Source organism: Acomys minous (genome assembly GCF_964271855.1).
Source record: "Acomys minous genome assembly, chromosome: 9".
Lineage (NCBI taxonomy): Eukaryota > Metazoa > Chordata > Mammalia > Rodentia > Muridae > Acomys > Acomys minous.
In genome coordinates this window covers 115,475,862-115,597,537 of record NC_140490.1, presented here as the reverse complement: position 1 = coordinate 115,597,537, position 121,676 = coordinate 115,475,862, and the positions used below count along the sequence as shown (strand labels likewise).

Genomic DNA, 121,676 nt, shown 5'->3' with positions numbered 1-121,676 from the left:
TAAAAGATAATGTCACCCAGGTTCTCTCCAGGTCCTAAAGTTACGAGGAAAAGGACACAGGACTTAGTACAGGACAGAGACTCAGGTTAGACTTTTGGCTCCAAACTTCAACATACTGGCCACCACTGGGGAAAACACTGACATTTCCCATCCTTAAGTGTAAGCTGAAAATCACAACATCTCTGAGTCCCACAGCTAGTAAGTGACTGTCACTATTAGGGCTGAGTTAATGTTGCTGCTTATTATCAGCCAATTTGAAAACCTTATAAATTATATGGTATTATTTAGAAAAACGGAAACCACAAGTCCTTGTGATATTTTCTTTCTGGGTACAAGCTGGGTTTGCTATATTTTTATCTTTCTTGGTAACTCTTAAGCAACTAACGTACGTCCATTCCAGAAGCAAATTCCCCGTCAGCTGTAGCATTCTTATTGTCAGGCCACACGATCCTCTTTTAAAGGGTCTTTGAGAGCTTGAAGAACCATCAGACCCTCTGTGGTCCCTCGACTGTCAAGGTTTTTACTGAACTGCATTGTAAATTGATCTTGGATGAATTCTCACATGCCGTGTTAAGCACTTGGAGATGGGAGCACATGGATTTAGATTCAAGTGTCTAGGTGACCTTGGGAACTTACTTTCCCCTTGTTTACCCTAAGGACCTGTTTATTCCCAATGAGACTTCCCCACAATGGAGAAGCAGCACTCTCCCTGAACTCAGTTTATTTGTTTGGTTGGTTGGCTTTGTTTTGTTTTTGTCTTGGAGCTTATGAAGTCCAAGTGAGGATGCTCTGAATCCAGGATCTATAACATCCTCCAAACAGGCCCAGATCATTCTCCTGGGCTCACATTCCCACCCCAGGACAGGAAGGTGGAGCCATAAGGCTGAGCAACTCAAGGTTTGCGGGGGGGGGGGGGGGGGGGGGGGGGGGGGGGGGAGGTGACAGCTCACAAAGGAGAATTATGGAGTAGTCTTACCAAAGGGGGGATGGTAAATGTTGATTAGGGAAAAGGGAGGGAGGGAAGAGGGAAGAAGAGGAAAAGAAAGATAAAAGGAAGGTGTCATTAATTTTTATTCCTCCTGGCTTCATTTGACATATTTGTCTCACCCCCCCATTTCATCAAATCATAAACCTTCCTGTCCCACGTGCATGTGTTAATGAGCTTCAACACACACACACACACACACACACACACACACACACACACACACACCTCGCAACAAAAAGAAAAGGAAAATCACTGACAGCTTGAAAGTTTGGTGTGGGCCAAGTTCCGCACACTGGAACGCTAGGAACAAGCAAGACAAGCAGTACTTCCCCAGCGTTACTGGGAGGGAGCTCAGAGTTGTCTCATTTTGGTTCTGTGTGATCAAGCAACTCGAAACTGGAAGAATCTAGATTCGCCAGCAGCTCTGCCCGAATCGTTCCGCAGCAATGCTCCGCTCCTCTGGGTTAACACCAACATCAAAGGGACTTGTTTTTAAATGGAGAGCAGCCATAGCAGCCACAACCGTTTCTGCATGCCTGTGTCGATGAATCAGTAGCCCCTTCCTTTGGGGTGATCAAACCAAAGTTGATTAAACAAAACATCTGTTTGTTCTGGATAACCCCAAGGGAAACTATGCTGACCATCACTCATAGATCCACCTTACGTGCACGGTCCCTGAGCAGAGGTAACTTAGCTTTGGGACGCTGCGGACATTCCAGTTGTGCCCCCTCTCGATGTCTGTGGAAGCTCACAGAAAGAATGAGTCTCCAGTTCCATTTGTGAAAAACTCAAGGGATAAAGTTTTGGGGTTTGTTGGGGCAATGAGTAGGAGTTTTCTAAGTTTGGAAGGAATGACTAGGAGACAGAAAAGATAAGCAAGAGGCAGGAGTGATAGATATATTGGGGGCTGAGGATTGGGGAAGGGGGTGAGGGAAAACAACAAAATGAGATGCTGCATTGATTTTTTTCAGGAACCAAAATTAACTCATGGCACGGCTCTCAGTGGTCCTACTAGCTCTTCCTAAATCCTGGGCCATGATTTCTTTATTTGATAAATGAGAAATATGAAAAAAAGAACGTGCCTTGTTCTTGTGTTCTCTCTCTCTCTCTCTCTCTCTCTCTCTCTCTCTCTCTCTCTCTCTCTCCTTGTCTGAGACCCCTCCCCCTCCATTCCTATTAAGGAGAAACACAAACTTACTAATGACTAAACTCACCCAAGAAATGTCCGTGCTCAGACTACAGGTTCAAATAAAATAATGTATATGCATCAATATGCATATATTAATATATGTGCATACATATATATAAACATACGTATTTTTATACGTGTATACATCAGGTGAATGAATAGACAAGTTTAGGAATCACTGTAGACTAAACCATGGTAAACATACCACACCGAGAAAAGTCTTCCTGCTTATAAAATTCAGTTTGTGAAATGAATCCCACCGGACAGGCTAAGGAGCAAATTTAGGTGGACTTGAAAGCCACAAGGGTCCCCCGCCTTGCTGTGGTCCAGAGTGAAAAACGGCATTGTTGAGAGTTGGGGTGGTGGGATTGGCCTGACATCTACAGCTGTTCACCCAGGTGTGAGAGAGGTCAACTTTTACCTCACTGGGGTCTAATTTCGAAAAGAGAGGGGGAGGAAGGGAGGGAGGAGGGGAGGGAAGAAAGGAGGGAAAGAAAGACCGGGAATCTTCCTGTCCTTCTCCTCACCCTTTTCTCTGCAGATACCCTGCTTGGTGTGTGAGAACTTCCCTTCTTTCATTAGTGTCCTTCCGAGGTGCCTGTACGAGGCCTGTAAGGCTCAACCTGCGTGGGGTCGCTCTGGGTTCCGAGAAGCCCTCCACAGCCTGAACAGCCGGGGGGGGGGGGCGCCGGGGGAGTCTGTTCAACACCTCTCACTAGGGGCCATTGCCATGAGGGTATCACCCCACTCCCAGGCTTTTTAGAAGTCACTTTGCCTCCCTAGTCCGGCATGAATTGGGGAAAACCCTGGAGTGCCGGTTTACTAGTTTTATTTGTTTAGCGATTTCTTCAAGGCTTTGATATTCGAGCGAGAGGGAGACAAACAGGGCCCTGACAGGAGGATCAAAAAGGCCACCCATCGTCCCGGGGGACTCCTGCTCTCCGTTCCTTGATTCCTATCTTTCCGATTAGGTTTGGGTCCCTTTTAAAAGCACTGCTTGCATCGCCTTGGTTATCTGACATGGACTTGGAAGCCAGCGTTATCTATCTTTCGGTCCCTAAGTGTCTGCTTATGTTGTTCTGAAGCAGGTCCCCACCCCCACCCCCACCCCCGCTCAGATCTCACATCTCAGTCGCGGGTACCCAGGAACTGCAAAGGGTGGGTGCAGGTGGAGGTCCCCTGGCCTGCCTATGACTCTGAGGGCTAGAACCCACCCCTCGGAGGCGCCCAACACTCGCCAAGCCCTCAGGCCGCCAGTCTCCGCGCAGCCGGGTCCCGGGAAAGGAGAGGGGTGGTGGGAGGGAGGAGGGAAAGCGAGGCCGGGCTCGGGGGTGCCTGGAAAGCAAGGCTGCGCTGACGTCACTGGGCGCGCAATTTGGCTGGAGCGCTTTAAAAAAGGAGCGAGCCAGAGGAGATGCTGCTGCACACAGCTCAGACCGCCTGCAGCAGCAGCAACGCTCACCGCCACTGCGGCGACTGCAGCGAGGGGAGGCTCCAGGGACCGGCGTGGCCACAATTCCCTGAGCGGTCCCCACAGAGCAACGACCCGGCAGACGCCCGCCTGTCTGCAGACGACCTCTGGGATTGCAGGCTCCCGGTGAGCTTCAGAAGCCGGTGGAGAAGAACCCGGAGCGCGTCGGTCTGCATCAACCCGGGCACTGCCCTCTACAGGCTTCCGGCCCGCAGCTCCCAACCTCGGGCACCATGGACACCTCCCGCGTCTGCATGCTCCTGTCCTTGCCTGCGCTACTGCAGCTGGTAGCGGCCGGCAACCCGCGGAGACCGGACACGATGCCGCTGGGCTGCCCGTCACACTGTCAGTGTGAGCTGGATGGCAGGATGCTGCTCAGGGTGGACTGCTCTGACCTGGGGCTCTCGGAGCTGCCCTCCAACCTCAGCGTCTTCACCTCCTACCTGTAAGTGAGACACCCCCGCCTCCCTGCGGGCAAGGGACTAAAGATGGGCGCGGGGGATGGGGAGGGGGAGAGAAACTGGTGGGAGCCAAGGCTGGGGCTCCGGAGCTCACGCCTGCTCTGGAGGGGGCAAGCGAGTTTGCCAAGGGCATCCTGACCAAACCTGTTTAGGCCTCCAGAGAAAGGCACGTGTCTCTGACAGAGCCGCGCCTGGTTTTCTGGACCCTAGGAGAAGCGGCTTGAAGCGCACCCTGGCAAAGAGCTGGTGAGCAAGCAGCTTCTCAGTGCAGCACCTGGCAGGTCGCAGGACCAGTCCCTCCTAATGTGGGCATGTGTGTGCAGAGGGGGGTTTTGTGCTTAGGAACCTGGAACCCAAGGACAGGGTGCCCTACTGCCCGTAGCCGCGACCTCTGCGTTGGGACTGTAAAACTTTCCCTGCAAAAGAAGCCTAACTTCTCCAAGCCAATTATCCCCGCCCCTGGGGCGTTGGGGGGGGGGGCGGTGTTCTGCATCTCCAGCACCGGCGTGTGATGAAATCTTTTTCTTTTCTTCTTCTTCTTTTTTCTTTCCTTTTATTTTTTTTTTTAAACAAAGTGATTAAAATGTGGCAACCACAAACCCCGATTAGAGCTGCCAGAACGTTATCTTTACCTTTGGCTGGCCGAACCGCCCTTTGAAGTGCCGGCGGCCACATTGTAATCTTTAACCATCTCCTCCCCCGCGGCAGCAAAGGGAAGTGGGCTGAAGGCAGCCGGGCGGGTAAACAGGGGCGCCACAGACATCCAAAAGGGGACCTGGAGCTTTCTGTCAGCCCTTGGGAGTCCTCTCAGCTTTTCTGGCCCTGCTACCGCGTCCAAATCCCCGACGGTGCAAACAAGGCTGCGGCTCCTTGATACTGTGGTCTCTGAGCAGCCCAGGCGGGAGGGTAACAGGTGGTGGGGTAGATGGCTGAGAAGCAACCCCACTCTGTGGGACCAAGATAAGTACTCCTCTCAGCTCTCCGTCCTCATCTGCAGCTAGGTTCCTTGGGGCCCAGAGAGCAGGGTCGAGGCCACCTTGGGGTAACCTGATCTCCTAACTACGAGGCGAAATTTGTGGTCTTTTAAATTTTTAAATCAAGACATTTCGTTGAGCCCGTCTCAAACCCCGTATTCCCAGTTTCGGCTTTCTCTGATGTACCTTGGCCAGGGCTGCCTGAAATGTTTGTGAGTTCGGTTCCCCCCCCCCCCCCCGGGCAGTAGTTTTGAGGAAAGAAACACAAGGCTTGCACAATGTTCCCTCGCTAGGCAGTGAGTGCTTTTCTGGAGACAATGCGCAACAACAAGAAAATATATCGTTCAACCTGTTTTGATACTGCGTCTCAAGAAAGACACCAGCCTCCTAGGCTTCTGTGTTGGTGGACAGCAGGCACCTTTGTGTCCCGTGGAACTGTTCAGGTCACTTTTCTTTACCTGGGTAGAATATAAAATGTTTTTCTCATCAGGTGCCTCGCCAATTGAACTCATTGCATTTGGAGGTAATATTTTGGGGGTGGTGTGGGACTCTGCTCTGGGAAACTATCATTCTTTCAGAATGCACATTTCCTTCCTTCCGAACAGCTGTCTTTGCCACAGAGGTCGGCATGCTTCCCTGCCCCCAGCCTCCCTCCTTTAACAGCTAACCTAGGATTGCAGGGTAACGTGTCTCCGGTTTGTTTCTGAGATCAGTCTGACGATTTCCCTTTGAAAGACTACACTATTCTTTCCCCCCAACCCTACTGAAATTTGACTAAAGATAAGTGCGATGAACACCCCTTCATACACGTTGCACACATATAATATAATATTATAAACTATGCAAACAAGTTGAATGTCAGGTTTACTTTTTTCTCCCACGGGAAGGAATGAACATTTGTTGGGCTTATGTTACTAAAAGCTTCACAGTGTTTTTTTTTTTAATGTTATTTCTCATATGCCTCAAATGTATTTAATCACATCCCTTCCTTCACATGTCAGAAGTTACTGCCACTACTGTTCCTCACTATAGACAGCCCCTGGAGGTGAAGATGCAATTAGGAAGGGCACTGTCATTGTATTCTCATGCTATTTGACGGCGTTCTGTACACCCTGTCCACTGTGTCTTAGGAAAAGCGTTCTCTGTGCCTTTGCAAAACACTAAACTCAGAACGTCTGTATAACGCAGTAGACTTGTCTCACAGCTCACGTTTCCGGAGAGGAGAATGCTGAATATAGCAAGCCATCCTAACTGAAGAACCTGCCTGTCCTTCATAACATGTGATTTCCTGTTTTGTTTGGTTTTTTCCTTTTGAGCACGAAATGCCAGCAGCTTTGGGTTTTCTGCTTGAGAACTCAAGGGGCTTCTCGGTACTGACTTAGGAGGAAATGATGCCCTCTTTTGGTCCCCCTTAGAATTACCTGAGCATTCCTGCCTTGGCTGTCAAGTCCTAATCCAGTGGTTCTCAGCCTTCCTAGTGCTGTGGTCCTTGAATACAGTTCCACACGTTGTGGTGACTCCCCAACCATAAATTTTTTTCGTTGCTGCTTCATAACTGTGATTTTTCCACTGTTGTGAATGATAACGCTAATTCTCTTGAAGATAGAGGTTTGCCGACAGGTTGAAAACCATAGTAAAAGGGGAAATTTTATTTACTCATCTTCATGTTAATAAGCATGTGATTTTTTTTTCTTCTTCTTGCTTTAAGAACTAAATTTTTTTGAAACATTTGAAAGGAGCATTAAAGTTATGATCTCACTGCTGTGGCGCACAGTAGTAATTAGGTACTCTGAGATGTGTAGGTGAGTGGCCTAGGAGACTGTCTTCTACTGTTTACAGTAGGGACTCACCATTCATTTAGTCAAAACGTTATCTTCTGATCCCTCTAAAGTAAAAGAACAAGTGTTTTGTTTCCTTTAAACAGATTGGATAGCGAGTTCCAGCTGTAAACACTTGCCAGATAGATTCGCCCCCAATCTGATAGCTGGCTAATCAGCATTAAGGTACAGCTTTCCTATCCCTCTTCATACAAGGCACAAGCCATTTACGCACCATTTTATAGCCTCCGATCCCTGAGAATGTAAATCCAAAGGCAGCCTCTGCAGTCACATTAAATCTGCATTCTTCCCCAGTAACCTGTAGCTGGGCTACTGAACACCACTGGAAACTGACATTTTCTCCTTCGGTTCTTCCCCCCTCCTCCTCCTCTTCCTCTACCACCTATTCACCTCTCATCCACTCCCGCTGCTTCAGGGCCAATAAGGTTTTGCTCTGCAGAAAATAAGGCACAAACAGACGTTAAAACATAAAGTAGACAGTCACTGAGTACAATGTTTAATTCATCTCATCCGTGATCGGTCTGGGGCAAAGTGGGGTTGGTGCCTCGTCTTCTTATGCTGGCTTATTTTAGTGCATCAAATGTGGCGGGTCCTCCTTCCCTCCCCCCCCCCCCCCCCCCCGCCCCCAAACAGGGTCATGAAAGCAAATGTCTCTGTGCTGTTTTATGTGTCCTTCATGCAGGTAGCATGGCACCTGGGTAGAAAACCAAAGCTCGGTAAGCAGCCTAATATACTTAGTTGCTTTTCCTTACTACAGCCATACTAGCCCCTTTTAAATGAAAACTAAGCTTTTCCTTGCTGAAGGCTAACAGCATAAACATTTCATCCACTAGCAACTGCGTGCTGTAGGATGACCAAAGTGAATCAGAAAAACCTTTATATTTTATGTAATTTGGTTGTCTCTGCATTTGGTATTTTGAAACCAAATTTAATTTAATTCTATATATGATTAATAAAACTGTTGTTACTAGGAACTAATTAGGAATACATCATATATGGGTCTAGACTTTTATAGGTTCTAAACACTTAAGATGAAGTTTCAGAATTAAATTTTAAAAGTTTTAGAATCTTCTCCCATACTTGGACATTTCTGGTTCTCTTCAGACAAAAACAGGCATTTTAAGAAAAAAAAATGTTTGTCCTTTAAAAAGAAATGGTCCCAAAAGACTTAATGGGTATGTCTTACAGCTTAGACCTATTGCAGAGTGTGTACTGTTTGTTTTGGCACCTGCATTCTTTACATTCTGTTTAAAGTAGCATATCTATAACCTCTCTGCATTGCAAGGAAGTCCTGTCTGCCCCAGGATTGGGAGATGGGAATAAAGATTCCATTATGGGAGCAACCATTGATGCTAATTGGCTAAATTAGTCTAAATAATTTTTAAATGCTGAGTTATTAGTCAGACAATTTGCTAACATAAATTTGGGACAAATACGATACAGATTGTGGCCAATATGTATGTGATAAAGTTTGTGCAGTTTCAATGATCTTCGGGTCTTTTTCCCTCTCCTGTCTCCATCTTCTCCTAAGGAAAGGGGTACTAAAGATGCAGCCATCATAAAAGTTAGCGGATGTGAATGAATAAGTGAGATCTCACCGTTGACTACGCCTAACGAAGTTCAGAAGCACAGAGTTTGTCTATGACTTCTTGTAACTCCATTTTGAATTTGAGATAAATGATTCCTTTTTAATTCCCAAAACATAGAACTGGCAAGGGCATAAAAATAACAGTTGAGTAAGCAATCCCATGAAACCATCAAAGTTCAGTATGTTGCAGGGTATTAATAGTTTTCAAGCTGATACCTAATTTTGATTTACCTTAATAAAATACCTCACATTCTATCAAAGTGAAGTACTTAAGTAATTTTAACAATAAATTTAAATATGCCTCCAGCCATCCTAAGTCACATGGCACAGGACATAAACAAAAAGTTATAGTACACTCTACCTCGAGCAATTGTGTTTAATTTTATTTTGTTGATGTACTTGCACAAATTTAGAATGACACTAAATGTCTCATTCCCATGTAAATGTCTTCTCTCCCCTCTAATTGATATTTCTGATAAACTGAAGTCTTCACAAGGAGGCAGATTATTTCCAGCATTCAATTTCCTCACGCCCACTGCAATGTTTCCCCTGGAGAGTCTTATTTTGTAGTGGGGAGACAAGTACTAAAGCCATGCTGATGAATTTCAGAGGGCACGAAACAAGCTGCTGATCTCATACTGTTGTTTGGTAAAAATCAGTGGGGTTTCATTGGTTACATCTGCCTGGAAGTTACACACACACACACACACACACACACACACCTCTTTCATTCCCAGATCTGTCCATGTCAGTTCAGTCTTTGGCTTAACATTATTTGCCCTAACTGGATGCCCCATTTCACCTGTGAAGCTCAGTAGTCATGGCAGAAGAAATCCACAAGTTATAACGGAGAGCATGGCACCACATTTTCACAATTCAATATTAATTTTGTTATCCATAAGTTATGTGGCAGGAACCGAGTCTTTTCTTATGATGTATTTTCTCCCATCTCTCCAAGTTAACTTTTCTGTTACCGTGGTTGAGTCCACTGCTAGACGCCTTATTCAAAAGTAGAAGAAAGAACGTGAGTTGCTTGATTTCTGAAATGGAATAACGTTACCTAGTGAGCACACTAAAAGACTCAACGGTGTTAACATTAGTTGGGGGGGGGTTAAAATATGCTCCCCTGCAGGAGAACAGTGTACCCTGTCTGTTCTGTCCTCAATGTGTATACCTGGAATGGAAGACACTGAAATGTACTCTGACTGTACACAAGGGAACCAACCCATGATGGCGAAAACATACCCCATAAGATACGGGGAATTCTCCAGAATGCAATTGTGTGACTTTTTCCCGTCAGTTTACACTCCTTATTTGGCTGCAAGCTCTTGAAGGGGAAGAAATGTTCTACTTCAGATCCAAGGCTCACATCAGTGCTCGGCTTTTAATCAGTGTTCAACAAATATTTGCAACATTGAATTTAACATAATTGGCTGGATTAGCTGCTGGAATCCCAGTGGTGAAAACGGATCAGGAGAAGATAGAGAGTAGTATACAAGTATGTGTGACGATTTCCCAGTCCTATTTGCAATACAATTAAATTAGAGTCTGCTTGCATGATGCAACAAATTATTTATTTTAACACACAGGAGAATTAATGTATCCAAATTACTATATTGCTTTAATAAAAATAATTGCAATTTACTCCACATTTCCTGTGTGTTAGACACCGTGATGCATACCTGACTTATATATACCATAACAGATTTAATGTAGGCACTGCTCATGACACGGAGGTCTGTAAGGTTATTCCAAGGATATGGAAATTATCATCAAGGCCATTTTCTCAGCAATACAAGAAGACCAGCTTTTAATTTCTGGTTATGTCTCAAGATGACCATGCACTTTCCTTTTCAGGAAGACAATTAACGACACCCTCAAATCAGAGGTGCCCCTTCAAGGCCTTTCAGAGCAGTGTGCAGTTTTTTGTTTCCCCTGAAATGAGCATTCTGGTACATAATTTAGGGCCACTGTTACAAATTTAGTAGGTACACGTTCCATTTCTGTACTAATTCAGAAGAATTTTTCTTGTCTCCTAGTCAGAGGAAGCTGCAGTAGCTTAAGACTGTGATAAGGATGGACAGACTGACTGGTGAGTGAGTAGGCTTCCAGACAAGGTCTGCCTATCTGTCTGTTTCTGTGGCTGGATTCATGTGTTGCATAAAGTAGCCTCATTCTTTGAGGCTGTTTCTCAGGCAAGCATTAGGAACCTTCTTAACTGGTGAATCTTTTTTTTAATCCTCAAAATAAACAAGATAAATGGGTGTGACATCAGTGCCATGGTGAATTTATATGATTCAGAAGAGAGAGAGCTGTTTCTCTAACACAGATTGCAAACGTGTAATTTACCCAGTTAACAAGAAGATCAGTGTGAGGTGGTCTTGTGAACCAGGTAGCATCCTGTTAGATCAGAGAAAAACATCTCCTCCTTAAGACCAGAGCCTTTCCTGAAGTGCGGGTTTAGCTTCCTTAGACTTTAAGCAGTCCCTTTGCTATTGTAAGCCTGACAAACATTAATAATTAGTGGTTATAGCATCAACATGAAAAACCAATGAATGAAAAAAAGTCACTGTAAATTATATTCAGTATAAAAGCCCCTCCCCCAATCAAATACACACTTCTGTTAAGGATCTTAGGATATATTTGCCCATCTCTAGGGTCTCTTTGAATGCTTCTCCTGTGCCCTAAATCTGTAACTAACATTAATATTGATTATTTAACATTACATAGCAATTACTAATTTCCAAGCATGTCCCTTCTCATTTGCGCATGCCTGCCTTATCCCTCTGGCCTTCAGAGGACATTTTGCTCCATGTGCAGACAAGAACAGTGACTGTAGGGGAGGCAACTGATCCCACCCACATACCACACAGCCCCCGACACACCAATACCCTTGAAGCGTTTCCCTTTGTGGCGCTCGCTTGGCGGAAGTGATACATACGGACATTGACAGGCCATAGCCGTGAAGAGACAACCCTGTTAGAGGAGAGACGGAGGTGCTGGCTGTCTGAAGGCACCTGCAGTTCAGTTCAGAAGCTGAATTGCGGGAGACAGTTGTCCTGGCAAAAGGAGCCTAACTCCAGCTGAGAAGGCATGCTCCGAGCTGACCTCCCCATCAGCCTGCCAGGCAAGATTAAGCTTTTCTCAAGTGGATCCTTGTTAGCCAGGCCTTTCCTCACTGTTGCTCATCTTTCACAACTGGGAGCCAAGTGTTGCAAACTATTACTCAGTTTTGCAGCCAAATTCCTTTGTCTCTCCTCCCTCCCCTCATTTCACCCCTTCTTCCCAACACACACACACACACACACACACACACACACACACACACACATACACATACACACACATACACACACACACACACACATGCACATACATACACACATGCACATACACACACACACATACACACATACACACACACACACACACACATGCACATACACACACATACACACACACACACACATGCACATACACACACACACACACATGCACATACACACATACACACGCACACACATACACACACACACACACGCACATACACTGCACACTTGTGATGAGTAATATTATGAACACATCTTTCTTAAGTCTACACTGAAGAGATGCTAAGAATTTTTACATTAAAAAAATATGTATATACATTTATTTCTCCCCTCCCCCCCAACCCCTCCCACCCCCAAAAATCTTGGTTAAATAAGGCAAGGGTGTCTACTTTGCTTTGATCAAAAAGCCACAAAAGTGCATTTCTTAGGAAAGTAGAAAACCACTCATGATCTCAAGTGGAAAAAATATAAAGAATTTGCTGAATTCTTAACCTTAGAACATAACAAAGATATTATTTTAAAGTTGGTTGGTTAGCATGGGCACTGTTAGGACTTCCATTGTGTTGTGTTTGGGTTTACTCAATGTTATTTCAATGAGTTTATTGGTTTGACACACAAAACACCACATGGTGCTTGACATTTTGGGGCAATAAATTTTCTTATGGGGCATTTGCTTGAAGGAATTCTGTTATATAATCCATTGATCTTTAACTCTGTGGACACAGAAATAACTGTCCTGTTTCTGTATACAGAGGTAGTAAAGAATATTTTATTATGAAAGCCAAATAAGAGTTTCTTTGGAAAGAACTGCTTTCCCTGGTCATCTTTTATGTATAGGAATCACAGTAAACACATACTTCACAGTGTTTTGTTAATTTTTAGAATAAACTTAGTGTCCTCTAGGTGACAAGAAACCTTCATTTTCTCTTCCTTTCATAGGGGGTCCCTGAGCCAATGTGGCTGTAGTTGACAACAATTCTCCTCTACAGTTGGTATAATGTCATGCGCCCCATGAGTGAAAGATGGCCAGAGAGGGCTAGCTAAGGACATAGGCTGTGAAAGCTGACAGAACCGAGAGACTCTGTGTGAGTGAACTTCACCAGACAACCGCCCTTGGACCGTTACACCCCTTTACCTTTCTCCATCCCTTGCCTTTATCCTCCATCCCTGGCCTCGAACTGTAAGAGGAGAGAGAAAAATCCTTAGGATTAAAATATCAGCTCCGAGTGCACCAAAACCGGCCTCTACGGTTCTACCTTGGTAAAGCTCTCTCTATTACTCTCCCTGAAGTGACCTCATATCTTCCACATCCCCTGTGCAGGCAGCTGTTATTCTCTGAGACCCTGTGCAACAGAACACTGGAAAAAGTTCACGTTCTTTCTTCAGTCCTCAAGCTCAGATAGCAGAAGGAAATCCCAGTTAAGCCCGATTCTCACAGGACGTAAGCATATCTCATTTGGAGAACTCAAAAAGTTTTAGCAATATGATTAACCAAGAGCAAGTGCCCCCCTTCTGTCTTACAGCTGCTGGCCTTCTAGCAAAACATCCACTTCCCCAGGGTCTCACCACTGTGAGCAGTGCTAGATGGGGACCGTCTGGTCCCAAGTGACTATTACATAGTAATTTGAAGCCCTGTTTGCATTTATCTGTAGAAATGTCCCAGGACAAAAATATTGGGAAGAAAAAGCTCACATTGGTAGATTTATGTTGATTTTTTTAAAAATGCAGAGTTGGAAGTGACAGCTAACTATACTTATGAAAAAATTCTATAAAGAACTAGAGAGGGCGGTGGCAAGATATGGCTTGGCCAGTGAAGCTGCTTGCCGTGAAATCTGAGCCCTGAGCTTCATCCCTAGAGCCCATGTGGAAGAAGAAAGGGAGAACTGGTCCCACAGACATCCTATGTAGGCCCTCCCCCAAGACATACAGAAATAAATACAAGTATGAAATTTAAAATTTTCCAATTAAAAAAAAAATTAAAACTTTAAACTTGAAAATTTAAAGAACCGAAGAAAATATTTTATTCACCAGTTCCCAGAATGACAAAGCTGTGACTGAAGGTCAAGTCATACAGCGCAGAGAGTGAGACGTGGTCTTGGCTGTTAGGACATTACCCTCCGTATTCACGTGGGCTGAATTCAAATCGCAGCGACAGGTTGTAGAGGTTTTTTGATGAGGCAAAAGCCTTGTTGACCCCTGGAGTTTAGAATAGGAAGGATAGAGAAAGAGAGGGAGAGATAAGATAGAAATAGAGATAGATAAGAGAGAGAAATATATATGTATATATATATATATATATATATATATATATATATATACATATATATGTGGAGAGAGAGAGGGAGGGACGGAGGGAGGGAGAGAGAAAGCCAGAGAATCCAACAATGTCATTTCACAAGCAACAAAGTCTGTGTTCAGAAGAAGTAAATCATATTCCCCAAAATCTACAGCTGACAAAGTTAGAGCTGGAACCCAGGTCTCCTGGAGACCTCACGCCAGCGTTCCCCCCTCTTGGCCTCTTCGCTCCAGTTTTCAGATGAAAGCTGCACTCCCAGGTGAGGCTAAGTATCATGTCGCTTGCATCCTATGACATATGTTTGTATCTAAGCAGAGGCAGGCAGATCTCTGAGAGTTCAAGGCCGGCCTGGTCTACAAAGGGAGTCTAGGCAGGACAGCCAGGGCTGTTGACACAGAAAAACCCTGTCTCAGAAAACCAAAGAGGAAACACACACACACACACACACACACACACACACACAAACAAACAAACACACACACACACACACACACACACACTCTGTAGAGCAAAACAAACAAAAAAAATCACTCAGACTTAGTCTAAAGAACACACATACACATATATATGTATGTATATATATATATCCAAACTTTGCGTTCACAATAGTTAATATGTTTGTTGTGATTCACGGTGTACCTTGTGACCTTAACTTGACCAATTGCTTCTTGGCGTTCATTCTCTTTCTCCCTTAGCAATGACTTTGCATCTCTGTCAGGTCTTCTCTTTTTTTTTTTTTTTGCCCCAGAACTCACCGACACTCCTGAAGCTCATCCGTGCTGACCCATTTCGCCTTGCCTTGTCAATGGGAACCAAATAAATGCACTCATGGCACTTCCTTCTTTGTTGTTTACTCTAACTTTTGCCAACCTTGATGCTGGCCTGGGTGGCCATACATAGGCTGTGGTGCTCACTCCTTGTGGGCACCGTGGGTACTGTGTTTCCAGTTCCAAGTGCCCCTCTTCTGTGGGCCGCAGCATACCTGCGTAATATCAGAAACTAAATTTGAAAAAACACCCCCTTCCTTGTTTATGCTTGCCTGTGCCTGGCCTCCTTCAAAGAGGACACAACTTGGGCATACGAAGAAGAAAGGGAAGGGCTTTCTAACAGGAAGCCAGGGCCTGTTCCCCTAAACTGATGGTCCTCAACCTTCCCAATGCTGCTGCACCCTAATAGGGCTGTGGTGATTCCCCCACCATAAGATTATTTCATTGCTACTTCATAACTGTAATTTTACCACTGTCATGAGTCGTAATGTAAGTATCTGTGTTTTCTGATGGTCGTTAGGGGACCCCTGTGAAAGGGTCGTTTGACCCCAGGGGGTCGCGACCCACGGGTTGAGAAGCATTGCTCCAAACGCTATACAAAACTTATTCTTTGTCCATGCTTATAGTATAAGATGCCTTTTTCACCACAATATAAATGTAGAACAAAGGCTAGACTTGATGATACAGCGTCACATGCAACCTCATGCTGGCCTGGCAAACAGGTTCTTTCCTTTAAAATTAGTAAACTCCAAAAATGGAGGAAAAGACACTCAAAAGTGCTTGCTCACACACTCATTCCCAGCTTCTCAGTTGACTTCCAAACAATAGTAAAGTAATTATTATTATTCCCACCCCGGAGATAAGATTTCTTGAGGATGACCACAGGATTATGTTAAGTGACTTTGGCAAGTTATCTTATGTCTTGATATTGCTTCTTAAAACCAAGCATAATATATATAGAGAGAGAGTTGTTGTGGAGATTGGCAAAGTAATTTACAGGAAACATTTAGTGTAGAACCTCACACTGAAGTGTCTTTCAGAGCAGTGGTTCTCAAGCTGTGGGTCGAGACCCCCACAGGGGCTTCATATCAGATATCATCCTGTATGTATTTACATTACAATTCATAACAGTAGGGAAATTGCATTATGAAGTAATGATGAAATAATTTTAGAGCTGGGGGTCAGCACAACAGGAGAAGCTGTGTCAAAGGGTTGCAGCATTAGGAAAGATACTAGACGCTGTGTTGTTCTTGTGGCTGATGCTACAGTGCGCACACCACAGTGCCTCTTCTTTTTATTTTAATTTGACTTCTTTTTATACAAATGTAACTTTCATTAAACAAAAATTTATAATGTTAAAAAGAAGAGAGTCCCTGGTAGGTAAGGAAGAACAAGGAAGAGAAGTAAGAAAAGGCACCCTCAAATGAATTGGGAATCACCAGCATCTGTTAAAAAAGAAAAATATCCTTTCATCTCTTATCCTTTGTATCGAGCAAATAAAAGGCTCTGTGTTTTGAGTGACATTTTATATTTGCTAGTGTACAGGTGTACGGGTGTTGCCAAAAGTCTCCAGGATAGTTGACAGTCCGTGAGCGGTTTACCTCCGAGGGTGAGCTCAGGGCCCCCTACTCAGGATTCTGCATTCTTCACAGAATCCCAGACCCTTCTGCGAAACAGATGATCCTGTTTGTCCAAGACAGCAAATCCCAGCCAGCAGGTCTAAGGTGAAGACGGGAGATCTCCTGTCTTCCTACATATAAAAAGAGAGCTTAGCTCCCAGGTAACTAAGGAAGTCATATACCAGGAGGCTCTCTGTTTCACTATTTCAAAGCCGAGCCAAAAGAACTTCCAGCCACACCGCCATTGCTTGTTAGCCACAAGCACTAATTAGAGCAGGGGATTCTGTCAGCCTACTTAAAACAGTCTCAGTAGTCACCAGAGCAAAGAGCAGCAGATAGCAAAACCCAAACAATTCCGAGTGAAGAGCAGGAAGGACAGCCACCAGACTAAAGAAAAGTCCCCAGGACAGCCACCAGACTAAAGAAAAGTCCCCAGGACAGCCACCAGACTAAAGAAAAGTCCCCAGGACAGCCACCAGACTAAAGAAAAGTCCCCAGGACAGCCACCAGACTAAAGAAAAGTCCCCAGGTGAAGGAGGGTGAGAAGAAAGTGACAGCCAGAGGTAGTGGTGACAGGTTGAAAGAGTGAAAGGCATTCCAAGCTGTGGTAACGTTCAGGAGATGGAATCTTTGTATGGAGATGGGGCTGCTGGACTGAGACAGGCACCTCCCTCCTCTACAGGACTGTGTCACTCACGGGGGAGTCAGTCCTTCTTGGGATCGCTAGGCATCACTCAAAGTCTCTGTCTCTGTCTCTCCACCTCTACCTCTCTCTGTCTACCTCTGTGTGCTTATCTCTCTTTGTGAGTGTGTGTGTGTGTGTGTGTGTGTGTGTGTGTGTGTGTATGTGAGAGTGTGTGTGTATGTGTGTGTGTGTGAGAGAGAGAGAGGGGCGGGAAGAGAGACAGACACAGACAGAGACACAAATAAAGACTCATTATTTGCACATGGAACAAAGAAACAGAGAAATGTGCATTTAGGGGGAGAAAAACCCTCAGAATCTCAAAATAAATGAAGTTGCTCTGTGTATCAGATGCTAAAGCAATCAGTGTGCTCCAAGTAGATGGAAAATAACACCATGGAGCATCAAACACCAAACAAATATGGAGAACAGTATATTACGTGTTCTGGTCTGAAGTTCTCAGCTTATTAGCTCCACCTAGGAGCTAATAGGACAATCTCAAAGCCCACATCACACAATAAACTGACAAACCAGAATCTTTTTTTTGTTTTCTAATTTTTAATTAATTCTTCTTTTTAACATATACATTTATATTATTGCACACATATATACTAAACCACATACAGCAAGAAGAACCACAAAACAATCAGGAATTATATAAATGTTACATTCATAGTTTAGATTTATGATAAGCCAGAATCTTGAGGTGTTGGCTTTTTGCTTGGTTGGTGGTGGTTGTTGTTGTTGTTGTTGTTGTTGTTGTTGTTGTTGTTGTTGTTTTGAAACAGGGTTTCTCTGTCTAGTCTTGGCTGTCCTGGAACTCGCTCTGTAGACCAGCACAGAGATCTACCTGCCACTGCCTCCTGAGTGCTAGGAGCAAAGCTGTGCGCCAGCATCACCCAGCTTAGTCAGTCAGTGGATCTTTGAAAAGGTATTTTTCTTGGGAATCCCAATATATGAAGACAATCTTTGTTTTATAGAAACAGGACCAGAAGTTTAAAAGGAAGGAACCAGGGCTCCAGGTCTATCCAGTCCATTAACCAGCCACAGGGTCTCACCATCTCCGCCTTTGCTTGTGTGTAGGAAAAGATGCCAGCGCTGCTCTGAAGGCTCCCGGTTCTAGGAGTCTGTCAGCCTGAGATCTGTGGGGATGGCAGCAAGGCAGGTGGAGCCAGATTATAGAAAACAGGCAGGCAGTTTCCCCAGCTAACCCAGAAGCATGGTCTCCTCTCCCCTGCAATGAGCACTACTTAAAATGACTTTATTTGTTTTACAGTTTAGAGGGCCCCTCTAGGTAGCCTCAGGAGCCCCTTCATTTCATTATCATTAAATCAACAAGCTAGCCTTCTTTCTCCTTCACTCTAGCAGGATTAATGGATTTGGGCATGATTTGTGCATCTAGGGGCTAAACCTCTTGCTGAGAAAGCTAGCAGGCTTGACTAATTCCCAGAAGTGCTAACTTCATAAACTCTCGCTAGAAGCTTTTAACTTTGACTGAAGATTAAGGATAATGACTTCACACTGCTCTGCCTGGCTGCATGATATTTGTGATGCATCAGAAATTACATAAAACTGACAAAACTACTTGATAAAATAACATTGTAGGCTGTATATAGTTTTTATGCTTGGGGAAAGACTGTTCTGTGCATGTTAAAAGGGACCCTCCTAAACACCGAAAGAGAATTATATCTATAATTATATCTGTAAAAGAATGCTGACAGTTATGTACATATATTTTAAGAAGAGAGGAAAAAAAAACCTTATGATTAGATTACCATAAATATGCTAATAGGAGGTACAGTGGTGTGAAGCTATGTCTTGACAGAATGCTGGATGTAGTTTTTTTCCCCCTAAGAAGCAAATCTATCTACTATATAAGACCAGATACTATCTATAAAGAATCTCTTACATGACTGTTCATACTTTTTAAACTCCAGGCAGCCGTAAATTAAATTCAGAGGACTCTGAATATAAAGGAGAAAAGGGGGGGGAAATACAATATTTCCAGACCATCTGACAAGACTACATGAAAAGCTTTTGATCAAAGGGTCTTAAGTACACTTTACTGGTGTGACAAACAACATTTTTATCCCTTTATTAGATTTATTTTTTTCTTCTGAAAACTGCAGTGACCAGGGTATGGTCTGTGAAAGAAAGCTGGCAGGGTTGTGTTCTTTGATTCCTAATTAACACCTTCAGTCTCAAAAGAGAACCAACAGAAATACCATAAAATGTTGCAGCTGCATTGTGATTCCGCTTGGTTGGTTTGTTACAAGTCGGCCCGGGCCTTGGCAGCTGCAGCAAAGGGAGACGCTCAATGGATGTTTTGTATTGTGCCCACTGAAGTGGAAGAAGGCAACCATTTTATTTTTCAAATGGGCAGCTGCGGAGGGAGGTTTAAATGGAGCTAAGTGCAAGATTTACTGTTAATTTATAGTAAATAAATAATGAAGATTAAACTACCTTTCCAGCCCTTACTGCCACATAGCAGAAAGGCTGGAAAGAAAATGTTTAAGGGCAAGAATTTTGAAACATCTTAGCAACTGATTTGGGGACTACATCAACAAGGAGTAGCATTCGTTTAAAAGAAAAAAAAAATCAAAATAGGCTTTTTGAAGGAGGCAGGCAAGCCAACACGCTCTCGAAACTGGCCATTCCACTTTAAAAGGTAAAGATCTTTCCTGTCATTGGTAATGCAACTCCTTCGCCCCACTTTGCTGAATCCCTAAAATGTGTTCAGTGGGAACTGAATGAGATCCCGTACACCCCCCCACCCCCCCACCCCCACACACACCCCCACACACCCCACCCCACCCCCCCACCCCCGCCTCACTTATTTTAGAGAGCATGGAGTTGAATTTTGCCTTCGGCAGGGGAATAAAGGAAGCATTTAACTCTGGTCAGATAAATCTCACTCACATTCAAAAATGCAATTAAGGAAATATGTAAATCTAGATGTTTCATCAAATGCTAGCTAAGGGGTTACTAGTTCTTTCTGAACACAATGACAGGACTAAAGGACTTCAGTGTCTGTGGAAGGACCATTGTCCAAGCTACAGACCCTGCTGGAAACAGAGTCTGGCCTGGCCGTGGGAAATACTTCCATATTTGACACAGGCCCTATTTCTGAAAGAAACGGGAATGGGAGAGAAAGTACGGAGATTTTACTGTTACATCCTAATCAACCATGATCTGCCTAATTTGCTTTGATCAAGAAGATAAACTAATTTTTCTGTGGGCTGGGTAAAAAATACTTAGTGAGGTACAGCTTTTATGCTGTTTCAAAGGGCATCAGAAATTGTAATGATGAGGTCTGCAAACATCTTTGCAGCTCATCGGAGAGCACTGTTCATTCAAAATCGGAAAGATAACACAGAACAGGAACCCCAGAGACCCAGGGATCATACAGAAATACCAAGGGCTATTTATAATCGGCACCTGTGACGTGTAGTCCTCTTCTTTCTTGGGGACACCTTTACCTTTGTGAGAAAACATGCAATTCGTTGCTAGTCCTTAAACTGCGTGCCTTGTTTCCTGCAGTTCGGTCTGCTACCCGTGAAGTTGCCAGAGTGGTTAGCTGCGTTGGTTTGAACCCTAAGGCGTTGATTGTCCGAACACAACAGCTGTAGCCAACTTAAGCTCCAGCCATCGTGGGTACACTAGCGTAGGGTCTGAGATCAAACCGCGGAGCTAAGCGGGGCTCCGCAGATGCTCCAGTGGTTTCACAGCCTGCCTGGCCCGTGTCTGTGCCAGCGTTCATCCTCCGCCCCCCAGTTCCTCCGAACCCCAAACGCGAGTAGTTGTTAGATAAGAACGCTAGATTGGGGAGTACCGGGGTTCTACTCGCTTTCTTTCCGAGAAATCTACTATTTAGTGTTACTTCTTTTTTCTTGTTGATATGACCTTTGTGTTACTTCCTTAAACAAACTGTTGTACTAGATATGGTATCTGTAACCCTGCTGTAAATTTAATTGCTTTTTTTTTTTTTTTTTTTTGGCTGCTCTGCTCTTAAATACCCAAGAGTACATTTTAGGTGGGGGTGTAATATGTCTAATAAAACAAGTGGATCTTTTTTAAAAGTTCACTAAATTGCACTGCTATGTTTTGTTTCCCTAAAAATAAATAAATAAATAAATAAAAAGACATCTACAGAAACCACCACTTCATAATAGTTCCAAAGGAAGCTATAAGACTCAAGGAAGCAGGTTCAAGACCACTATCAAATTCTGGTTTGTTTGTTTTTTTTAGGGGGGGTTGTTGTTGTTGTTGTTGTTGTTTTTGTTTGTTTGTTTGTTTTTTGTAAATTATTTCAATTTGCTTAACATTTACTTGTGTACCTCTCCCTTTTTTTAGAAGAAATCTGTAGCCAACAAGTATTCTAACCCATTTATCATTGTTTTAAAAATTCTTGGCACGAGCAGTGTTTAAAATGCAGTAAGACTGTTCTAACTTCCGGCCAACATTTCCAGGTCTGAAAATGATGGCAACCAGTACGAACAAAAAGTCAACACAGGGTGCTGGAGGAGAGACGGCTCAGTAGTTAAGAGCATTAGTTGCTCTTGCAGAGTCGTGAGTTCAATTCCTGGCAACCACATTTGGTTGCCTGACCATCTATGCTAGGGTCTGATACCCTCTCCAGGCATGCAGGTGTACATGCAGACAGAGCACACATGTACATAAAAGAAATAAATGTGTTTGTTTGGTTTTTTTTAAGTCAACCCAGGGCTGTGGAAGAGACCTCTAGTGTTGTTGACTCCATGTTCCCGCATTTTGACTCGCTCGTTCATTCACTCCCAGAATGATCATTTGTTATTGCCTACTGGGTGCCAGATGCTAAGAGCATCACAGTATACAACATGAACTCAGTCTGTAAGGAGGACCAACATTGAGCAACATCCTTAAAGTTTTAGGACTGTGAGAGGGTTCTTTCTAGTGGTGAACTGCAGCACAATCAAAGAGAACTCGGGCCTGGCCCTGGTGGCCAGAGAAGATGTCCCTTAGAAAGTGATGTTTAATCTAGGAGCACGCAGCACAAATGGGAGAGAAACCTGAAAGAATTCTGAGCCGAGGTTCCTAATGGAATCATCCCAACACAATTCTCTCTCTCCCCCTCCCGGACTTCCTTTGTAGACGAGGCTGACCTGGAACTCACAGAGATCCACCTGCCTCAGATCATTTCTCATCCACACATTCTGTAACTACAATAGACACTATGAGGGGAAGGACCAGTCAACGCCCTGTACTAGGGAGGCCTTAAACACTGCTAACCCTCGGGGGCAGCATCCTCCTGTAAGACCTGACCTATTATTACTGTGGTCCCTGTCTCACAAATATCTTAGAATGAGTTTTATAGCAAAGGCCTTTGTGGTTATGTTCTGATCTCATAAACGTGCCCTCTGCCTTACTGTACTATAGCTTTACTGAGCACTCCTCATTTTTTTTCTCAGTACTTCTGAAACATAATTACAAATTCATTTCTTTGTACCTAGAGTCTGAAAAAGAAGGGGCAATCACGCTGTCTGGGCCTGTTTACAATTTGCTACCTTAAGACACAAAACATAGAAAGATAAACCCTTACTGCCCAGAGTGAGTTTGTGGTAAGATTTTACCTCTGTCTCCCTGGTAATTCAAAGTCAAACTCTTTCCATTTCTGTTTGAGGAGGAGAAAGAAAACCTAGTCAAGCCTAAGAGTACATGGCTATCTATTGGTTCAATTATTCAGCTACTATGTATGTATCACCAACTATCAGATGGATTGTAGACTAGGAACCAAAAACAACGTGTAATGAAAAGAGTTCAGTTGTTAACTGGGTAAGAGAGACAAGAAGATAAAAGTGGGTCATAGCGGTTAAAGAATGGGTCTGGGGTCAGTCATGTGCCGCACGATCAGTCTTGATTTTAGGATTTCCCCTGTAGGCTCACGTGTTGAATCTGTGGCACTCAGCTGGCAATGCTAGCTTTAGAGCCATAGGGCTTTAAGAAGTAGGGGCTGGATGGTGAGATAGGTCTCTAGGGATGGGCCTTCCCAATCCTGGTCCCAAGCTGATCTCTATGCCTCACGCTCTGTTTGCTAAGCACTGGGCTGCCTCTCGCATGCCTCTCTTGACGTGATGAGCTGCAACCCTCTGAGACTGAGCCGAAATCTTATCCTCCCTCCTGTGTTATGTCAGATCGGTGCAAAGGTAATATTAAAAATTGGTACCAGAAAAGTGAGGGGCCACTGCTGTGATTAAACCTACGTGCTTCTTAGGACGTTAGGATTGGTTTACAGAAAACGAATGCGGTAGAATTTGGAGGCGCAGGGAGGCAAGTCCTCGACTGCTGTAAGAAGGCCTTAACGATTGCTGTAGGGCTTTAGAAAACAAGAGTGTCGATAGAAATGTAGCCGTGAAGGCGGTGGCACCAGGGTTCAGATGGGAACTGCACTAGAGGCATCCCTGTTGCATTCTGGAAAAGGGTATGTGCTGGAAATCTGGCAGAGGGATTTTTCAAGGCAGTGGAACTCAGGCCGCAGGACAGCGGTGTGACATGCTTGTAGCCAGCTTTACAGTGAGTATGGGGGAAGGGGGAGGCAAAGAGGAGGGGCGGGAAGTAAGAAGTACTGTGCGTGGGTCTCCAGCTGTAGACAATACCTGAGCAGACAATGCTATTGCGGTTGTTGCCACGAACAGCACCACTGGAGTGAAGCTGTCACATGCTACACTGGAACAATAGTTGATGGTGTTTTGACGGCGAGATCTCATCTGTTGAAGGGTCTAAAAAACAGAAATTCATTTGAAAGGCTTTTCTTTTAAAAAGGGAATAGTAAAGGACTCTCTACTGGCAAAAGTCCACCTAGGAAAAATTTGTTTTCCTGATTCAGACACTCAGAGGCCACCACAGCCATGGTTCAAGGGGGTCTGGTTACTTCTCAAGATGGTAGAGGAACCAGCCTCATCCACGTGATGCTCATTTTGCAGGAATGCAGACTGTAAGAATCATAGGGTCATGGAGTCTCGTGCCAGGTTTCCAGAGAAAAGCCAGGGATGCCAGGAAATGTCTTGCAGGGTTGGATTCCCTGGCTCTCTGAAGAGAAAGTAGGCTCCATGTGAAACCCGGAGGGCAGTGCTTCTAAACGTGAGGTTGAAACCTGTCATGAGAAGATAATTACATTGGCCAAAGGTTGTCACTGACAAAAATACCGCTATTGACAACTTAAAAGGGGGAAAGGTGGACTGGACCCACACCTGAGATGATGTAGTTCAAGCCAGCTAGCTCCATTGTTTCTGGACCACTGTTAGGCAGGACCTGGTGGTGGAAAGGCACAGTGGCCAAGGGTTTCTTGTCTTGTGGCAGTTGGGAGGAAGAGGAGAAGGGATCTGAAGCAAGGCATGTCTCTCTAATACATGTCCCTGTGACCTGCTTAGTCCAGTTAGACTCCATCTCCTGGCTCCCACCGCCTCCCAGCAGTGCCATCAGCTTAAGAATTCATCAAAGGATCAATCCATTGATTCCATTTGAATCTTCAGTCTCCTAGATCTTCCTAGAAGTCATTTACCCGTCAATCAATCCCGTGGGAAACATTTTATATCCAAATCACAATACCCTGCTACTTAAGGATAGCACACAGAGGGCCATGTCTTCCAGAAGGCTGGAGCCACATGATCAGAGATGTAGGAAGGATACTTCTCTGTGGGGAGATGTTTTTCAGATTTGCTGAGTGAATAAAGGGAAAAAACGACTTGAGATGAAACATGCCGTTGGCCCCAGCCCCCAACACACACACCTCCTGAGAAGATAGACACTGTGAGTTTAGAGGATAATTTGGCTAACCTTAAGAATGCTTCGTACCAGTCACGCCTTCTGCCTGCTAAAGAGAGTTTCTGGGTCCTTATTCAACTTTCTCTTCAAATCATGGGATCCTCCATAACGCTCCAAGACTCTAAGGTTATACACTTCTATCTTCATTATATGCTTGAGAGGTACCATTTGCCCTTTCAGATATGTCATCCGCAAAGGAGGAAGTGTATCCATTGTCCATTTCAGTGTAAACACTGACCTGGGTTAACTAATGCGGAGATGTAACCTGTGCGTGGATACCCAACCACACTCTATTGATGCTGCATGCCCCTGAACCATTGGCAACGGGGGAAAGACCTCCTTCCATTCCCTACTATAAAGTAGAGTTGATTTCCTGAGCAGCACACTGGAGTCTATAGACTGCTTTGTCTAGAGCAGTGGCTCTCAAAATTCTTAATTTTGCAACCCTTTAATACAGCTCCTCATGTTGTGGTGACCTCCAACCCATAAAATTATTTCGTTGATTTCTTCATAACTGTAATTTTGCTACTGTTATGAGTCATAACATAAATGTCTGATATGCAGGTTATCTGATAATGTGACACACACACCCGCCCCAAAATAGATTGAGACCCACAGGATAAGAACCACTGGTCTAGATCTCTGGGCTTCCACTGACCTCTGAACCCACCTTCCGTTTTCTTTCATGTCTCAGAAGTGACATGGCCTGCCTCTTTCCAAATCTTATCCTACGTGTGTCATTCTGTTTCCCCTTTCAGCTTCTGGGAGCCACAGCTTACTCCCTGTACATACGGAGTGTGTGCCGTGCAAGGCACCATGGGAGGACACAAACGAAGAAGAGTATCCCGCAATCCTGCCCTAGAGGTTAGAAATGGCAGGGGATTGGTGTCCTTCCAGCAGTAGTAAGCTCGCTTGCTGGCCGTGCCACCATCAGGGACAATATTGCTGTGCTCCTCCAGTTCCTTGTTGACACCGATTCACTATCATACCTTAGTGCCGAAGCATAGTGCCTGACACACTCAGATGTCACATAAACAGCCATAAAATCGAATGGCAGATTCCTCGGTTTAAAAAAAAAAAAACAAAAACGCTGGGCACTCCGCTCTGCAATTTCCTCAAACTGTTTCCCCCTTGTTTTTTTCTCCTTCCTCGCTCTCTGCCAACATTTCTGAAAGGGAGGCAGGATTCAATGCCACTGTTTCATTACCACCCACTCACTCTTTCACTCCTTTTGAAACCAGCCTGCCACCAGCCCCACCACCCCCCCACCACCCCCGCCCAGCCATTCAAATGAAATCACCCTCCTTAAAGGCCACCGGTGATTTCCCGTTGCCAAATCCAGACGGTCTTTTCTCAGCCCTACATCTTCCATGCTGGCTGGGAAAAGGCGGACCCTGGACCCCGCTGCCCAGCCCTTCCTCTCAACTCTGAGCGTAGGGAGTCGGGAGGTTCCAGCTTGGGACAGGCCACATTCGGGAATGCGTCAAGTGTAGGTGTGGCCACAGTCCAAATTTCAGTTTCCTTATCTGTGAAATGGGGTTAATAAAGTCTGCCGTCTGTGTCTGGCGCACGACTCGGTTGCCTTCCGACTCCTCTCTTTAACTCCCCCTCATTTCACACACCCTCTGGTGCCAAGCTGATCTTTCTAAGAGTTGATGGAGGTTACGTCACTCGCATGGGGGAACTAGAAACAACCAATTCACAGCCCGGCTTTCGAGACCTCTGCAGTCAGCTCGGCGCATCCACAACTGCAGCCCCACAGGCACCTCGGAACCTGAGAGTCCGACAGCCCCCTGTGTCCTTCCGTTCCTAGCTGGCTGTCGTTCAGTAAGTGTATATAGTCACTTTAGTATATAGTCACTTAGCATACAGTCACTAAGACTATATATCTTCATTATAAGAATAAAATGTTGGCATCATCTACAGCTAAGGCACTCAGCCCTAAAGTGGTACTACAGATTACTTCCTTTAGAAGTCCGTTTTTCTACATTTTTCCATCCACGTTTCCAACATTGTTCATGCCGACTGGACGGGGCCCACTTCCATTTCACTGTCAGCCCCCCTCCTCCTTGTCCTTGGCCTGAAATGGTTCCCTTCCCACCTCTGTGTAGGAAACTGTGCCAGACTCCCCTCAAGTGTCGGCTCCTCCTCTGTAGCTGGGGACATCGCCGCCTCTCCGATGATGTTGCATATTCCCTTTGGGACCACTAACATTTTCTCCTCGCTCTTCCCTGCCCCGGCAGTTTAACCTTAACACGTTGGCGAGCTTTGCCTTCCCCTGGCCAGCCTTGGCATGCTGTGCTTTATTAAAGGTACCCCGTGCCTTAACACGGTTCTCTTCGCTAGGCCAGTGTCTTTATCCTGGGCTTCACAGCACTTCCTCAAAAATTTCCAGGTAGTGGTAGATCTCTCCCATCTGCCAACCAGTCTGCAGGACTGGTAGCTGAGCCTGTATGGGCTTTGAACTCTAAATACTAATTGTATCATTAACTAGATTAATTAATTGATACGTCAACCTTAAATGAGCAAAAAAAAATTTTTTAAACCTCAACTGTTAAACATACTAACAACACAATAGTCATGTAATAGTAGATGAAGCAGCTTTCCATACATATTTCAATATATTTGCTTATTTCACTCCAGTCCAGCGGTTCACAATGGCAGCAAAGGGGGGCAGGACCACTGGGGTATGTTCAGAGTCCCTCTCCTGGGTACCACCTGCAGTGACATCAGCTTAGTAGCTCAAGAAAAGAGCTTGAGCTCAAGAAAAGACCTGAGCACGTGTTCGTGAATGGTGACATATGTGCCCAGGATTGCTGACTGCACAATTTGTTGTTGTTGTGCAACACATAAATTGTTATGCTTTTTAAATGTATTTAATGCATTTTCTTTACTCTTTAATCTCCCTCCTCTCTTGTCTCCTCCCCCTCCACCTACTAGCTAAGAACATACCTGTTCCCACCTCAGATTCATGGCCTTCAGCTTTGCCGCGCTACTCGTTAGGTTTAACCAGGGCCATCTGTGTGACCGTCGGATCAGGATTGCCCATTGGAGCCTACCAGGGTCACCAGTGGGTACACTAACTGTGTGCCCATTTTGCTGAAGCTACCATCAAAAGTAGTTCAGCATTGGAGGGGTAGTGACCCCCTGATCCTCCATCTCTGCTTGGCTGTGGATGGCCCATTTGCACTAGACTTTGATCTGTGCACAGTGCAACTAGACATCTAGACTCTGATGGGGCTTCCGTGTCAGAAGCACTTGGGTCGGAGAGCATCAGGCTGACCCAGAGAAGGAATGAAAGAGAAAAGTCACCCTGGGTTAAGAAAATCAGAATTATACCATATGTGCCATATACACATGCCAATCACGAATCTAGAGTAGACAGAAGCGAGATGAGTCTCGAGTCCATATTAAAGTGAAGTCTAACAGGCTAGCAGCCGGGAAGACAATTGTGTTGTTTGTAAAAGTATATCCAACGTCATGATTGATTCATTTAAGCAAGATTATTTGATCTAAGAATTCTGTGGGTTTCACTTTTAATTTTCACTTGATTTCTAACGTTTGAATTATGAAAGACGGAGGGTGTAGCTCAGCTGGTGTCATGCTTGCTTAGCATGGACAAAGCCCCGAGCCCCACACTGGAACCACATAGGAAGAGGAGGAGGAGGAGGAAGAGGAGGAGGAGGAAGAGGAGGAGGAGGAGGAGGAGGAGGAGGAGGAGGCAGATTGGAACTTCTGGCACTCCTACACGACAAAGCCTGGAATCCATGAGATCCAGTCTCTTTGGGGGCTGGAGAGGTGGCTCAGAGGTTAAGAACACTGGCTGCTCTTCCAGAGGTCCTGAGTTCAATTCCCAGCAACCACATGGTGGCTCACAACCATCTATAATGAGAGCTGGTGTCTTCTTCCGGTGTGCAGGTGTACATGCAGGTGCAACACTGTATACATAATAAATAAATATTTTTTAAAAAAATTTTAAGTAAAACATGAGCGTAGGTTAGAAAGGAAACCTTTCCTGGAAATGGGTTTAGATTTGGAGATTTGAGAACAGAAAAGGTCTCATCTGTAGGAAGATTAGAGCGGTGGCAGGATTGGGTCGGAGGCGCCATTGGACTGGCGTGAGGTCACATGCGATCCCACAGGGAATGCTGAGGTCGGGGTGGCCTCCGAAGTGTCCCTCCATAGCCTCACACTGACTATGAGTCCCTCTCTCACCTTCTCAGAGTAGGACCTTGAGCAAGGAGACTGCGGCAACCAAGGCAGTCTCTGGAAGGCCCAGCTGTGGATCGAGAAATGCGGTCCTGGAAGGAGGCAGCTGGGCAGCGTAGCGTGACGTCTCCTACCTCTGGTCCAGAAGCACTTGGTCTACAAGAGTGAGGGGGGGCAGGCAGCAGAGTTCACGCCTCACGGGGAGCTAGCGCTACTCTAAAAATGGTCTTCCGCCGGGCGTGGTGGCGCATGCCTATAATCCCAGAGCGTAATTGGGAGGCAGAGGCAGGCGGATCGCTGTGAGTTCGAGGCCAGCCTAGTCTACAAACCGAGTCCAGGACAGCTAAGATAATATAGGGAAACCCAGTCTCAAAAAAAAAAAAAGAAAGAAAGAAAGAAAGAAAAAACAAAAACAAAAGGTCTCCCATCAGTAAGATCCTGCCACTGGTTCATGTTTTAATCCTCCTCGTTCTCCACTGTCTACTTCCTGGTTCCTTACACGCCATAGCCAGCACCCCTCCATTCTCATCACAGTTATACGTTTGTGCATCTTTCTTCTCACAAAAGATGAGGATTCCCTTGGCTCCCTTCCTCTACGTTAACCCAAAACGCTGCTGCACCCCAGAGCTCCTCACTAGGCCGCGGTACACAGCTTGAGACTGCTACCACAGGAGCTCACCCCCATCTCCCGTTCAGCTGTGCAAACTTCCTCTTTTTGCATTTATGTTTCCTTTGTCCACCAGGTAGGCCCCTGTGATTTAACACCTGGAAAAGCATGCTTCTTAATTCCTCTGTTAGGAACTTACTCGGAACACCCTCCTCGGGTAACATAAACTGATTAACTGGAAACGGGAAAACAAACAGTCCCTGGTAATCCGCAGTGAAGAAGTTATCAAATGGCCACTTCCTAACGACTCGGGGCAGTCTAAATGAGAGTGATTCGGCAAGCCAGGGTCAGCAGGGATGGTTTGTTGGTCTTCAGCTCTGAAGTCTTCCGAGGCAGAAGTTGCACCTGTCCTTTACTCCTTTCCATTGCGCAATGTCTAGTGCGCGATTAGAACTCAATAGAATGAGATAATTTTTTAACCAGCACACTGCACCTGGAAAGCCTGGCAGGCTGCCACCAACTGGAAGGCTGGTGTTCCTCGGTGATTTCTGTGCCTTTTTGTAGAAGTAGAAAGTCATGAATTACGGCATCCAGACGGACTGCTAAGGGTATTAGCCATTGAATAGAACAGTTTTTCCTGTTTGAATTTTTTTTTTTAATGAGGATAAAATATACCAGTATAATCCTACTTTATGATTCAACAAGGGAGTGGAGGAAGGAAGGCGGAGGTCGGTGAAACTATGCTACTTCTGTAACGCCAATCCAGAGAGGGCTTAACAGTCCTTCATCTCACTTTAGCAAAGATTTTCTTTCATGAGACGGAGCTCAAAAACATTTTACTAAACTTGCAGCCATTTCTGAGGGCGCGGGCCCTGAGGATGTTTTTGCATAGTAAAGTCACCCTGTGCTGACACTTTTAAATCAGATAGGGGCAAGATGGAGAAACGGGGCAGTGCACGTGGCACATTAAACTTAAAAACCATCAACCTGTTTGGAGATTAAGAAGGAAATAGAAAAAGATGTTCTGCATCTATGAATCTTCAGGAGCACACTATTTTAAAGTTGGGGCTCTGTGCAAACCAGGAGAAGAGATTCTGCATTTGATTTATAGTTTCCCGTCTGTACTGATTTTTTTTTTTTTTTTTTTTTTTTTTTTTTTTTGCGAGTTGTGTCTAAGAGAGAGATCTGGCAAATTATAAAGAATTGAAACATTGAGACACTTTTCCTTGGTTTCTAAGGTCTGGCTGTCATGCTTAGGTATTCCAACCTTAAAGAAACGCAGAGTTAGGAACAGAACTTTGGCTCTCCCGGGAGCTATTTATTTAGTGAAACTGGTACCATTCCATCCTTGGAAGGAAGAAGATTGCAGCCAGCTTTAAAGTTGATCTTAAGTGATAATGAGGGTTACCAAGATATTTATCTGAGGTAGGGTCTGAATACTTGGAGAATGATGAAGGCCAGAAAGAAAATAATGTGTATCTATCTTTGAAAAAATGAAAATAGCCACCATTCATCATGCGCCAGATTTCACATATGTTAACTTATTTATTCCTGACATCAAACCAGTGGGGTTTGCTTCTAGTCCATAAATAACGAAATCAGAGAGCTGAGGAATTTTCCAAAGTTTCAAACATAATGAATAGTGAAGAAGTAACTGAGCAGAGAGCAGCCTAGTTCTAAAGCCGGTGCCGTCCCCAAGATTCCATGAAGACTTTCCAAATGTCAACTTGGCCTTAATGTTAGCTGTGATGGCCACTTTAGCTGTCTTTTGGAAATGTTGGAGTTAGGTTAAATGCAGTGAGGACAGCTGTACATTTGAGAAAACTGTGTTCAACGTTATATTAGTGGGTCCTTTACGTGAAGAACTGGGGAAGCAATAAATGCCATAGAACCCATTCATAAAGATATGGACTTCCTTGCTATTGTTTGTCCATGTGCACCTGCACGCGCGCATGTGTGTGTGCATGTGTGTGTGTCTGTGTGTGTGTTCATGCATGTGTGTATGTGTGTGTGCACATGCACATCTGTGTATGTATGTGTGTGCCTGTGAATGTGTGTCTGTGTGTGTGTGCCCATGACTGTCTGTGTGCCCTGGTGTATGTGTGTGCCCATGTGTGTGTTTTCATGTGTATGTGTGTATGCATGTGTGCACCCATGTGTGTGAGTTTGTGCGTGCTTGTGTGTGTGTGTATATGTGCTAGTGTGTGTGTGCCCATGTGTGTGTTCATGAATGTGTAATCATGTTGAAGAGGAAGCCAGTCCACAACATTGAGAGTCACTGCTCAGGCACCATTCTCCTTGTATTTAGAGAAAAGGTCTCTCAATGGTTTGAAAAATCACCAAGTAGCAGAGTCGAGCCGACCAGTGAGCCCCAGGAATTCCCCTTTCTATGCCTTGCCAGCACAGCCATTACAACCACAAGACACCACGTTAGGCTTTCTACATGGGTTCTGGTGATAAAACCCAGGACCCTGTGCTTTACCCAAGGGCTTTACCAACTGAACCATCTTGCGGCTCTTTGAGATCATGTTTAACACAGCAGCATAGATGGTTGGTTGTCATCTCATCTGTGTCTCTGGTTATCAATTTAGATACAAAGTGGAAGTCAAAGCAATCTGGTCTGACTGCCCAACGCTGTTTATTAACTGCACACAATCTCAGGGATAATTAGTAACTTCCAGAATATCTTATAATGATATTTTTATGATATGATAAAGCTGGTATTGATGACAGTTTAACAGGTCACATGTCAATGCCATGGTCAATAACTTCACTTGCCCCAAATCTACATGTTATGACTGGAAACTATTTCTGTGCCTTGCCCACTAGTGAAATTCCTAAATAGGTATACTTTAACTTCCTGAGGCTCCAAAGCTTTGTGTTGTCAACCCACAATTCATGCCAAAGATTTTACAGAGCTCAACCTGAATTCTTATTAATTCTCATAGGATTTCCGTTAAACTGAGACAGATTCTTCTAAGCATGTTACCGAGAACAGAAGACATTGGGTAATAATAACGTATTATAGGCTTATACCACAGAGGAAAATTTAAAGATGACTAGCAAATGTTTTTAATATTTTTATCTTTATCTATATTAATTAGTTTCTGTTTTGATTGACAGAAAATGTGCTATAAATTAAAAACTTGTAAACAAAACTAGTAAATAAGACGATACCCAGACAGGTATATGTATTTGAGCAAAATAACTGAAGCACTTAGAAAAATAAAATGAGGCATGTGCCTTAAATGGTAACAGTTGCACAATCGTCCATCTAAGGCGTCACGGTGAACTGGTTCCTTTAATATAGCTCTATTGAGACAGTACTTTGTGCCATGACTTGTCAGTTGGGATTACATAAACTCCTGCCAGACAATTGTAGACAAACAGGAGATTTTTTTGTCCAGCATCTTGTCCTGTTGTGGTTGGAATAGCCTCCCTAATATTGCAACTATGATATAAATTTGTCCAAATAAGGACAGGGTTTCTCTGTGTAGCCCTTGGGTGTCCTGGACTCACTTTGTAGACCAGGCTGGCCTGGAACTCACAAAGATCTGCCTGCCTCTGCCTTCCTGGGTCCTGAGATTGTAGCCGTGCACCGCCACACCCGGCTGAATCAATGCTTTTCAAAGGCATAATTTTTCAGCATTGATACTTTTCTCTGGTGTTAATTTTGGTTTAGTTCTAGTATATAGATTCTTTTTGGTTTCTATAATATGATTAGCAATGTATATGTGTTATTAACCATATCTTTGTTTGGCTGAAATTTTTGTTAGCTCCTTTAGTTTGCTTGCTGTGGTGCTATCTAGGAATTGAAGCAAGGCTCATTCCCAGGTTAGCCATGTTCTCTACCACGGACCTACATCCCCACCCTATGAATTAGCTTTTAGTGACAGAGGCAGAATTTTTTTTCTTTCCACTTTTGTTCCTTTGTGCATTTTGTCTTTGGGTTTTTGGTATGTGTTCAGAGATGTACTCAGTCTAAAAAGTAACGAGTTCCCGGAGATCATAACAAACTGTGTTTTCCCAGAGCAAAAGTCTGAACACAGTTCCCAAACATCATCCAGTTGTCACGTGGGTTGAAATTACTCCCTCTTCACCTTTCGTCATCACCTTGCGCTGGACCACTGAAACCTGGAGGTGATTTCTTAGGCAGGATCCCCGCGCCTCCTTCCCCGATCCCAGGGACATAAGATGAGTCACTTTGTGCTGTTGTTCCCCCATTGCCCTGTCACTGCCACAGACCCTATAGGAACTGTGTGGTTCTAGAGCTCTGGCCTTGGTTGCCCATCTGCTGACGGTGATCGGACAGGAAGTGACGCTGGCACAAAGAAACCAAGAGAGGCAAGAGATGGGAGTGAGGCTGGAGCAGAGAAACTGAGAAAAATCCAGTGAAGCAGAAGCAGAAAGGTTAACCGCACACACAAGGCTTAGAGCGGCTCCTCAGCTCTGTCAGCCACGCCTCCCCCAAACCCTGGAAGAAAAGCTTCCTCTTGGCTGCCTTGGAAACAGTTAAAGACCCAGTGCCACACAGGAAGTCAGGCTTTTTTGCAAGGCACTACAAGTCCTGGCGCATCAGCCCATTCCTGACCCTCCTTTCTCACCTGGATTATTGGCAAGGCTCCCCGTGGGTGGCCTGTCCTCCAGGCCACCACGGGGGGGGGGGGGGGGGGTGAAGGGGGGTTGACATTAAAACCTTAACTGACTTTCTGTTGTACCCACAACAGTAACAGTATCCACAAAGATCTGAGGACTGGGCCCTGAAATTTGAAACATCACCTTACAGTACAGTTCCAATTCCCTTTCAGCCCCTTCTGGCTTCATCAATGAGGAAGTCTCCATGAGGTAAATGGGACCCCCAACACCTCTGTTAGACCCACCAGCATCACAGGGAGTAACAGCTTCAGGCTTAGCTTGACTTGGCATATCTAATTAGAAACCTGCGAAGAACTTAATTACATTGTCTGGTTTCTACCATAGATAATGTTTCCCTCCATTTATGACAGATCATATTGGCTTGTCATTTATAGGTAATAATAGAAGTTTCTCATCTTATTCAACCTCTCTAGGTGCCTTGAATTTACGTACATATGTAAATATATGTAACAATGTGCTCTTCAGATTTTGTCGCAGTGACAGGACAACTTAAGAGATGAAAGATTTGTTTTGTCTCACGATTCAGAGGTTTCCACCCACAGTTAGATTTCTATGCTGACAAAAGAACTCATACCACTTGGCAATGGTGGTGCTCGCCTTTAGTCCCAGCACTTGGGAGGCAGAGGCAGGCGGATCTCTGTGAGTTTGAAGCCAGCCTGGTCTACAAAGTCTAGGACAGGGAAGGATACACAGAGAAAAACAAAAAACAAAAAAACAAAAACAACTCGTACCTATGAAAAATCAATGACTTCTATACCTTAAGTGGGTCTGTACACGAGTTCTCAGTAAAATCTTTTTCTGGTAAAGATTGGGAGCTCTAAGCAATACTGCTTGGTTTTGAATCCTCTTTAACTTACTAGTTAGTGATCATGTGTAAGATAATTAATTTCCAGTTGTGGCACATGCCTTTAATCCTAGCACTTGAGAGGCAGAGGCAGGTGGATCTCTGTGAGTTTGAGGCCAACCTGGTCTATAAAGTGAGTCCAAGACAGCCAAGGATACACAGAGAAACTCTGTCTCGAAAAACAAAAACAAAAATTTAATGATAATTAATTTCATTGTGACTTGGTTTGTCTCTTATAAAAAAAGAGATGAAGCTAGTCCCAACATAAAGGGAATAGTATGAAAATGGACTGTCACCAGCACATGGCTGGTAAGACAGTAGCACTCAAGAAATATGAGCTATCACTGGTGGTAAAGGATAATGTTGTATATTCCGTATCATAATGGAAAGATATGCATTCCCTAATCTATTTGTAACATTGTGTCAGAGTCCTTCCAAGAATGGTATCATGCTAAGCCTTCTGGCACCCACCTGGAATCTCATCGTCCAAGAAGCTGAGGCAAAGACGATTATGTTTCAAGTCATCCTGATCTGTAGATCAAGATGCTGTGAGTCCACCTGTAGCATATATAACATGCTTAGCTATAAGCTATTCTGTGCATACTATACATAACACATAGTAATACATACACACACACATACATTGTACACACAGCTAGCACGATGCCATTAATCCTCGGCACCAACTCGAGAACTGGTTATATTAACTCTCGCACCACAGTCATCTGGGGGAACTAGTGATAGCAGTCCTTTATAGAAAATAACTTGCTCAATTTCCATGTTCCGTGCGTGGCACAACCGATTCGCCCAGGTCAGCTCCCTCTTCTGTGTACTGGGCTGTCTCTGGGCAAGTGTGCCCACAAACACATGTTCAACAAAAACAGTGACACACACCCTCAGAGAACTGCCTGAGCCTGAGGCTCTGGGCTCCACAGTGCCTCCCTTATTAAAACACATCTCCCCTATCTGTGGGCCCTCCTGCCTTGTCTGAGATTTTTACAACAAGAAAATATTCTTTTGAAATGGATAATAGGCAGAGCCTTTGTCTGGGGAATGCTATTAAACAAACACAACAGAGAAAGGATCATCCTGGGAGGTCTGTCCCACAAGGTGTGATCCTTGTCTCTCAACACTGGTATTATAACATTGCTTTAAAAAAAATATTGGCTACAGAAGAACATGCAGCTTCTGACTTCATTCATTTCAGCCAGTAGGAAAAAAAAATCCGTGCACACGGCACATGCATGCCTCAGCATGGGTTGATTACGTGAAACACATCTTATGATCAAAAAGGACAATGCAAAAGTGGTCCTCAGTGCGCAGCTGAGTTCATGTGCAAAAACCGGGTATAAACTCTACAGCTCCCTGTGGGAGTCTCTCATGAGGACCTCGTGACTTGTAGCCCACACCCAGTACATCATAATAATTCATTGATAGGTACAATCATAGTTTAGTGTTTAATCCTCACTAGACTTCCCCTCTCAAAGAGATTATAATCTAGTTTCAAAGATTTTTAACACTAACATGTTCTTGTCTCTTGTTTTCCCCTTATTTATCATGAGTCTGACATATGAAAATGTCTCAATAAATCTTGGTTAAACAAACAAGTAAATGGGTGAGTGAGATAACTCTGACATCCTACAACATGTTTATACACTTCCCAACACCATAAAAATGTTCACTGTTAATTAATCTGAGTTTTCAGAAAGAGTCTGAAAAATGAATAGGTTTTTTCCATTAATTTCCAATCTCCTTTCTAATTAATTCATTTTTAGTGTGTTGTTAAGATTTAGTTAAGAAAAAAATGGCCATGTGTGATGAGATGCATCAGCAGGTAAGGGCACCTGCTGACAGCCTGACCAGCTATGACAGCCTGACCAGCTATGACACCCTGACCAGCTATGACAGCCTGACCAGCTATGACAGCCTGACCAGCTGTGACAGCCTGACCAGCTATGACAGCCTGACCAGCTATGACACCCTGACAAGCTAAGTTTGATCTCCAGGGTCTTCATGGGGAGAAGAAGAGAACCAACTCCTGCAAGTTGTTTTTTGACCTTCACCTGAAACTGTGGCATGTGTGTGTGCGTGTATGTGTGTGTGTGTGTGTACACATGCACATATGCACATATACACTCACACATGCACAATCTATATAATTTTCTAAAAGGACAAACTTGGAGTAATAACTAAAATCATGCTCATTACACAGTATGATTATTATGCTTACCAGATTATTTGTCTTATTGTTATATATGAAACAGATGAATTATAAAACAGTTGCCTATATATCGTTAGACCCTGAAGTACTACGTTCTATATTCTTCTGCGATCATCAAAAAGTGACAGTAAGTAGCTGCAAGACTTGTCAAGTGAAAGTATAGCAGTAGCATCAGAGGAAGAATGTCAAATAACCATCAAAAGCATCACACAAAACTACCTCTGTGTGTGAACAGAGACCCCTACAGCTATCGCTGAGTCATTTGGAATGGTGCAGAGCAAGCACTAAAGTCTATGTCCTGATGACCGCAAATGAGCAAAAGAATTTCTAATGTTTTTTAGAATATAATAAATACTAGGATAAAGTTTAAACGTATTTCAATGTGAAATTTTAACATTGGAAATATCTATAAAAAGTTGAAAGGGGAGCATCAATTCAGGTAGGAAACCTACACCTACAGATGGACATCTGTCTGAAGCCCAGTGAATGAATTTACAGAATTATTTGTCATTAATTAAGAAACAATACAAAGAAACATGTTGATATACTTTAGAGTAGGCCTTGCTGTGTACAACTTCACATGAAAAAATAAGGAAAATTTGATGTATTTAAGTTATAAGATTTTTTTTAAAACAGAGAATGTTAAAAATAATCATAAGCAGCTTGACAGCTGATCATCTACGGCAGTGGTCTTCGGCCTTCCTAATGCTGCGGCCTTTAATACAGTTCCCCATGCTGCGCTGACCCTCAACCATACAATTTCATTGCTACTTTGTCACTGTAATTTTGCTACTGTTATTAGCCATAATGTACATATCTGATATGTAAAATACCCAGTGATATGTGACCCCTGTGAGAGAGCCGTTAAACCCTCCAAAAGGGTCATGTCCCACAAATTTAGAACCATTGATCTACCAGAACTGGGCTGTTAAAAAGTGAATTGTGTAATGCTTTTCTTGGAAAGTGAGGAAAAATTTATCCCAGCACAGAGTTGCTTTAAACCTTGAACACTAGCTAGAAAAGACTGAATTATCTTTGGGGTGTTTGGATGCAGAAGGCCCTGTTGATATCTACAAGCAAAGAGAGGCAGCATTCAGGAAGATGGCATTGGGCTTCTGTTATAATTTGTCTGCATCGATGTTCTGATCTCCAACTAATTGAACTTGCAAGAATGGTTCAAGAAGTTTTTTACAACTAGTCTGAGGATACACAGTTAAGTCTCCTAAGAATGCATCTAGAAAGATTGTTCAACCACAGAAAGAAGAGACTTGTGAAGAATTATTTTCTCTGAAGCCTGTCAGTGTGTCTAATTCAAAGCTAATGTCTAATGTATACAAAAATAACCCAAAATTCCACAATGTTCATTATCAAGAAAGAGAATCACCCAAATATAAGCACACAGACTCCAAAATCAAAACATCATTCCTTTTATTAAAAAAGGAAAAGAAAAGCTACTATAGTATTTCCTAAACCCAAAGATGATGTCATTTCCCTACTTAATATCCCAGAGAGGCTCCAAGACCCTCCAGGAGAGCCAGAGCACGACACCATGCCAAGGAAAGGCCGGCTTGAGCTAGCTCTGACCCTGGAGGTTTGGAGGCCTCACGGTGGGTCATGTTACAACAAAAGCACTTCCTCACGACTGTGCCAACTGATCTGCAGTTGCTGTGACGCAGCCTGCTCTCGTGTGCTTCAGCGCCCTCATGCCTGCTGCTCTAACAGAACTGCCTTTCCCATTTTGCGCTCCCTCTTATCCCAGCCAACACATCTCATCAGGACTAATCTCGAGTGTCAGTGCCTCTCAGAACACTAGCAGTAGGAAAGTGGAGATTGATTGTTTAATACAAGTGGAAAGAAAGTTGTTAGCAAGTTTGATGGAAGAAGCGATTAATTCCCAACCAGCTGAGACCTGTGAGAGATTTTATGAGATGTTTTATAGGCTAATAGACACTGCAGGACTAAGGGATTTTCAGCAGTGTAATCTGACTTAGAAAATGAAGGCCTTAGCCAGGCATGATGGTGGATGGTGTATACCTTTAATCCCAGCAATTGGAGGAAGAGGCAGGTGGATCGCTGTGAGTTCAAGGTCAGTCTGGTCTACAAAGACAGCCCATGACAGCCAAGGCTACAAGAAAAACTATGTCAGGAGAGAGAGAGAGAGAGAGAGAGAGAGAGAGAGAGAGAGAGAGAGGAAGAGGGAGGAGGAGGAGGAGGAGGAAGAAGAAGAAAAGAAAATGAAAGCCTTTATGCTGTACCTCTCATTTCCTCCTGGAACGTTTTACTCCCTTAAATGTTCAGCCTCTGAGAGCTGGTGTGCACATTCTAATATGACAGAAAATTTGCCAGTGTGTTAAAGAATGGTATCCAGGGTTTCTCTGATTAGGAAATTTTTTTTATTTTATTGTTATTATATATGTTTGTGTGTGATGTGGTGGGCACATATAGCATGGCACTCACACAAAGGTCAGAAGACAGCTTTATTCTCCCTGTTAAACTACTAAAATGCCATCTCTTCCAAGACCCCATCCCCAACTAATAGTAATGTGTTGACAGTTTTATTGACCGTAATTAAAAGCGTGTTCTTCGATGTCATAGAAATGTGTGAGAGCATTCTGGGTAAATTCCTTAACTTTTCCACCAAGTTCCACCTACAATGTAATTCAAGTCTGACCTAAGAGGTGTCCATCTACGTAGAGCAGTGTTTTTCAACCTGTAGGTCGTGATCCCTTTGGGGGCTGAATGACCCTTTCACAGAGGTCGCCTAAGACCACAGATATTTACTCTATGATTTGTAACAGCATCAAAATTACAGTTATGAAGTAGCAATGGACAAAATTTTATGGTCGGTGGTCACTGGGACATGAGGAACTGTATCAAAGGGTCACAGCGTTAGGAAGGTTGAGAACCACTGACGCAGAAGTACCCTGCGGGCTCCTGAGTAGTTCCTGAAAGCGGTCGTACTTTACTGAAGAAGTTATGGTTGCGAGCAGTAGCACTAGCGCTGGCCAATGACCATGGGGACAGCAATAGAGCCCTGGGTTCTTCATAGCCCCAAGCAAAAGGAGCCTGAGCTAAGTGCCTGGAACAGTTGACTGGCTGATGGATCGTCAATAGCATCTTAGTTCATTATCACAGCAAGTCAGGACAGGAAAGGAAGTACAGAACAGACAGCAGTGTAGTCAAAGGAACTGGTTCTTGACACACAGCTGAGTCCTCCCAGCCAAGGCTGGAGCTTGCAGAGTGATTTGGGAAAGGAATTCTGCTGGAAATTGAAGTTTCAAAGTATAAATAGGGCAAAGTCACGGAATAAATACACTGTGGCTATTTTTAAGCAAGCTGGCATGGGTTGAGAAAATAAAACATTATACCTAAAGCAAGGAGATATTTGAGTGACGGACATGTGGTTGCAGCTTACGAAGTCTATCAAAAAAAAATAGCAGATGTGTCTCAAGTAGCAGGAAAAAAACCTAAAAGCATAACCCAACAAAAACAAAGAGAACGGGAAAGAAAATTAGAAGGGGCAGGATGTGTTAACAAATTAGTAAAATGGCTTTGTAGAGAAAATGGCATAGAGAAAGTCAACAAACAGTCCAGTGCCTGCCATGAAACCCTAGAAAGGGTCCTTTCTAGGGCCAGGGTACCACTGAAATCAGAAAGACCAACGGGAGGGAGCAGATGAACCTACCCTTTGGCTCACACAACCAGGCAGCTGTCTCCTTAGTAGCCACATGTCCCACACAAGCAACAGCCCTGGTGGGAGACTGTGAACTTAGACACTGAGAAGATTGACCCCCGTAGAGACTCAGGCTAAGAGGTAAAAATGGATGGCCTCCTCTTCACACTGGGGATCAAAGGATGAGGGGTGAGATTGAAGCGTTAATTTTCAGTTTCGATTGTCTTTTATTATAAGACTTATAATTATCTTTGTTAATATGTTTATCAGTAATATACATATATCACATGTACTGTAATACATATCATTTATATGGGTAGTGATATAATAATATGCATACATTTGTACCACTTTGAGCTAAAATAAAATTTTAATTTAAAGAAATAAAAAGGAAGGGTGGATGAGATGGCTCAGTGGGTAAAGGAGCTTGGTATATAGGTTTGAGGACCTGGGTTCAATACCGTGACCCCCACGAGATAGCAGGGAAGAAGTGACTCCCCGAGAGAGTTATCCTCTGTCTTCTGACCTCCACAAGTTCATCATGGCATCTGTGCACATATGTGCAGACACACACACACATAATTTTAAAAACAAGAAGCAGCAAAAGTTTCTGCTATTAGACCACACATTTAAAATTAGAGACTGATGTATTAATGCATAATAAGCTTACTGTCCTTGGTAATATACTCCACTCACTGCCCTGGGACGACCACAGACAGCCCCACAGCCGTGCACACTGCAACTGTAGGGCAACTGGAGTTGACAGGTAGCCAGTCGTTAACGGTGCATCCTCATGCGCTGACACGGCCTCTTGGTTCTCACCTTTTCACCTGTAATAATCTGTAATGAGCCTGATTTCTCATAGCGCACCCAACTCGCTGTCTTTCCGGGTGTTTCGGCTTAATAATGAGCATGTACTATTGACTCACCACACGCCGCTCCCTTTAGTTAAACTTACTATAAAGATACGAGTGTCCCCTTCTTCCCCCGCCTCCGTCTTCTCTCAGCTAACGATTAATTACACCGCTGGTGTCGTTCACATTGGCATTCTTAAGTTCTGATTATATAGCGAGTCAGACTTTTCCTAAAGAGAGTTTAAATATTGTAATTTACATTGTCTTAAGCCTGGTAATTTATTGAACGGGTAACAATAGATAATGCCTTTGGATTTTTTTTTTTTTTTTTTTTTTTTTTTGGTTAGATACATATGTGTTTTCCTAGCTCTTGAGGCAACTGTCAGTATAAAAATGAGCATTTCGCAGCAGGTGTTAAGGAAAGGAAGGTGATTATTTTCATGACAGCAAAGCCTTGGAAAGTGCAAGTAAACCAGGTTATTGGTAGCTAACATGAAATCCCATATCCTCTCCAGTTAACTATTTGTTTGATCTTTTCACTGAATATCTGAGTTTTAGAATTCTCTCTCCTCTGGTCCTTGGTTCTGCTCCCTCTACTGGACCCTCAGTTAAAACAATCAGAGAAAGAGCTTTCTGGAGTCAAAAACCAGAATTGGTGAGATTGAAATGTGGACAAGCATTAAGCTTGGCATTTATTCCCACGGCACTGCTGACAAGTGCCACCGTGGCAGCAGAAAGCTTTGTCTCTCTTCTTTCTAGTTAATAGCAGTATCCATGGGTTGGTTATTCCAGCTCAAAGGAGAGAAGGGATTAACTCTGGTGCTTGGGTACCTGAATATAATTCGAGGCTCATCTCACAGCGTTTTGTTCTCGTGGGGAACTACATTTCTGAGTTACTACTTGAATTCCTTGAAGCATTGCAGAAATATTCCCATTAAGTATATTCTGGACACTTCAAAAGAGCCCAGACTGTGCATTATAAATATTGCATTCACGTTCCTCATACCACTGAGGCAAGAATCTTTATGATTCTTTTATTTGTTAGAAAAAGATTACCTCGTTTCTTTGCCTGTTGAGAGGAAACGTGTCAACAAATGGCGCAATCCTGTAGATAATGGCAAAGTAACTCAGAAATCTGAAGATCCCCTGAGGTCCTCGTTCTGAGCAAACCACATGGACTACTCCACTTGCTAGTTCATTCCTTATAAACACGGGACTATCAGGTGAAAGAGAAAACAAGCTGCCTTCTTTAAGCTATGGTGTTTGGGGATATTTTTGCCACAAACAATTTAACCTAATGTGCACTCTTTCTAAATGTGTATGCAATGACTCTTTTCAGGGTTGTGCACTAAATCCAGACACTAGTACTTGCCAGTGAGGAGGTCCACTCTTTGTAATAATGGTCAATAAGAGTCTTCACGTGTGTCCCAGAGTGTCAGATGGACCATAAAAAGATTTCATGCCACTGGCCCAGAAGGGCTCCGTTCTCATATCTCAATGGCCTATGAGATATTGCAGCACCTTGATTGTTCAGGCTAAGAAATTCAGTGAGAATTTCTGTCTGGATGAAATAAAAAATAGGTCTTCCAATGGACACTGAACACTTTTGGAAGATTTTTCTTCAAAGTGTTGCTAGGAAAGTCTTTTCCGTTCCAGTATTATAATCATCAGGCATAGCCACAAGCCCAGAGTCACCTGACAGAGACTCAGTGGCACAGCCCCAGAGTCACTCCCGACGTAGCCTTATCTATATCTTTATGGCCTTTTGTACTGCTTTTTATTTTATATTTTCATTATCTAATTACAGAGTGATGACTTATCTTCCAAGAGGATTTTATAGTGTGAAAAAGAAATAGAGAAGGCCCTCTGTATCCCCCTCTTTAGAAGAAGACACTTTCTGGAAACTTGCTTTTTTTTGTCCTGGAAAAGGCAAAATTAACAGCTCCCCAGGTATGATTCGTGTCTGCTAGTTCAGCGATTCTCAGCCAATGCTGACTTGGCAATGTCTATCTGCTGTTTCTCCAGGGCTGCTACAACAGAGCGCCACAGGCTAGGTGATTTATGAAACAGGTTGATTGCGTCACACCTCTGGAAGCTGCATGGTCAAGATCCAGTGTCCACAGAGTTGCTTTCCTCTGAAGGCCTGTTCTTCCATTGTTAACACAATCCACTTCTGCACAGTCTAGGCCAAGTTTTCCCATCTATGGCAAATAACATTTATGATGAGCTAGAGCCCAGTAACTTCATTTTATCCAAACTGTGTTTTTAAGATCCTCACTCCAATTGCAGTCACGTTCTAAGTTACTCAGAGCTAGAATTTCAACGTGAAAATGTTAAATAGACACAACTGGCCACAAACGTTGGGAAAACATGCTGGTTTTTCACAACTGAAAAGAGTGTCACAGTTATCCACAGCCAGCAATGTTGCTTTACTTTACAGTGCTCAACAAACAAACTCTGAGTTGAAAATGTCAATAATGCCAATGGTAGTGTAAAGGCTGAAAATCCTTTCCTAGTTCCAAAATCAGTTCTTTGATCATTTTTCTAAGCAGAGAGAAAATACATATTACACCTAAAGTGAGCATTAGAGTAATGAATTACAGTACAATCGTTGTCAGGACTCAGAGATCCATTTTCAGGTACCTCACAGACAAGCCATCTTTCACAGTAAGTTTCAAAGACAACCCTTGAGAATATAATACCACCTAAGCCTTGACATTCCTTCACCCCTAAAGTGAAATTTGCAATAATTAATAAGCATGATACAAGTACATAATATGCCTTACATTTCTAGACAAATAAATTATAAGAAAAAGAAGCATAGCACGTAATATTAGTTCACTTAGCCTTCAGAGGGGGAAAAAATTAAACTAAGTTCACGTAGACCAGGACGAGGGAAAGAATGGCAGTGGAGATGTGGTGTGAGCCTTAGCATTTTGCTTTTCAACTCAGACAAGGTTTCTAACTACAGTTCCAGAATACGGAGCTGACATGAGCCAGGGGTTGCAAATTGTGCTTGAACGGAGGCCATCAATGATGGCATACACCTGTAATTGAAGCACCCAGGAGGCTGAGGTAGGAGAATTGTAACCAACCAAGATTATATAATGACTTTGAAGCTGGCCTGACTATATACAGAACCCAATCACAATCAAATAAAAGGTGGGGAGGAGACAAAGAATGGTGTCCCAAGGCTAAGTAGATGGTCCAGGGTAGGGATCAGACTAAGGGTGCTGGCAAAGAAGTCAGATCATCCAAAGATGCCACAAGTTATAAACAAATTCAGAAAAAATTAGAGAGAGACGTTTCCTGATACAGTTCTGCACATCCACAGAAGTTCTTAGAGTGAAAACACTCAAGCAAATATGAGGATCTAAATTTGAGTTACGGCAAGAAGAAATGGAAACTATATCATGAGTTCCAGTGAATGGGCGAACAGCAAAAGGCCAGTTAACTTAGGAAGCTACTTAAATTTGTACGTGATCTATTTCTTCACCTGTGAAAAGTTTCCTTACTTAGAATTAATTATGTGTATGTGTATTATTATTCTGGAAACATGGCAGAGATATAATCAATAGAGGTGGTGACCATTTAAATGACAGTGGAGGCGATGCGGAAAAAACTGAGCCTCAGCCTTCTAGATTGGTTGATTGAGAAAATAAGGATACATTAGCTGTGAGAAGAAAGAAACCGCTTTGAAAGAAAAAGAAAATATCAAGTTCTACTTCGAATTGTTGAATTTTGGTAACAGGTTTTTTAGCCACATAGAGAAGTTCAAAAAAGCAATTAGAAGAAAGATCTGTACTTCAGGCAACAGGCCAAGGCTAATGATTTCTCCCAACGTTAACTCCCTGCAGCTAGATGTGGTGGTTTAAGTAAGAGTGGACCCCAGGGGATCATATATTTGAATGTTTAATCCCCAGGGAGTGAAGCTGTTTGAAAGGATTAGAAGGATTAGCAGGTGTGGCCTTGTTGGAGAAAGAGTGTCAGTGGGGTGGGCTTTGAGGTTGGAAAAGCCCGTTTCTGATCTAGTCTTTCTTCTTCTCTGCCTGAGGATCAGGATGTAGCTCTCAGCTACTGGCCTAGTGTCACATTCCCTCCCTTGATGATAATGGACTAAACCTCTGAAACTAGAAGCAAGCCCTCCCCCTGCAATTAAATGCTTTCTTTTATGAGAATTGCCTTGGTCTTGTTGTCTCTTCACAGCAATAGAAAAATGACTAAGACGCTAGCTGATATTGCTCATGAAATATCTACACAGATGAACAGGAGAAAGACAGAGGAGATGAAGATTCTATATCCTAGACTAGCGTTTCTTAACCTTTGAGACTCTTCACAGAGGTCTCCTAAGACCCTCAGAAAACACAAACATTTCATATGATTCATAACAGTAGCAAAATTACAGTTATGAAGTAGCAACAAAAGGAATACTATAGTTTGGGGTCACCACAGCAGGAGAGCCTGTATCAAAGGGTGTCAGCCTTAGGAAAGTTGAGAACCACTGTCCTACACACTTAGATTTGTGTATGTGTGCTGTGTGTGTGTGATGTGCCCGATGGCACAGTTCTCCCAGAACTTATCAGCACTACACTCACTTTGAGGAATGCACAATAACCCTTGAGAAGTTTTGAGATATCCATAATTACCACATCAAATGGTCATCATGTGTAGAGAGGACCTCACTACATGGCTCTCTGAGTCCTCAAACTCCCAAGTGCTAGGATGACAGACATCCACGGCCCTCTCTCAACTTTATGTTTGGTATCTTTGTTGTTGCTGTTTTATTGTATCAAACGTGCTTTTCTGTGCCGTTGTCAGTCTCGTAGAATGTGAACACCACTAGTAGTTTGCTGGCATGGATTTCGAAAAACAAAAACAAAAACACACAGCACAATTAACTGCCCAAGAAAAGACTCTACTCTTCCAGCTAAAGCCTCCCTCTAAGGGAAGAGTGGAAACACGTGTGCCTAACACTCTTTCTATACATTGGGAGCTTCTCGTTCTGGATTGAAAAAGAGCTTGTTTAACTGTTGTTGTTGTTGTTGTTGTTGTTGCTGCTGCTGCTGCTGCTGTTGTGTTGGTTGGTCAGTCGGTTGGTTTGGTTCAGCTTGGTCTTGTGTTCTGCTTGCTTACTTTCTTATTTTGTAGTTCTAATCTGAATACATGAGGTTTCTAGAGAGCCATCTCCTCACATGTAACTCTCTTTAACTAATTCTTCTGTCATTAGACACAGTACGACAGATTAATACCCAGCCACATTAACTACCTCTACCCCTTACCAGATGTTAATGTAATTTTTTTCACATGCACTTTGGCTTAAAGCTCAGTCTTTTTGAAGTTCCCATTAAAAACAATATTAAGATAGCCATTTAGTATAATACCAGTATGGCACAAGCCAGCTGGTGCTAAATCTTTTAGATTATCTTACAATTTTAAAAATGCCTCAAGAGAGCTATATTCTTACTGCTTTAGCCTTGTCATGTCAGTACAGGAAAGAGACATAATTTCAAAAATCCCTAAAAGATTCCTTTCAAGGGGCTGAAGGGATGTCTTGCTGGTGAAGAGAAAGAACTGCTCCAGAAAAGCGCCTGAGTTGAGTCCCAAGCACCTATATCAGGCAGCACACAACACCCTCCAACTCCAGCTCTGAAGAGGGACACCTTTGGCCTCCACAGGCAAAGGCGCTCACACGCACATACCCACACAGAGACCCATGATGCAAAATAAAAACGAATCATTAAGAAGACGTTCTGTCTAATAAAATGTGCAGAGTACGTGCCCCTTACAATGTTCCAGGCCACGTTGGAGGTAATTTGTGCATGGTAGTGCAATCCTTTGTCACAGCGACCTTACGAAAATCGGTGGTGTCGTTGCCTCTGCTGGTGATACAGAGGAGAGAATCGAAGTCTGAAAATGGCAAAGGACTTGCTCAGGATTGTTCAGCTCTTGAGTAGCAAATCAAAACTTTTAACTCACACCGCCAACTTTAAAACCAAGGTGATATAGCGTTGGAGGAGGTGTGCTCGCTTATAACAACCAGTGTGTTTTACCTCCAATTTGAAAGTCATCAAATGAGATTAAACACGTTGCCAGAACATTGAAACCCTGCTGCGTTGTCGGTATAGTCATACACAAAGATATCAGTGCTATTAGGGGAGTGTGACTTAAAACTGCAGTGAGAGATTGCTGACCTGACCAAATGACAAGCATAGACAAAAGAAACAAGCCAACTTTTGGAATAGAAAATGGATGGAATTAGAGGTGAAATATTTGGCAGGATAATAAATCAAGCCAACTACTTCAAACCCAATTTAGCAATATTATTAAGTAAAATACACCCCAAAACCAAACCATTTCACTCCTATTTGTGTGCCCAACTGAATGAATATTCTGAAATAAAATAATTTCAGGATTTTGAACTCAGAGATCTGCCTGCCTCTGCCTCCTGAGTGCTAGGATTAAAGGTGTGTGCCATCACCACCTGGCTCGTAAATGCATATTTTTTAAAAGACAAGTTTAAAATGTTTATAACATCACTGCTCATAACAGCATGGACTAAAAATAACCCCTGGCCTTCAACAGCTGAATAGACAAATGCATTGAATTGAAAATGAATAAACTATTGCTACATATAACACAAGGATAAGTTTTATTTTTTTAAATGAGCAAAGAGCTTAGATGCACACAGAACTATGTGGTGCAGGATCCATTTATAGAGTCTTTAGGAGCCTGGCTGCTCTAGATGCAATTGGTGGTCGGAGGTGAATGAGGAGGGGACACCTGAGACTCCAGCCACATTCCGTCTGCTGTGTTTGTGCTCGGCTTTGAGATATGTTAACTCGTGAAATTTTATTCCACCAACTCCTTAGTGTGTGTTGTACTTCAACAAGAATGTTTCAGGATGCATCATTTTGGTTTGTTGGTTGGTTGGTTGGTTGGTTGGTTGGTTGGTTGGTTTTGATGCATGGTTTTGTAGTTAAAAACAATACTGTAACAAAAGTACCCAGAACTGTCATTACTTGGGCAGCTACAAAATGCTACTAAAGCCTACACCTTGATTTGGAATTTCACTGGACAGCTTGTCTCTGGAAGCTTATCTGAAAAATAATCCATTAAAAAGCGCCAATCCTTGGCAAGAACAGCTTCAGTCACTGTGTGGGACTGTGATGGGTGCCTGCATCCTGCGGGCTGAAGATCGAATGAGACCTGCCTACGCTCAGATACGGAAAGGGAAGATGCAGGGGGCGGCGTCTTAGTTCTAGCTTCACTACCAGTTTAGGGTACAATAGATGGATCAATCAACAGATGATATTTTCCCAACTCTAGGGGATAGAAAAATCCACGATCCGGGTACCAGAGGATCCAGGACTGTGTGAGTCACATTTCCTCAGTTCTCGGATGGCCATTGTGTCCTCATGGGACCAACAGCAGAGACCCCTCCCTCAGGGAAGTTCTTATCAGGACATCAACCCCATAATGAGGACATCATCCGCATGCTCTGATTAGCTTGAAAGTGCTCCATCTATTATAAGGTCTATTGAGGATTCGGAGTTCGGCAGATTGGGGGTGGGGTACAAGCACTCCCTTATAACCTACAGTAACGTGCTCCTCACTGTAGCCGGCGCAGGAGCCCTGAGCGAGGGAGGAACTGCGGCTATAGTAAGCAGGAGAATTAGAATTAGAATTAGAATTTGGCCTATTTCATCTTTGGTGGTCCAAAGAATTCCAGTTATTTCCATGAAGTAAGAGGGAAGGCATCCCCAGGGCGCGACGAGAGTGGTTGTTTGATTAAGAGGTGTGCGGCAACTCGTAAAGTGGGAAACAGTTCCCAGAGGAGAGAGTTGGGCAATAACAAAAAAACAGGATTGTGTAGCACGGTTGGAAACCCACAAAGACCAGGGATTTATAGACACTGCTCTATACATTCGCTCTGTACATCCTAGTAGCACTCAGTACCCTGGAACGGTCACAGGGGAAACTAATTTTGATGTTTTTTTCAGAGCTGGGCCTTTGCCAGGAGACTTGAGCAGAGGATGGTACTAGGAACATCCATTAGACAGTGACCCAGGTGCTGTGAGCCAACGTGTTCAGCGGGCGCACGGGTTTCACATCCCAGGCGTTCAAGGACTGGCTGGAAAATACAGAATTAAATTGGAAAGGCAGAGTTGTGTCAGATACATAGGAGTCTGTTCAATGGTGTCTTAAGTTGGACAATAAGGGGGGGCGGGGGGGGGCGACGACTAATTCAGAAATGGAGACAGGGCCTGTGTTAAATTGGGTCTAAAGAGTCTGGGGAGTTTAAACAATGTTTTTCCCGTGGAGTTCAGGATCCATCAGAGGCTCTGAGACAGGGGAATCAGAGCCATCCCACACATCCCATTTTCCTGTTGATACAGGCTCAGTCCTGCACAGACTGCTCCTCAGGCCCTCAACTCTGGGCCAAGCCGCACTTGCCAAGGCATTGATCCTTCCCCACAACCGCTACAGGGGAAGATCTCTGTTTTTAAAGTTAGCACACAAAGAAACACATTCATTCCCGCACTTTCTTACACGTGTGCCAGTCTGTGTTGTTCCTACTGATCCTTCCGCCCGCCGCCCCGCGCCCAGCGCCCCGCGCCCCGCGCCCCACCCCCACCCCCACCTCTGGCCTCCGCAATCCTCTGTAACCTCCTCTTGCTGACCACCTGCCTACCCTTATCTGCTTTCATGTCCCGTGTATTCCACTACCCCCATATAGCTTACTTAAGATCTCTTCCTCCCCTCTCATCATGGCCTCTTCCTGTGTATGCACACACACACACACACACACACACACACACACACACACACACACATTCATATTTGTAAACTTAAATCCAGGGCACATATTAGAGAAAACTTGTGGATTTTTTTTTTTCCTAAGTGACTTATTTTGATGAGTGTAGTAATCTCAGGTTGTGATTTGCAGGAAAATTACTTTCCTGCGAGTGTCCTGATTTCACTTTTCTCTGTGACTAAGTAAAATTCTATTGAATATATGTACCGCGTTTTCTTTACTCATTCATCTGATGTGCGTCTAAAATAATTCCGTTTCTTACTGACAGTAAATAGCTCAGCAGGTCTTCAAGACTCTCACTGGCTGGTTGATCTGCAGTCCTCTGGGTGGGAACTTGGGGGTGTTAGTGCTGGCTGGGTCTTATGGTAAAGAAGTCATGAAGAACTTCCGTGCTAACTTCCATAGAGTCCGCACCAATTTACACTGCTACACGAGGGTCCCCACTCTTCACAGCAGCATTTGTGTTCTTGATGCCCGCTCTGACTAGAGTGAGGTAGAATCTTAAATCAGTTTTCTGAGTAGACTGGCTTTGACTCACTCCTTAGCAGTATCATGCGTGTAGACACTGCATCTTGGTTAAATCCACCCTCACCTCCCTGCTCCCGTTCTCCCAGGTGCCGGCCTTCTTCATGTTTCATGTCTTCTCCATTTTTTTTTCCTTTTAAATAACTCACTGAGTCCAGCCAGTGCTGCCTGTTGAGATGTTGCTGATTGTGTTGGCTTGATCTTGTGTGGGTCTGGTGCCAGTTAGCACAGCCACAGTGGCCGTGTCACGTCCGGAAGGCCGCACTTCACAGCCCTCCTCCCCACCTTTCACTTGTCCGTCTTCTCTTCTGAATTAACTCAGTTTTAATTTGCTTTTCCTTGGTAACAAGGATATTGAACATTTCTTCAAATACTCATTTCTTATTTGCTTTTCTTCTTTTAGGGACTGTCTTTTCAGCTCATTTACCTACCCACTGGCTGACTCAAATAGTGATGCTTTAAATCTCACAGTTCTTTGTATACTTTCGGCAGTAACATGCACGTCGCAGTTCCTTGTATATTTTAGGCATTAATGTGCATACACGTGCACACACACACACACACACACACACACACACATACACACACACACACACACACACACACGACAAAGAATTTTTTCTATTCTATCAGCAGCATAACTCTGGTGATTGTATCCTTCATTGAACAAAAGCTTTTTTATTTAATGTAATCCCATTGTCAGTTTTTGGTGTTAATTCCTGAGCTATTGGAGTTTTTGTTTTTCAGAAAGTTGTTGCCTATGCCAGTGTTTTGAAGTGTTTTCTCTGTTTTCCTTTGTCAATTTCAAAATCTCGGGTCCTACATTCAACCCCTTGAACTAGTCTGAGTTTACTTTTATACAGAGTAAGAGATGGAGATCTGATTTCATTCTTTTACCAGGGAGGATCTAGTTTTCCCAGCACCGTTTGTTGACAAGACTGTCTCTTTTTCCTCCTAATTTATATTTTTTAATGTTAGTCAAAAAGTAGAAGGTTCTCACTGACTGAATTTCTTTCTGTGGGCTCTTTGTGTTTGTTGTTTGTTTGTTTGTTTGTTTGTTGTTTGATGTTACTATAAGTATAATTTTTTCTTTTCTTATTTTTATAACTTCATTAGTGGCATGTACAAGGCTGCTGATCTTTATATATTGGTTTTGTATCTAGCTACATTGTTTAAAATGTTAATAAGATGTATAAGGTTTCCAGTGGAATCCTTAAGGACTTTTAAGAACAAGATTATATTATCTGTAAATTAGGATACTTTGACTTCTTCCTTTCCTGCCTCTAATGCTTTTCTTTCTCTTGTTTGATTGTTCTAGACAAGACTTCAAACACTGTTGAATATGATCCATGATTATGGGACCCTTGTCTCAAGTTGTGACTTTGGAGAAATATTTTCAGTTTACTCCCACTTAATATAACATCAGTTTTGGATACACAGACTTAAATGTACATAGACTTTATGATGCTCAGCTATGTTCTCTCTTCCTAGTTTCTTGAAGGCTTATCAGGAAGAGATGTTGAGCTTTGTTAAAAAATCTTTCATCCTGTGAAATGATCATATGATTTCAGTCCTCAAACTGTGTGCTGAATTAACTTATTTGTGGGAATGAAACCACTTTCACCATACTGTGGGATCTTATTGTGTTCTTGAAAACAGTTTGCAAGGATTTTATTGCTATGCTTTTTATCAATATCTATCAGAGAATTTGATCTACAGTTTTATTTTGTTGTCTCCTTATCTGGTTTGGTGTCAGAGCACCAGTGGCTACCTAGAGTGAGTGCCCTTCCTACTCCATGGAACAGCTGGAGAAGTCTTTGATCATCTTCAACAGTGAGCACATCTGCTCCTGGAGTTTTCTTTGTGAGGACAGTTTTTATTACTGCCTGTTTCATGGATTGTTATTGATCTATTTAAATTATTTATAGTTTTATGATTTAATAAGTCATATGTGTCTAGGAATTTATCCTCTTTTTGTATGTTTTCCAGTTCTTTGGAATATGTTTTCAAAGTATTCTCTAGCGGTCCTGTAGATTTTACTGGAATTTTTTAATATCTACTCTAATCGTGTTGATGTATTTCTTCTCTGTTTTTCTTTTTCTTTTTCTTTTTTCCAAGACAGGGTTTCTCTGTGTTTTTCTTTTAGTTACTTTAGCTAAGAGTTTGTCATTCTGATTTGTCTTCCAACACTTGGTTGGAATTTTCACTCCAATCCTGCCATTGACACCTCTGGTGTAACAATAAGCTATAACCTCAAACCATGAGCTAACATAAACCCTTTCCTGCTTTTTTCTAGGCGGCTCTTCTGTTGCTGTGATGAACACAATGGGCAAAAGCAGCCTAGGAGATAAAAAGCTCAGCATTTTAGGTCACAGTCCGTCCTTCAGGGAAGTCAGGGTTGGAACTAAAACAGAAACGGTGGAGGAGAACTGCCTTGCTCTCCCACTGGCTCATGGTCAGCCAGCTCATTGTGCAGCCCTGACACACCAGCCTCGGGATGTGCTACCCACGCAAGGCTGCGGCCTTACATACTAACAATCTAGAAAATGCCCCACAGACATGCCTACAGTCAGATCACTCTGGTAGAGGAAATCTTAAGTTGAGATTCCATTTACCCAGGTGATGCTAGGTTGTGTTAAGGTGGAAAACAAAACACTAACCAACACACCCCTCAAGTTGTTTTCTTGTCAGAGTATTTTGTCACAGCAACAGGAAACCAAACTGACTTTTTTTTTTAATTTTTTAAAGCTATGACTATGTGTAGGATTGTCAAGTCTTTTCAGAGATTTCACAGTCACTGTGAGATATTTAAAAACTACACTGATTTGTTTAACACATTGCTATTTCAAATACACATACACACTGAAACTGTCATTAATTTTGACTATCTAGACCATCTCAGGAAAATACAAATTTTTAAAAACACAAACATATTTTAGTCTATATTTTTGTCTTTTAGTTTTAAGGTGAGAATATAGCATGTATTTGCTATATTTTTATAAGCTAGTAGATGTCAAAATTAACCGTATTTCTAAGGTTACCATACTCAAATATTTAGCAAAACATTTTGTCTCCCTTGAACAATTGTTACTTTTTTTTTTTGCATGTGCAGGTGTGTGTGCTGTGCATGCATGCATGTATGCATATTTACATGTAGAAGGAATATGTGTGTGCACGAGTTAGGTGTCTACGCATGTGCACATGTGTGCTCATGCATATGGGAGTCTGGGGAATGGCATCAGGTACCTTCCTCAGTCACTCTCACTCTCCTGAGGCAGGATCTATTGGTCAACCCTTAGATCACTGATTCCGACTCATCTAGTCAGCCTGCCCCAGGTATCCATTGTCCCAGAACACTGGCATTAGAAGTGGCTGCCATACCGGCCTTGTCTTCTACATGGGTTCTGGGGATCTGAACCCTGGTCCTTGTGTTCGAACGGCAAAGGCTTTATCCACTGAGCTACCTTCCCAGCCTCAGGCTGACTCATTTAAAAATAGCTCTTCCCTTCAGAGCACCACTGAGTTAACGTTCACATTTGACAAAACAACCGCATGGTCAATGTCTGCTCGGCTGAGTGCTTGCAGTGGGTGTGCACACTTTAACAACAGGGATGTGCACATTGTGAAGAAGCTCCGAGCCTCCGGGTGAGGTCAGATCTGATGTTATAGTGGCAGCCGTTCTCGGGATAAGGGAGCAGGTCACTTCCTCCCCAAGCCTGCAGCCACCACATGATGTCAGGTTCACCCAGCTCTCAGTCTCTGGGCTTCTGAGACGCAGAGATGGATGACCGGGGATACTGTGCAGCATGCGAGAGACAGTAAAGAAATCGAGGAATAAAAGCACAGAATGCAATCGAATTACACGGACTTCCACTGAAAACAAAAATTGATTGAGTTCTGCCCAAAGTGACTTGCTGGTTCCTGCGCCAGGAACTACTGTGCAGGCCCAGCAGGAAGTGTGCTACAGACCAGGCTCGCCTTACACCCTAGTTTTATGGTTCATTTCACTTATTTAATGCAATCCGAGAAGCGGCAAAAGGAGCAAGTTCGAAGAGGGAATAGGCTTTTGTGTGTGTGTGTGTGTGTGTGTTGCTTTGTTTTAAGTTTCTTTGAATCAAAACATTTGTTTTTATAAGGTGCTTAAAATCCCAGAGAACCTGGAGTCCTAGGGTTGCAAGGTGAAGACATCTCTCTCTGTCAAAGAGGTGAAAGCAAGACTCAAAGTTGAGTCACGTCTGCTTCCTCTTCTGCCCTACTCAACATCATTTTAAACGGGAAGAATTACAACCGTGCCCGTGTAGGGTCTAAGCGGTCTTGAATCCCACGCAAGCTCCTCATAGAGAGGGTTTAGTTTGAGAAAGAGCCCCTGGCGTTGGCGGGTCATATATTTAAGATGGGGAATCACCATTCATTTGCCAGGCAGAGGAATGAATTTGTTTTACTGCCTCGCTTGGGAACGTGTGAAGCGAATCGCTGCATTTCCTCGCGGTGGCATTCCTGCTCCTCACGTGCTGTCTGTCTTCCCCTCCAGGGACCTCAGTATGAACAACATCAGTCAGCTGCCCCCGAGTCTCCTACACAACCTCCGCTTCCTCGAAGAGCTGTAAGTATTGCTGCTGTCTGGATGTATCCAGGCAGTGCTAAACGCATTCCTGTGTTTGTCTCTCATACATGCTGTGGGAACCAGATAAAACAAGTCAGGGAAGCTGTCAGCACCAACAACTTTGGCACATGAGGAAACACTTACGGGGGAGGGGGGGGAGGTTAGGATTGCTATGATTCTGGAAATCAACTTATAAAGGAGTTTACCATGAGGCTACAACTTTCTAAGGTGAGACTGAGCCAAACAAATTAAAATTTTTAAAGCAAAGACTGTTTAAAAGAGCTGGATGGCTCTCTGGAAACAGTTAAACAGCAGGGTATTAAAAGTTTGAATACTGGGTTCATGTTTATTAAAATAGCAAGTAAAGCTATAATGAAAACCAAAAGCTGCCACTTGGTTCAGCTTGTGACTGGGAGAATTGAGTCCACATTGCATAGCACCAAAACTCCTTCTCCTAATCACTTTTAATTACTATTTCCCTACTTTTAAATTTAGCATCCCTCAAGGCTTCAACAGAGAAAACATGGAATCCAAAGGACTTAAAAGTGGGTTCTTCTAAACTCACTATTAAAAAAAATTTTTTTTAGAGGAGAAAGATAAAATTAGTTAATGATACACAGAGGAACGCTGATTAAGTCTAGTAATCACTTTCCAGAAGATGAAAAAGAACTGCAGAAAGCGAAAATCTGCATTTACAAATGCATTTGATCCTCTTGCCCCGTTGAGTGATGGGAGCTCTGCACCATCGTGGTCCCTGTGAAGGATGCTTGGCACCATCAGTTGGGTAAATCCTCTGACTGTTGATTAAAGGAATTGTTTCGGCAATGACCTCTTTTGAAAATGCGTCCTTTCTAAACCCTAAAGTCAGGGTCCAATTTGAGGAGTAATTTAAATCGTTGGTGCACCACATGATCCACCATGGGAGGCAGAATGTTCCATCATGACCAAATTGCATGACATTGATCATTTCTTCAAGAGGGAGTACTACTCCCATGACTTCTACGCTAGAGTTTTATCTGTCTCTTTTTGATGGTGTTGTATTTTAAAGAATACTGTTGCTCTTATTCCTCGAAAGAGTTGAATATAACCAACTGGTTATCAAGTGCTGTGGTGGGGAATCGGAACAGTCATTTATACAGGAAACAAGGTTTTTATCATTTAGAGAATATACTCGGCCTCTATCTAGTCTTCTCTCTCTTCCTCTCTATACTCTATCAAGTTCACTTCCATGGCTACAACTGAGCCTCCAAAAAAGTGCTGGGAGTATGTCTGTCTTAGTCACGGCCTGTATATAGTAAATAATACAATTCTGAAAAATAATGAAGTAAAACACTTAAGAGGAGCTGGATATACATAATAACAAACACACACACACACACACACACACACACACACACACGCACACACACACACGTATTGGTTACTTTGAGTAAATTTCAAACATTAGAAATCTTTGCTTAACCACAGCTCTCTTGTCCTCCCTCCTTTGCCCAGGTGCAGTTCTCTGTACCATCATATTTCTAAGATAAGAATTATGTGCGCTTTCTGATTTTATTTTAAATGTCTCAAGGCACAATGCTTCCTTTATTCCTCTAACACATACCTCAAATTTAGACCACAGACTGAATCAATAAATAATTCAACTCCCCAAGGGCTTTTAATAGAAAGTCCCCCCCCCTTTCCCCTATCCTCTTCTCTCTCACCCATCACCCACCCCACCCTGGTGACTTAGCCCATTCAAAATAACTCCTCTTTCTTCTTGGGGTAAATGTTAATTCTGTTTCAAGAGCAGTATGTCAAAAGATGATTGAGGGAGGAAAGGCAGAATAGCAGGAGAGAAAACTGCCATTCTAAAATGCTGCTTTTCTCTTTTCTGGATAAAATATCATATTTATCCCTCCAGAATCTCCATCAAATACTTTGGACATAGAACCACAGAGTTCCAGAATTAAAGGTGATTCTTAAAAAAAAAAAAAAAAAAAAAAAACAACTACCCTGCTCTCTTTGCATGTTCTGGAATTATAAATGCAGAACTGACTGACTCACAGAATTGAAGGTTGAGGCTGAGACCCACGAGATAGCTCAGCAGGAAAATGCATTTTCCACCAACTGATCTATTCCCCAGACTCCAAATGGTGGAAGAAGAGAACTATCTACCCCAAACTTTCCTTTCACATTCCCCCACACAAGCAAATGAGCACACACACGCACACGCGCGCGCACGCGCACACACACACACACACACACACACACACACCCAGACACACACGTGCATGCACACACACATGCACAGAAGGTGGAGTATACAAAGATGGGTGGGTAGAGAGGGAGGATCTGAAAGGAGTTGGGGGAGGGGAAAACATGATCAATATATATTGTATGAAACAAGTTTCATTAAATTTTTTAAATTAAAAAAACAAAAGAAGCAACAGAAGCTGGAAAGATACCTCAGAGATTTTGCAGGGGACCCAGCTTTGGCTCCCAGCACCCACACCAGTATCCACCTGTAAGTCCAGCTCCAGGGCACACGTTGCCTTCCTCAGCCTCCACAGGCACCTGCACTCGCGTGCATACACCTCCCTCACACAGACACATAATTAAAGTACAACAAAACGTTTTCAATAATAAGAGAGAAAGAACATAACAAGGAAAGCTGGTGGGGTTGTATTAGAGGGAACCCCTTAGCACTGCCAACGGGAAGGTAAGCTGGTCCAGTCTCTGTCAAAATCAATATGGAGATTTCTCAAAAAGCTCAACTAGATATGCCATGTGACCCAGCTATATAACACTGGGGCATTTACCCACAGGCCCTAAGTCAACATAACACAGAGATAATCTCACATCAGGGGGGTTTTGCAGCATTTCTCACAACTACCATCTAACAGAACCAATGCAGCAACCCGGCAACTGAGAGAGATGGACAAGGAAGATGTGGCATATGGAATATTTTTCAGCTGCCAAGAGAAATGAAGCTATGGCATTTGCAAGAAAAGGGATATAACTGGAGATAATCATAGGAAGCCAATTAAGGCAGTCGCAGAGAGAGACAAATATGTCCTTTCATTTTGGGGTCCTAGATTTTATATAGTCACATAAAACCGTGTGTGTGTGTGTGTGTGTGTGTGTGTGTATACATATATATATATATATATATATATATATATATATATAGTTTGTTTGTTTGTTTGTTTGTATACATAAAATAACAGCAGAGGTGAAATTGTCCACAGGAACAAAGGAGACAAACAGGAGTGTGGGGAGTGATCAGCAAAGAGATGGTTGAAGGAATATGCTTAACATAAAATGTGTGCCTGTACAAAAACAAAATACTAAATTATATTAAAATTCACAAATAATAGTCTTAAAGCAAAAAAAAAAAGCTTGCTTCCTACTGGTCAATGTGCTTGCTATAAAGTATCCTAATCCATCACCTTACATAAACGTGGAAAGTATCAACACTGGTAGGCAGGAAAATTGAGGCTGGGAGAAAAAAGAGACCCAAGACAAAGAAGCTGGCCAGCGTCCAAGCTAAGAGCTTGGCTCGGGTCACAGCTAAAGTTGAGAGTGACTTCGACCTATGTTTGAAAGGTAGAGGGAGAGCCAGGAGCTAAGCGTGGCTCACCAGCGCTTTTCTCATCACCTGAAGTACCAAGTGCTGACATTTCACAGTAGAGCACTTGTAATGCAGTAAAGGAAACTGAGGCTTCTGATGATTGGTACACATCCCCGTGTCCTTGCCTGTCTGTGTGGGACAAAGAAAAAGAATGAGCGAGAAGGCAAGAGCTGTAGATCCAGGGAAGGACCGTACATCCGGGGAAGGACCGTACATTCAGATATTAATCCCATAGGCTTTGCCCCTGAGAGGGGCATCAGGGCCCAAAACTTTTGCTAATGATTTTTAAGTATATATTAGTCAAATGTATTCAATTGATATATATTAATGTTGATGTTTTAAAACAAGTAAATAAACAAACATACTTAGCACCGTGTTTTATGAAGTATTTTCCTTGAGGAAATAAATTGCCATCCATGCAGGCTGACAGGGATGTTCGGACACTTGTTAAGTGTGTAACTTTTCAACATTGATGGTATCATTGACAAGGTAGTAGTCTTCCACTGGGCTTACTCAGCTGACTGTCATCTATAGCCAAATAGATTGCTGTACATAGTACCAACAATAAAAGGCCATCACAGAGTCACCCAAGGCATCCTCCTTCCCCTTTGCTCTAAGTACCCAATGCCCCACTTCCCTACTTTACCTCATAGTTATTGATGTAGACCGCTGTGGTTCACCTCTTATCCATAAGTAAAGCTTAATAAAGGTACCATTGTAAAAAAAAAAAAATATATATATATATATATATATCATAAGGACACATAACTGTAGAGCTTCTCGTGAAGTTAATTTTTTAAAGTGTATTTCTAGAGAGTGTCTAGAAGTATCTCTCTAGAGAGAAAATAGCTCAGAAAAATAAATGCTACCATGGGAAATGACCTCCTTCTCCATTGCATTTGGCATTCAAGGATATTGATAATGTTCAATTTTTGGCACATTCAGCTCTTCGTTTGCTAATTTTGACCTGTCATGAAATGCAAAACCCCTCCTAAGTTCTCCCTGTCTTGTTCTGTATGCTTGATTTTGCCAGGACCTGGGACCTGTGGAAGGAAAGCTGTCCCTGCTTTAGTGGATATAGGTGGTGATGGCAGGTAGCTCTTTACCAAATCTTAACAGCCTGAACAATCACTGCACTCAGCACCAACATTTCCCCCTCCAGCTCTGCTCTCATTATTCTGTTAAGAACTTTGTGTTCTTCCTTTGTGGGCAAACAAAAGATTCTGCGTTTGGCCTTCAAGTGTGGCTCAGACCTCAGAAGCTAATGGCAGGTGGTGTCTGTTGCTGGCATCTACAAGTTAGAGTAAACTTAGATTGGAACTCTGATTAGGCCCGGGCAGTTGTTTCCATTTTAAATATTCTTAAGCTAAGTCTTTATTTCCAGCTTGCATCTTAAAAATCTCCCCCAGATATTAGTGCTATTGGAATCAAATAGTCGGCTCACAGCGAAACCCGAGATGCTCTAGGGAGGTCCGCTTTTCAGCTGCCATTGCTCCCTGGAACAGTTTGCTCGTATTATGGTTGGCTTTGAAGAACCTCTACATAAATAGCAGATATCTATCATTACAGATGAAATTTGGAACAAGAGATACAACCAAACATTCTGAAGTGTAAGCCACGCTTGCTATTTTTACTCCCTTGCCATGTTACTGAAAATGGTGAGAACTGTCCTGTTTGTCTTTGGAGAAATTTTTTAAGGAAGAACTGTAGTTAAAAAAAAAAAAAAAAAACCCTAGGAGCCACGTTAAGTTCTGCTTGTCCAGTGAAAATACCATCATGCCTATGAACCATCTTCATGGCCTTTGACCGTATCACAGTCTCTTACGTACACAGACCGGACAGATGTTTTCCAATTCTACCTCCTAGAACTGCTCGTGTTGTTTCATGGCAATGGTCTTGGCTCTCTTCCAAATAAAAACCCACCTATCTAGAGATACACACTAAGATACTTACATTGCGAGTGTCTTGCTGGCAATTAGAACGCTTTTCAAAAGTGTTTTTCCTCTGCCCCTTCTTCATCCCTGAAACATTCCTTTATTCCCCCATCCCCAACTCCTATAAAACATAGATGTCTACCCGAATTTCTCCACCTAGTTTTATCATTTCTTTTCTTAGTACTTTTTTACGTCTACCACTCAACATGTGGCGAGGACTTGCTTTGGTTGCTGGCGACCACACGGAGGGTCACGTCCATGTGTAACTCCAGTTCTGGTGATCTGGCACCATCTCCTCGCCTCCACGGCCTCTGCATACACATGGTGCATTTACAAGCACACAGGCGAAGCATTCGTACACAAACAAATGAAAATACATGGTTGTGAGCCTAGCCTTTAACGGCTTAGTAAAAAAAACACGGTAGCTACTATTTACATGCCCACATCACATTGTACACAGCTTACAGGAAGGACTCAAAATTCTTTAATTTCAATGTTGTTTGTAATACAACAGATTGTTTCTAATCTGGCTCATAATAGCTAACTCTCTTGGAATCACTGTGCCAGACATGAGGTAACTGTAGCCAGTTATATTTAGAAACAAGATCAACTATCTTGATTGACGGATAATAAATATCTGAGTTCCCAGTTCTGTGTGGGCAGGATGACCTTAAGTGTCAGATAGCCTGCACATCAGAGGGTATACAGTGGAGCTCCCCAGGTGGCACCGAGTAGGTCTATAATTGATGTGATTACGGCAGATTTCACCAAGGTGCTGAAACCAAACTCCATTAGTCCGTGCTCTGGAAACCACAGGTGTAACCTGGCGTGGTGGCGCTCGCCTTTAATCCCAGCACCCAGGGAGGCAGAGACAGGTGGATGTCTGTGAGTTTGAGGTCAGCCTGGTCTACAAAGCAAGTCCAGGAGAATTAGGGCTGTTACACAGAGAAACCTTGTCTTGAAAAAAAAAAAAAGATAAAAACAGAAACCACAGGTCTTTAAACTCCTTAGAGATCTAGTTGTCCTGAAAAAAACAACTCATTTATTCACTCCAGAGGCTTTAGCCTTCAACAATTCTTAGTCCCTGAGCCCTGAAACCTGGATATTCTTCACCCTACCGAATACTGAAAGTAAACTCACAGTTCACGAATCTGTGGTCCTTAGACCTTTTCGGCTAGTTTTAACCAAACAAGTGCATTTAGCTAACTGAGCTGAGGGAAGTGATGGAGCGGCTATCACAGCTTTTGAGTGATGTGCTAAGATATACTTGGAAAGGCATTTTATTTCTTTACTGGTAACAAAATCAGTTGGAAGAGTGTTGTCATCCGCATGAATGTTACCAAAGATGGACTCAGAAGAGTCTGCATAAACTTCACACTTAAATATTTTGATGGTGACTATTCAGGCAGCATATAGCCTAAAAGAATACAAATAAACCCGGAAGTAGTAAATAGCTACTACCTCCTGGAGAGGGAAAAATCACAAGAAGGGAAGTGGGTACCAGAGAACTGGAGATGGTTGCCTGTCACCCAGACCTTCGGGATGAGAAAACCTCTTCAGCCCAAAAATTCCTCGAGCAAAGCAGGATTTCTTTTCAAGCTTCTGTGCCCGCCAGGTCTCCAGTGCTTTTAAAAGTTGGAAAATTAATTTCTGTAACCCAGCAAAACCTAGTCATGTTCACACTACTTCTTGTCTGAGCGTTGAGTCGCCCTGCTGGTGAACAGCTTCATGTTCCACAGACAACACCAGAGTATAATATGTGTCAGTGAAACAGAGAGAGAGAGAGACAGAGACAGAGACAGAGACACACAGAGAGAGAGAGAGAGAGAGAGAGAGAGAGAGAGAGAGAGAGAGAGAGAGAAACAGTGTTTTTCCACTTTATATAAAACCTTTCTGGGTTTTATTTTCCTATATTTCTTGCTTACATAGATTAAAGTATAAGAAAGTGATTTTTTTAATGTCAAACAGTGACAAGTTGTCATTAAGATACCTTACAAGAAGCAAGAAGGAGAGAGAAATTAATTAGAACAGACAAGAAATGCACTTACAACATAAAACAAATCTATGGTAGAAAAAGACACGTATTTCCAGCTGTGGTGGCACACACGCAATACTACTCCGGGGAGGCAGAGGCAGGAAGATCTTAGCAAGTCAGCTTGGTTTACATAGAAAGTCTCAGGCCAGGCAGGACTACCATGGGAGAGCCTTGCTTAAAAAGACCCTTATGGGAGAATACTATTTTCTTTTTCTTTTTCTTTTTCCCTACCTTAATAAGGGAAGCGAAGCCAAAAAGTACAGTAATTTTCAAAGAGGCGTGTTCTCACAGCAAGTTAGTGAGAAGAAAAACACGACGTTCATGTAAGAGCCAGCCAGCCATTTTCCTTGCTTAGCTCTCAAAACACTGTGTGTGGTTCCACGGGCCCATCCCTAGCAGCGGTTCCTAGCACAGACATTTCCAGAGGGACCCAAGCAGAGAACAGAGTCCAATACCCGGTACCCCCTCAGAACTCAGCCCACAAGATATTCAGAATATTCTTTCTAGGCTAAATTATAGTGCAGGAAAAAAAGGCCAAACCACCATTTTATACAATGAGGGCCCTGCCTCTCCCCCAAAACAGATCTATATTACTTTAAAATTTCAAGTTACTTTAGTGACTCAATGATATTTATACATCCTCAAAGGTGTTTTAGATTGTTATTACAATAGCAAATCATCTTTATTTGGGAGAAGAGCAGTGTACCAATGGCCTTTTGCAATTTAATGTCTTTTTTTTTCCTTCTATGGAAGTAAATAAGCGAAACAAATGATATTGGAATAATGTATTTAATACATGGTGCAGTGTCAATCAGGATAAATTTAGTATTATAACAAAGATGTGAAAATTTTGATAATAGATAAGTTTTATCTTATTTTAGAGACAGGAATGATGAAAGTGAGACTGTCATAAAGTAGTGATTTCAGAAGCAGAATGCTAAAGAACACCTTTCAGCCAAGTGTCACGTGGGTCTGTCACTAGGATTGGAATCTCAGTCCAAATCATCACGGGGAGTAAAGAGCTGGACGTGACTCCCACTGCTTATGCACTGTGCGCACATGTTAAAGTCTGAGGAGGGTCCCCCTATACTTTAGAGGTATTTAGATTTTAAAGTTACTTAAATTACCCCCTACATGATAAATTAAAAAAAATAAGTATTTCCTTAAATTGTTGCTTTGGTCAATAGGACAGACCTGCTGTTGAGCTAGTCCACAGCTAATGGCACAAGGTAAATTGCTTTGTTTGGGCACAGCCTGCCCTGGTAACACAGGTCAGTGGTTTACAGACTCGTTCCAAAAACAGACTCTGAGGCATCTGAAGTCTCTATACAGAGAAGACGGGAAAATAAAAGAAAAATCTGAAGTAAGTTTCAGGAAATAAAACCCAAAGATATTTACCATGATAAGTTAAGCTGACTAGAGTACAACTTTTGAAAACTTTTTTTTAATACAGTATAACCTGATCATGATTTCCCTACCTCATCTCCCAGATCTCAAACCTCTCCCTCAGGCCTTAGGGAACTACAAGGAAGAAGAGGAAGTGGAAAAATTGTGAGAACCAAAGGGACTACCACCACCCAACTCTCTCTCTCTCTCTCTCTCTCTCTCTCTCTCTCTCTCTCTCTCTCTCTCTCTCTCTCTCTTCCCCCCCATCTCTCTCTCTCTCTCCCTCTCTCTCTCTCTCTCTCTCTTCTCTCTCCTCTCTACAGAAAGCAGGCAAAAACCAACAAAGAAAAACCCAGAATGAAATAAAGCAAACAGAAAAAAAAATCAAAGCACGAAGAAACAGACACATACATCCACATGAGACACACAGAGAGAGACAGACAGACAGACAGACAGAGACAGACAGAGACAGAGACAGAGAGACAGAGACAGAGACAGAGAGAACCCATTAAAAACACAAAATTGGAAATCATAATAGATAAGCAAAAACAAGCAAGTTTTTTTTTTAAAAATGCTCAAACAAAACATTATGAGAGAAAGCATCTCCAAAACACCTTTGAGTTCAGTTTGTGTTGGCCATCTAAGCTGGGCATAGGTCTCCCTAAGTGTGGATTCCATACCCTGTAAGATTCCACAGGAGAAATTTAATTTTTCCTTTGCACGCGGCTGTCAATTGGAGATAGCTTCTGGTTTTGGCATGAGAATCCATGTTCAGTTCACCTGTCCATGCTGGGACCCCTTCTGGCTTGGACCTGGGAAGTTCCTGTGCGTGCTGCCTCCGTCTCTGTGGGTTCATGTGTAGGCCAGTTCTGCTGTGTTTAGAAGAGCCTGTTCCTTTGGCATCTTCCATCCCCTCTGGCTCTTACAATCTTTTCACTCCTCTTCCTCATAGTTCCCTGAACCCTGAGAGGAGAGGTTTGATGAGGATGTCCCACTGAGGACTGAATGGTCCAGATCTCTCCCTCTACAACTTGTCCAGTCATGAGTCGATGTATTACAAGGTATTAGCACCTATCTGCTGTAGTAGGGAGCTTGAGACACTGATCTATGGGTACAGTAAAATGTCATTAGAAGTCATTCTATTCTTGTGTCCCTTTAGCAGAATAACAGTATTTGGTTTTCTCCTAGGTCCACGGGCTATCTTGTACCAGGTCCTTGGCAACCTGGGCGTTGTCAGGCATGAGCTTTATCTCATGCAGTGGACCTTAAACACAACCAGAGAGTGGTTGGCTACTCCCACAACGTTTGTGCCACAATTGCATAAACATATATCATGCAGGCAGGCCACCACAAAGGATTTGTAGCTGGATTACAATACAATTTTCTTAAAGTCTTGTCTCTTTTCATTTCTAAAAAAAAACTCCATATGCCTATCTAACAAGAATATAGTAGCAAAATCAGTAAGCGCAAAACTGAAAACTATACTCTAAAGCCACAACTGAACTGAAGACAAAGACTGCAACTAAACAGAGGAGTATTCTGGCTGAAGTGACTGACAGTTGCTGATTTAGTGTGGTCAGGGAAGCCATCCACGATGGCCAGCTCTGAGCATCTTGAGTCAATAAGTAGCTCTTTGGTGTCATATACAACTCTTTCCATAGAGTATGCAGACTCTTGTTCAGAAATATATATCGTACTTCGGATCGGATCACTATCAAGGTCACTTGTTTCTTCCCAACCCTGCATGGCTGCTAGGACCACAGAAGGCGGCACCCCTGGGGATAGCTCAGGTGTCCCAACTGCAAGTTAACAGTGCAAAGATGAAAGGGAGCAAAGGCAAAGACAGCGAGTGTTGACGATTGGGACAGCTTTGTAAACGTGATTCCTCGAGGCCAGCCTTCAGGCAGGTGTGACACTTCCTTGCCAGCTAAATAAGCCTTCAATTGTCCACTTGTTTGCCGACGATAACCCGGGCCCATGCTGATCTAGTTATTGATCCAAGAGAGACCGCAAGGCTGTGGGACAGTTTGGATCCACAGCTCCACAGCATTATCTGGGGATCCAGGTCACTTCACTCCTCTTAGGGAAAGGGTGCCTTTGTGTGTGTGAGTGTAGGCACGTGTATGCACCACTGCTTGCATGTGGAAGTCAGGGAACAATCTCGGCTGTCAAATTGTTTAATGCAGGGTGTCTTTATTATTTAGTGCTTCATCAAGCATCAGGGATGCCCTTGTCTCTGTTTCTTAACTTCTGTTGGAACACTGGCATCACAGATGTGCACTTCTGCATCTGGCTTTAAGTGGCTTCTGGGGAATAAATGTAGGTGCTCACACTTGTGTGTCAAGCACTTTAGCTACTGAGCCATCTCTGCCGCCCACTTCTATGCTTTGCATTCTTCCCATTTCAGCTTCCATCTCAGCTGGTCTCAGCTTCAGAATCAGAGATGCTGTTTCACCGGTTGCTTCTGCAGGGAAGGGGAAAATAAAGGAATTTGAGAACAAGCAACCTCCATTTGGGAGGTGATGGAGACGCTGTGCATTGCATTTTTATGATGTCTGACTTAGTCGTGAAACCACACACACACACACTGCAAAAAGAGACCCTCAATGAGTGTTCATGTGTTCTGTTAAGCTCTAGGAAGGGGAAATTATCTTTGGAGGAAGGAGTGATGCGTCGTAGGAAGGGGCAGTTATTAGTAATTTTATGGGTGGGGATGTCACCACAACATGAGGAGCTGTATTAAAGGGTCACACCTTGAGGGAGGTTGAGAAACACTGTGCTAGATGAAGCAAATGGATACACGTGACGGCTAGCCCCAGGGTCTAGTTCAGCTCCATCTGTGGAAGAAGCTGGGGCCTTATTTCTATGAAACTGACAAGAGGTTCTTAATGGGTCGCAAATACTGCCAGAGCTGACCACCAGTGAGCACAGAGTGCCTGGGAGCAGGAGGGAGTGCGCTGGGGATGGGGTGGGGACGCAGAGGAAGATCACAAGGCATCTTTTAAAACAGTTTTACAGGAAAATGATAAACCCTCTGGAATTGCCTTGGTCAAATATTAAGCTGAATCTCATATGATTAACACACATTTTCTGAATGGCTGCCTTGGTTACCTTAGTAGATCTCTGTCTCTCACTGTTTCTGTGTGTGTGTGTGTGTGTGTGTGTGTGTGTGTGTCTGTCTGTCTGTCTGTCTGTCTGTCTCTCTCTCTCTCTCTCTCTCCCTCTGTCTCTGTCTCTCTCTCTGTCTCTCTGTGTCTCTCTCTGTCTCTGTCTCTGTCTCTCTGTCTCTCTCTCTGTCTCTCTCTCTCTCTCTCTCTCTCTCTCTGTCTCTCTCTCTCTCTCTCTCTGTATATATTTACAAAGAAACATTTCTTCCCCTAACCCCTTTTCACAAATATATTTGGAAACAAAAATTGTACATTTATCTAAACCATTCTCTTTTTCATTCTGAATTTTCCACATTACATAAGTGCCAAGTGTGTGAGGCTATGTTTGTGTGTGTGTGTGTGTGTGTGTGTGTGTGTGTGTGTGTGTTTGCCACATTACACATGTACCAGGTGTGTGAGGGTATGTGTGTGTGTGTGTGTGTGTTTTCCAAATTACACATGTGCCCTGTGTGTGTATGTGTGTGTGTGTGTGTGTGTGTGTGTGTGTGTGTGTGTGTGTGTATTCCACATTACACATGTGCCAGGTGGGTAGGTGGGTGTTTTTTCCACATTACACTAGGTGTGTGTATGTGTGTGTGTTCCACATTACACATGTCCCAGATGTGTGTGTGTGTGTGTGTGTGTGTGTGTGTGTGTGTGTGTGTGTGTGTGTTTGCCACATTATGCAGGTGCCAGAATAGACCAAAAGAGGGTGCCAGGTCTCCTGCAGCTAAAAGTATAGGTGAGCCATTCCTTGTTGGAGCTGGGTACCGAATCAGGTACCCCAGAAGAACAAGTGCCTTAACCACTGAGCAATCAATTTCTCCAACCCCCCCCAAATACCTTTGATACAAATACTATTTAGTTCTATTCATAAGATAATTGCATGATTTGTTTAAATATTCACGTATGGTCTAGTGTCTGTGGTATGGGTTAGCAAGTGCATAAATGTTTAAAGTTGTCCAATGATTGGCCTCTTTCAGTCAAGCCATTAGTTCTCCATGATGAGTTGTCTCTTTGGATATAATATCAAGAGGATGCATTTGAGGCCACCAGGAAAATAGTTCTAGTCAAATGGACCAACTCTCCCCTTACCATAGCGTACATCTTCATCCCTGAAACACAGGGCTGTCTTGACTGGCAGGTGTTCTGGCCTTAGGATGGGATGGGGTCCTCAGAAGATCTGTGCTCGTGTGACTCACATTCTTCTAGGTTTTTCTGCTTAATAATACCACCACACATCTCAGGCTCCGGCATCAGTGTGGCTGCTAAGTCAGCACAGAACATTGTTCCCTAACAGTTTTGTGTATTCCCTCATTAAAATATTGTAAAGGTAACTTTTCAAATGTACTGGGAAAAGATGTCAAAACTTGCCATTAAGTCATCTACATTAGCATATTCCACCCGAAGCTCTCTATGTTTCCAATTTAAGTATTATTTAATTAAGGCACGTTAAACTAAGCGTTTCTAGCTTTACTTGTGGGTTTTTGGGGGGGGATGACTGTGATAATACATATTCTTATTTTACAATTAAGAATATGAGTATATCCTGGTCTAATTACAGTGAAAATATTCTTGTTTGATTATTTTATGTTTAAATGATGGTTGTAAAGCTTACATAAGTCACATTTTGACACAAATTTGTTTCAAATTATTATGCAATTTTAGTTTTGTTTAAAATATTATAGGCATAGAAGGATCCAGAGGGTCCTAGAAGCCTACAAGTAGAACATTATGATAGGCAGATTTGGGCCCAGGGGTCCCGCTCAAACTAAGGCACCAGCTAAGGACAATACAGGCCGTAAAACTTTAAACCCCTACCCAGATCTAGCCAATGGTCAGGACATTCTCCACAGTAGAGTGGAGAGTGAGATATGACTTTCTCATGTACTCTGGTGCCTCACATTTGACCATGTCCCCTGGAGGGGGAGGCCTGGTGGCACTCAGAGGAAGGACAGCAGGTTACCGAGAAGAGACTTGATACCCTATGAGCATATACAGGGGGAGGTAATCCCCTTCAGGAACAGTCATAGAGGAGGGGAATAAGGGGAAAATGGGAGGGAGGGAAGAATGGAAGGATACAAGGGATAGGATAACCATTGAGATGTAACAAGAATAAATTAATAAAAAAAAATAAAATAAATAAAATAAAATAAAATATTATAGGCAGGAATAGATACATATATAGTGTAAGCTATTAAATGATTCATTGTAAAACAACTTGATTCAAAAAATAATAAAATAAATAAAAAAATAAATAGAACAACTTGTTTCATTTTTTTTCTTAGGTACCTCTTCTGCCAACACTTTTTTTTTTTTTTGGAAATTTAAAGAAAGTGTTTACAAAATATAAGAAAACAAACAAGGTTCTTTACAATTGCTTATGTGGTTTGAAAAGAGTTGTGTTGCAATTTTTAACAGTGAAATGGTTTCCAGTTGAAGAAAACTGTGCTCACTCTGTCTCTCTCTCTCTCCTCTCTCCCCTCTGCACGGAAACCCACAGACGCCTTGCTGGAAATGCTTTGACACACATTCCCAAGGGAGCGTTCACAGGCCTTCACAGTCTTAAAGTTCTGTAAGTAAACCAAGGGTTGTTGGAGAGGGTTCTGATTTTCCTGTCTCATGACTACTAATTAGTGTGAAAATACAGGGTGCACTTTGGGTCTTTGAGGTGACTCATTCAAGTCCCTCTCTGCCTTCACTGTTGTCATCAACCATGTTGTAGTTGGCTCTAACTTGTGTGTGACAATTGCTATCGATTAGGCAGTGAGTGCAAAGGGAGGGGGTGGAAGGGGGAAGGTTGTCTCCAATACAGCCCTTTCAGTAAGATTGCTCTTTCAGTGGTACAGCTCTCTTTATTGGGGTCAGGGGAATAGGGCTATGTAGCCTTGGGGAAGTGTGTAAGGATTTCTGGGTGAGTCAACATCATTGGCTGGGGCTGATGATGCCACTGATGCTTCATTTGCATGGAGAGGAAATCCGGGTGCTAGGCTACAGTGACTACTTCCATAATTGCAAAGGTGGGCTAAGACTGTGAGCACTGGGGCACGCAAGCACAGAACAGAAAGGGGGTGATCCTTACTCTGCTGGTCTCAAGGCTGAGATTTTCGGGGTTTGGACACATCTTGATCTCACTCCAGCTCCAGGCCGGTTTCCCCAGTGCCCCCCCCCTTACACGGTCGATGTGCCCCACAACCCAGGACCACCAACCCAGGGATGGCACAAAACACAATAAGCTAGGCCTCTCCCACATAAGTCACTAATTGAGAAAATTACCTAAAGGCTTACAGGCTTGTCCACAGCCTGATCTTGTGGTTTGGGCTTGGGTTTTGGGGGTTTGGGGTTTTTTGTTGTTGTTGTTGTTGTTTGTTTTAGGGGGTTGTTTTGTTTTGTGTTGTTGTTGTTTGGTTGGCTGTTTGTTTCTGTTTTGTTTTTGTTTGCTGTGGTCTTTGGAGTTTGGTTTTTTGAGACAAGGTTTCTTTGTGTATGTAACCTTGGCTATCCTGAAACTATTGGCCTCGAACTCAGAGATCCACCTGTCTCTGCCTCCCAAATGCTGGGAATAAAATTGTGCGCAGCTGCTGCCACCACCTGGCAAAAATCCCTAAATTTTTTATTAAGTTTGAAGTACTCAAGTTTTATACATGTTTTTTTCCATCACAACATTATTCATATTTCCTAATTTTGCCACTGTATAATTCTAATTGCGCCATCTTTCCATTGAGGGTTCTCATAATACATTACATGTCCAGTACACTAAAAACAGTGTATGTCTTGATCATTGATATATCCCAGCTCTCTGGAAAGTACCTGAATCACAGCATCCCATAAACAATTGTGGAATGAATGGTTCTTAGTCAGGATGCAGAGAAAATACAGACGCTCTAGACATCAACGTTTTCTTAATTTCATATAATGTGAACCCAGATTTTCAAAGTTTATTTATAGAACATCTATTGGACACTCAGCAAGAGTGGTGTCTGTGTCTGTTACGGGCTTTTACCTGCAAGTAGGTTCCGTGTGCCCAGATGGTTCTGCACACTCTTGCTGCTTCCTGTGCTGCGTGTTGCCCAACCACTCTAGACAACATTGGCCTAAACTCGCTTTTAGAATGAGTCTTAGAACGTATAGTTTGAATATGGTTCAATTTTGTCCCTCAGACATTTGTGTGCTAGAAGTTTGGTCCTGGTGGGGTAATACTGAGACGGTGGAACCATTAAGAGGTGGGGCCTAGTGGGAGGTCACTATGTCATTAGAAGAGCCATTCACAGAAGGATTGATACAGTTCTCACCAGGATTTTGGTTAATTCCCCAGAGTAGAAATTGTTATAGAAAGAACAAGGTTGGTCCCTGAATCCCTTCGGCCTCCTGTCATGCCATATGAGTGCTTTCGTACCTATTTCTTCCACTGTGACGTCACCATCCCTGAGGCCCTCGTGAGAATCTGAATCAATGATACTGCATAAACTTGGACTTTTAGCCCCTAACACTGCAAACTAGGTAAATAAAACTAGTTGCTTCATAAAATTCTTGGGTTTCCTTATTATATTATAGCAACCAGAAATGAGCTGACATGATGAGCTATCTCTGAGAATCACTGTTTAAATGTGCCTGTTCCTTCAGGAAGAAAAATAAAAGAATGAAGGAAGGAAGGAAGGATTTGGGGTTTTTGTTCTGTTCTCTTTGTATCCTTTTACCCATTCCTAACTAGCCAATGTTTCCTGACTTCTAAGTCAGGGATTCAGCAAAGCTTGGTGATTGTGAATCCCAAAGTGTCATCAAACAACTTATTACTAGAAATTACTACTAGGGCAACGACTATGCTCAAGACCTTGAAGACTTTATAATTATGGGATCAAGACTGACAAGCAGATCACCTCTGTTTCTTGAGCAAAGTTTCTGTTTCTTGGGGCTGTGATTAACTGTACAACTATAAACTGTGGATCACTCAGTCAAGTCTGGGATTCGCCTCTGGCTTCCTAAAAGAGAGATTTTCCTGCAGGGGGGAAAAAAAACCAGAATCTGAATCTAGAAGTAAACTTGAAATTAACCCTCCAAGTAAATGGTATGTGACTTACAGGACAAAGTGCTCAGAGGCGCACAAGTGACAAAAACCTAGGCTTGATACTCCAGCAGTTGAGTTTTGGAGAAAAGTCTAAAGACCCCCATTTAAGGCAGCTCATATGTCATGTCAAAATAATGTGGATTTTTTTTTCCCTAAGCATAATGAAGAGTTGAATGAAAGATGTTAGGAAATTAGTTAGATCCCTACCAAATGATGAAGGTTCGAGAGCAGCAAGGTCCTGCAGGAATTTTGTTCTTTGCTGTTATTGCTGACTCTGATGCTAGCATTCCACAAAGACCCAATTTGTTAAATAAACTGGCTTGGCATGACAGCAGTGGGCTCATCATGGAGGCTCTACGGCAGTGGCGTATTTAAAGAGTTTGTGGGGACATCTTTCTCCAGATGTGGTCCTAAGGATCACAATGTGAGGTGTAATACAGTGTATAAGCATTTATTGCCCATACCATTTGACATATGACTGTGCTTTGTCACCAAATGCAGATCACTACTACTTTAATGTGTAACCCTACTGAAAGGTTTTATAAGACATTCTACATGATATCATCTTTTGTATAGGAAAATTGAGGTGGGTTAAATACATCCTGTCAAAACCATTGAATGATGAATTAAATTTGTATGCTTTTTATTCCTGGTATTATGGGCTTTCTAATATTATATTTAAGTCAAAGTAGTTTTTATTCAGTAGGATCATTCCAAATGCTACAGAATAAAATACAGATATACATATAGATATAGATATAGATATGAAGGTAAAACCTCTTTGAAATCCCTGTTAAATTAGCAGAAAGATGAGAAGCAAAAAGAAAGGGTCACATTGGATTTAGTTACCAATGTTTGCTTTTTAAATATTTCATACTACTTCCTTTTAACTAACTGAGGCACAGCCATACACACACAGTTCATGTTGTAGCTAATCTTCACTGGTTTATTATTTGGGCATGGCCTTTTAAAATCTTCTTCTTCTGCAGCCTACCAAGTCTCCTACCCATCTTTGAAGAAGGCAGCTCTGTGACTGCTCCACTTTCCCAGTCAATCTTCGGGTACCCATTTGCTATGGAGGGGTGTGACCTCCAGGGCCTTTCAAAGTACTGGAAAAGGAGTGCTGACCTCAGCCTGTTCACGGAGGATCAGTGTTCTTAGGGTATATCAAGATTGTCCTGTCTGAGGCATAGGCAGAGAGTTTAACCATCCCGAGGCTACCCATGCACCTGTGAACTTCGTACCTCTTCGCCTGAACTCCACCTACTGCTTTGTTTGGGGGTCTGTTATTTTTCTTTTAACCAAGGTTATTTCCCTCTTCCTTTAAGATATACAATAATGCTCTGTCCTTACATGTCTCCACTAGTTTCCTATTCTAGCTTCCATCTAGATTCCTGTCTGTGTTTCTGTTCTTGTATGAAATGGCTTCTGATGACATCAAAATTTCTCATACACTTTATTATTGAAAGTTTGTTAAGTGACTGTCTGACATCCACAAAGCCCTGGGCTCTATCCGGAGCACCTCACACACGAGGCGCCGCAGTGCATGCCTGTAATGCCAGAGCTGGGGGGGGGGGGGGGAGGCAGAGTGGCCAGAAGTTCAAGGCTCCCCTTGGGTGGTGAGTCTGGAACAAGCTGGAGCTACACGAGATCTCGTCTCAGGTGTAACTGTAGACTTAGTGAAGTATAAGTGATTTTCCTGTAAATAACTCTTTCATAGTTTGCCTTTGTGATACCATTAGGTAAGTATTGATCCAATGAGGTTGAAACTCACAAGTGCTAAATGTCTGAACAGAATGGGGCTGTCAATATCTTCACAGAAACTCTCAAATGTTTTATAAAGTTCGAAAGTGGCTGCGAAGAAAATATAAAGGTCATGTTTATGCGCAGCCATGACTTGTGTAAGGCGGATGAGAGAAACAAGGGACAGGAAGTAGAGGCCCGGTCCACTAAGATGAAGAGCAGAGATGACAGCAGCCTTTGCTGGCTAGTGCTGTTTTTACATATGGATTCTTATTGGGATCTTTTACATCTACGATTTTAGATTATGGTCCCTGAATGCACTGACCCTCGGATAAATAAGCTATTTGATTCTGTACTGCAAAACACTTAACCCAATGAAGTGCCATGTGAGGCCATCCTCAAAAATAGTTCATTTTGTGGTATAAACCCCTCAGTCAGGGAAAGGGCCCATCCTCCTACCTTCCACCACCAAACCAAAACCATAAGGTGATGGGCAAAGGTAACCATAGGAAAGTCACAGAAGCCATAATTTCCCCTTCTGATGTAGACCTATAGTCCAGTCTTGGTAGGCAACGTGATGCCTATGCATAGGACATTTAAGCAGAAAGGACATCTAAGAATTAGGTCATCAATTGTCGCCAGTCTCCATTCAACACGATGACAAGTTGTTGTCACTCACATGCCCAATGTCAGCTCATCTGTCCTCATTTAGCCTTGCTGGTCAAAAATGAGAAGAGAAAGAAAAAGAGAGTATAAGCCAAGAAGCCTGATGGTGCTTACAGAACATGAGTGCCTTCAATACGGCCAGGAACACAGAGCCACACCCTGTTCCTAACAAAGGCAGTTCACACTTTTGCACACTTACACATTCAGTCAGGAGGGTTTGTGAAAGAAATCATCAGCCATGCAAGAGGTTTTTTTTTTTTTTTTCCTATTTTAACTGCACTCTGTGGTACTATAAATCCTTTAACTTTTTTTTGTCTCCCACTGAAATATCTCAAACAAAAACAGAATTTTCTAATTAACTCCCTGGGAGCTTAAGATACCCTGCTCTTGTTCTGTCATTTGGAGGTAACTAAACGAGAGGTCTGGGCTTAATTGATAATTTGAGTTTTGTAGGGTTTATTTATTTATTATTTGCACTCCCTTGGGGATTTGACCTCCACCAGCCTTTGTGTACATGGTGCTCCGGCAGTTTAAGGTGTGAACAGTGTGTGATGCTGCTGTGTTAGGGTCAGCAATTGTTAATTTTCTTTAACGTCTTTGTTTGTTGTCATGGCAGTATGCTGCAGAATAACCAACTGAGACAGGTTCCCTCGGAAGCGCTGCAGAACTTGCGAAGCCTTCAATCCCTGTAAGTACAGTTGTAACCACAAAAGGCCCATCTCGCTTTAAGAAGGAACATTGAAATGTCCTGTTTTATCCATGAGTTGATGGTTTGTACGGTCTTGAGCTCCTAGGCCTAGAGTTTGGGGGTTCTAGGCAGATGTTAAATTACATCGGCAACCAATGTTGCCTCCTCTATGTTGGTGTCTCAGGAAGATCAAGCATCTACTTCTGTAATCTCGTCCTATGTTCCCATTAACACTCTTGTTTCTAAATTCAAATGAAAAAAAAATAATGCTTACCTTTTACCTAGAAAATTGGATGGCTTCTTTAATTTGTTTTATCTTTATACTGTCTGAGCTTCTTTGTAATCCAACTTTACATAGCAAAATAAATACAAGTGTTTTTAAACTCTGCCTATCTGTCAAGGACCCTCAAATTAGGAAACCAAAATCTACCGTGCACTCTGAAACATGGCTACTGCACAAACCACAAGCTGCCCGTCACTGGACACACATGGATAACCACAAGCTGTCCCACAGTGCCCATACACACAGACTCAGAGACCACACACAGACACACAACTGCAATGACGCTGATGCTCTTTGCCCTGAACATACCTTTCCATCAGGAGTCTCCCCCAGCCACCCCCGCAGCACCCACATAAACAAATAAGTATTTCCTCACATGAAGAACGTTCGTACCGGCTAGATGTTTGGGAACTTGGGTTGGAAGCAATTGTCCTCAATCACTGCTTGGCAAGTCTGTTTTGTTAGTGCCCCGTCTTCTCATCAGAACGTTTGAGTGATTGCCATGCATTGCATGATTTCTGATATACATGTGTGTCGTGTATTCCTAATTAGACTTAGACTGGAGGTCCTCATCTGTCAAACAAAGCACTGCTTTCTGGTCCTGACTGATGAGGGAGATAAATGCACGAACAAAGCAAGAGAATACTGCAGGCTCGAGCCGAAAGTCTTCGTAAGGAACCCATCAGTTAATAATTACATACGGTTTGCTTAATGCCTTTTACTGCGGTGACATGAGAGGAGAGGGGCTGGGAGATCTGAAGATGAGACCTTTATTCTTTGATCTTTCTTTTCAAATGAAAGGAAAAAAACTGTGCTTGAGATCGTTTCAAGCTTTTTATTCTCCTCAAACAAAGTGACTTCCTAGGTTTTCAGGAGCGCGCAGATACACAAGCCCACAAGGGCCCCTTTGTGGCTGGGGATGGGGCCCCGTTGCTTTTCCAGCCACTCCTTAATGACAGGAGCCCGTCACTCTGCTTTTGTCGCGCTAGCTTTACCTGAAGGAAACAAGCAGGGCAAAGCCAACTGCCTCCAGTCGGGGCACCGGGATCTAGTGGCTAAATTGAAATTGAGATAATGCCAGTGCTCAATAGGAACTTTAAACAGCTGCAAGGCAGGCCGTAGATACAAGGATAAGAGTTTGTAACCAAACCCCCCATTGGCTGAAAGATCACAAACAGAAGTGAACTTTTTGAGAAAGAGGAAACCATGGATCTTTTGTTCATTTGAACTGGGTGGCGACTCTCTGATAAAGGTGTTCAGATTTAGTTTCTGACCGGCTAGATATTTACTGTTCACCAGGTGTCTCCTGGTTTCTGGTTCACAAAGGAATTGCTTTCCGAAACCTTATAAAATATATAAATACACGTCCCCTGTGAAAACGTCAAGGGTTAATTTTCCAGGATGACGTCACATCCTCAGTGAAGTGTCTAGACAGGTTCTCAGCCTCTGCCTCACGCAGCTGGTCGGCTGGTCGCAAGGTCCTCTTGCCCAGAGCATATCAGTGCGAGCTATGGGGCAAGCTCAGCGTGCGCTGGCGTGCTCCTTTCGCTAGCTGATGCTGTTTGTGCTGCTATGGTGCAACAAATAGGATTTGTTCACGAGAGATTAATAAGTTTAACCACAGTCCCTACAGACCATGCTGCACCCGCTGAAGGTGCCGCCTGCCCTGGTTTAGAGGCCTGGACAACAGAAAACTCCATTCACGTTGTATCGTTGCCTGGTACTTAAAGTGGAAAATTGTCCTTCTCGTGCTTCTGAATGCAAGGGCATTAGCTTGGTGCTGCTTCAGCATCAATAAGAGCGAAAAGGGGGGGTGGGGGGGTGGAGAGGTAAGACTCCTTCCACCCCACTGTGCCAAGACCAGGAAGTCTCGCTACCAAGTCACAGCCTCTTCTCCAGCTTGAGTCAACACCTAGATTGCCACTTAGCCCCTTAGATAATATATGGTGGTCCTTAATTCTGCTCTCTTAAATTAACCCTCATTTCCCCCACCCCAGCACACACATACACACACACACACACACACACACACACACACACACACACACGTGGGGGAAGGGAGAAAAAAAGATATTTCCTTCGTATTTTACGTTAACCCTCTAAGAGGCATTGCATTTGTATATGTCGCCCCATCAGTGAGGCTTTTCGGTGTTGGTGATAACCATCCAGAGAGTTCCAGCACATAGGCCACACTCCCACAACAATGCAAACCAGAAGCTGAGTGTCGCTGTGACGAGTGCCTGACAAGAAGCAACTTAGGGAGGAGTATTTATCTTGTCTTCCAGTTTGAGGGAATCCAGACACAGGCAGGGAGGGTGACATGAATGGGAGACGTCTGGTCACATTGCATTCATGGTGAGGAAATAAAGAGAAAACAGAAATCAGAACCAAGCTATAAAACTCAGTCCTCACCCCACCCCCAGTAACCCACTTCGCCCAGCAAAACCCCACCTCCTACAGGTCCCACAACCTTCCCAGGCAGCGCCATCACCTAAGGACCCGGTGTTCAAACACAAGAGCCTGTGACTGGCATCTCCCTCCCCGACCCCCGACTCAAACCACAGCCCTGAGGATGGAATCCATGCACAGGTGTTTTCTAATAGCTTTCTTATATATGTAAGCATTTCTTAAAAGTAACAACCTGGAAAGCGCGCATGCTCTGCAGGGGGCCGTTAGTCCCTCAGGTGACATGAAAGCCATTCTGAATTCTTTTCAAGCCTGAAAAAAAAAATATTTTTTAATCCATACTTTGCAGTCCAATGTGAGGTAGAATATAAAAGCGAAGCAATGCCTTGTGTTTAATTGAAAACAGTTCACCTCTCTGCCTGTGAATTCTCCTGACTACCGTGGGCAGATAAAGTTAAAAGGCCCGTGCCATACTGCCCAGGTAACTAATATGTGATGCCTGCACCAGCCACATCAGCGCCACCTTAACTGCACAGAACTCTGGGGCCCAGCTCAGCGTTACATAATGAGAGTCATTAGTTTACCAAAACTCTAGATGATCTGTATACAAAACACGCTTGAAGAATTTAAATGTCCGGTGTTCTATTACTCTACCAAGAGGTCAACACACCCCAAAAAACGGTTGAGAAGAAGTGAGGTGCTCCACCCATCTACACTTGGAGGAAGCTTAAGGAACTTGATCTATTGCAACTGGCAACACTGCTGAGGGGACGAGACAGATTGCTCTCAAGTTTCAAGGCTCTAATTCTCCACTTGTTCCCCATAAACAAAAATTGGTTTGTTCCTAATGATTTGACATAGGTCCATTTGTGTTCTTTTAACTGTCTCCTGACACTTACAAACTGCTCGGCTGAACTGAAGGGGCCAGTGGCCAGCAGCACAGAGCATCCTCCTGTGCAATGTGGGCACTTCTGGCATGGCAACGACTGCCCAGACACTGAACGGATTTTTGGCAATGTAATCATATGTAACTTAGTTTTCTTTCTGTGTGTCTTTTGGAAGGAGATAGAAATGTAATCAGAACTCACAGTGAGTTGTATTTCACTCTGAAACTTTTGACGCTGTGACGTATGGGGGCTGCATCCGATGACAGCTCCAAGCCTAGCTCTCCCATACTTCTCACTTGTATGAATAGTTCACAAACCAGCCTATGCGTGACAACAGCCTCGTTTGTGACGGCTGGTTGCAGATTTCAAATATCTCAAAGCTGTACATGAAGTGCAAGCTGACCAAGGAAAAGTATACATCCATATTTTCCAAGTGGTCAAGGGATTATTTGAAACATTGGTTTGCATCCCAAATCCTCATTAGCGAAGCTAATTGTGCAAAATGTGCATCTCAGAAATGATGAGTTGCTAAACAGAAAATGAGAGAAGAGCCAAGCATATTTGTATTGTCACCTCTATTTTCCAATTAGGAAATAGAGAGTGCAAGTGCAGGCTGCAGGAGTAGTATACTTAAAAACCAAGCTGAATGCATAATTCCTTCTAGAAGTGCAATTTGCCCACACACATATAATTTCCATGGCTACAAATTCTACTCCAGGACTGTGTGAAATATCTGTCTGTGACTTCATCCAGACACTTTGTAATTAGTTTCTGCTTATAGTTGTTTAAGAAAGAAAGAAAGAAAGAAAGAAAGAAAGAAAGAAAGAAAGAAAGAAAGAAAGACAGACAGACAGTAACCTAGAAGAGCCAGAAGGGAGGAAGAGGTGGGTACAGTTCTGAACAGAGTTCCGGTAAGCCCGGGACAGCATCGTTTTCTCCAATTGACATTCATGAGCCTATTGGGTTTCAGACCCTGGATGGAGAATGGGAAGGAAGTAACAAAAGACAAGGAAGTGTGAGCAAACAAAAGGACAAGAAGATAAAGAGACCTAGAGTGTAATCTTATAGACTCAAGGGAGCTAAAAATAACGTGGCTTTAGTATTGGTGACATTATTCCTCCCACTGAAATAGTTAAAGAAGTAACACACTCACGCAACAACAGAAGTGCGCTGTTGTGCCCGCGTGGCGGTAGGCATGGGAGCTCTAGAGGCCAGAGACTTTGTCTGTCAGACTAAAGGTTCATTTCATGGAAGCATATGCATATCAGAATCCAGTGAATTCTTACAAGAAAGAAAATAGTTTTTTTCCCCCTGCTTCCTCAAGTTTAAACATGATTGGGGAAGCAGTTTTCAGAGGAAAGGCTCTTCCTACAAAATATTTACAAGAAGAAAAGCTAAAATGGGACCGCGGTCTTCAGGTATGGGAAATAGCGAGTGAGCTGTTTATTTTCAAAAGGTCCCACATGAAAGACTCTTAGGCCAGCTCCTCTGCAGCGCTGTGATAAGTACATTCCTGGCAATCCCTCCAGACGGGTAAGGCAGACATGTGTATTAGGAAATTACAAGTCCAGCAAATGTTTTAAAACCGAGCGGGCCCTTTGGAAACGCTAACCAGGTGATAATTTTGGGAAGGCAACCAGGAAGTGGAGCAAAAACACTTCAGGATAGATGGGATCTGTGGTGCGTGCAGAGACGCACACAGGAGAGCAGGAGAGGATGGGCATAGAGGAAAAACAAAAGCTAGACCACGGACAGAGCTGCCCACCAAGGTGATGAGAGAAGGCAACGTCTGTTAGGCACCTATGTCCCTGTCCTACCTCATCACCCTGGCCCCAGGTTCTAACCTACGTGCACCCTGCTCAGGATTCCCTGCTTTGCCTGTAACCTGCGTTGACCCGTTACCTGGCTTCAGGCTCTAGTCTATGTATGGCTTTGTCCACATATCTTACCAGGACTAAACTGAACCGAATGGTTTCTGCAGAGAGACTGGAGTTTATCCATTTACTAGAATTAGTTTTCCCACCCTTAGTTGCAGACGCCTCACATCAAGAGCAGAGGTGTGGGGAGAGCTGACTGATTGGAAGAATAATAAAATCTGGACAGGCGCGGAGATGCTTCTAAACACAAGAGATGGTGGTCATGAACACAAAGCCTAGAATTACTGTGGGAAAGAGACAGGAAAAAAAACTAGACTAGATCAGAGAAATAAGAGGAAGGTTTGAAGAGAGATGGAAGAGGGCCTTGAATGTCAGGATAGTGGGTGTTAGATCTGAAAGAAATGGTAATTTGGGAAAACCGTAGATTCCTACCAAGGGAATGGCACAGAGGACAATTTCAGAGAGATTAATCTGGCAGCAGCCTGCAGGATTAATTGAAGAGATAAGAGATCAAAGGCAAACCCCCCCCCCCCAGAAGCTGTGGCAGCAAAGCGGGTGTGAAGAGATAAGAGACTTAGCCAGGCAGCCATCTCAGAGATGAAGATAAATTGAGAGAACTTACTGAATAATTGGCTGGAAAGCCATGGGAGATCCAAAAGGAGACTCTAGGTTTCAAATCCTGGAGGTTGGTACCTGGGAGACTAATGTGTCTCCAGCACAAGGAGAGTCTTTGTTTTCTGTAGAGAAAAAAATGAGACTGAAAAAGTTACTGCCCTCGTTATTTTTTGCTTTAGCCATCTCCTTGTGACAAAATTCACAGCCATGGTGATCTTCTAAAAATTAATCAGTGTAATGACCCTTGACTTATTCTTCACTGGGCTTGGGGCACAGCTCAGTTACGGAGCCGACCCCCCCCCCCTAACTGTCAGCATGTGGGAAGTTTAAGCTCCAAGCTCCGTCTTCAGCAATGCTGGGAACAATGCCAGAGAGGTAGAGGCTTTAGCTTTTTAGGCTACAGTTGACAAGACTCTAAATTCCGGCATTTCTGTGAACCTTTAGGCTCTCTTTGCCAAGAGAGGTGAAAAAAGAATCACTGTTTCAGACATACGTCTAAAGCAATAGTTCTCTTCCTGGGGGCCCCATCAGTGTTACAAGTGGATTGGGAAGAGAAGGGAAAACAGGAGCAGAGACTGCCCAAGAAAGCAATCACAGCCTTGATGTGAACTCGCACCCTTGCCTTCATAAGACATAAGAAAAAGCTCATCCTTATGGGAAATGTATTAAAGGATGCAATTCCCCCCATGTTATAGTCACACCACAAATATTTCAAAATAAGAACAGCAACAGCAAAAATGTTTATAATAATATGAGGAATTCACTTAAATCCATATTGATCTATTATTACATAGCTAAAACTTTTTTTTATCTTGGTGGCCCTAGTATAAAGATCTTGTGCCAAATTCAATGACAATTGTCTACTAATTCCAGGACAAAAGGTTCAAAACACTAAAAATTTTAACATAACAGAGAATGAGTGCATTTTGTGGGGTTATATCTTAAAGTGGATTTAGAGTCAAATGGCTTTCATTTTACTGGAAAAGTGATAATTGAGAATGCTTTTCTTTCTCAAAGCTTACCAGTGGACCAGACTGAACACCATTGTTCCCTCACTACCCATGCCTCCTTCAAAATGTTCTCATAAAATGCAAAAGTGTATCTACTATACAAGAGTGGCGGGTCATATCTTTAAAATTTATGAGGAAAATTGCTATTCTGTGTAAAGCCGGTCATGAAACTGCTACGCTCCGTATCTCTGTTTATTATTGAGTCCCCATAAGCTGCATGGTCCAGCTGCAACTGTCTTCACACTTGGGCCCTCTTTCCTCACAGCCAGCATGTTAATAATTGACACTATTATGGTCATCTCCGTATGGAATCAGCCAAGATCAATGGCTTATCTTTTGACTGGCGCTTTCTTCCTTGTAGTTAATGGCTCATCAAAGACATTCTCAAACAAAGATACAAGCTTATATGATATGTTGGCAAGGTGTCATATAGGAGATAGATAAAGAACCATTTTCAGGAATAACAACAGCAGCAGTGATCTCATAGAGGCTCTAATCCCTACAATAATGCTATTTATAAATCAAGGGTTCCTTTCAGGAGAGTAGAGAGATCCAGAAAATGTTTCTCTTAGAGGAAATTTGAGCAGTTAATGCCTTATGCACAAAGGCATTAAGATTAAAACTCCTCACAGAAAGAAAAAGAGAGCTCTTGCCATTGCTGATGAGAAAAGCCAAGCATTCTGCTTGCTACCTTGTAGTTCTGCTACATAGAGCACGGGCTATTGCAAAATGGCACTCGAGTGAGCATGTAGCTCTAGTTTGTTTTTATTTTACATAAAATAGATGGGCATTCGTCCCTGCTCTCACATAATCTCTATCAACTCAGTTGTCCAGAACAGAAGCTGACTCACCATAGCTTTCTAGCTAAACAGATGAGTCACCAAGCTCCGTGACTTAGTTAAGACCAGAGATCAAGCCCTTCCTCTTCCTTTCCAATCTTCTTCCAGGCACGCGTCTTTCTCAAAAGAGTGACTATAATTACATCAGCCTTTCCCCGCCCCCCATTTCTTCTACACATTGCTGAATGTCCTACAGTCCTTCCCTATCCATGGATGTCTGATCAGTCTAGAGAAAGGTTTTTTTCTATATGACCTTGAAGATTTCTTAGAGAAGATGGGACATTTCTCATAGGCAGGTAGTCCAGAAGTCTTCTGAAAGTTAAGCTAATCAGACTCAAAGCTCTTGAAACCTGTCAGGGTGAACTGGATAGTCTTGACCGCATGAGAGTAAAGAAAGGCAACACAAATCTACAAGTGACAGTCTTTCTGGCTGCCCAGCATGAGCAACACAATCTTTTTGGCAACTGTGGACCTTCCCAACCTCAGTTCCTTCCTTCAGGAACTGAGTTATTTCCACATATGATGCCTAAACGTCATGACAAGGCTATTTATCTTCAGCCTAAGTGACTTTGCAAGACTCATACTTAAAAAAAAGTTCTGGGGCCAGACATGGTGGCCCATTGCCTTTAATCCCAGCATTTGGGAGGCAGAGGCAAGCAGATTGCAGTGAATTTAAGGCCAGCTTGGTCTACAAAGTGAGTCCAGGACAGCCAAGGCTACACAGAGAAACCCTGTCTCAAAAAAAAAAAAATCAAAACAAACAAAAGTTCTGTCCTTGCACCACATGATACAGTTTTCCTCAGTCACTTTCCTTAGTTTCCCCTTTACGTTGCCTGCTCTCTTTGGTGGAAGCCCTATTGTAGCAGGCAGTAAAGTGTGTAGCATAGTTGCCAAAGGCTCATGCTAAGGGGTGTGTGATGAGAAAGAGAATCTCCAGTCTGTTCATTCATAGGACCAGAACCTTGTGTTCACCTACAGAGAGGTGTGAAATTACAATAGGTTAAGGAATTGCAAGAAAAATAGATTTCTATGGATGGGGGCCAGAGAATGACACTACTTACAAATCTAAAGACTACCCTTAAACATTAAAAGCTTTTAAAACATTTCCACTTAATGCCCACAGTATTTCTGCGGCATATTGTGATTCTGCTTTATAGATGTGAAAGCTGGTCCCAAGAGATATTAATCAACATGCACCAAAATTCCAGAATTGAAGAATTGATAAGGCATAGGATCTCAACTTAAATTTGTTTGGTTGCTTGATTGTTGATTAGTTGATTGCTTTGTGGTTAGTTGTTTGTTTGTTTGATAGGCTGGCTGGTTGGATTTGGAACTCAGGACCATGTGCAGACAAGGCAAGCTCCCAACAACTGAACTACATCCTGGCCCTTAGCTTTGGTTGCTTTTCTTATTCAATATGCTTTCTAACTTTCCATGTGGTCATTATATATATATATATATGTGTGTATATATATATATATATATATATATATATATATATATATATATATATATATATATCGATGATAAAAGAAGTTGGAGTTAAATAACTGGGGAGATGAATCAGCAGACAAGAGCATTTGACCCTTCCAGTAGTCATGAGTTCAGTTACAATCATCCACATCAGGCAGCTTGTAACTGCCTGTAGCTTCAGCTTCATGGACCCTGATGCCCCTTTCTGGCCGCCTTTTGTATTCACACACATGATGCATTCTCACACACACACACACACACACACACACACACACACACACACACATTTTAATTTTTCTCTAAATAAGCAGAGTTAAAAACTACAACTTCATCAGAAACAATAAGATTCATAAGGAGCATAAAGTAGATGCCACTTCCCGTGTGAGCTCCTTTCAAATTGTATTTCAAGATCATAATGAAGAAGCTTTGAGCTGAATGCAAGGACATTCCTGCTGTGTGTTAGATATTTCACTTTGCTATGCATAGCCACATGGAGGTTCTGTGCCACCTCTGTCACATTTTGATGGATGCGCCATTGCCGAGGTCATTGCTAGGACGTACTCCGAGGGTGTGCCATCTGTTGTTACTCGCCATCGCCACTTGTCCTGTCCCTCTGCAGTGAAGATGTTACAGTCAGTGATATAGTAAAAGCGAAACATGACCTTATTATGTGTCTGATAATCTCAGCACTCACTTGGCTGACTTCTGCCTCAACAGAATCTGAGTTTGCCCCTTTTTACCTTTTAATGTCTGATTGGTCAAAAGACAGATGCCCACTAGGCCTGCTCAGATAAAGCAGAATGATTGCACTCTATCAAGAGGCTTTATATTTGCAAAGCCCTGGTGTGCTGTGTCCAGGCTCATCAAGCAACCCTGGGAGAAAAGTTATTCCTCACTTGAAAGATGAGGTCTGTTGACTTATCCCTGGTCCCACAGTTCTAACCTTGGTTTGAATCTCAGCACTAATTCTTAGACTGTAAGGTGCCTAGACACCTTCCACGCTGTGACTTACATGAAATAGAAAAGCAGTGAGGCACTCTGAAAGTGGAGATATGTGATGTAGTTGTTTTTGTGGCACCAAATAACAAGTATATAATGAGGCTGTACTCCATACATATGGGTTTTATAAGATGTAGTGTGTGTGTGTGTGTGTGTGTGTGTGTGTGTGTTATGTGTGTGTACATGTCTGCAAGTGGGCATACCTCTGTGCATGAGGTGGGGGCACAGAAGGGGCCTTCGGATACCTTGGAGCTGGTGTTACAAGCCAGGTCTTTTCAGAGTGATCGCATTATTAGGTGGGTTCTAGGGTCTGAACTCTGGTCCTCAAGATGTCATAGCACGAGTCTATGACCTGTCTCACCAGCCCTTATGTGTGGGCTTTCTTTCTTGTACTGTACAGCACTATTTTCCCTATACTTCTCAGCTCAAACGTTGTGTTTTCCATGCCTATAAAAAAAAATGTTCACTTGCCTGAAAAGACTAGGCTGGCACAATATGACCCCACTGCTGACTCACTGAGTAGGCACAACTTATGCCCTGCCAGTTCTCAACCTGCTCCCATCAGGACCACTTGTGAAGCAGGTAGATAATTATTTCCATACTCTGGTTTAGCCTTGGGATAGTTTAAAATTAAATCAGATACCAAAGAAGAGAGCAAAATGATGGTTGTCGGGGGCCTGGGGGATAATGGCAGGAACGGGGCAGGAAGGGCAGCGCCTTCGCGTGGATAGGTGATGGTGACTGGTTGTACCGCATGGTGACCACGAGGAATAATAACGTGTGCTTGAGATGTGGCAAGTGATTACATCCTAAATGTGTTCACCAAAAAAAAAAAAAAAAAGGAAGTGTGAAAAGAAACAAATATGTCAATGAGTTTTTATTTAATCGCTTTAAAGACTTGTAATAAAGCGTTACAATGCACCCTGTAAATATATATCATTGTTATTTGTCGATAGTACTTTAGTAAAGTAGGAAAGGGGAAACTGGACCAAGCAATGCCCCCGAGTGTGAACAATACACTCCTGTCTGCGTGAAGCCGGAACTTCTTGAGGTGAGGCAGATGCTGATTCTGAAACGCTTAGGGTCACGGTTTGAGGGAGCTTCCTTTTTCATATGTTTTATTGGTGTATATTAATTTTTAAAAATATTAGTGTTTATTATGACATTTTTATACATGCGTAGAAAGTACCTCAACTGTCGGTACTTTTATAGGGGGGTTTCTTAAATGATGAAACTGTATCATAATTTTAATGCTGTACACAGGACACCTAGCGTCTGTGTTAAAGATGGAAGGGCTTGGGAGTGTTCGTTAGTATTGAGAATGTGAGAACAGTGAGTAATTATTAGGATGTACACATTTCAGACAGAAAATTGTTTGATACTGTGGCCAGATTTTAATCTTTCTTTTAGAAGGAGAAAAAAAAATTATTTCTAGATGACCTGTCCCCCAGTGAATGTGTGTAGTCCCATAGGGGGCTGATAGCAAGCCACTCCTTGCTGGTCATGGCTTAAAACAGCAAAGAAGAAAAGCCCGTGATTCCATGCTGGGGGGAAAAAAATCCTTTTCTATGGTTCCCCAGCACTGCACTGAACCATGAGGTTTGTCATTTTCAAGGCTTTTAGGAGATACTTGCAGCGTTGATGCCTAAGCAACTAGGATAGAAAGATGATGTGCCCACCAAAACACAGAGGCCCATGCTGGGTGATGGGGTACAATCATGACAGTAGTCACACCCAGTTTAAGTACAGACTCTACCTCTAGCCAAATAAAGCCCATCACCTCCTCACCGCTGGTGAGACTCTACCGTGCTCTAGCGCGGGCAGATTGCTGATGAAAGGGAGACAAGCCGCGATGGATTTTTTCCCCAAGCATTTCCAGTCCATTTGTTGACGGAGCCCTGCTGTGCTGGGAGACCATGTTTCAGCTACAATCATGGCGGGTCTCCTGGAAGAGTGAGTGAGTATTGGCAAAGACAGCCAACTCATAACATTTATTCCAAGTGACCTTACCTCAGTTATTACTGAGGCTGGGCTCGGGGCCCATCAGGGGTCACTTGGTCCTGTTCATGGATGAGAAGCAGGAGGTGGGAGGACTACCAGAAGGATGTGTGTGGCCAAAACTGAGGACGCTCCTTTCCAGGGAGATTAGCTTTCTACCACCGAGGGCTTTCTCTATTTCTAAACTATTTAAATTTGGTTAGCAGCAGATGATTTTGTGATTCTCGTGTGTTTCCTGCGTCTGTTTAGCCTTAAATGTTTCCAAAATATATTTTTAAATCCTCTCACGGTTTTCTAATCCTTCCTGATACATGGGCTGCATAAAATGCCATTCTGTTTGTTGTTTGTTTGTTTTAATTCTAGTTTTTAAAAGTGCAAGCAAATGTAAGACTTAAAAAAAAAAGTGGTGAATGCTGTTGGAAACATAAACTGACTGATAATGGTAAAATTGTTCACGTACCTCAAGTACCTTAGCTTTGCCATTTCCATGGGAAATATTAGGTCACTTTAATTACAGCCACTATTTACCTTGAATTATGACAAAATAAATGTACTGCCCTCCCTCTGCTGGCTCAGAGGCGGCAGCAGCTTATTAACCAAACCTATTTTTAGAAGTGTTTCCCCATTTAAAAACAAAAGAAAGGGGAAAAAAGAAAGAAAGAAAAGAAACAGAAAGTGGAAAAAGGAAGCAAGAGTTACAACTAAGCTGCTAATTTTATTATTCGTTTAAAACGTCAGAAAAGCAAACATCTGCCCAAAGCAATTGGTTAGGTGAAGGCAGGCAGCCGGCAGTTTTGAAGCTCTTCCCAGAAGTATACCTAACAGCCTTTCAAAATTACAGCTTCTTTTCAAATATTGAAGCAATCTTTTCCTAGCGCTTAGGAACAACACAGTAAATTGCTGTTTAGTGTGTTCCAAGCAGTCTGAGAGCACAGTGTCATTCATTTGGCTCAGGGTGGGAATGAGGTGAGAGCGTGTCTGCCTTGTGTCTGAACCGGATGCAATTTTACACCTCAGAGAGGACACTTCCATGCATGAAGGCATGTTACCGGCAACCCTGGATGAGACTAAGAGCTCCTTAATGGGGGGAGGGGGGTGTCTTAAGGATCGAACCATGAGTGAAAAAAAGCTGATCAGAAAAGAAAAAATGTTCTGGTTGGCCGGAGGTCTGGAGCTAGCTCCCCAGACTGTTTGCCTGTTGCTAATGAGCACACGCAACATCTTTGGGTAGAGTCCGCAGCCTGCCTGAGCTTTGCTATTTCCCATTCTGGCTTGCTTTCTTCTAGACGTCTGGATGCCAACCACATCAGCTACGTGCCACCCAGCTGTTTCAGTGGCCTGCACTCCCTGAGGCACCTGTGGCTAGATGACAACTCTCTGACAGAAGTCCCTGTCCAGGCTTTCAGAAGTTTATCAGCCCTGCAAGCCATGACCTTGGCCCTGAACAAAATACACCACATAGCCGACTATGCCTTTGGAAACCTCTCCAGCCTCGTGGTTCTGTAAGTTTTACTGATTGTTGCCTCTCTTTAAGCAGTTTCTAAATCCCCTCTGAGAGCTTAGCCTTAAAGTCTTGGACCTCAAAACTTGAATGGAGGCATTTTAAAGGGAGAAAGAAGAAAAAAACAAAACAAAACAAAACTCTAGGACCCCCTTTAAAATGATTATGTGAATGGTTTAAACAACACGTATAAAATACCTGACTGGTGATAAACATTGCTGGGCATATAGTAGCACCTCTTACCATAAAGGAATCCATTCTGTACTTTAAAAGAAATCATCACAAATCTGAAAAAATTATTAAAAGATAATTTGATTATTAATAACACATATTACTAATAAGAATTTCTTTGCACCTCTAGGGATTAAAACATGCATTGCAAATGCTAGCTAAAAAAAGGGGGGGGGAGGGAGGAATAGGTTAACTACTTAAAGTGAAGAAAGGTGCCTTTGATTTTCAGTGATTTCCACCCAGGGCTATCAGTCTTGTTGCTTTGGACCTGTGGTAAAGCAGAGCATGGTGCTGGGTAGTACATGGTAGGCCAAGGTTGCTCACCTCATAGCAACTAGGAAGCACAAAGAGAGACAGGAAGGGCTGGGGTCCAATAGCTCCTTCAAGGGCAAGGCTCAGTGACCCCGCTTCCTTCCACTATATCCCACCTCTCAAAGGTCCCACCACGGTCTGATATAACACCACAGGCTCGTGCCAAGCCTTAAGCTTATGGGTCTTGGGCACTCATTCATGACACATACTTTCCAGGGGAGTGGAGAACGGCTTCTTTTGTTCCCTCCCTGTCCACTAAATCTCTCCTGCCTTCACCCAGCTCACTGCAACCCATCTCTTCTGCAGCATGCACTCCTATGAGGGCGCGTACCCATCTCTTCTGCAGCATGCACTCCTATGAGGGCGCGTACCCATCTCTTTTGCTTCTTTCTTTCTCCCCCCCCCCATCCATTCCGTATAAAAGACCCCATAGAGATGTCACATAGATCTCACCTAAAACCACAATCTGCTTATTAAAGCAAAGATCTTAGTCTGGAAAGAAAATAAATTTAAGGGGACATTACCAAATTCCTACCCTGACTTCTTCGTGTGAACATGGTGTCGCTGGCCCTGAAGAAGTCGGCTAGGGCCTTTGGGTTTGGTTATTTTGTTTTGTTTTCCTCCACTATTTTTTTTTTTAAAAAGCCTTGTCTCCCTTAAACCTACTTTCCCCAAAAACCTCTTTGGGAGCTAGTCTACTTTTCAGTTGTATACACAGTTGTTCCCACTGACTCAGGCACTCCTGGCTCATCAGTTGAGCCTAAGATGATAATTGCACACATTAATAGTGTGTCAAGATTCTAATCTTGGGCAGCAGGAAAAGTCTGACCACTGTTCCCTGTAGCTAAAATCCTTTCTTGATGGCCCGTGGCCCAATCCAGGGAATGGAGTCATCACAAAACATACTTAGTCCACGTGCGACCCGCCCCCCCCTGCCCCCCCCCCCCCCCGTCAGTGATGCTCGGGGTCGCTATTGGGCACTCTAAGTCTCCAAGTCACAGTGAGCAAACCACAATGGAAAATGCAATGAGAATCGGTGAGTCATCCATATTATCGCGCTCACAACCGTAGTTACCATAAATGCTATGCTACAGAATTGTTTACAGTATGAGCGAAGGTAGCTTACAGGGTTTCTGTTTTGTTTTAATGATCTTTTCTTCTCATTAGTGCACTCCTTATATTTCTTTGGATTTAAACACCCAAAAATGCTGTTCCTAGTTTTTCTCTGAGAAGTTATGCCCTCCTGGCGGTTCACGAAGGCTGGTACTGTTCTCTTCCAGGCATCTCCATAACAATAGAATCCACTCCCTGGGAAAGAAGTGCTTTGATGGTCTCCACAGCCTGGAGACGTTGTGAGTTGACCTTTTATTTGTTTCCTTTCTCCAGTGTTTTCATGAATATTCTGAAGCAATCAAAACAGCCTTAAAGCCAAACTTGATGTTTGGTTTGGTTAATTGCCTGAGCTTTAAACTGGTATTTACAGAGGTTTTATCACACACACACACACACACACACACACACACACACACACACACACACACACCACAAAGCTAAACAATAAAACAGGCGATTCTATTTTAATATCTTGAGAGTGGCAAATTAGTGAGGGATAATTGAAGTGAAATGAGATGTTCCCAGTAAGCAGTGACTGTTTGCTTAGGAATGTGGATTCTCCACCAAAGGAGCAAGCCCTCTCCTCAGGAGACCTAGGACCCCATGAGCTGAGTGTGAGGTAGGTCCTCCTCAGAAGGGAAGCTGAAGACCCTGAGATCTAGGCCCCTCATAAGGAACAAGGTTCATACTGAAGCAATCCAAGGGACTAACAAGATCACTTACAGAATATGCGCATGATCGATGATAGACGCTGTTGGAATAATTTTTACAAACACCCCACTGAGCAACTATTTATATCCTGTCTTAGACGACTGAGTTACCATACCCGGGGTACATATTTAGTCTGTAGTATAATTGGGGATTGCTTTTTTTTTTTCCCCTCCCTCTGATCTGATTCTGAAATCCATGTTCATCTCCAGATACTGCTTTCCAAGAACAGGTCAAAAATTCCACTGGACACAGTGCATGTGCCGGTAGTCTCAAGCTGCTGGCAAGGCTGAGGCAGAGTGTCGCTTAAGCCCAGGAGTCTGAGATCCGCCTGAGTCAACATAGCAACACCCCGATCTCAGCAAACAAACAACAACAAAAGTAGCTCAGGTTTTTGATGGTACTTTTGATAAAAATGAGTCCAGTCAGCTAGCTGACCATATCCTAGATTCCAGAGCTGGGCCGGAAGATGCTTTTCAATGCCCGGTTGAACAAGGGAGGGCAATAAGATGGGTAGCGGGCGGCAAACGTTCTGAGTGTGCTAGGAGAGGAAGCAGTTGCAGAGATATCCTCAAGCCACGCCCCCTACCCCCCATTTTAATGCCGAAATACAATAGATGACACAAGGCCTTGTGATGACCACAAACCTGCCTTCTGTGACCTTAGGGAACATTGCTCGGTTGCATGCAGACTTCAGCAACTTATCCACGGTCAATTTAGCTTCTAGCCACTTCCGGATCAGCCAGCTTCTCCAGGGACCCTCTATCCTGGGTCTTCTCCTAACAGATGAACGAACACCCACGGCTCTCCCGAGCAACCTGTCACGCCACTGCTCCGGGTGTGTGAAAGAGGGACCCATGCGGTTTCCATCAGCTGCTAGGGAAAAGTTAGAACTGCTCTCTTCCTAAGTAACGCTTTTTCATCCCTTTTAACAGAATTGGAGCAAACGAACAATGAACAACAAAAACAACATCAGCTTTACTCTGTGTTGCCATAAATGCTTTTCCTGTCCCCAGCCCTGGGTGGGAGGAACCAGACTTAGAAGGAAAAAAAAATGCGTATAAATACCACAAAGCAAAACTTATCAGGACAGAAATCTGTGAATCTTCTTGTCTGGCTCTGCTTTGCCCAGGGCTACAGAGGATCAGTAAATTGGTTATTCCCAAACTCTTCCTTTTCCCTGACTAGAGAGCCAAGTAATTTACAAGGGTCCAGTCCTCGTTTAATCAAAACAGAGCATCTGGAGAGATTTACAAACAGGAAGAAAATTTATGTCCACAAAAGACACGAGTTTCCTGCCTGCAGAACAGCTTAAGGACGGCCTGTGCCAGACAAGTAGGAATCTTGATTCATGGCTGAGTCAGTCAAATTATCTTTCTCTTAAAACAAAATAGCAATTCTTTTCTACTGAGGAGGACCTAGCCTCGTCGGATTGCCTTACCAAAAGGATTTTCTCTGCCATTTGGGAAATCTGCCATTCTTAGGGACCAGACAGCAATTCCTTTTTCATATGAAGATAGATGGATAAGGTGGGGTAAGCCTATAAAACACGTGTGAGTGATGGGATTGAAAAGCCATTTGTGTCTTTTTTTTTTTTTTAACGTCTTTTCAAGACAGGGTTTTTCTGTGTAGACTTGACTATCCCGGACTCACTTTGTAGACCAGGCTGGCCTCGAACTCACAAAGATTCGCCTGCCTCTGCCTCCTGAGTGCTGGTGTTACAGGTGTGCGTCACTGTGCCCGGCTTATGTTATTACAGATAGAGAAATTATTTGAGGTCATCCTTTGTGACTCTGGGGAAACTGTACACTTCACATCCTTGCTGAGAGACCCAAGTATCACATAAACCTTTCTGGACATACGTCTTGTCCTGGACTTCAGGCTGAGTGAGATGTGGGCTCTCCATAGCAGCCAGAAGCAAGGCAATTCTCAGTCCTGCTTCCTCAGTGGGAAAAGGGGAACAAGAAAAGGGATGCCCCAGGCCTGAGGAGTGCAAACACCCGCTGGCGACTCAGTGAACCAGGGCCCGATGAGGAGCTCCATCAGAAAATGAGCAGACGCAATCAAGCATCCCTGCTCCTTTGGAAGTTAAAGCTGCTGCAGTTCACTTCTGTTCATTGGTGTCATGACTATTGAAAGGCGAATGTTTCCAGACCATCCAGGGCCCTAGAGATGGCTGAGCGGGTGAAAGCACCTGCTGCTCAACTTGAGGAATTGGGTCCCATCCCTGGAGCCCACAGTGGAAGGAGAAACCAGCTCCCAAAAATTGTCTTCATATTTCCACAAGCAAGCTTGATGCAACACATACACACAGAGACACACACACACACACACACACACACACACACACACACAAATGCACACACTCAAACACACTAACTATAATAAATTGTTCTTAAAGAATTAGCAGGCAACAAACCCCAGTAAACCCTCTCCTGAAATAGAAAGAAAAAGGGCTTCCATGAATGATACAGGACCATTGGAATAGCATCTTCCTAACTTACCTTGTAAGTAGAAGTTTTAAATGAAATACTTAAAATAACTAACATGTACTCATTTCCAGAGACTTAAACTATAATAACCTTGATGAATTCCCCACTGCAATCAAGACACTCTCCAACCTTAAAGAACTGTAAGTGTTAAGACAAGCTTGATGAATGAGCTTTTACTCTCTGTAAATTTATTTTAAAAGTGGTGTGATTATTATGTAGAATGGCTGAATTTTTTTAAAGTTGAAGTAAATAATTATTAAGTGCACTTGAAATATGTTTTAAGTGATTTCCAAAACCGAAACCATCAGAATTTTTAAATGTATAAGTCGCCTCCCATATTGTATGTAAAAACATATATTTTATATTCATATAACCTATACTCTTATTTTTCCTAAGTGACAGGTAGTCTAGTACCATTTACACCCTTTATATATTTGTAATTCTATAATAGAATTTAGTTATTTGTTAAACGTTTCTTTCTTTATTTTATTTTATTTACTTATTTATTTTTCCCCGAGACAAGGCTGTGTAGCTTTAGCTGTCCTGGACTCAATTTGTAGACCAACGTGGCCTTGAACTCACAGAGATCCACCTGCCTCTGACTATGCCTCCCAGAGTACAGGGAATTACAGGCATGAGCCACCACGCCTGGCTTTGTTAAACATTTCTATGAATCTAGAAATTTCTGAGTTGCATAAATATATGTATGAATTGTATGAATAAATTGTATGAATAAAATTATGTGTTCCTTTTATAGCAATTTATGCCTTCACATATATTTTATTACATGCATTATTCCTCAAATGCTAGGTGAACTTAATCTTTTTAGCACAATTTCACTAAAGGTAAACTACCTTTTGCAATTGAGTGTATATATTGTGTTTATAAGTAGCTTTTCCTTTTATCTAAAAAGATGACTGGCTTCTGTAAGTACTGTCCTAGCACTTAAAACAAAACAAAACAAAACAAAAACTGAGACCTTATCTCCACAAAGAAGATGGATAGAGTAGGCTGTTGATAACGAAAAGGACGTTGTGGGTTCCAGCTCAGAGAATCACATTTGTATAGGATGAGAAGCTATTGACAGGGAGCCACAACCTACTGACGTGCACTTCGTACAGCCACAGCCATAGAAAACCCAACATCCTTGACTCCACCTTTGCCATTTAGGCTGCTTTGTTGTTGCCTATGGCGCACTAAGCATCTTCCTCTCAAGGAAGTTCCTTAAATCTCTCCTTCGCTGCAGCTTAAGTCAATTGTCCCTTATCCCAGCTTTAAACAGGGAGCGGGTCTTGATCCTCTCTCCAAAGACAGCTCCCACTCAAGCTGTTACGCAACCGTTCTCTGCTGGATATCAACAAAGGGATTTCCCTTCTACAACGCAACAGCTTGTTTTCATACAGCACGGGCAGGATTTGCGCAGCCTCTCTTCCTCCTTCAAGATGAGAGCATGGGATTTCCTTTGTTCCTCTGCAGTCAGTGAGGACACACACGCAGTTTATGATGCAGGGAGAAGCACGCAGTTCATGATGCAGGGAGGAGTTACCTGTACCCTGGTTACTAAAGATGCTCCTTATGGTTACAAAGTAGGGCAGGCACACACACACACACACACACACACACACACACACACACACACACATACTCACATTCACACACACGTGACTTTCTTTAACATTTTTCTCTCTTTCTAGAGGATTCCACAGCAACAACATCAGGTCAATACCTGAGAAAGCTTTCGTAGGCAACCCTTCTCTTATCACCATGTAAGTGGCCATTGTGCTCTTTTTACTTGTCCTTCCTTGGCATGTAACAGTTTTTAAATGTATTGCACGTTTAAGTATGATGTCACTAGTGCTATGCGTTTGCCTGAGGTTTTTGCCACTGTCCATGCAATAATCTGCACAGAAGTGTACACACTGATATATGTCGTCAGGTTTTAAGGAAACATTGAAGTGATACTAAAGTTCGGTCTTTCCAGATCTTGGTGCCCTTTGCCTTACTTACAGTGGCCGTCTCCAGGGGTCTGGTCATCCTCCACGGCTAATCTTACAAGTGCTTTTGGTTACCTGTATTTTTGCTGGGAATAAAACTGATTTTGGAACATCCAATGCTAGATCACTTAGTCATTCAGGAATTCAACCCAAGTGCTCTAGAAAAAATTAATTATTATATACAAAAATGAGGTCTTTGCAAACGATTTACTTAAACTGCTGTGCGTGAGCTTTGATTGGAAGGAATGCTGTCCTATGCTATTCATTTTCCATCCATTCATTCACAAAGCCCAGGCTTCAGTCACATTTAGACAAAACTGGTCATTCTAGAACGTTGCATATGTTCTAAAAAGGGGAATCTAAGGGCTTATATCACAGAGTATCTATAATTTCATTTCACACTTACTAAAGATAGAACATTTATTACGTACCAACACTAAGAAAATGAAAATATGTAACCAATTAGGTTGGCTTTGAGATAAAAGGTGCATGGTTTAGGAAGTTGTGCTGGCCTTAGTAAGAGGTCTCGGATCTGTGACAGAGAAGGTTAGGGTAAAGTCAACCATTGGACCTGGCTCTAAGGATGCAGTTTGTCATCCTGTGCTGACTTAGGAGAGAGGCTTTCTGAAACCATGTGGCGTCTGTCACAAATGAGCAGGAACTGCACTTGTAGCCTTGACAATGCGTGGGGGGGGGGGTGAGGTTGGAGGGGGAAGGGGGTGTTGACAGCTAATACTCGAACAAACAAAATCATCCATCACCTCTGCAACGCCCTGGCAATATTTTGGCAAACTAAGGCCTTTGAATTCTTTTGCGAATAAACATTAGTCCTCATTAGAGAGCATTTACATATTAAACGATTACTGAATTGCCTTGGCTCTGCGGTCCCTTCCTTTTCAGCCCCGGGGCCTGGTGTTTAATCAGTCTTTTGGCATGCTAATGCATCGTGAGTAACTGCTCTTTGGAGGCCTCTCTTTCCAGGGTGCTGCCCACTTTCTCCTCACCCTCCTGCTTCCCTCACACGTGACGTCCCATCTCTTGTCACCACCAGCCTTTTGGCACAGCCGCCTCTTGCTCCAAGCCCCCTGTCAGCTGGTGACCTAGCCCTCGTTTTTACCTCTGCAATCTCCAAGCTATTTTCATCCCCCACTTCACTAACTCCTCGGTTAGCACGTTGCTTCTTGGTACTTCCCAGTGTAGATGAGGTAGATGGTCTCCAGTCACCAGGGATGCTTGAAACAGAAACCAGCTTGGCACGCTGTTGCTATGTAACAGACATCCAGGATCCACTTATTTAGATTAAATGCAAACTCCTTACCAGGGCATTCACAGACAACCTTCCTAACCTGCTTCCCCAAACCGCTCCCCCCCCCAGCCCCCCAAGATTGCCTTAACCCGGCTAGGCTAAGTAAGCTGTGTTTGTATAACACAAAGATTCCATTCCTGCATTTAAATGATTGGGATTCTGTCATTCCTATGGCATTTCATGAATATTTTTACACTTCCCACTAACAAATGAGGGAGCTGTCTCCAGAGACCTCCAGACCTTTTTATATGTAATGGTGATTCTTCTGCTGTGCAAACACAGGCACGTACAGTCCTACCTTCCCGACCTACACATATTTGCACATGTGTATGAGTGTAACTGTGTGCATATGAGGATACAGTAAGGTCAAGGAAGGTGTGCTATGAGGAAAACTCCATTTTAAGGCCCATATTCCAGTTGTCACTCTTTTTTAATCCTTTCAGTTATCCTTTGAAAAGTCCATGCACGGGCTGGAGAGATGGCTCAGCGGTTAAGAGCACTGGCTGCTCTTCCAGAGGTCCTGAGTTCAATTCCCAGCAACCGCATGGTGGCTTACAACCATCTATACTGGGATCTGATGCTCTCTTCTGGCCTGCAGGTGTACATGCAGATGCAGTGCTCATATACATAAAACAAAAAACTAAATTAAAAGAAATAAAAAGAAAGAATGAAAGAAAAGTCCATACGTATTGGCAATATATCTTAATCACGTCGAACCCATTCCCCTACTTTCCTCCCCCCCCCCCCCATTGCAGGATTCTTTGTTTTGTTTCATTTTTAACTGTCTAATTGCAAGAGAAAGGAAGGGATAGGTGGTAGATTCGAAAAGCACTCGGGTGTGCGAGGTAACAAACACGCCAGGTACTACGTGAGACACTGCACTTACATTAGCTTTCCCAGTTGTTACACAAAGCCTATGACCAAGCGCATTATTATCTTGGCTTAAATGGAGGATCTGGGAGACAGTGAGCTTTCCTGGGTATCTGAGTATCTGCACACCATAGATCAAAGTTGTTGACAGGCCAGCTGCTTTGTCAGACAGAAGGTAGGGAGCTGCTATTCATTTGCTCCCAACTGATTCCAAGCTCTTTTAGGCAGGAATATTTTATCATTCCTCTTCAACCTCCCCCATTTCGAATAAGTTCCAATGACAGCCTCTTCAATGAACAAATTTTTACATCTCTGCAATGCCTACTTCATAGTTTAAGCATAATAGACACTAATTAAGGATTTATTATATTTAATTAAACTACCCCCAATGCCTCAGCTAAGAAATCGTTGTGGGCCTCCACTAACAAAGCAGTTCAAATATATTTTGATTACATTAAAATGTCTATAAAGCAAAATGTTCTTTATATTTTAATAATGTCTCCCGTTTTAGAGTCATAATTCATTCAAGAAATGTCTTACATTAGGTAAATGCAAGATATATCATTTCTTTTCAATAATCTAAAATCCTTTGTATGTGTTATGATAATTATATTCAACTACAACAGAACCTCATGTAGATTAGACAGATAGGTAGATAGATAGTTAGAGAGATAGATAGATGTATATATGTGTGTGTGTATATATATATATATATATATATATATAAAGAGATAGATAGACAGATAGATAGATAGACAGACAGACTAATTGCGACTTGAATTATATTTTTGACTGAGTATTGAAAGTGTTGGAGGGAGACACAGTCCTTAAGCACAGTTAGTCAGTTCATGTGCTTCTCTACTTAGTAACCACTGTTCACACAAGCCCTGCTGTGCAAGTGTTAATTTTTTTCTTTTTATTAATCTCGGAGGCTAGCATACAATGTATGGTTTTTGCCGATGGCATCTTGACACAGTGTCATTGTACTTTGTTCTATATCATCCTTCTCCTCTTTAAATTTTATATCGTAAAGATTCCTTACACAAAATCTCAGAAAGCAAGCTAGCGCGATGGTTTCAGCAGGCTAAGGCCCTTGCCTCTTAAGCCCGACGACTTGCGTTTGATGTTGGTGACCCATATCCACAACTTTATCCCCTTACCGCCACACAAAGAACTCACATCCACAAGTTGTCATCCTGTCCCCACATGTACACTATGGAATGCAGTGGTGTGCATGCACACACAAATAAATAAATAAATATGTCAAAATATATCAGAAAAAAAACTCAAAATGTAAGTGAAAACACCTTTGACGTTCACTTGAAACTTAGAAATAGGGATGTGAAGTGACCAACAAATACAGTCAATAAAAGCAACAAATGCACCTTAGGATACTTGTTGATACATATATTCTCTTGGCCATCTGCTTTATTATAACACATTGGTGTTTGGATTTTTCAGACATTTCTATGACAACCCCATCCAATTTGTTGGAATATCTGCTTTTCAACATTTACCTGAACTAAGAACACTGTAAGTGTCTATTACACTTAAATGTTGCCACCTCCCAACCTGTAATATTATTGCTGCAGCTTAAAGTACTTTGGGGGAAAAAAAATGGTAGTAAGAGTGACCCCTTTCTACAGCCTGCTCCAAATAACACTAACTTATTTCTCCCAGGACTTTGAACGGTGCCTCACAAATTACTGAATTTCCTGACTTAACTGGAACTGCCAACCTGGAAAGTCTGTGAGTAGGACCCTTTGCTTCTCCCAGAACAGGCATTAACTTTGGAGCTGATCAACATCCATGAATCAAAACATGTCAGCGTGTGATGTGGGAATGAAAGAACTATGTCTGGCTTGTGTTTTAACAGGACTTTAACTGGAGCAAAGATCTCATCTCTTCCCCAGACCGTCTGTGATCAGTTACCTAATCTGCAAGTGCTGTGCGTATCAGTAAGGCAAGAATGTTGTATAAACAGGCAACTTCCACTTAGGGGTAAAATGGCAGGCAGGCTTTCAGCTGTCCTGGGAAATGAGAAGAAAGTTCTTTCCTCGAAGGTCTCCCGAAGGTCATAGTCCCTCTCTTGCCTCCTTTAGGCCAGGCTCCCAGCCATAACCCAGGTAGCCATGATAGCATATCTTTGTTTTCAAGTGCAAACAGCTGCCCATTAGAGTTGTAGTTGGCATGCATTTCCCTTCAGAAAAATGAATGTGAGCAAGCCAAAAAAAAAAAAAAAAAAAGAAAGAAAGAAAGAAAGAAAGAAAAAAAACTCGTGCATTTTCTCTTCTAAAGATTTTGCAGAATAGAACAAAACAGTATAATTGATTAACGTCCAAATTAATGTCAAAAGTAAAATTATCAAACGGGCACTAACCTTGATCGAGAGACTAAACATTGTTTGATTCAGTTATGGATAGCGTGTCCTAATGTTCCACCTGGCAGTCAATCAGTTTCAATGTTATTTCTATTGCCTCAAATCTCATATTGCCCCTGCCTTTCCCATGTATCATTAAAAGTAGTTTATAGGCATTTCAGTAGCTTGTTTTGGCATTCTGCTTTGGTGATTGGTTGGTTGGTTGGTTGGGTTGGGTTGGGTTGGATTGGGTTGGGTTGGTTTATCTAGTAAATCCACTCAACCCTATTGCCCTCTCAAGCATTGTTGGGACTTATTAAAAGGATCTTTACTATCTTTTAAAATGGTTCTTCTCTTGTGGAATTCACATTTATCACAGTTAGCCAGCAGTTATTTCAGCATAGACTTCTCTTATTAGCTGAACCAGCATAGTGCAGGTGCTCTGTAGGATGGGACTGTCCACTGCCTGATTGATCCTGCCCTTTGTCATGGTCCCCTGTCTACCCTGCCAATGCAGATGCTTAGTGACATGGTGTGCAGGAGCAGCACACATGTCTGAAGGAAAGCATATATAGCAAGCCTTGTTCTTAAAGCCCACATTTCCCTATTTCCCAATGAGGAGTTGGCTACAGACAAAGGAGCTAAGAATCCTGGGGACATTTATCAAAGTCTTGTGTCAAGAAAGCAAGGGAATTTTTGTTTTATTTACTTTTATCTCATATGCTCATGTTCATATGCAAGTGTTGGTACACTAATGTCCTAGCACGCATGTTGGGGTCACATGACAACCTCAGGTATCAGGCCTCACCAAGAGCAGCCAGTACTGTTAACCACTGAATCATCTCTCCAGTTCAATATTTCCATTTATTAATGAACCTAGTAGAGAGTAGGCAAAACCATCTATTATCTCCTGCTTACTGGTTTTCATGGCTAGGATAGATCAGTGCCATAAGAAGGGTTTCACACACTGTAGCTAGAGTCAGGGTTGGAATCATGTCTGTCTCCTCTTTGCTACCTAGGGAACAAACAGTAAACAGGCAGGTCCAGGACTACATAAATGAGTGAAGGCCACTTGGTACACCAGCTAGGAACGAGGGCCTCAGAGTGTGGTCTCCTGGCTCGACTTCAAGTTCCCTAGAAAGTAGTTAGTACACTATCTTCAGCAGGTTCTTTTTCCCTCTGGGGTTCAGTTTCCCCATCTATAAAATGAAAGAGCCACTTAGTTCAGAAGGTCATCATAAGGAGTAAACAACACATGTCAAATCCTTAGAGCAGAATTCAGGGCATGGTAGGTGTTAGGGTTAGTGTTGAGTCTTTAATACTTTTCATATGTCGTTACTCTTTCTGCAAAATATTGCTGCTGCTGCTGCTGCTGCTGCTGCTTCTTCTTCTTCTTCTTCTCCTCCTCCTCCTCCTCCTCCTCCTCCTCCTTCTCCTCCTCCTCCTCCTCCTCCTTCTCCTCCTTCTCCTCCTCCTCCTCCTCCTCCTTCTTCTTCTTCTGGTTCTTCTTTGGTGGGTGGTGTTTGAATGTGTACATGTGTGCCCATACATGTGCACATGCATATGGATGCTAGAGGTCCACACCAGGTGTACCCCTCAACCACTCTCCACCATATTTTTTTAATGTTTTGCATTTATGTACTTGTGTAGGCATGTGCACACATGTGTGCCACTGAGTATGTGCATATAGAGAGCAAAGGGCAGCTTGAGAAAGCCAGTTCTCTCTAATGCACATTCCAGGGGGCAACCACCTTTGCCTCCCGAGCCATCTCACCACCCCTCCATCTTAGTTTTTTTGAAACAAGGTCTCCCCACTGAACACAGTCATTGGCTAGCAACCCCCAGGATTCCCCTGCCTTGGCTTTGTCACAGTCACTTTACTAACTGAGCATTCCTTCAAGTCCAAAGACAGTATTTTTTTAAGCCAGCTGTGGTAGCACAAGCTTATAGTCTTAGCGGTAAGTAAGTCATGAAGAAAAACTGCAAATTGGAGGCCAGTTTGGGCCACAGGGAAACTCCAGAAGAATCTGGATGACATAATAAGTCTGTCTCAAGCAAGTAAACAAGCAGAAAAGATACTATTTCTTCTTGTTGGAGCTTGAAATATGCATATGTATGTACTGATACATTAATGATAATGTCTTGCCATTTTCAAAGTCCCTTCCACAATATGTATTTGTTCTTTATGGCATCCCTGAAAAATACCTAATGCAGGTAACTTTTAAAAAAAAAAATCAATTCATGCTCAGGCCAGCATATTTGCCAAGAGAAACCTACTGATTTTTGAGACTAGAACACAGGACCTTTACTATAGGGTCTTATGGAAGCATTGGTCTGAGAGCTACACTCCTGTGTGGCTGGTTTGTTGTTGTTATTGTTGTTGTTGTTGTTGTTGTTGTTCATTAACATATGAGATTTCATTGTGTTTATTGTCCTCATCTTGCTTTACCTTCCTACAATTCCCACAGTCCTCTTGCTTTACCTTCCTACAATTCCCATAGTCCTCTATCGTGGGCTACATGTGTGTTTTCCACTTACCAGCTGACAGTCTTACACAAGTCACCCCATTCTGTAGGAGGACACCCACGGCGTTGCTGTCATAAGGCAATCACAGAATTAAATTTAAGTAAAGCTATAAATATGGTGCCTCTGTTTGAGAAATGCTTGGTCCACATTAACCCTGAAATCACTATGTCTTTGTGTACAAGGTTTTATATACACTATACTAAGACATATGTGAGAATGAGAAAGCAGCCTGATGGTTCAGCCCGTAATCCTAGGCTCTGGGGAGGCTAAGGCAGGAAGATCCCAAGTACAACACCTGCCTGAGCTACACAATATGAACATAAGGAACCCTGGGCTCCCTGAGCATCCTGAAGAAGTGAATGAATTGAATGATTATCGTGTTTTACAATATATGTGTTCATTTTCATATAGTCATTACTTTTCAAAACGACATGGCATATGGTTAGATATGTATATTTTGTGTAGACATACAAGTTTTTCATTTGTTTGTCTTGGTGAGTTTATTTTTTATTTAGAGGAAAGGATGTAATCTTTTAAACTTCTAATATGTATATACAAATTTGTAGTTTATATACAAATCTATACTTACAGACACCTTCATTTGAATTACTTATATATAATAATTGAACTCTTCCTACATAAAACCCATTCATTCAATAAATGTAGGACTAGTTGATCAATTACATGGATAGAATAATTGAAAAGCCTCTTGAGAAAATATTATTGATTTTTTTTGTCAGTTGTTTTGGTGGTTTTAAGAATTAGAATCTAGCATGAAAATCATTAGCTGATCAGCTGATAGCTTCTAAAACCTGAGACAAATTTTTTTTCCCTCCATGTTACTTTATCTACCAGTTTTCTTTCTTTCTTTCTTTCTTTTTTCTTAACTTTCTGCAAATTACCATGGCTTGTTTTAGATTAGCTATATTACAGTATAAATATGTCCAGATGTTTCTGTTATTCTGTAATTTGTTGAGTTTTGGCTGAAGCCTCTTAGATTTCCCCCTCATGGTGATTGATTTCAAAGTGAGTGCTATGTTTTGAATGGTTGGGTTTTGTTTTTAAGTTGATTAGGAAAGAACCAGCAGTGACTTGTGTGAGCTGGAGAGGGATAGCAGCTTCCAGAGACGAGGTCCCAGTTACTTAATTTAATCTATACTCATTTCAGTAAGATAATAGCTAGAACATTGCAGATCATCACTAACAAAATAAATAAATTCATTAAGTAAATTACTTAAATCAATTAAAGAAGTATAGCAGTTACATTTCAGTAAATATTTGAGCCTGTTGCCTAATCCAATAACACTTGTGTCTACCTGCTGCATGTCAGGGCTGTGGGTTGCTCTGAGCCTGCCTTTGAGGAGGGTAACATCTTGAGGGCTTTGAAAAGAAGAGGAAGATGTGTTTCCTCAAGATTAATGTGTAACAGATTTTTCTCTTTTGCACCTTTTGCTTTTCAGAGATCTGTCATACAACCTGCTTGCAGGCCTACCCAGTTTGTCAGGATGCCAAAAACTTCAGAAAATGTATGTCTGTGGAAGTCTCTAAGTAACTCAGGGGGGAAAAAAAATCCAAAGCCCAAACTCACTTTTTTCAGGGTCATTGGTTACTCTATCCTGTGGTTTAGTAACAATACATTGGCATTTAACCCTTCTACACACATGAGGTGTGAGAGCAGAGAGTGCCTAGACAGTTGGGACATGGTGCCTTTCTCATCCATGTACTGTGACATCAGTTTTCTCCTTTGTTTTTTTTTTTTTTCCAGTTCACCGTCATAGGGAATTGAGTGGGTCTGGACTTGGGAGCTTTTCCTTTTACGCAGACAAGGTCTCCTGTAACCCAGGCTGGCCTCAAGCTTGCTATGTAGATGAAACAGGCCTTGATCTCCTCTGCTCTCAACCACTTGTAACTCCAGCGAGAGGGGTCCAACTCCATGGGCCTCTACAGTAGCAGCCCTCCTACGCACAGAGCCACACACAGACACATAATTAAAAATTAATTTGACACTTCTGAAGACCTTTAATGAATACAATAAGGGCTTAGGAAATGTGGGGGGGGGGCAGGGAGGGGGGAAATGTCCTCAAATATGCCTTTGTATTGTTGCTGTTGATGGGTGTGTGTGTGTGTGTGTGTGTCCGTGTGTGAGATGGGTGTGGGGGGGGGGAGCACGGAGAGAGAGGACAGGTATGTGGAGACAAGACCACACTTGTAGAAACCAAAAGACAACTTTGTGAAGTGAGTTCTCTTCTTCCAGCCAGGGATTAACAGGGAATCCAAGTCAAGTCGACAGGCTTGTGTGGCAAGCACGTTTACAGATGAAATCTTCCCAGGGGCCTCTGTTGTTTTGTTTTATCTTTTGAGAAAGGGCCTCATGTATCCCAGGCTAGCCTCATAGCCAAGGCTGGCCTTGATCTTAGGATTCCCCCCCCCCCTTTCCACTTCCGGAGCGCTGGAATTACAGACACACGCTATCACACTTGGTTTATGCAGTGCTGGGGACAGAACCTGGACCTTCATGCATGCTAGGCCACTGTTCTTCCCGCTGCACGATGGCAGCACGTGCAGGCATTGTTTTGTACTCTCTGGAGGCAACCAACTTCTTTGAATGTAAAAATTGACATGTTTTTATTAAACAAAAACCTATCTCTTGATTGAGAGATAGTCAACACTTCCTGTGAGACAGTCACACTTCCTCTGCCTCTTTGATTAGTGACATACAATCCCTAGTGTAGAAAGTTCTCTGAAGTCTGTTGGAAACATGGACTCTGACATCTGTCTTCGGAATTCCTTCTTTTCAGTGACCTGCGCCATAATGAAATCTATGAAATCAAAGGTGGCACTTTTCAGCAGCTGTTTAACCTCCGATCTCTGTGAGTACCAGCTCCTGCACCCCTACAGTGCTAACTCTTTCTTTCGGCTGGACCGCCATGATTTTTTCACTATGTGCTTTTACTGTTGTTCTACCATACATGTTTTTTCTGTTATTAAACAAACAAACAAACAAAAGACAAATATTTTGATCCTCAAAGTATCCAGGGGAAAAAATTTTAGAGTAGTGAATTAGTATTCAGATACAGTTTGTACGGTTTTAGTCAAAGTACACATAAGAAGACAGAAGCAAGTAGAAGTCTGTGAGAACTCTGTGAGTTTGAGGCCAGTCTGCTCTCCACAGCAGGTTCCAGACCACCTGGGCTCTGTAGTAAAACCCTGCCTCAAAATATAAATTTTTTAAAAAAATCAAAATAGGAGTAGTAAACTTGTAATTATGCTGTTAGCCAATCCTCTAAAATGCACTCTTGATGTTAAAAAAAAAGGGGGGGGGAGGAGGCCAACCTACTGAAAGGCTTGGCAATCTGTGTTTTGGCAAACCTACTATGTGTTCAGTACAACTGTACTAGAAAATCCTTATGTTTCTCAGGCAATCAATATGTAAGTATTTAATTTTGTTTTAAGAGTTAAAATGTTAGAAGTAGTTCAGTCTATGCAAGCATGAGGACCCAAGTTCAACTCCTGGACACACAGGAAAAGCCTGGAGTGGTTGCACACACTTGTCATCCCAGCGCTGGGAGGGCAGGGACAGACAGGACAGATGGGTGGGGCCCTGGGGAGCCAGCTTACCGGCGGCCAGCCTAGCCCAGTGAAGCAAGCTCAAGATCAGTGAGGACCCTGTCTCAAAAAACATGGTGGACGACATTTGTAAAAAACACCTGAGATATTATTCTGGCCTCGACATTCATGTGAAAGGAGGAAAATTCCCTTTAAAAAACAAAACAAGGGCTGGAGAGATGGCTCAGCCGTTAAAGGCTGGGCTCACAACCATAAAAAACAAAACTTTCACATGAGAGTGTGACTGTTCTGTGAATAGGCTTACTTCATTTCACTTAACTTGAGTCAGGCCCAGTGTCATACATACACTTATCTGAACCTGAAAAACACTGCCTCTGATCACCTCCAATGTTCTCGGTTTACAATCTTATAAAGATTACTTTCCTTAATGTCTTAGACTTTCAAAATTTAAAATCTCAGTAGAAGAGGCTTTTCTAGCATTTACAAGACTCTGGCTTTGATCTCCGACACCAAGGAAGAAAGAGAGGAAGTGAAGAGGAAGGGTCCTTTGTTTGTTTGTTTTTGTTTTCTGAGACTGCCTCCCGAGTGCTGGGATTAAAGGCATGTGCCACCACGCCCAGCTGAAGGGGAAGTTTTAAATTCATAGTTTATTTTTAAAAATATGGAAGTTCTTGTCTCTGACAAGAATTATTTCCGAGTGTGGTGGCGCACACCTTTTATTCCCAGCACTCAGGAGGCAGAGGCAGGCGGATCTCTGAGTTCGAGGCCAGCCTGGTCCACCAAGTGAGTCCAGAACAGACAGGGCTACACACAGAGAGAAACCCTGTCTCGGAAAAACAAAAAACAAAAACAAACAAACAATTATCTGGAGTTTTTGTTAACAATTTAATCCTGCTAAATTACTTTCACTTTGTCATGTATATACAGCAGGTAGATTTCATTTCTCTGTCAAATATTTTTCCTTGCTTTGGAGGATTTTGTTTCTAGCAGATGATTTATCCTCTTTCCTTACATCCCAGTCGGGAAGTTACTTGCCTGGATATTTTACTGAGAATTTTTTTGGAAACATCTGTTTATTTTGGGTCCTGACATGTATAGGTGGTGAGCACAGATTGTTGATTGAGTTTCACTGTGTCCCCAGGATCATGTCATAATTCCAAATGTGCTTTCTTATGAGAGGAAATCTATTTGCACGCATCTTAGAAAAGCCATAATAAGATTTTACATCCTTGCTAAAGTCAACCTTTTGTAGCAAGAAGAGAATAAGAACCAAAGTATCTACTTGGTTACTTCCAACAGGGTTGAGCCACAGTTGTGTCTTTAGTTATTTTATGCCACCATATCTTTACTTGAAGGAAAATTTAATGAGCTGGCTAATCCTTATTTGACTAGAAATTAAATTGCGTAGATATCAGATACATATGATAAAATGCTGTGCGCTTCTTTTAACATAATCCTGTCATTTGCTTTTCTTCTTTAAAAAAACAAAAACAGGAATTTAGCGTGGAATAAAATCGCCATAATTCACCCCAGTGCATTTTCTACGCTGCCATCTCTCATAAAGCTGTGAGTATTTCATTTCTTGTGTATGGGGTGTCTTTCAATAATTAGGGACCATGTAGTTAGTGAAGATGGGAGCTGTTTGAAGTCATTCCCAATGTACAGCCAGTGTGCTGTGTTCTCCCCACTACCTCCTGGCCAGGGAAGGTCCCCTGCTCCTCCAGGGCCACAGGAGCCCTTGGGTGGGTACCGGCAACTGAGGCAGCTTGTTCAAGCGACAGCGTCCATGTTTGCTGAGTAACCAGGCAGAATGGAAGAGGGGAGAGGAGGGGAACGCACTCCCAAGCCTTTCACTACATCTTCCCATCACTTTTCAAATAGACGTTTATTTCCCCCTTGATTTTAGATGCCCCCACTTGGCAAAATGAGGCCAAGTATAGACACGTGCCCCCGCAGTTCTGATAGAAAAGCTATCAGAAACTAAAGCCGAAACAGTTAGCTTTGCCATGAAAAGTAAGGAGCCTGTTTGGAAGCTTATAGTGAGCAGGTTACCGGCTACGGGCTGCTTTTGTGTGCGGCTGTCGGCTACTAAAAGCCAATTGTTTGATGTTTTGCAGGGACCTGTCATCCAACCTCCTGTCGTCTTTCCCTGCAACTGGGCTGCATGGTTTGACTCACTTAAAATTAACAGGGAACCGTGCCTTACGGAGCCTGATACCATCAGCAAACTTCCCAGAGCTCAAGTGAGTTTGTCATTACAACTAACAAGGTACATTTGTGGTCATGTGAAAGACTAGCCGTGCTAGAGCGGCTTCTAAACTGATGCGGTCAGGAGACCCTTTCGAATTGTGTTTCATGCCGTCAGTCCCACCCTGCAACCCCGTTAGGATAAGCCTCAAGTGGGAAACTGTCTTCCTGACCACGTTTCCTTTCCCTCTCAAAGACGCCCCCTGGGGGGGGGGCGCTGGAGAGGTGGCTCAGAGGTTAAAGAGGTCCTGAGTTCAATTCCCACTAACCACATGGTGGCTCACAACCATCTATAATGTGATCTAATGCCCTCTTCTGGCCTGCAGGCAGAGCCAAGCACTGTATACTTAATAAATTTCAAATTAAAAAAAAAAAAAAAAAGATGCTTCCTGGAACCGTGGAGTTCATGGCTAGAGTTTAAAAAGCACTGATCCATGGGATACATACGGGGCTATGTCATTAAAATAACATTGTAAAAGAACTGCATTCTGTTTATAATTTTTCATTTACCTAGCGTGTGTATGTTCTTATAAAATGGACTGAATTAATGCTTATTTGAGGAAGCAGTACTCTTTAAAACTGCCATGCTTATCAACAAAAAAGGAACATCCTAAAGGTTCTGTATATTAAACCGCAGTACTATCTGCATATTTTTTTTTAACAGAGAAACTAATAAAGCCCCCAAAAAGTAGCATGGAAAAAAAGAAAAGTACATCCTAAAAATGCCACCTTGTGCAGCATTTTTTATGTTGTTCATTTCTAGGCTTTGCTTTACATAATTTGAGTTATTAAAATCTAAGAATGCATAGAAATTAATGGTATATTTTAGTTATTTAGCATAATTTTGCCATAACTCTCCAACCATTTTTTTTTTTTTTTTTTGGTTTTTCGAGACAGGGCAACCATTCATTTTTTAAACCATTATGGAAAATTTTGATCATTTAAACCACACCACTCAACTTCCACAATTACAAACATTTCATGATGGTAAATTTAATAACTATGGTTCTAATGAACACCTTTGTGCAAATAGCTTATTTTTTGGGTTATTGATTTAAGCTAAACTCCAAAAGTAGAATCACTGGGTGAAAAGATAAGCATTGTGTTTCATGATCCATCTTTTTTTAAGGTGTATATTTTTTTTTGTTTTGTTTTGTCTCCTCTCTCTAAAGGATTATAGAAATGCCTTATGCATACCAGTGTTGTGCATTTGGGGTGTGTGAAAGTGTCTATAAAATTTCTAATCAATGGAATAAAGGTGACAACAGCAGTGTGGATGACCTTCATAAGAAAGATGCTGGGTTATTTCAAGTTCAAGGTAAGACGGGCTGTCAGGGTGAGGAAATTGTGGCCAGAAGGGTCTTGAAAAGTTATTAAACAGACTATCTAAAGTTCTGGGTGTAATCACCCAGCAAGTGGAGAATCAATATTACTTCTTAAAGACTCACAAAGACACAAAGAATTGCCACCTATTCTGTGGGTGAATTCTTGGCATTTTTATTTATAATTAGATCCTCCTTCGCATACACAGTGCTTCCTATCTCAATAGTGATTACCCTATCAGTATTTCCATCCTTTTTTTTTTTTTAAGGATTTTTTTTTCCAGATATCTTTCTGTACTGCTTTTTCTTAAAAGAGAAAAATCTATGCTTATTTTTTTGCCTGGAGAAAGGGAGTGGGTGGGCAGACATTTTTTTTTTCCCCTCCATATTCCAGCAAAAGGGCCTAAGAATTCAGTTTCCCAACCAACTAATTCTAACTTGTGTTCTTCTAGTCCCCCACAGGGGTATCTGTCAGGAAGGTGAAATGAGATCATGTCTGTAAAAACCCTTGGCTTTCCTTGCAGTAAGACGTTACTTAAACAGAAAGCAATGTATCTCCACCACACCTGTGGGGAGGAAGAGGCGCCTTGGGCAACACCCCCTCCACTCCCTGCCAACCTTGCGAGTTTGCACAAGGTCTCACAGAATAGCTTCTCATTCTTAGGGCCTTAGTGATTTGTTGATTCCAAAGTGTAATTCAGCCTGTCTGCAGGTTTCCTTAACCTTTCCACATGCCTACTAGCTGAAGGAGCTAACAGCCATGTATATTTGTTGGTTTGATTTAGGTCACACAGCATATATCTTGCTCTTCCATTATCTGCCTCTTCCTGCTCCATCAACTCTAATCTCTTCTATGTTTATTCATTAAAAAATTAAAAATTAAAAATACAGAGGCTATTACATTCCAGACACTACATCAGCCCTGGGGCCACATCACGGCACTAATGTCCTGCATGGAGTCTATTTTCAAGGCCAGTGATTCTCAACCATGAGCCACATGTTAGGATAACACCAAAGGTTTTGAAAAATTGGTGATGCCAGAGATGGAGAGGTGGCTGAGGAAGTAAAGGGCCCAGGTCAGACCTCCAGCACTTGCATTAAAAAAAGAAAAAAAAAAAGACAAAAGAAGACGTGGGCTGTGGTGGCTACCCTCTGTAATCTTAGTGTTGTGAGACCCAGACAGGAAATAACCAGAGGATCAGCTGAGTGGGTAAGCTTCAGGTACAGGGAGACACTGTCTCAGAAAAGAAAGGGAAAAAAGAAAAAGAAGAAGAAGAAGAAGAAGAGAAAGGGAAGTGATTATGACATCTATGTATGTTCCTTTGAGCGATGCTCTTGTACACAGAAAGACAGAAACAGAGACAAAGAGAGACAGACAGAGACAATGAAAGAGAGAGAGAGAGACAGAGACTGAGAGACAGAGACAAAGACAGAGAGAGAATTGATGCCTAAGTCTTACACAAAACCAAGAAAATGTGCATTAGGAAACGTGTATCAAATTAGTTCTTTATTTTTTCCTTAATTTTATTTATTTATGTATTTTTTTATTTATTTGGATAATTTTCTTAACCAAGCACTTCATCATTACTTTGTCTCTTGTGATGCCTCCAAAACTGATTTTCCATCTTGTGGTCGGAGAAAGTCGCCTAGAACATCTGTACTGTAGGAGATTAGGGCAGTCCTCTGTTCGTTTTAAGAAATGTTTCTCTGAAGGGGTGCTGGAGATCACACGTAGGGCTTTAAGCATGCTAATTTATTCTATCACTAAGCTATATCCGAGGTTCCCTAGAAAACTGGGTTAAAATGTGGTCCCGGCACTGGACTTAGGTCTATGGAATTTGATTAGCACACACTCCAGGGAGCAGCAGAATCAGTGGGCCTGGGTATCTTAACGTCAAGTACAGCCTTCTTGCTCCTCACCCTCAGTTGTGCTGAAGCGCTGCCAGAGTAGACTGAGTAGAACATCAAGGAACCTTGAGATAGGTTTCTCTGTGTAGCCCTTGCTGTCCTGGAACTCACTCTGTAGACCTGGCTGGCCTCAAACTCAAGCCATCTGCCTGCCTTTGCTGGGATTAAAGGCGTGCGCCACCCCCGAGCGGCTAACAAGGAGCTTCCTAACTGACCTGCAACAAAGTCTTGCCTTCATTTCTCTTTGTGACAACTCATGTCTTGAAGACATCCTGGGACTCTTCTCACGAGGTTCCCTGAGTAGAAAGACAGAACTAACCATTCCCCGATTTCTCACTCCTTCAGATGAGCGGGACCTTGAAGATTTCCTGCTTGACTTTGAGGAAGACCTGAAAGCTGTCCATTCAGCACAGTGCTCACCTTCTCCAGGTGAGAGGCCCATCAAAACTGCCCTGGTGTCAAGGACCCACTTGAACTCTGAGGCTTTTGACCATTGTGGCCACACTTAGGAAGCAAAATCTCTGCCACCTCATGGCTCACCACTGTCCCTGACCATCAGAACTTATAAAATACAAGCAAGCTTCAATTCCCTAGAGTCAATCTCCATCCACGAATAGAACTTTTGTGTAGAACTGTTGATTCAGGCTAATACAAACTAAAGAGTTATCATGTACTCAAAGGCATACATAATTTAAAGGCAATATTGCTACTTAGCATGGAGTAGAAACCCATAGCATTGCTTTGTATATTCAATAAATTTTTAATAACTTAGATCTTTATAAATTTAGATTTATAATGCCCATGTAAAGAATGGGCATTTAGCCCAAGAATAAATTGTTTAACATGCTCAAGAGTCTGGCCATGTGGAGTGTGGTGATGCATGCCTTTAGTTAGTCCCTACCCTACCCTTGGCAGGCAGACGCAGGCAGAGCTCACTGAGCTCAAGGCCTTCCTGGTCTACATAGATCCAGAACAACCAGAGCTATGAAGAAAGACCCTGTTTTTAGAAAAAAAAAAACTGTGAAAACAAATAATATGCAGATGAGTTTTTTAAAAATATTCAGTTCATTAAACTGCTATTCCTATTCTTAGAAGAAAAATAAAGGTGGGTAATTTAGTGGAGAAAAGACAATGATTAATAATTTATTGCCAATAAATGTGTTCCTTGCTCCCTAAGATTTCCATAAAATGCACACTCCTGCTACCTGTGTCTCATGTGGATTACTTCTCTAGGAGTCTTTGGGGGCGGGAGCTGGGGGTGGGGGCGGGGAGGCGGGCTGTGGAACCATAGAAGCTATGCTGAAAGTCTTTCTTAGTGAGAAATCGAGATGCTCTGGCTTTTCATACCGCCCACATTGCTGTATCTTGGGATTGAAGTTTTCCATTTCTACTCTTCTGTATATCCTCCAGGGATACAAGAACCTGGGGTATCAATGGGTCAGTGCTATGAAATCTCCAAGGCAATCCTCACATTGGTTTAAGGAAGAAGAATGGACTGGAGAAATGGCTCAGCCGTTAAAGGCTAGGCTCACAGCCAAAAGTATAAGAAAGAGGAACATACCATGTGGGCACTGCGGTTACAGTGCCTGTTACTGAGCTCTGTCTCTTGACAAGTTTGCTACATCTGTCACCCCAACCTGACACAGCTTCTCCCTTCCTTCCACACTCAGGTCCCTTCAAGCCCTGTGAGCAACTATTTGGTAGCTGGCTGATCAGAATTGGAGTGTGGAGCACGGCAGTGGTGGCGCTTTTCTGCAATGCCTTGGTGACTTTGACAGTGTTCAGAACCCCTCTGTACATCTCTTCCATAAAACTGTTAGTCGGGGCGATTGCAGCAGTGAACATGCTCATGGGGGTCTCCAGTGCTGTGCTGGCTGGCGTGGACACGTTCACGTTTGGTAGTTTTGCTCAACATGGTGCGTGGTGGGAGGATGGCATCGGCTGCCAAATCGTTGGTTTCTTGTCCATTTTTGCTTCGGAATCGTCCGTCTTCCTGCTCACTCTGGCAGCCCTGGAACGTGGGTTCTCAGTCAAGAGCCCTTCGAAGTTTGAAATGAAAGCTCCCCTTTCTAGCTTGAAAGTGATCGTTCTGCTGTGTGTACTGTTGGCCCTGACCATTGCCATGGTCCCTGTGCTGGGAGGCAGTGAGTACAATGGCTCCCCACTCTGCCTGCCCTTGCCCTTCGGGGAGCCCAGCACCACAGGCTACATGGTGGCTCTCGTGTTGCTCAACTCCCTCTGCTTCCTCATAATGACCATTGCCTACACGAAGCTCTACTGCAATCTGGAGAAAGGAGACTTGGAGAACCTTTGGGATTGCGCTATGGTGAAACACATTGCCCTGCTGCTCTTCACCAACTGTATCCTTTACTGCCCCGTGGCTTTCCTGTCCTTCTCCTCCTTGCTAAACCTCACGTTCATCAGCCCTGAAGTAATTAAATTTATACTGCTAGTGATTGTCCCGCTCCCTGCATGTCTCAACCCCCTCTTCTACATCGTCTTCAACCCCCATTTTAAGGAGGATATGGGCAGCCTGGGAAAGCAAACCCATTTCTGGACCAGATCGAAACACCCAAGTCTGCTGTCCATTGACTCTGACGATGTTGAGAAGAGGTCCTGTGACTCAACCCAAGCCTTGGTCGCCTTCACCCATGCCAGCATAGCCTATGACTTGCCTTCCAATTCAGGGTCACCACCAGCTTACCCAATGACTGAAAGCTGTCACCTTTCTTCAGTAGCATTTGTTCCATGTCTCTAGTTAATATTCTGGAAGAAAGTTTTTATAAGTTGGAAACCTGAAAAAATGATTTATGTCAGAGGAGTAGCTCTAAAAAAAAAAGAAGAAGAAGAAGAAGCTGATCTGAAGCTGGCTTTAAAACACAAGTAGACAGCCGGGCATAGTGACACATGCCTGTAATCCCAGCACTTGGGAGGCAGAGGCAGGCGGATCTCTGTGAGCTCAAGACCAGCTGTGTCTATAAAACAAGTCCAGGACAGCCAGCTACACAGAGAAACCCTGTCTCAAGAAAACAACACACACACACACACACACACACACACACACACACACACCCCTCTAAGTCAGTATGGAAAAGCTGATCCCTTGCTGATACTTGACAGCAATGATGTTAAGTCTAAACACTGCTTGTATAATTTGTTCAGCTAAGAAGCAAATCCATCATGCTACTTAGCTGAACCCAATATAGAAAGGCAGATGGCAATGCTCTTCAGAAAAGAGACTCCTCTCTGGTTTTAATTGTATCCTCTTCAAACTTACCAGCATCGTCACTAGTAGCGCGAGACTCGATGAGTAGATCTAAGTCCACAAGTTCCTTTTTTTAAAAAGGTAGAAGTTTTAAGGAAAAATAAGGATTTCTAATGGGCTCCATTGCCCACAGGATTTCATGTTAATGGCCACACAGAGATGCTTTTGTGTCCTTTGCCTTTTGTCTGAAAGGGTCCTTCCAAGACACCCAGTTTCTTGGACGGATAATGTGAGATGTTTTTAACTCATACATAAATGTAAGATACCGGGTTTTATAAACAAGCACTCAACGCATCCTCCTTTGATGAAATAAAATGGTTACAGGTTTATTGAAAGGAAAACTAACTTACGTTGTTCCTAAAGCAATTATATCTAGGTGACATTTGGCTTACCTGATTAATTTTAAAAGTCCTGGGGTCTAAAGCACAGAAAGTCCATTGCCAGCAGTGGGCACACCAAGAAAGGCTGTGTGCAATCCTGGGGTTTGAATTTGCGAGTGCGAGCAGGCTTTTGGCAAGATGTTTTGTCATTGCCTCAAATGACTGTGCATGGTCAGATGCTCAGATGCGGGGCACAAGCCTACAAGTCCACTGTGTACTTCACACAGCCTGGGCTGGTAGCTCTAGTGACAAAGTGACAATGCCTCGCAGCACTGTGGACTCGAGAGAAACTGGGCAAAGTATTATTCTTTCTATTTGGCTTGGCTTTGGCTGTGTCCTTTTCGGATCAACCACTTGACATGAAGAACATTACTTCTCTGCTTATTCCATATTAACACGGGTGTTAGATGTTTTAAATCAAAATAGTACATTTGAAAAGCGAAAGGGTCTATTCTTAATTTCCACAATCCCTCAGTAGCTTCATTGCACCCAAACCAAAAGGCTGTTATGTAGATTTATTTTTATATAAGCATGTTTTATTTTGATCAGATGTTTTAATGTGGAATTTTTTTAAAAATACATTTATGAGATGTTTTATAAGATGTGTACATATAGGATTGTATTTATTGCTACAGTAAAGATAAGTGACATTAACGAACATGATAATGAACCATGTACAGTGGCTTATTCTCCCAAATATATTATCTCTCCACCCATTTCCTTTAAATGCATTAATTGTACATAATATATGTAAATACATAGTGCTTGTAAATAGATTCAAAATTTGCTTTTTTACTGGGCACAAAATAAGTTTGTAATAAAATGTGTGACTTTGAAAAGAAAAATCTTCAAGTCTATTGATTGATAATGCCGAGACATGCATGGTCTAATGTTTTCCTTTTTTGTTTTTTGTTTTTTGTTTTTGTTTTTCGAGACAAGGTTTCTCTGTGTAGCCTTGGCTGTCCTGGACTCACTTTGTAGGCCAGGCTGGCCTCTCGAACTCACAGCAATCCACCTGCCCCTGCCTCCCAAGTATCGGGATTAAAGGTGTGCACTACCATTTTAGTGTATATTTTTATATGTTTATGCTGTCATCCTTTAGATATATTGGACTTATCTTACATAAGTCTTTCATAAGAATAAACCAAAGTATTTTTTTAGCTTCTGTATTATTTTCCCTTTGGTGTAATTTGTTGTTCCTAATGATGTTTTGGATTTTATAGTTCCAAATTTCTTAGTAAAAATGAGAAAAAAAATTTATACCCAGTTAAGGGGGAAAAAGGTTTGAAAAACAAACCAATCTAAATTGTTTAGGATAGACATGAGTTTTCTATAAATTAAATTTATAAATATAAATTTCATGTATGCACATTTCATGACCGTATCAAGAACATGCATTCCCAGTAAACAATGAAATGCATTGGTACCATTTGGTTCCCACTGTCCCAAGCCTAAGAAATGTAACTAATTTTCTAGACCCCTTGTGTCAGACTAGCGGCTTCACTGGGGATCTGGTTATGCCTCTCGGGGTTGTGTCAATGGAGGACCAGCATTATCACTAAACAGTACCCAGTGTTTACAGCATGTTCCCGGGATCCCTGGCACTGTTTTCCACTTGTCCATCAGACTTAACCATATGCCAGTTAACAGGTATGCCTAGTCAGTCGGATCCTGCTGTGCAGTCCACGCTTACTCAATCTCTGGGTAAAATAGGAGCGCGTCCCTCTTGGTTCCATTCCATTTAGTCCAGGTAAGAGATACAGGATGCACTTCAGCCTTTCTTCTCACCATATGTATTTTTTGGACGGTCTAAGTTAAGAACAAGTTCTAGCAGCATACCCGTCTCCTGCTCAAGGAAGCACAGTAAATGATGTCATTTTCAAAAAGAAAACACGTGTATCTACCCTTGTGAAAGTCAAAGCCACACACCATTACTTGAATATCAAAACACTAGTTAGAACTCACACAGAACACTGCTGACTACTATAGTACACAGTGGGAAAAAATGGGAATTACCTCCACATATGAATAGATTAGTAGAGAAAATATACAGGGATTTACAGGCAGAACAATAGAAAGGCTGCAGTGCATCCTGTATCTCTTACCTGAACTAAAAGGAATGGGAGAAAGAGGGACGTGCTTCTATTTTACCCAGAGATTGAGTAAACAAAAAACCTAACAAAGTAAGTGATTTAAGTTTATGGTTTCCAAAGTGCCTTCAGGGGCTGGAGAGATGGCTCAGCAGTTTAAAACAAAACAAAACACTTGCTATACCCAGGATGTGGACCAGTCCTGAGGTGGGGGTAAAGCCTGTTGCTGCTCAACAAGTCCACATCCCACAGAGGCTTTAGCAGAAGCAGCAGACTCAGGTTAGGAACCAATCCTGAGCTCGGGTGAGGACTGTTGACACCCCACATGGTGCAGTGGCGTCAGCAGAAGGTTTGGAAGCAGGGCAGGGACAGGATCTAACTCTGGAAGAAGGCTCACAGCGGTGTGAAGAGCTCCACAACTCACAGCAAAAGCCATAGATCCAGGCAGAGCCCCAAGCTAGCACGGGACAGTGCCTGACCTTCATAGGAAGGCCCGAGATAGAGGCCCCATCCCTAACTGCCAACCCCACAGAGGCAAATGGCATCTCAATCCTATTATGACTTAGCCCTCAACTATACTGCAAATGCCAGCACAAAAAAGGAAAACCATGGAACTTGAGTTTAAAAAATTTTTACACACAAAAGGAAGAAAATCTCAACCAACAATCTAACAGCAGTTGTGCAAGTCCTAGTGCAGAGACAGAAACAACATGAAAAACCAAGACAACATGAGGACTCCACAAACTAGAAATCCCATAAATAATGGCACCTAATCAAAATGACCAAGGATCAAAGGATTCTAAAGAATGATTATAAAAATATTCAAACAACTCAAAAAAGACATGGATTTACTCCATAGAAGCAAAAAACAAATACTTGAGTAAAATAAGAAAGTCAATAAAAGTCATAAAAATTCAATAGCCAAGTACTGGTGGTACACACCTTTAAACTGGCTCTCAGGAGGCAAAGTCAGGTGGATCTCTGAGATCAAGGGCAGCCTGGTCTACAGATCAAGTTCAAGGACAGCCAGAGCTACACAGAGAAAGCCTGTATCCAAAAACAAAAACAAAATTCAATGTGCTAGATAAAAAAAAAAACAGAAAACACAAACTGAAATTAAAAACTCAATACACCAAATAAAAACTTCAATAGAAATACTCATCCATAGAATGAGTCGTGTTTTTTTTTTAAATCAGACTAGAAAACAAGGAATTGGACCACTCAATAAAATTCAATAATAATTTTTTAAAAAATACATAGACAAAACAAGAGAGCACCTGGAGACACTATGAAAAAACACCTAACCTTTGAACAATAAGCATAGGGGGGAAATATCATAGTGAAGTCATAGAGAATATTTTTAACAGACTCATACAAGAAAATTTCCCAAATCTAGAGAAATAGGTGGCTCTCCAGGTTAAAAACAAAACAAAACAAAACAAAAAATCAGGCAAACCCAGGAAAGACATTAAAAATACTAAAACACAGAATAAAATGAGTATTAAAAACTGCAAAGGTAAAAAAAAAAAAAAAAAACTGCAAAGGTAAGCCGGGCGGTGGTGGCACACGCCTTTAATCCCAGCACTTGCGAGGCAGAGGCAGGCGGATCGCTGTGAGTTCAAGGCCAGCCTGGTCTACAAAATTAGTCCAGGACAGGCAAGGCTACACAGAGAAACCTTGTCTCTAAAAAAAAAAAAAAAAAAAAAAAAAACTGCAAAGGTGAAAACTCAAGTCATTTATAAGGGCAAGCCCATCAGAATAACACTTGATTATTTGACAAAACCCTTGAAAGCCAGAATGATGTGGAAAGATATACTCCAAGTTCAGAATGGTCAAAAACTGTCAACCCAGGCTATTATAGGCAGCAAAATTACTCAGCTGGTAAAGGCCTTCGCCGTGCAGCACGAAGAGCGACGTGTTCTAGGGCCAGGGGAAATAACTAGGAGCCCAGAGAGAGCCTGGTAGCCTGCCATGTTGGCTTGTGGCCTGTAGCAGTTTGAAGAGACCAGAGATGGACGGTGATACGGTGTGTGGCAGAAAGGTGGAGAGAACCGTGTCAGGGAGCAGTGGCTTGGAGGAGACTGCTGGCTGTGCCTACTGTTGACAGAAGTGGGTATAGCCCCCCCCCCAAAAACAAAACAAACAAACACACACACACACACACACACACACACACAAACAATTGACCCTAAACAGCCAGGAGAAGTAAAGGAGCCCCCTTGCCACAATAACCTTCTCTCTCCTATATAGGGTTGGGAGGCTGGAAAGGAAAAGTGCTACAAAAAGAAATTATTTTTATGGACTCAGTATTACCTATATATTAAAATCAAAGACCCAACCCAAAAAATAAATGAACTATAGGTCAATCTTTCTGAACATACACACCAAAAAATTAAATAAAATTCTTGAAATCTGAATATAAGACCATCGAGATGGTCATCTGTTGCAGGATATTTGATCTCAGTGTGATCCCTGAGACTGTGAATTGTAAAAATCTGTCATTGATCTCAGAGAATCTCTGAGATTGTAAATCCCTGTTTCTTGTGATGAAGCCCTAACACACACCTTTAATCCAAGAACTTTGTCTAGATGCCCCTCAACTCAAAGTCTCTCCTGCTCTTTAATCTCTGCCAGCTGGTTTCTTGCTCTGCCCCTTGACCTAGGGTTAACTTTATTAAACCCCGCAAATAGATAGCTCTTGGATTAAAGGTGTGGGTAAGGCCCAGCGTTTCTCGTGTTCATATCATGTAGCTCAGGCAGGTGTTGGATGATCACCGCAGTGTAGAAAAGGTCTTTGACAAAATCCAGTATCC

General features: G+C 42.7%; 1 protein-coding gene and 1 long non-coding RNA gene across 2 annotated transcripts; one reads left to right on the top strand and one right to left on the bottom strand.

The window, feature by feature from the left end:
• Positions 1-3,702: 3,702 nt before the first annotated feature.
• LGR5 (leucine rich repeat containing G protein-coupled receptor 5) lies at positions 3,703-116,179 on the top strand. Its single transcript, XM_084795150.1, has 18 exons — positions 3,703-4,093; positions 55,938-56,009; positions 70,627-70,698; positions 76,214-76,285; positions 89,959-90,174; positions 91,997-92,068; positions 95,101-95,169; positions 96,724-96,795; positions 100,661-100,732; positions 100,880-100,948; positions 101,076-101,147; positions 105,545-105,610; positions 106,883-106,954; positions 109,146-109,217; positions 109,769-109,894; positions 111,071-111,216; positions 113,474-113,557; positions 114,799-116,179. Exons 1-18 carry the CDS (start codon positions 3,882-3,884, stop codon positions 115,884-115,886), a joined length of 2,724 nt encoding a protein of 907 aa, XP_084651276.1. The 5' UTR covers positions 3,703-3,881; the 3' UTR covers positions 115,887-116,179.
• On the bottom strand, positions 79,219-95,053 carry LOC311604931. The gene is made up of 3 exons (XR_014781748.1): positions 93,199-95,053; positions 82,361-82,475; positions 79,219-79,286 (listed from the first exon to the last, which is right to left on the bottom strand). It is a non-coding gene; the product is annotated as an uncharacterized lncRNA (long non-coding RNA).
• Positions 116,180-121,676: the final 5,497 nt, after the last annotated feature.

Bases quoted from the DNA above. Each gene is read 5' to 3' on its own strand.
- LGR5 (XM_084795150.1), top strand. From the start codon at position 3,882: ATGGACACCTCCCGCGTCTGCATGCTCCTGTCCTTGCCTGCGCTACTG. The intron at 76,286-89,958 runs GTAAGTACAGTT...GCTTTCTTCTAG, and splicing joins TTGCGAAGCCTTCAATCCCT to ACGTCTGGATGCCAACCACA. The intron at 101,148-105,544 runs GTGCGTATCAGT...TTTGCTTTTCAG, and splicing joins TTACCTAATCTGCAAGTGCT to AGATCTGTCATACAACCTGC.